Below are 144,179 nucleotides of genomic sequence, written 5' to 3'. Positions count from 1 at the left end.
CCTTAGCTTCTCAATTAAATGCTAGATAGCTAATTGTTTAAGTTTCCAAGCCAAAACAAGTTCTTCTAATTTCCTACAATCCTCTAGTTGAATTCAAGTCTTCATTCTCTCTCTCTTTCTCTCTCACGAAAAAATGAGGGAATGAGAGTGTAAAGTGTATAGGAAGTGCTAGGGGTGGCCTTATATAGGCTTGATTAGGGAGAAATCAATGACTAATTAAGTGACATTAATTATTCTAATTGAATTCATTCCGAATCGCATTTTAATTAAACCTACCATAAAATTCTAAAAATTCCAACTTACACATAATTCAAGTCAATTTCGTGATCGAATGCTGATAAGGCCTTCAATTCGCAGAACCAAACAGAAACACAAACAAATATTCCTATAATAGATAGATATAAACACACATAATGCAATGCACATGTAATTAAATCAAGATTTCATCTTAATTACTTATTAGGCATACTTAATCATGGCTTAACAGCTGATCATGAGTCTGGGTTGTTGTAGGGTTGGTGTAGGGTAAGGTGTTGTTGTTATCATACCAAGAAGTGGGTTAGATGAATCGGTGTCCTTAATACACCTTTAAGAATTCCTTATCAGGTCATTGGGAGTTAATAGTGTTGGTGTTTAAGGTAGTTAAGAGTGGTTGGCGTGGAGTGACTGGAATTTCTTTTGTAGAAAATTATTCCTAGTCTACTGAGGGCAGTTAGTTTTGTTTTATGGTTGTTGCTTTTAATTATGGATTCACTTTTGTTTTGGATTGGCAGTATATGGAATTGTGTTGATGTGGTTTGTTGTGTGTTTCCTGTAATGAAGGTAGGGTTCATTTTGCAACTATTGCCCTTGGAATATGAGTATTTTTTATTTGTACGGTGAAGGTTGTGAACCTGAGATGTTGATATCTTGTTTGATTAGAATTGGGAAATATGGTAGTTGTACTAGAACAACTCATTTCATAAGTATATTTTGAGTTAGATGGCAGTGAGGCGTTAAGAGATTTAGGGGGAAGTTTTGGAAGTAATTATAGAGTTGAATATGTGTTAGGGTGACTTTTGTCCTGGGTTGATAGGATCCTTTGTAAGTTCGAGATTGAGTGCAAAATTGCTTTCTTTGGTTTGGTTGAGTCATCATTTCTTTATAAGAGCGTGTGGACAGTTTGTTAGTATTTGAGCTGTTTAGACCCCTTTATGATTAGTTAAGTTTGGGAAGTGTGAATTTTGGGCTCATGAGGTGAAATTCTGAGAGGCGTTGAATTTGAGGGAAGATGGTAAGTCGAGGTAGTGATGGTAAGGGGTTCAAGTGTGTTATTAACGAGGAAAGTCAAGGTAGTGACCGATACATTGGGTAGAAATTTGGCACAGGGCGTAGTGAGCATAGTCCTTCTTGGTATTCTCGTGAAGTGGGGCGAGTTAATCCTTAGGTGTTTTTAATCTTGTGTATATCTTAAGATCTTTTGTTCGGAGTGTTAGCCAGGTATGCGTTTTGATCAGTGTTGTTATTCCCTAGATGGGGGTGATTGTGGCAGCTTGTTTTGATAGAAAAGGGTGTAGTTATAGGTGGTCAGTGGATGTCATATTTATGGTAATGGAATGTAATTTTCTGGTGATTTTCTATTATTGTTTAACGTCTTGTTGTCATGTTTAACGTGTTCTATTTTTATGTCGTAACAGGATTACAATTTTATTTTTGAAGCGATTTTGTCATTGGTTGAGTGACGGTTAGGAGCGTTATTAATTGAAGTCTTTTGGAAAGGAAATTGGGAACTAAAACTTTGTTTGTTGGAAATTTGGTTGTTTTAAATTGGTAGTGGGTTTGTTTAATGCACCTAGGTAAAAAGGAGATTTTGAATTTTGTGTGGGCGGGTAGCCCGAGGTTGGTTTCGGAAGTTGTCTTGTTGATGTTGTGGTTTGGGTCTTGGCATAACGGTAGTGTTGTTTTTATGGCAAACAAAACAAATAAGAACAAAAGTTTATGACGGGCCTTATTGTTTTCAATTTTAGAATTTTGGTGTGCCTGTTGTGGCAAGTTTTATTCATACAGTAAAAGTTGTAACTTAGAATTCATGATGGGTGCTAGGTAAGGTCTTATTCTCTTTTTTGTGTGGTTGTGTTCCTCGATGTAGTTGGGTTATTATAGGTTAGAATTTCGCCTTTTGAGAGATTTTGCTTTAGGAATGTCTATGTCATCATGTGAAGGGAAAAATGAAGATTTTGGGTGAATAGAGCATTTAGTGTGGTTGTATGCGTTGAGGTGTTTTTGGGTTTGAAATAACTGAGTGTGATGTGCGTTTGAATTTCCTTGCTTGAAGTGTTAATTGTACCTTGTTATGTGTTAGCGTCGTAAGTGATTTTGATGAGTTTCCATCCGTGGTTATAGCTCGAATTTTGTTTTATTTTATCACATTACAATTAAGAAAGAGGTGGTCATGATTTAGTAGTTTGTGGTGTTGTGGCTTTTAGGAAGTATTGTTGTGGTTGTGATTGTGCATGTGGGTGTTGCTATAGCGATTCTAGTTTAAACCCGACCCGTTCATTGTTTTGGATCCAGGATTTCTTGTCTTGATGGTTGTTCATGTCTTTTTCCATTTTATTCCTTGTTGAGATTAGTTATTGAAGTGTCTTGGTGGTATTGGAAGCAAGTTGGGAGTTAGTTTTTCAAAACTGTTGCTGCCTAGATTTTGGCTTGTTCGCTCGAGCAAACTTTCTTGCACTCGAGCAAACTTTGAGAACTTCCAATACCTTTGCAAGTTTGCAAAACTATTGGGAGTATGTCATTCTTCTCTCGAGCGGTGTTTCTTACGCTCGAGCGGTCCTTCTTGTGCTTGAGTAGTCTTTTGGAACTTTCAATATTTTTGCAGGCCTGCAAAAGTACTGGGAGGGTGGTGTTCTTTGCTCGAGTGATACTTTGCTCGTTCAAGCGGCCTTTCTTTTTGTGTCTGGTCGCTCGAACAGTGTTTTGGTCGCTCGAGTGATCTGCGCATATATCAGTCCGTAAAAATCACTTTTTTAAGTCTCTTTTTCATATATCTCTCTCTCTCTCTCTAAACATTTCAAAACCAAAAATCTATACTCTCTCTCTCTCTCTAAAACTGATCTTCAACCTCCAAATACATTCAATCTATTGATCTCTACACCCTAGTCCCTTTGATAAAAAGGTAGAGGTCACCTAGAGCTTCATTTTAATCGAGGCAAAGTTGATTTTTGGCTTCGTCAAAGTTTCTTTTTTCTCTCCCTTGTCTTCAAACTTTGAGGTAGGGATTTCTCCACATTTTAGTATGATTTTTAACTTAATTATTTGTCTTTTCAAAGAAATCATAGCATTTAGGGATTTTGGTAAAAATCTAGGGTTTTGGTTTTCAAATCAAAAGAGGGGTTTTCAAATGGATTCTTGAAAATGATTATGGGTTTGTAAATGTGGTTGAGTTATGATAAAATGGTGGATTTTTATCCTTGGAATTGCTTTATAAGGAAAAAGGGATTTTTCCTTAAAATGTGAATATTTGATTTTGTAAAGAGAAAATGGAAATGATGTTGGGTTTTATGAAATTAGAATGATACTGGTGGTGGTAGTAGAGTTGGATATGTATTATCGCTCCCATCTTGAGATTTGGAAAGTATATCTTTATTGGAAATTATTTATTTGTTTAGAGATATCTGTTTTGGGTTATCGGTGGATGACAGTTATGATTGTTATAGAAATTGCACGAGAATTAGGTGAATTGAAACTAATTTTTCATCCATTTGCATTGAGAATTGTTACATATTTAACACATTGAAAATGTATATTGTTTTGAGAAAAATTAGTGAATATCTTGCTTAATCTGGGTAGGGAGTGTAGTTGTGGTATTAAGTTGGCCTGTGTATCCTTGGTGGAAGTCCAGAAACTCGCGCAAATAGGTGTCGAGATTTCCGGTTAATATAGGTAAAAATGGGAATTGGTAGTGCTTGTAGCCTACTTGTAGACACGTCTTAGAGATTCCCAGTGTTGTATCTACTATCCTGTTTTCTATTGTAAAGGAAATGATTTCATGAATTGTGATATAAACTTGGCATTGCATGGTTTTTGAAAAGAGATATAAAATGTTTTGGCTTGAGCATTGCATATGCATTCACCTTATAACTCTGTTAAGATTCATACACTATGTTAGAGTATCTTTACTAGGCTTTGGCTCACCCTATATGGAAAATCATTTTTAGGTGCTGATAATATGCCTCCGCTAAGGCCTTGGCTTGGAAGGATTTAGAGCTGTGAACTTCTTATTTTGTTTTTGTTGTAATTATCTTGTACAAGCTTAGGATTTTATTTGTATTGAGTTTAAAATCACTTTTGTTGTAACCAAGTATTGTCTTGGAAAGTTGTAGCTGCCAAAGCATTTATTTATCTATTGAACTTTTATTTCATATCATTAACTTGTTGCACATGCTATAGATTCACGGTTAGGACTTATGAATGTGTAACTCCATGTGTTACCTTTTGTACAACTGGAATCATATGAATGGAAGGATATTATATTCAGAACTGTGTTGTTATTTAATAAATATTGTGAGATGATTTTATTGTTACATTTTGGGGGCATTGCAACTTGGTATCAGAGCTACCGGGTTTGAATACTTTGGGATTGTAGGAAGTGGTTATTACCACAATGAGTTTCTTGCTAGATGATATTAGGAATGAACCTGACATGCTATGTGGTAACATGTTTATGTGACTAGATGGGTATGAAATTTAATTTCTAAGAACTTGATTGGGTTTACAAGTTTCTAGAAGTCCTGTTAGAAGAGCACTTGATCACTGCTATTTCTAACCGGAACTCTGCCAACGTCGCAGTATGATCATTATCTAGAAAGGAAATTAGAATGTGTTTATGTGACTACATGCTTATGTGGAGTGAATTACTTGTTGTCCGTCGCATTAGGACGTGAGTGAGTTAGCTTCAGCACGTTTGTTAATGTGCTAATTTCTTATGTTACCTTCATTGGGATGTCAGGACGTGGATGTGGTGTTGGTAGGCATGGCAGGCCTAGATGATAGGAGGTGCCGTTACCAGATGATATTTCAGCACAGGAGGAAGGGGTTGGTCAAGTCAATGTGGCCGAACCAGTTGGTCAGCGGGCCATGGGTGCCTTGGCCTTGTAAAATGGCTGGAGCTTTGCGGGAATCCATGGACATTCTTAGAGTTGATAATCAAGTCCAGGCCCATGCAGCTGAGATAGGGTCGTCTTTTTTGAAGAGGGAGTTCTTTTGGTCTAATCCGGATGCGTTTTTGGGAGATCCGAAGGAGCCATTGAAGGCGGATGAGTGGCTAAAATAGATGGTGAAGACATTTGAGATGCTTGGCATCGAGGATGATGGGCTGAGAATGACCTTGGCATCCTTCCAGCTAAAAGGGAGATACGGGTCAATTAGGTGACTTGGGAGGCCTTTGTCAACGCTTTCCAAGAAAAGTTTTTACCTCCCACTGCTAGGGAGAAGTTGAGAAAGCAGTTTCTACAGCTCAAGTAGCTTAATACACCGGTGGCTGAGTTTGAGGCTTCCTTTACCGATTTATTGAGGTTTGTACCTAAGCTTGTAGGAATGAAGGAACACTATTGTTTGGAGTTTGAGAATAGGTTGAGGCCTGGACTCCTTTTCAAGGTGGCCGCGTCCATGATTAGGGATTATGATCGTCTTGTGAAGGCGGCGGCTCACTTTGAGACCGTGATTCAGACTGAGGAGGAGAGGATGAGGGGCTTCAGACAGAGAAGTCAAGAGGTTCAGGGGAAGACTCGAGACAGTAAGAGGCAGAGGGGTTCCACCCCACAGTAGTCCCAAGGACCACAGTCTAGGTCCACTTTCCTGGTACCGAGTTCGGGTTCTGAGAGAGGTGGTCAGAAAAGGATCACTTGCTTTAAGTGTGGTCAGCTGGGCCACAAGTCTGTAGTTTGCCAGCAGGGGGATGGAGGGCAACAGTCTGCACCGTCTTCAGCTCATTCTCAGAGCCAGAGTCAGGAGAGAGGGCGGCCGCCTACCTATTTTCAGTGTGCGTAGTCAGGGCACTTGAGGAGTTTTTTCCCTCAAACAGGTAGCACATCTGGTGCGTCTGGTTCAAGGCAGACACAGAGCCATCAGCCTACACCGTCAGCTCAGGCCTAGAGGGCTAATCAAAGAGCTTCTTCTGCTCAATCCGTGTATCAAACTTATGTTCCGAGGGTGAACAGGTGGAGTAGAGACCTATCAGGCGTATGTATGTTGTTACTATGCTAGATTTGTTACTAGCACCTTCGATAGTGAGAGTTAACTTCTTGTTGTGTAATTCTATTGACAATGTGTTGATTGATATTGGTGCATCGCATTCTGTCATTTCATCTACATTCGCATCAGCATTGGTGTTAGAAGTGACTCAGTTAGCATCTTCACTCAGGGTAGAGTCACTTATTGGTGGTGAGGTTACGTTGGACTAGGGGTGTCGGGAATGGGAAATAGAGGTTGCTAGTTGCCGACTTCCTTTTGCTTTTGTGTTGATTAACATGTCAAATTTTGATGTTATTTTTCGCATGGATTGGTTGTCATCTTATCGGGCCATTATAGATTGTTACCATCAGAGAGTCATGGTGTGCACCTCGAGTGGTGATTGTTTTTATTTCCTGGGAGACCGAGTTGATAGAGCCTTGTTGCCAGTGTGTGATCCATGTGGTCGGGGCGAGCTTAGTCTTCTTCTTGCTACATGCTTGGGTGTTGAGAGCGATGTGGTCCGAGTAGAGTTGCAAAGGATAGTTTGTGAATACCCGAATGTCTTTCTTAAGGATCTCAGTAGTTTGCCATCTCATTGTGAGTTGAGTTCTCTATTGATTTAGTGCCTGGCACGACACCGATTTTCCTGATACCGTATAGATTTTCCCCCACTGAGTTGAGTGAGTGGAAGATTCAACTCCAAGAATTGCTTAGATAAGGGTTTTATCCACCCTAGTACTTCACCTTGAGGAGCACCGACTTTCTTTGCCAAGAAGAAGGATAGCATATTGCAACTTTATATTGATTACTGAAAGTTGAACTAGGTAATTGTTAAGAACAAGTACCCATTGCCTCCTATAGATGACTTGTTTGACCAGTTGAAAGGGGTTTTGTTGCTTTTCTAAGGTAGACTTGAGATTGCGTTATCACCAGTTGAGAGTAAAGGAGGTGGATATCTAGAAGATGGCATTCCATATGCAGCATGACCATTATGAGTTCCTAGTGATGCCTTTTGGATTAACCAATGCACCGACCTTATTTACGGATTTGATGAATCGGATCTTTGATGAGTTTCTAGACCATTTTGTAGTTGCCTTTGCTGATGACATTTTGATTTACTCACCCTCTGAGGAGGAACACGAGGAACACTTGCAAATTGTACTTGAATTACTTAGAGCCCTCAAATTGTATGCTAAGTTCGGGAAGTGTGAGTTTTGGTTGAAGGAGGTGAAATTCTTAGGCTATGTGGTATCCGCGGAAGGGTGACTGTAGATTCCTCTAAGATAAAGGCAGTGCAAGATTGGGAACAACTTAAGAATACCTATGAGATCCGGAGTTTCTTGGGGTTAACTGGGTATTACCATCGTTTTGTTAAAGATTTCTCTAGATTGACCTGACCTTTAACTAAACTAACGAGGAAGGGAATTAAGTTTGTATGGAGTGAGACTTATAAGAAATCATTTCAGGAACTTGAGGTTAGACTTACTACTGCTCCAGTGTTGATTATTCTGGAGAGGGGTCTGGGTTATTCAGTGTATTGTGATACAAGAGGAGAAGGTAGTAACTTATGGCTCACGACAATTGAAAACACACGAGAGAAACTATCCTACTCAGCAGTGATTTTTGCCTTGAAAATTTGGAGAGATTATCTTTATAGCCAGAGATTTAAGGTCTTTTCCGATCATAAGAGTTTGAAGGAGCTATTTTTATAGAAAGATTTGAATTTGAGAGAGAGAAGTGGATGAAGTTTATGGAGAATTACGACTTTGATTTGCATTATCATCTGGGGAAGGCCAATGTAGTGGCCGATGCCTTGAGTAGAAAATCCATTAGTAGTGTAACTTGTATCTTGGTGAGTCTGTTGAGTTGGCAGCTTTGTTTATATAGTTGCACAACCTACTGTAACATGCCCGGGGGGTACCCATGCGCATTAAGCAGTTCGAACCCTCAATTTCTTTGATCTAGTCTCACGAGTGCAATGTGAAACATAGATGAGAGTCCAGATTTGACAACTTTTATTGAAAATTCATTTTATTGTAATTTTGTCAAAAATGGACTGCGTCATCAGATCTCAGAGTCGCCACCTAATATTTATTTTGTGAATATTAGGAAACCCGTGATTTGTGCCAAGGCCACTGTTCGTCATAACCAAGGATGCTTGGCTCGGAACCTTAGGTATGAAAGGGGAAGGTCATTAAATGAGCACCCCCGCTCACTCGAACAAAAGATCGGCCTTTACTAACCATGATATGAATTTTATTTTCTTTATATGTTCATGTTCTGATTATTTAATAAATCCCAAAATTTACTATGTAAAGCATACAACCATTCATTTTGGAACAATTTGATTTCATGTATTTTGAAAGAGTTTTGAAGATGTACAACCCAAATAAATTGAGTTTACAAAAATGAAAAATCAGTATCATTCCAAATTAAGCGACACAACCTCTATCCACTAGCATTCATATAGTTATATCAAGTAAGCAAGTAACCACATGGTAGAATGCTTAAACATAACAAGAAAAACACATACAAGCAGGATGCTAAAGCATAAAAGCTTACATATTTACCGACGTCCTGTGAACAGCTACAAAACAAAGTTAGTAAAACATGCATGATCTTATGTACAAAAAAAAATTCTAATGAAATTCACTCATGAGATGCAACTAAAGATTCGGCTTCTAAGATATGCCATCTGAATCATCTCAAAAACATGAGGTAGTGCACATAATCACATAGGAATTGATTAAATCCACAAATACAAACTTAGCCAAATCAAGATGCATGAAACATGGATGCAAGGCATGGATCTAATGAAAAACAAAATATGATACGTATTCACAAATAAAGAAAATCAAGTAAAAAAGGGGGATAGAGAGAAGCGGGACGAAAAATTATTACAACATTTTAAATATTACAAATCCGAGGGAGATGAATAAATATTACAACACAATATAAAAATCCTCATAAACACTCAAAATAAAATAAACATAAGAAAATGGCAGTTTCAAGCACCTCAAAGACCATTGGAGGTTGATCTTCTTAATGTCGGAAGGCTGTCCGATTTTTCCTAGAGGTTGCAAGCACGGTCATGAAGGTTGCGAGCGCGATGGTGTACTTTTAGGTGGCTACCCAGCTAACTAACGGGCTGGGTAGCTTGATAAGCTTGGCCAAACTCTGTTTTCTTAGATTTCAACAATAAAAGTAGAACTAAAAACAATATCTATGGAAGTCTCAACTCACTACTTTCAGTTAAATTATAATAATATATAATATAACAAGAAATCAAAGCAAAAGAGCAAAATAAGTAAGAAACACAATGGGTTCAATATGATGTATGATTGAACCCAACTCAATTTTATATCTTGTGCCTCTTTTAGTCCAATTTTATTAGCCATTTTTATTATCTTTCCATTCTTTAATCATTTTTCCCAAAAGTGATAATTACATCCACTAATGACGAGAAGCATCAAATAAGAAGTTTGTTCTTCGCATGAGAGAGAGATGTAATGCCCCAGTAATAAACCTCCGAAGAGATTAAACCATTTAGCATGGAAGGTCTCTTTCTCATGCTTAAAACAAAACTAAAAACAACATATATGGGACTCTTAATTCACCACTTTCAATTAGATTATAACAATATACAATATAACAAGAAATCAAAGCAAAAGAGCAAAAATAAGTAAGAAACACAAGAAAATGAAATAAATTGAAAATTCACCTCTTCAAGAAAGGATGAATTTCATGGTTTCCAAACTTCATTTTGATCACCCGCAAGCGTATGAATTATGTTCTCAATCCTCAATTTGAAAGCTTGGAATTCTTGCTAGAATGATGGGTTGGAGGTGTATGTGGTGAAAAGTGATTATCTCTCTTATTTTTACTCACTTTTACCAACACCCACTCTTCCTCTTGATCAAAGCTACTGAAATTCAAGTATTTTAGAATTTTTGGAGGAGTTTTGGGTGTAGAAAAGATGGAATTTCAGTTTGTATGGAAGGTATATGGTGTATATGGAAGATAGGAATGTGTTTAGCTCAAAAACTCAACTTTTCTCTCTTTTCTTCCTCTTTTCTCTAGCTCAAATGTTCTTTCCTTAATCTATCCCCTTGCTTCTCTCAACAATCTGATGTATATATAGGCTAAGAAAGTAGAGAAATGGTGGAAGACAAAAGGAAGATAATGAAGCTAATGGAGTACAAATGGAGCTAATGGGAGACAAAAGCGGAGCATTATCTCTAATGGATCAAGCACTAGATAATGGAGGTTGATTGTATATATATTTGGTGATGAATATATCAGAAAATGGGTCAGTGAGGTGTCCCAACCGAACCAAAAAAAAAGGGGTCTCATGCTGTTTCAGGCCAATTCAACAAAATATGCTCTTAGGTCCAACTTCAAACGGGCTTATCTCTCTTATCTAGACTCGGTTTTAGGTGATTCTTGTATCTAAATTGAAGCCCCAGAAGTATACTTTCCAATGGTGGTGGTCTCACATTTAAATTCCAAGTGTACAAAGAGATATGTCTAATTTAGGGAAAGTTGTTCATTTTCCTTGGGCCGAGTCAACAAAATCTACTCTTAAGCCCAACTTCAAACATGCAGATCTCCCTTATCCGGACTCAGTTTTAGGTGATTCTTGGGTCTAAATTGAATCCACAGAAGTCTAATTTCCAATGGTGGATGTCTCACATTTAAATTCCAAGTGTACAAAGAGATATATCTAATTTATTAAAGGCTGTTCATTTCTTTCTTAATGATTTGATGCTCATTCTTTTTCTAAACCAGTTTTCTTCCATCCCCTCATATTTCCTTCAAATCAAAACCTATAAAGAAGATGTTTCGTAAATATTTTTTTCAAGAGTTTACCTCCCTTCTATTTATTTCCACTTTGTCCTTACTCAGTTAACTGAAAAGTGTAATATTTTAAATGAAACAAGAGCGTCGCAACATCGTAGAAACATTTGAAAAAAATATATTTTGAAAATAGGGTTTTAAGGTCTAAAATAGTTTGGCCAAAAAATGTATAAAGGTTGGGATTAAAGTTCAAATTCCATCTCTCTTACTGAGGATTCTGTGAGAAACATATTCTGATTATCATCATCAGATAATCAAAAGAAAGCGCCCAAGTCTTAGGGCTGGTTAAAATTGGGTGTTTACAGGTGCCCCTCTTTGACAGAGCTCGAAATCATTTCATGACGTGAGTAAATGTCAAAGCGCGAAGATGACCCTTTTGACAAGGCCGTTAGACTTGGGAAAACAACAAGATGCAATGCATGTGGTTGAACCTGAAGGTTGCCTACATATCCCATTGCAAGGAATCAAACCAGCGTAGTTTAGAGATAAGAGGCTAATGATATACAAGAAGATTTTAGGAACTGGACTTATATGCTACGCGAAGCTGATTTTTTTTTTTGGAAAAATTTATGATCATGCAATGATCATGCAAAATAACATAATAAGTAATGTGCAATGTGACACCATGAATGAAAAGCTTAAATCAAAACAAAAAGCAAGTCATGTCTCACACAGACAGAAGTAAGTGAATAACGAGACGATGAAACTAATCAGAAGTATCTCCTTGCGTTGCATACGGAAAGAGAGAGAAGACCTCAACCAAGAGAAATCAACAACCTAAAGCATCTCACGCGAAAGTAGGAAAGGTAGTGTGAACAACAGGCGCACCTAATGTCTTTAACCGAGTAAATCAACCTAACGCGTCTCACACGAAATGAGGAAAGATGGTATGAACACTAGGCGCACCTGATGTTTTTAACCGAGTGACTAAACAACCTAATACGTCCCACGCGAAAGAAGGAAAGATGGTGTGAACACCAGGCTCACCTAATGTTTTTAATCGAGTAAATAAACAACCTAACACGTCTCACGCAAAAAGAGGAGAGATGGTGAACAAATCCAAACGCGTCTTGCGCGAGAGGAGAAATAGTGAACAAATCCACACATGTCTCACGTGAGAGGAGAAAGGTGAACTTGAGATCCAAATACATCTCACGCGAGAGGAGAAATAGTGAACAAATCCAAACGCGTCTCACGCGAGAGAAGAAAAGTGAACTTGAGATCCAAGCGCGTCTCATGCGAGAGGACAAAAGTGAACTTGAGATCCAAATGTGTCTCACACAAGAGGAGAAATAGTGAAGAAATCCAAACGCGTCTCACACGAGAAGAGAAAAGTGAACTTAAGATCCAAACGCATCTCACACGAGAGGATAAAGGTGAACTTGAGATCCAAATGCGTCTCTTGCGAGAGGAGAAAGTGAACTTGAGATCCAAACACATCTCATGCAAGAGGAGAAATAGTGAACTTGAGATCTAAACGTGTCAAACGCGAGAGGAGAAATAGTGAACAAATCCAAACGCATCTCACGTGAGAGGAGAAAAGTGAACTTGAGATCCAAATGCGTCTCACGTGAGAGGAGAAAGTTGAACTTGATATCCAAACGCGTCTCACGTGAAAGGAGAAATAGTGAATCCTAACGCGTCTCACGCTAGAGGAGAAAAGTGAACTTGAGATCCAAACGCATCTCACGCGAGAGGAGAAAGGTGATCATGAGATCCAAACGCGTCTCACGCGAGAGGAGAAATAGTGAAAAACCCAAATGCGTCTCACGCGAGAGAAGAAAGGTGAACTAAACAATAGGCGTACCTAGCCGTAGCTCATACGGAGAGGGGAAAGATTTTAATCGGGTAAACTTCAAATCCTAACATGTTTTCACGTGAAAGGTGCGAAGGTAAATTCGAAGTCCAAACGTGTCTCACGCGAGTGGAAGAAGGTATAGTAGAATGATTTCTTTTTCTTTCTTTTTTTTCAATAAAAATCAAAAAGAATTTTTTTATAAATACCAAATATCATATACATATACGCACCATACATAATACAAATACGTATACAGGCACACACAAGCATGCTATATATATATACAGAGACTCACACACACACGCGCACATATATAAATATACACAGATATGTACATACGGTATACACATTCAAGGAATATTCCGTTACTGATAAGGAATATTTCGTTTGCTGATGTCAGCATACGCAAAACACGCAAAAATAAGAAAAAACAAACAGAAATGTATTGATACGGGGGTTCGAACCCCCAATCTCAAGCTCAGCCTCCCAGTCCTTAACTGTTGAACCAGACCACCTAACCAATCCACTCTTATGACAAAATATGCAAACAAATATATATATATATATATATATAACAGTTATACGATACACATACACATAAAACCAAAATACAAAAAAGAAACACTCGTTTTTATGGGGGTTCGAACCTCTGACCTTAGGCTTAGCCTCTTAATCCTTAACCGCCAAACCAGACCACTTAACCAAGCCACTCTTGTGACAAAAATATTCAAATAAATATATATAATACATAGTTATAAATACATATACACATATGTATACAAATCTCCCGCCACTCCTGTTTCTGTCTCTTTCTTCCTTCGAATATCGCGTCTGACATGCAATTTTGCCTTTTTGCGTCAGCCAGCCAACAAATTGCCTCGGTTCTCTCTCCCTCTTTGTCTTTATCTTCCATCTTCTTCTCTTTCTCCTCTTTTTTCTCATTCTTTATCACTCTCTTCTATCTTCTTCTTTTCTTCTGTCTTCTTTTTCATTATTGCTTGAAAGAGATAAAACAGAGAGATTGAATAGAGGAGAAAGGCTGCCAACTCTAAGTCTGCTCTATGCTATTTCTCTACCCCTCTTTTCTTTGATATCTCTCTCATCTACCACACGGCCCCTTCCCGTCCTCTCACTCGCTTTCCAAACCTTAATGATCCCATAAGCTCCCTTGGACAGAGTGCCCCTGCCTCTATTCTTCCTAACTTTCCTACGCTGTTAGTCGAGTAAATAATGGCATCTCAATCTGACATCGAAGCCAACCATTACACGCTAAAGTCTTGTATGGAGACAGTGGTTGCGGCCTCTAATTTGTCTCACTGACTGCAGAATAGGACAAGTGAGGTACATCGATTAAACGCCCAACTTTCTCTGCTCCAACGCATGTACAAGGATGCACGAGCAGAGATTAGAGCACTGAAGGTGAAAAATAAAGAGCTGAAATGGTAGGCCACCGTCATGGCCCGATTCAGAGTTCTGTCATACTCTGCTTTTGACGGTCAATGGGGAGTCAACTCTCTCGGTGGTTTTGTAAGCACTGAGGCAGGGCCTTCAAGGGTCTCCCAAGAAGAAATCAAGATGAAGAGAACGGCGGAAGAGTCGAGCAAGTGAGGTCGGCGCGTGGCTATCTTCGGAAAAGAAAACATATCTCTCTCCTTTTTTCTTCTTCTTTTTGTTTTCTCTTTTGTTTGTTGTTTTTTTTTTCTTTTTGGTATATATGCTTGTACAAATTTGATCGAGGTTAATCCCTTGCATTAATAAAATGAGTGTGTTCTGCAAATCCGGATGGCATCAATGGCACCACAATGAGCATAAAATCATTTTGTTTTGAATTTTGAACTTGAAAATAGCTGCATTTTAATGAATTCTAAATTGAATATTGACCTTATCACTGACGAAAACACAAAATACAACTCAATGAAAGGAAAACAAAGCAAAAACCATCCCAAATGCACCCCTATAGGCTGGCCAGAATAAAATGGACACAAAACAAAGCAACACTGCTCAACTGCCCGACGGAAATCGCCAGCGACAATGAGCAAAAATCATCCTAAACACACCATTTTATGCTTGCTGGAATAAAATGAACACAAAACAAAACATCATCGGTCGATCGCCCGACGGAAAAGCATCACAGGAAATAACTACTGTGCATTTTCCAGCGATTGCTTGATTGAGGTGACGAAAATTTGAATTGCGGGTAAAGGACAAAAACTTGACTCGACTGTGCCCCTAGTTCATTGCTTTGACCTTTTCTTTTGGTTTTTCCTTGACTAAAAAGATTTTGATGAATATAAGAATTTGATTAGCATGCTTGTTCCACTTCTCTGTTTTGAAATCATGTGAGTCAGGCTGTGAGCACTGAAATTTTTTCCTTTTTGGTCCAAAGAATGGTCTGAGTTTTGCAAAAATGGAATAATTTTTGAGAAATTCAATCAACTTCATTAAAAGTCCTCAAAATCTATTTTCACAAATGACCACTACCTAATCAACATGAAATCAACATTTGAGATGTATAATTGAATTTGTCTTGTAAATGAACCCATCATGAAGGAGAAATAAGACAACTAAATCAATTGGTGACGAGTCAATCAAATATGGATAGCTGAGTAAAATAAAGATACACCAATCAAACATGGACAAAATAAGTGAGTTAAAACATGATTAGGGCCGAACTTCAAGATGAAGCTGCCTATGTATCCTAAAGATAGGAATCAGGCCATACGTAGTTCTGGCTAAGGTTCACTCGGGTATTGACACTCTCCTTTTGTGCTCTAACTTTTGCCGAAGCCGCCCTTTTGGATTTTCAACCTTGCAAGCTTTTCATTTTTTCTTTTCTATTTTTTTTATATATATATTTTTTATTTTTTATTTTTTGTTTTGTTTGTCTGCTCTAACTTTTGCTTGGGTCGCCCTTCCGGGTTTTCAGCCCAGCGAGCGTCTCAAGGGTGGTACTTTCAGTTTAGCTTGTCCATGTTAATTGGTTGTGAGATCTCTAGGCCATCTAAATCTATAAGAATGACTACTACACTTGACCAAATAGACATGATGATGTAGGGACTAGGCTAATTGGGTCTGAATTTACCCCTAGTGTAGTGGATAGAAATTCGATTATCTTTCAATAATAAAACTCATTCTCTCATATTCCAGGATTTGACTTCTTTTCCGGTCTTCATTAGCTTAAGAAACGATCAAGTTTGAATCTTTGTCACATACGACCTTATTGCTCCTAGTTCAAGGGATGCCTCCATTCCGGCTATGCAATCTTTATACTTTGGTTGATTCCTGAACATTCTGAATCAAGGTTTGAAAGCTAAGGAGATCGGACCTCAAGTCGAGAGGCATCCTATGCTGTACAATCTCAAGAACAATTCCGGGCATGTCTTCATAGGACCACACAAAAATATTTTTTTGAAATCTTTTAACAAAGTGACTAATCAGTCATGCTCTTACGAAAACAATATAGAACCAATCTGGACCAAGTCAGGATCCTTCTTAGTACCCACATTAACAGAAATGATCTTATTCATCAAGGCCATAGCACACCTCTCTTGCTCTCAGTCAATCAAATTTTGCAAATCTAGAGGAATTCCTTCCTATGTGTTTTCATCTTAGTTTTGGAAAAAGTTTTGAAAAACTTTAGTCAATGCGATGATTTAAAGGCACAAAGAAGTAGGTGAAAATTATTGTTGTTTCATTCAGATCTTCTGGCTTAGTGACGGAAACATACTTAAAAGAAAGAAAGAAAAGACAAGACAAACATAAACAGAACAGTGATGCCCGGGCTAACACCCCCGAGATCACTACACTCTAAGACAACAAGACTGACTCAACACCTAGTTCAGAAACTAAAACAAAAAGCATTTCCAATTTGCTAAAATCAGTGCATGCCATCCGCCATGTTTATAGTAAAATGCGTGCCATCAGTAGGTGGTTTACCTCTGATCATAGGACCAGCTATCCCCCAAGTTCATGGACCCAGTGTTGATAGACTTTGTAAAACCTGGTAGAGTGATGATCTTGTTGTCAATCAGGTCTTGAACTTCATGGTGCAGGTGAAAACAACGATCATGACCGAGTTGCTGATGGAAGGCGCAATACTTGGCAGCATCATGCCTGGCTGGAAAGCGATCAGGGAGAGATTGAAAGTCAAGGGGTTTGAGGTGGCCTTGTCCCATGAGGATTTGGAGAGCTTTAGACAAGTCATGTAAAGGGGATTGAAGATGTAGTTACCAATCTTGGAAATATTGACAGAAGGGTCGGCAGGTGTTGACTAGGTTTGATGATCTCTTATGAGTGTAGAACTGGAGCTGGAATGGGTGTTTCTGGTATAACTTCCCTTTTCATGGCTTACCCCCTGTTTCAAAATGCTTCCAACCTGAGCGACAAAAGTGTCATCCACTTTTTTTGTGACAACTGCAAGCACTTGCTATTTGTTCAACCCTTTGACTTTTAAAGTCTCAATAGCCCATCGGAGATGTGCATAAGGATCAAAACTTGCCCCAGCTTCATTTTTGGCACTTGCTTCAGCTTTGCCAAGGGATTGGGTGGCTATGTTGGAGTGAGGTCCACTTGTTGTTGACATGTCATCACCCAGACTTAAGATACCTTCGGGTTAGCCCTTTCCAATTATAGCTCGCCCCAATATTGGGGAGCTTTTTGACATGAAATTTTTGGCATGTGATGTGGCCGATGATGGAGCCAAGATCCCAAAGGCTAAATCTACCACAGTGCTCTGAAGATCTTCAAGCATGCTCAACAGCTTAGAAGTAGTGGGTTCGGCTATTGGTGCTTGCGAGGTATTTGAACCGACTTGGTCTTGGTGAATTGGTTGGGCCGGGATCTTTGGAATGGGTTTGACTGGAATTAGACTATTAGGGAGTTCAAGTTTTGGAGGTTGAGATGATTAGGGTTCAAGTACATCCGTCATACACAAGTTCGTGTTTTCTGGAATGAACACCTCAGGCTTGGGTAAATGGGTTGGGGTAATGTATATGTTGGGGTTGTAGGTGGATGGCAATGTATAGATCAGGTTGATGTTTCTGGGTGGTGGGACTTGGTTATGGGCGGGAAGTGGGTTGGTAGTCACATTCGGTTTGGAGGGTGGGGTGATGATTTTATTGTCAATAAGATCATGGATCTCATGATGCAAGTGGTAGCACAGGTTTGTGGGGTGACCGTGCCGTTGGTGGAAAATGCAATACTGGGTAGGGTCATGTCTAGGTGGTAGTGGGTCAAAGAGGGGTCGAAGATCGAGAGGCTTAATGTGCCCTTCCTCCATCAAGAGTTTAAGGGCATGGGCTGGGCTCATGTATATGGGGTGAAGGTTCTTCGGTTCCGGTTTGGGTCGGTAGGTTGTGAGGGTTGTGGGGTTGTTATGGCAAAGAGATCGGCCATTTTGGTCGCCGTGATAATAGTACTGACATCTACAGACCGTGGAATAGTGCTATTACTAGTATTGGTACTCCTGGTGAATGGCCTCCTTACAGGTTTACTAGTTCTGTAGATGATGCCTTTTATGAATGCACTTTCAATTTGTACCCCTAATTTATGCAGAGCAGCAAATGTAGACAATGGTGCCACTATCATTCGTTGTAACATATCCGGCTCGAGATTGTGAACCACTAACCAGACTTGTTCCCTTTCTGAGGGCCTGTTCATCATCCTGGCTGCTTTTGCTCTCTATCTGGCAATAAAGTCGATGAAAGGTTCCTTAGGGTTCTGGGTAGTTGTTTCTAGCTCACTGATGGTTACCTCTATCTAAGTGTTATATGAATATTGGTTAATGAACCCCTTAGACAACTCCTCTCAATTCCTTTTTGTAGAATCCTCCAGCTTGGCGTACCAAATAGCTGCCGCATCTGACAAAGTTCTGCTAAACGAGGACAATTTTTGAGCTCGTGACAAGCCCATCGACCTCAATGCATCTGAAAACTGGCGAACATGCACAATCGGGTCTCCACTCCCGTCAAATCTATCAATATGAGGCATTTTGAATTTTTCTAACAATCTAACCGAGGCTTCGGGTTACCAGTCTTCAATATCCGGAATGGAATTGAAGCCTTGGGACTTTTTTAGTGCTTTCTTTAACTTGGCAATTTTGATCATGGCCGGATCATTATCGTTGATGTCAAAGGGAAGGAGTTCTCCACGGGGCTGTGCTAAGGGCCTATAAGCTGGAGCCTATGCAATATATTTCCTCAGGATCCGGGACCTATGGGTTTTTAACCGGTGGTGGTGGATCAGGATTTGGCTGGGCAGCCAGGACTGGATGCACGGTAGATGCTGATGCCCCATATGGGCGTCGCAGATCAGCGATGACTTCATCCTATGCGGTCAACCTTTGATTTATGGTATCCATAGTTTTCTGAAAAGTTGCCATCATAGCAGCAAATTCTTCTGTGTTTTATGCCATTGCTGGTTTGGGTGAGTTAGATGCTGGTGAACTGCTATGGTGAGAATGGATGGGTTTTTGCTGAGTGCTTTGTACTGGGGTTGCTGACTGTCTATTCCTTCTTCTTCGAGTAACTGGTGGGAGAGAAACTAACGCTGGCTGACCATCAACAAGATCCTAGATTTTGCAAAGTCTGCCGGAGCGAGTCCACAAAACTTGGGGGATATTAGGTCTATCTGAAGCTATGTTTGCAAACTACCTTTTCAAAAACAATGGGAACCCCAATCAGAATTTTAGTAGCGTTTCAACTCAACTGATCACTGATTACTGCTAACTCATGCTGATACACTGAACTCAATCCTATAAACCAAAATTCCTAAACCACATATCTGAATTTGAGATTACCTGTATCGATCCCATATATTACACTTAGCAAGAAAAAGAACAAACACCCCTATGGAGGGGGGGGGGAGGGTTACTTTGTCCTAGCTTTTGAAATGATCTAGGATTTCACTATTCAGACAAGCAGTATCACACATCCTAGAAATGGGAGAGCATCATATCCTAATTTTGAAAGGTACTATAGCTCATTATATGCACAAGGTTGGCTTTACTCTAAGGGTTAAAGTCATGGTGACATTACCAAAGAGTCCTTTGGGCCATAACCAATGAAGATCCCAGGAAATCAGAAGAGTCAATATAGCCTCTCTTCAAAGTCTGAGAACCTTCAGATCTCAAAAGGTTATAACACAAGGCCTCCAAAGTAATGTAGAGACAGGTGTAATGTCACAAAAAGTATGCTTGTGCTCCCATCGGTATTTGGGCAACACAGGGACTTTAAGTGCACTAATGCATGCAATGCAATAAACATATAATTAAAAATAAAAGTCATATCATGGAGTTCGAGTCAAGGTTTCATAAAATCCCCAACAGAGTAGCCAGAAACTGTAACATGCCCGAGGGGTACCCATGCGCGTTAAACAGTTCGGACCCTCAATTTCTTTGATCTAGTCTCACCAGTGCAATGTGAAACATAGATGAGAGTCCAGATTTGGCAACTTTTATTGAAAATTCATTTTATTGCAATTTTGTCAAAAAATGGACTGTGTCATCAGATCTCAGAGTCGCCACCTAATATTTATTTTGGTAATATTAGGAAACCCGTGACTTGTGCCAAGGTCACTGTTCATCATAACTAAGGATGCTTGGCTCGGAACCTTAGGTATGAAAGAGGAAGGTCATTAAATGAGCACCCCCGCTCATCCGATCAAAAGATCGGTGTAGACTGCCTGAAACTCTCTCCACGCGCCCCCTTTCGAAGAGGGCGCGAATTGGGTTCTAGCTACTACAGTTCGAACTCCTGTCACGATTCTAAATTTAATCTCACAAAATGCAATGTAAGACTGATAAATCACCAAAGAGTCCAAATCCGGCAAATTGTTTTGGAAAATCGATTTTAATCAAAAAATGCCAAACATGGACTGCTTTGCTAGATTTCAGAGTCGCTATCTAAATATTTTGTTCGTGGGAAATTTAGGAAACCCTGACTCGTGCCTAAGGCCACGTGTCCGTCATCACCAAAGTTGCCTCGGCTCGGGAACTTGGGTACGAGAGGGGAAGGTCCTAAAATGAGCACCCTCGCTCGCCCGATCAAAGATTAGCCTCTACTAACATGATATGTTGTTTTTATAAACACATGTGTTCTTATTCCGGCTATTAATCTAGAATTACTATGTGATGCGCACAGCATACAAGTATAGACTAAATCACTCAATTTGGAACAAAACATCTGATGTTTGTTTTTCGAAAATGGTTTGAAGTTGCTACCCTCAAGGAGGCTAAAGTGCGGATTTGCCACCCTCAAGTGGGCTTAAGAAAACATGATTTGCCACAAACAAGTGGGCTTAAAACGCACATTTTTGATGAATTGTTCCAATTCAAGCAATGAAGCCTTCATCCACAGGCATTCATGCAGTTAATCACTTAAGCACATAGCCTCATGGCAAGCATGCTATCATGGCAGTCACTTACACACATGCAAGGATGCTAAAGCATAAACACTTACAGTGTACTCCAAGCCAAAACAACAACTAGTTAAAGATCAATGCATGATCCTAACTATGTTAAGTGCCTAATGCAACACATGGAAAATGCAACTAAATGGGCTTGGCTATCTAAGATGGCATATGAATGCGACATTTGATACATGTATTCAAAGAAGTGTATTGAAATACAATGCGGTTTGAATGATGCGCCGAGCCCGGTGCATGCAAGACAAATGAATAATTCAAACATGCAAAGCATAAGGTATACTAATTGAAATATGCCCTAAACTAACCATCAAAAGCGGATAAGTAAAAGGGAGAAAGACGTGGGCTTGGAAGACATTCACTGTAACGCCCTCAAAATAATAACATTAAACCCATCAAATAAGACATGCATTTACATTTAAACTAACCGCATTCCTTTATTCATTCAAATTCCATTACAAAAGTATTACATGTTAACATCATAACAAAATGCCCTACGGGCTTACAGCTTTCCAAGTTAACACTTGGTTACAACAAAAGAGTACTAACCCAATTACACATTAAGCCCTGGGCTTGAAGTTACATGTAATACATCAAAAGTTAAGCGACAAAAGTATGTCCGCCACTAGCCTCCCAGCTAAGTCCTTGGAGGTGGCATGCTCCCTGCACCTGAAAATGAAATTCCCATATAGGGTGAGCCACAGCCCAGTAGAAATACACTAAACCAACCATGGACAATGACTAAAATATTAGCAATTGATAGATGGTCAACACTGATACAATCACATAAATCACAAATTTATGTCATACAACTTATGAGTCTAAGTTACCTTTCATTTTCCCTTTTTCAACAAATAAGCATGCTAGCTCTATCATCATTTCCACAGATATGTATAAAAACTATATCTCACACTCAGATAAGCATAAAATCTATATCCACATTCTCAACAGATATGTATAACAACAATATCCACAGATAAGCATATAAGTTGTATCCATACTTCACAAAGATAAGCATATGAGCTCTATCTTCACTTCTCTAGACAAGCATATGAGCTGTGTCTACGGAGTTCATCCCCTATCTCCTCCTAATACCTATCCGGTTTAGAGGTACATCCCCTATCTTCCCCTAAACCGCGGAATACATCCCCTATCTCCTCCTCTACACATAACGTATATAAACACATTGGTTCTATATACAATCACACAATACATACAATTAATGTATTCTATCAACCGTCAAGTTCCATGACACATTCCATTGATTAGTTTCCGTTTACCTAATCATCATGCATTGTCTACAACAATCTCGACTATCCTCCACCGATAGCCCAAAGCAATTATTTCTAAAACAGAAAATAAATGCACAAATGGATATTCAATCAACATTTCATTTCCTCATTTCTCACCAATTAATTATCCCAATTAATTAAACAATGTAATTAGGCCATTTTCCATAATTACCATTTCAACCCTTAGGTCCCATTTTCATCAATGATTCAACAATCATTCCATTTTTCTATGCCAAACATGCATCTAGGTTTATTATGAATAAAACCCCAACTTTTGTAAAATTACACAAAAGCCCCAAACTTTCACAAAATTACCAAACCAAGCCCAACATCTCAAAATACCAAAATTTAAAGACAAAACCCATAGAGAGGAGTATGTTATCCCTACCTCAAATTCGGAGTCCCAAAGGAGAAGACGACAAAACCCAACGTGCTCCAAAACCCGAGATTTTCAGATTAAAATGAAGCCCTTGACGATCAACAACTTTTTTGTAAAGGCCAAAGGTGAGTAAATCACTCCTACTAGATCAAAACCTAGAGAGAAGGTAGAGTCTAGAGTGAGAGGCTCAACAATGGTGATTTTGTAAAAGTAAGAGAGAGAAGAGAAAGTGAAAAAGTGATTTGAAGAGTCACAAATTCGGGACTTTAACCCAGGTCTCCGCTCGAGCGTAAAACACCCCGCTCGAGCGGCCACAAACAGACTTCCGCTCGAGCGGCCAACCTCCCGCTCGAGCGCAGAATGCACTCGCCCCGCACTTTTGCAGAACCAGGCCTCCGCTCGAGCTTCCAACTCTACGCTCGAGCGGCACTCAGACAACCCCGCTCGAGCGGCCAATCCCACGCTCGAGCGTACAACGCTGTACAGGAAAATACTGAATGGGTGTATTCCCCGCTCGAGCGCCCAAACTCCCGCTCGAGCGTACAGGCCAAAATCTGGGCAACTAGTTTTGGTTTCTAAACTCAACCAACCTGTAACAAACCCGCCCAACACATCCTATAACTCAAATACAAAGTAAGAAAGGATGTAAACAAGATAATAAACAACTACCAACATCCACGGACACATGTCTGGATCACTGTACAACAAGGGTAAACCCGGGATCGCTATAACCTCCCCCCCTTAAAGAATTTCGCCCCCGAAATTAAGCACAAGTTGCAAAAACAGGTTTTCCTTCATTTTAGACAATGTTACACCTGAACATTCAACAATTCGACCCATTACCGGTCATTCCATCCCTTTAACAAGAGACATACCACAATATGTAAACAACATATGTATTTTCAACATGCATCAACATTATGCACTAACTTTCCAATGTCAACAATATATTTAACACATATAATGTTACATTCAACTTCCAAATGAGGCAAGTTCCAAAACATACTTCCAATAATCAAAACATTTTCAATGTTTCACAACTTAAGACATATATAAAAGTTCTTAAGTTCAACAAAATGTAAAATTTAAATACAAGATCACACATCAACAAACAAGTCCGGATATTTCTCTCGGACTTCCAACTCACGTTCCCAAGTGGCTTCCTCCACTCCGTGATGTTTCCACAAGACTTTCACCAAAGGAATGGTCTTGCCACGCAGGACCTGATCCCGCCTATCCAAGACCCGAACTGGTCTCTCCTCATACGAGGCATCCTCATCTACCTCTAAATCGCTCCAATCCAGCACATGTGATGGATCTGGTTCATACTTCCGATGCATACTCACATGAAACACGTCATGCACTCCGGACAACTGCGGTGGTAAGGCTAACCGATAAGCAACCTCACCAATCCTCTCAAGGATCTCAAAAGGACCTATAAACCGAGGGGATAGCTTCCCACTCTTCCCAAACCTCATCAGACCTTGCCTAGGTGATATCTTCAAAAAGACATGATCACCTACCTCAAACGCCAAAGGTCTCCTCCTACGGTCGGCATAACTCTTTTGTCGACTCTGGGCTGTAACAAGCCTCCTACGGATAAACTCAACTTTCTCCGTCGTCTCCCTAACCAACTCCGGACCCAACAAAGGTGCATCACCCACCTCGGCCCAACAAACTGGAGACCTACACAGTCGGCCATACAAGGCCTCAAACGGTGCCATACTGATGCTAGACTGAAAACTGTTGTTGTAGGCAAACTCTACCAATGACAAGTGCCTCTCCCACGTCCCACTGAAATCCAGGACACAACCCCGAAGCATATCCTCGAGGATCTGAATAGTACGCTCGGACTGCCCGTCAGTCTGAGGATGATAAGCCGTACTAAAGGTCAACTTAGTGCCCAAGGCACTCTGCAAACTCTGCCACAATCTAGCAGTAAAACGAGGATCTCTATCTGAGACGATCGTCACTGGGACCCCGTGCAATCGCACTACGTCCCGAATATACAAATCGGCAAGATGATCTACCGAATCTCTCACGCGCATAGGAATAAAGTGCGCCGACTTAGTCAACCGGTCTACAACCACCCAAATAGCATCACTACCCCGCTGAGTCCTCGGAAGACCTACAACGAAGTCCATAGTGACATGCTCCCACTTCTACTCGGCAATAGGCAAGGGTTGCAACAAACCCGCTGGCCTCTGATGCTCGGCCTTCACTTGCTGGCAAGTAAGGCATTTCGATACGAAAACAGCCACATCTCTCTTCATACCCCGCCACCAAAACTGGTGACCCAAATCCTGATACATCTTAGTACCTCCCGGATGCACCGCAAGGCGCGAATGGTGAAACTCTCGGAGTACTTCCTCTCGGCAAGGCTCCGGTACAAACAAACGGTCTCGGTATCTCACACTCAGGTCAGGATACACCGTCAAGCCCTTCTCAACCTTCTCACTGGAGATCTTCTCTCGGAGGGATTCTACCTCGAGGTCACCTCTCTGTGCCTCTAACACTCTAATCACAAGTGTAGGTTGCGCAACAACAGAAAACAAGGCCGCAACCTCGACAGATTCGCCCAGTAGCAAATCAAACTCGCCAAGTGCTCCCAACATCTCCCATTCCCGGATGGCTATACAAGCTACATCACTCATGGTTTTCCTACTAAGGGCATCGGCCACAACATTGGCCTTTTCCGGATGATAGTGCAACTCAAAATCATAATCCTCGATGAACTCCATCCACCTCCTCTGCCTCAGATTCAAGTCTCTCTGTGTAAACAGATACTTCAAACTCTTATGATCCGAGAATACCTCGAACCTCTCACCATAAAGGTAGTGCCTCCAGATTTTCAAGGCAAAGATCACAGCTGCTAACTCTAGGTCGTGTGTAGGGTAATTCTTCTCGTGTATTTTCAACTGACGTGAGCCATAAGCTACCACTTTCCCTTCTTGCATTAACACACAGCCCAAACCCTCTCGTGAGGCATCACAATAAACCGCATAACCCAACCCTCTCTCCGGAATAATCAACACCGGAGCGGTGGTCAATCTAACTTTCAACTCTTGAAACGACTTTTCACAAGTCTCACTCCACACAAACTTGACTCCCTTCCGACTCAGTCTAGTCAACGGTGACGCTAACCTGGAGAAATCTTTCACAAACCGACGGTAATACCCAGCTAATCCCAGAAAACTGCGGATCTCAAACACACTCTTAGGCTGTGCCCAATCTTGCACTGCCTCAACCTTGGATGTATCAACAGACACCCCTTCCCCGGATACCACGTGGCCTAAAAATTTGACTTCCCCCAGCCAGAACTCACACTTCCCAAACTTGGCATACAGCCTATGGGCTCTAAGTAACTCAAGCACCACTCTCAAGTGTGCCTCGTGCTCCTCCTCAGAAGACGAATAGATAAGGATGTCGTCCACGAAGACAACCACAAATCGGTCTAAGAACTCCCGAAAAATCCGGTTCATCAAGTCCATAAAGACTGCCGGTGCATTGGTAAGCCCGAATGGCATCACCAGAAACTCGTAATGGCCATACCGCGTACGGAATGCCGTCTTAGGAATATTTTCCTCCCTGACCCTCAACTGATGGTAACCCGATCTCAAGTCTATCTTAGAGAAACAACGGGAACCCTTCAACTGGTCAAACAAATCTTCTATACGGGGCATAGGATACTTATTCTTAACCGTAGCCCGATTCAACTTCCGGTAGTCAATACACAATCTCAAGGCACCATCTTTCTTTTTAACAAAGAGGGCCGGTGCTCCCCACGGTGAAACACTAGGGCGAACAAAGCCCTTATCGAGCAATTCCTGGAGCTGAACTTTCAACTCAACCAACTCTGCTGGAGCAAAACGGTAAGGTGCCATAGAAATCGGCGCCGTACCAGGCACTAAATCAATAGAGAACTCTATCTCTCGGTGAGGTGGCAAACTAACAAGATCTTCGGGAAAGACATCCGAATACTCACAAACCACCCTCGGCAATACAAGCTGGGTCTCACCACACTCACTACTCTCAAAGCTAGCAAGTAAACCACTAAGCTCACTTCGCCCTCGCGAATCATACCCCGGTGGTAAAACACTACCAACCCGGTCTCCCAAGAAATGGAACCACTCCCCGCCCAAGGTACATAACGTAACCCTCTGGCGGTAGCAATCGATAACAGCCCGGTATGACGATAACCAGTCCATACCCAAAATAACATCAAAGCCCTTCATGGGCATGACAACAAACGGAAAAGGAAGCCTATAGTCGGCGACCTCTATATCACATCCTCTAACACCCTGTTTCAGAACCAACTCACCACCCAAAGGCGATACCACACAAATAGGAGATGCTAACTGTGCTAACTCCAATTCCAAAACAGATGCAAATGCAGCAGATACAAAAGAATGAGATGCACCCGTGTCTATCAACACATTGGCAACCGAGTTGCAAAACAGAAAAGTACCTCTCACTACTGATGGAGCTGGTACTAAATCCTGCGCGGTAACAGCATACACGCGCCCCGTAGGCCCCTGGTCTACCTGCTCACCTCTCGGAGCAAAAGACTGCTGCACAGACTGAGATGACGAAACTCCCGGATTGGTCCTCGAGGCCTGCACAGACTGAGCTGGCTGAAAACCCTGCGTCTGCCTAGAACCAGACGCTCCCGAAGTGGCAGTCAACTGTGGGCAAAACCTCTTCATGTGCCCAGGTTGTCCACACTGATAACAAGTCAAGAGCTGCCCCCCGCCCAAACTCTGACTCTGCGGTCTAGCTGAAGAAGAAGCAGCTTTCTGACCCCCACCCTTCTGCGGGCAAACAGAAACCTTGTGACCCAGCTGGCCACACCTGTAACAAGTGAATTCCCCCTGACTGCCTCTCCCCGAGCCTCCACTCGGCACTGGAAAGGTCGATCTAGAGACTGCACCCTGAGACTGCTGAGGGTTATAACCCCTCTGCCTCCTGCCATCACTCTGACTATCCTGGCTCCTCTTGGAGCCTCTCTGACCCTCATCCTCCTCCTGCATCATAAGCTCCATACGAGCTGCAGCATCAACTAGGTGTCTATACTCTCGGATGTAAGACCCACCAACTCTCAACTTGAGGCCCCGCCTCAACTTTCGCTCAAACTCATAGCATCGGCGTTCCTCAGACGCCACCAGTTCCGGTGCAAACTTGGACAGACTGGTAAAAGTAGCCTCAAACTCGGCCACTGACAAGCCCTGCTGATTAAGCCGGCTAAACTGATCTCTCAGCTTCTCCCTAGCTACTGCAGACAAAAACCACTCCTAAAAAGCATTTATAAACGCCTCCCAAGTACCACCAACACGAGCCTTCTCGTACTTCCACCATTGACCCGCATCTCCCTTCAGCTGGAAGGATGCCAAGGTCACTTTTAGTGCTCCGTCCTCAATGCCAAGCATCTCAAACGTCTTACTCATTTGTTCTAACCACTCATCAGCCTTCAGTGGCTCCTTCGGATCCCCAATAAACTCATCCGGATTAGACCGGAAGAACTCCCTCTTCAAGAAAGAAGGCCCTGCCTCAGCTGCCTGATTCCCAGCTCTAAGAATACCCAAAGCTCCTGCTATCTCTCTAGCCAAGGCACCCATGGCCTGCTGACCTACTGGCTCGGCCACATTGGCCTGCCCAACTCCCTCCTGTACTTCCGGAATCTCACCCGGTAACGGTACTTCCTGCCTCGCAGGTCTACCACGCCTAGCACCTCTTCCTCGTCCTGACATCCTAATAAAGGCAACACAGAACGTTAGCACATTCATAAATGTGCCGAAACTAAACACTCACGTCCTAATGCATGGGCAACTGTAATTCACTCCACATAAGCACATAAACACATAAGCACTTACGAATTTCATTTCCAGATAGTGATAGTCCCGAGGCATTACTAGAGTTCCGATTAGAAACAGCATTGATCAAGTGCTTTTCCAACAAGACTCCCAGAAACTCAAGGATCCAATCAACATCCTAGAAATTAAATCCCATACCCACATAGTCACATAAGCATGTTATCAATTAAGCACATAGCATATGATACTACATCTAAGTCTCTATCAAGCGAGACAAACCCATTGTGATTCTAATCACTTCCCACGTACCCAAAGTATTCGAACCCGGTACGCTCTGATACCAAGTTGTAATGCCCTCAAAATAATAACATTAAACCCATCAAATAAGACATGCATTTACATTTAAACTAACCGCATTCCTTTATTCATTCAAATTCCATTACAAAAGTATTACATGTTAACATCATAACAAAATGCCCTACGAGCTTACAGCTTTCCAAGTTAACACTTGGTTACAACAAAAGAGTACTAACTCAATTACACATTAAGCCCTGGGCTTGAAGTTACATGTAATACATCAAAAGTTAAGCGACAAAAGTATGTCCGCCACTAGCCTCCCAGCTAAGTCCTTGGAGGTGGCATGCTCCCTGTACCTGAAAATGATATTCCCATATAGGGTGAGCCACAGCCCAGTAGAAATACACTAAACCAACCATGGACAATGACTAAAATATTAGCAATTGATAGATGGTCAACACTGATACAATCACATAAATCACAAATTTATGTCATACAACTTATGAGTCTAAGTTACCTTTCATTTTCCCTTTTTCAACAAATAAGCATGCTAGCTCTATCATCATTTCCACAGATATGTATAAAAACTATATCTCACATTCAGATAAGCATAAAAGCTATATCCACATTCTCAACAGATATGTATAACAACAATATCCACAGATAAGCATATAAGCTGTATCCACACTTCACAAAGATAAGCATATGAGCTCTATCTTCACTTCTCTAGACAAGCATATGAGCTGTGTCTATGGAGTTCATCCCCTATCTCCTCCCAATACCTATCCGGTTTAGAGGTACATCCCCTATCTTCCCCTAAACCGCGGAATACATCCCCTATCTCCTCCTCTACACATAACGTATATAAACACATTGGTTCTATATACAATCACACAATACATACAATTAATGTATTCTATCAACCGTCAAGTTCCATGACACATTCCATTGATTAGTTTCCGTTTACCTAATCATCATGCATTGTCTACAACAATCTCGACTATCCTCCACCGATATCCAAAGCAATTATTTCTAAAACAGAAAATAAATGCACAAATGGATATTCAATCAACATTTCATTTCCTCATTTCTCACCAATTAATTATCCCAATTAATTAAACAATGTAATTAGGCCATTTTCCATAATTACCATTTCAACCCTTAGGTCCCATTTTCATCAATGATTCAACAATCATTCCATTTTTCTATGCCAAACATCCATCTAGGTTTATTATGAATAAAACCCCAACTTTTGTAAAATTACACAAAAGCCCCAAACTTTCACAAAATTACCAAACCAAGCCCAACATCTCAAAATACCAAAATTTAAAGACAAAACCCATAGAGAGGAGTATGTTATCCCTACCTCAAATTCGGAGTCCCAAAGGAGAAGACGACAAAACCCAACGTGCTCCAAAACCCGAGATTTTCAGATTAAAATGAAGCCCTCGACGATCAACAACTTTTTTGTAAAGGCCAAAGGTGAGTAAATCACTCCTACTAGATCAAAACCTAGAGAGAAGGTAGAGTCTAGAGTGAGAGGCTCAACAATGGTGATTTTGTAAATGTAAGAGAGAGAAGAGAAAGTGAAAAAGTGATTTGAAGAGTCACAAATTCGGGACTTTAACCCAGGTCTCCGCTCGAGCGTAAAACACCCCGCTCGAGCGGCCACTCACAGACTTCCGCTCGAGCGGCCAACCTCCCGCTCGAGCGCAGAATGCACTCGCCCCGCACTTTTGCAGAACCAGGCCTCCGCTCGAGCTTCCAACTCTACGCTCGAGCGGCACTCAGACAACCCCGCTCGAGCGGCCAATCCCACGCTCGAGCGTACAACGCTGCACAGGAAAATACTGAATGGGTGTATTCCCCGCTCGAGCGCCCAAACTCCCGCTCGAGCGTACAGGCCAAAATCTGGGCAACTAGTTTTGGTTTCTAAACTCAACCAACCTGTAACAAACCCGCCCAACACATCCTATAACTCAAATACAAAGTAAGAAAGGATGTAAACAAGATAATAAACAACTACCAACATCCACGGACACATGTCCGGATCACTGTACAACAAGGGTAAACCCAGGATCGCTATATTCACACGCACACGCACTTATTACAACATTTTCCCTCACGACGGAGGGTCCGGATAAAATGAAAGCTAACTAGCTACGCTAATTAAGCTAACCATTACAAACCAACTAATTAATTAACTATTCTAGGTAATTAATTATTACAAACCAAATTGAATAACTAGCTAATCTAAGCTAATTAGAATATTACAAAGCACTAAGCTAAATTAATTACAGCACAGGTAATTAACTACAACTAGCTAACAAAAGTGATAATGGCCTCGCGGGTGAGGGAGATATGCACGCTCGGTTGCGTCCTCCCGGAAATCCACCGCCTTGCCTCAAGACGCCTCTATTTGCACTCTTTTGAACCTTTGAAAATTACACCGATTTCCAAATTGCTTCTTTCTGATCTCAAGAACAGCTTGAGGGCTGAAATTCCTCCTATTGCTGCAATAGAGCACAGACAGAGGCAAGACAGTGTATTTGTAAGAAACTGTATGCACTTCCACACTCCTTATCATATCTCAAGCTCAAAGGAGTATGGCACTTGACTCTCGAGCCAACAACCAAGCATTTTCAATGCTTGGTGGCCAAAGGATCAAGCTTGCGCAAAACTCAATGAATGCACACATAAGACTCGAAAGACCTCCACCTTATCATGCACAATCAAAGGTGTCGGTGACCGAGAAATGTGACACGTTTCATCACTATGAGTATGAAACATCCCACATTTCTCGTGTTTGGATTAACATTCGATCCAAACACATGCAATACAAACAACATGCTTATCTTGGCCATGTTTTACTTTATTCATTTTGTTTACATATTTTAGATTACCAATTAGTCCCTTAACCGGTTAAGTCCAAAAGTGAGAGTCCTCTAGTTTTGAAAGAGTGAATTAGTAGGATGCAATGGCATATATTTTAACACTGAAATGACATGCTAAATGACATCAAAGCATGAAAATGATGCATGCAAAGCATACTCAGAGTCGAAAGCATTGAAGCTAGCAAAGAGCATAACACTAGAGGCATGCAATACATAGCACAAGTGACCAAACCAACCCCAGACAGAGGTTAAACGTGCCAAAACAGAGGCCGAAATATACTAAAATCAAGGCATATAACACAAGGAAAATATGCACATTTGATGGCTCACCAACAAGGCATGAAGACACAACTCTCAAACACATTGAAGGAGTGGAAAATGTGAGAGTGTGGCAATGACATATGCTCTGAAATTACATGCCAAGTGATGTCATATCATGCAAATAGCTCAAATAAAGCATGCCAAGAGACTTGAAATACAAAGCTAGTCAAGGGATTTACGCTATAACCATACTAAGCAATGCTTAAATGACCTAAGGAAGGTCAAAATGGTAGCAAAAACATGCTAGACTTGCAACATAGATGGCAAGAAAGATGCTCTCGTATTAGCTCGCAAACAAGGCATAAGGGCACAACTCTTAAACACAATGAAAGAGTGATAAACATGAGAGTATGGCAGAAATATAAGCTCTGAAATTACCTACCAAATGATTCCATATCACGCACACATCACAAATATAGCATGCTAAGGGCCTCAAAGTGCAAGGCTAGTGAAGCCAATTACATTATAGCTATACAAAGCTAAGCATGCATGACCAAAACCACTCAAATCAAACCTAAAACATGTTAAATCAAAGCCAAAAATGTGTTGGAGTAGAGCATACACATATTAGATCAATAGGGTAAAACACCAAATACCCTAGGCTAGTGAAAAAAATTGCACTACAAGTGCAAGGAGCATGCAAGAGGCAATCAAACCAACCCAAAACAGAGTTATGACATGGCAAATAATGGCTAAAAACATGCTGAAATGGAGCCAATTCAAAGCACAAAGACATGCTACTTTGCAAGGCTACAAGTAGGATTACACTACAAGTATAAGAAGTATGCAAGAGGTGACCAAGACAGCCAAAAAAAGAGTTATGGAAGGTTTGAAAAGTCACAAAAATGAGCCTAAACAAAGCCTCTAAGAAATAGAAACACATGCTCTTTTGGAGGGCCATCAACACATGCAAACAAGAGAAGAGGAGGGGGGACCACCCCCACCCATTTGGGACCTCAAAACCACTTTTCCACCACTAAAATTCCTCTGAGTTTCAGTGGTGAGAAGACCAAAAAGAGATGGTTCCAGAGGCCTTAAAAGATGGCATAAAGCAAGGGAAAACAAGCCACCAAAGGGGGTAAACCACCCCTAACTCAAACTAGGTCTTAAACAACCATTTTAAACACTTCAAAATAGAACTTTTTTCAGTTGAAAGCTAAGCCTAAAATAGCATGCAAAGGTGGCCAAATATGCAACCAAAACAAAGCTTAAAAGGAGGAATAGGACTCACCCTTGAAGAACAATAAGAACAGCAGCTTCTTGAGCCCAAAACTAGCTTTTAGAACTCGAATACACCCTCCAAGAACCTCAGCAACAAAGATGGTGGTGTTTGGCTAGGAGTCTCCTTGCAAAAGTGTGAAGAAAGCTCACTTTCTAGCACTAAAAAGAATAGAGAGAGGATTCTAGAGAGAGAGAGGGGAAAATTGCTCCTCAAAATTCTAGAGAGAGAGGATTCTAGAGTGAGAAGCTCCCAAATTTTCTAACCCTTGCCAAAATGAGAGAAAGCTTCCATATATAGCAATTCAAGAGCATTTGGTCGAAATATCTAGAGAAGTGTGAAAACAGCTGGAGGTGAAATATCTTCAAAATCTGGGCCTTTTGGGCATAAGTGGCCGACCGACCACCTCAACTAATCGGTCAGCAACTTTTTCTGGTCGACCGACCACCCCTGGTGGTTGACAGCTACTTAACTGGTCGACAGCAAAAATCTGCTCTGCAGGTCAAACTTCAAATGGGCATATCTCCTTCATCTAGACTCCTTTTCAGGTTATTCTTGTGTCCAAATTGAAGCCCCGGAAGTAAGCTTTCCAATGGTGGAATCTTTGCATCAAAATTCCAACTATACTAAGAGATATCCCTCTTTTAGTGAAGGGTGCTCAGTTTCGGTCCAACCGGAATGATATCCAACTTCAACCAATCATATCTCCCCCATCCAGATTCGGCTTTAGGAGATTCTTGAGTGAAAAATGAAGCCCCAGAAGTATTTTTTCCAACGGTTGTGGCCTCATAGATGAAATCCAAGTGTGCAAACAGATAGGCCTGATTTAGCGAGGGCTGCCCGGCTCTCTCTTAACGATTCATGCCCAACTTCTTCCCCAACTTTGTTTCTTCCCTTTTCTCCTCTTTTCTTCAACTCCAAACCCCGAAACAAGGTGTTTTGAAAGATTTTTCAAAGATTTAATCTCTCTTTCATTCATTTCCACTTTGTCCTTACTTGGTTTACCAAAAAGCGCAACATTTAACGAAATGCGAGCATCGAAACATCGTAGGAACTTTATTTCAAAAATACTTTGAAATAGAGGGTTTTAAGGCCTAAAGACCACTAAAAATAGTCTCGGTCCAAAATGGGGTGTGTGGTTTGGATTTGACGCTCTCCTTACCGAAGAAATTGAACATTTGCACTGCACAGCCTGCATCACTAAGTAAGCAATCAGTAGCGCCCAAGTCTTAAGGATGGTCAAAAATGGAGTGTCTACAATCGGCCTTTACTAAATCATGATACAAATTTTATTTTCTTTATATGTTCATGTTCTGATTATTTAATAAATCCTAAAATTTACTACGTAAAGCATACAAGTATAGGCTATACCATTCATTTTGGAATAATTTGATTTCATGTATTTTGAAAGAGTTTTGAAGATGTACAACCCAAATAAATTGAGTTTACAAACATAAAAAATCAACATCATTCCAAATTAAGCAACACAACCTCCATTCACTGGCATTCATACAGTTATATCAAGTAAGCAAGTAGCCATATGGTAGGATGCTTAAACAAAATAAGAAAAACACACATAAGCGGGATGTTAAAGCATAAAAACTTACATATTTACCGACATCCCCGTGAACAACTACAAAACAAAGTTAGTAAAACATGCATGATCTTATATACAAAAAAATTCCTAATGTAATTCACTCATGAGATGTAACTACAGATTCGGCTTCTAAGATATGACATGTGAATCTTCTCAAAAACATAAGGTAGCGCACATAATCACATAGGAATTGATTAAATCCACAAATGCAAACTTAGTCAAATCAAGACGCATGAAACATGGATGCAAGGCATGGATATAATGAAAAAACAAAATACGATGCGTATTCACAAATAAAGAAAAACAAGTAAAAGAATGGGATAGAAAGAAGCAGGACGGGAAATTATTACAACATTTTAAATATTACAAATCTAAGGGAGATGAATAAATATTACAACACAATATAAAAATCCTCACAAACACTCAAAATAAAATAAAAACATAAGAAAATGGCAGCTTTAAGTGCTTCAAAGACCATCGGAGGTTGATCTTCTTACCGTCGGAAGGCTACCCGGTCCTGCCTAAAGGTTGTGGGCACGGTCATGAAGGTTGCGGGCGCAATGGTATACTTTTAGGTGGCTACCCGGCCAACTAAAAGGCTAGGTAGCTCGATAGGCTCGGCCAAACTCTGTTTTCTTAGATTTCAACTATAAAAGCAAATGCTTTCATTATCATAGAGAGAGAAGTAATACCCTGGTGATGAACCTCCGAAGAAATTAAACCATTTAACATGGAAGGTCTCTTTCTCATGCTTAAAATAAAACTAAAAACAACATATATGGGACTCTCAATTCACCACTTTCAATTAGATTACAACAATATACAATATAACAAGAAATCAAAGCAAAAGAGCAAAATTAAGTAAGAAATATAAGAAAATGAAATAATTTGAAAATTCACCTCTTCAAGAAAGGATGAATTTCATGATTTCCAAACTTCATTTTGATCACCTTCAAGCGTATGAATTATGTTCTCAATCCTCAATTTGAAAGCTTGGAATTCTTGCTAGAATGATGGTTTTGAGGCGTATGTGGTGAAAAGTGATTATCTCTCTTATTTTTGACCACTTTTACCAACACCCACTCTTCCTCTTGATCAAAGCTAATAAATTCAAGTATTTCAGAATTTTTGGAGGAGTTTTGGGTGCAGAAAAAATGGAATTTCAGTTTGTATGAAAGATATAGGGTGTATATGGAAGATAGGAGTGTGTTTAGCTCAAAAACTCAACTCTAGCTCAAATGTTCTCTCTTTAATCTATCCCCTTGCTTCTCTCAACAATCTGATGTACATATATAGGCTAAGCAAGGAGAGAAATGGTGGAAGACAAGGTAGAAGACAAAAGGAAGATAATGAAGCTAATGGAGTACTAATGGAGCTAATGGGAGACAAAAGTGAAGCATTATCTCTAATGGATCAAGCACTAGATAATGGAAGCTGAGTGTATATATACTTGGTGATGAATATATCAAAAAAATGGGTCATTGAGGTGTCCCAACCGAACCAAAACCAAAAAAAACAAGTCTGGTGCTATTTCGGCCAGTTCAACAAAATTTGCTCTTACGTCCAACTTCAAACGAGCATATCTCCCTTATTTGGTGATTCTTGAGTCTAAATTGAAGCCCCAGAAGTATACTTTCCAATGGTGGTGGTCTCACATTTAAATTCCAAATGTACAAAGAGATATGCCTAATTTATTAAAGGCTGTTCATTTATTTCTTAATGATTTGTTGCTCATTCTTTTCCTAAACTAGTTTTCTTCTATCTCTCCTATTTCCTTCAAAACCAAACCTATAAAGATGTTTTTTAAATATTTTTTCAAAGAGTTCACCTCCCTTCTATTTATTTCCACTTTGTCCTTATTCAGTTTACTGAAAAATGTAATATTTTAAACGAAATGAAAGCCTTGGAACATTGTAGAAACATTTGAAAAAATATATATATATACATATATATATTTGAAAAGAGGGTTTTAAGGTCTAAAATAGTTTGGCCAAAAAAATGTGTAAAGGTAGGGATTAAAGTTCAAAATCCACCTCTCTTACTGAGAATTCTGTGAGAAACACATTTTGATTGTCATCATCAGGTAATCAAAAAGAAAGCGTCCAAGTCTTAGGGCCGGTTAAAATGGGGTGTCTACATCTACACTTGTGAGCCGAGTTATGGAAGCATAGTAGGGTGATCATGATGTCTAATCCATCCGGGAGAAGATATCTAAAGGGAAGGTAAAGAAGGGCTTGAACGTGTATTCTGACTCTAATGTTAGATATCTTGACCGTCTTTTTCGTGCCGAAGTCTTGTAGAAAGGAGATACTCCAAGAGTTCCGCCATTTGTGTCTTGCGGTACACCCGGGAGGAACAAAGATGTATCACGACCTTAGTCGCCAGTTTTGGTGGAGGGGGATGAAGAGAGACGTAGCCTTGTTTGTTTCGAGGTGCCTTATTTATGAACAAGTGAAGGTCGGGAATCAGAGGCCAGCTGGTTTGTTGCAACCCTTGCCTATAGCCGAGTGGAAGTGGGAGCATGTCACGATGGAGTTTGTTGTGGGTCTTTTGAGGACTCAATGGGGTAATGATGTCGTGTGGGTGATAGTTGACCGGTTAACTAAGTTAGCACACTTTGTACCTATGTGTACGAGTGACTCGATAGATTACCTTCCCGACCTTTATGTTAGGGACATAGTGCAACTTCATGGGGTCCCTGTAACTATTGTTTTGGATAGAGATCCGCATTTCACGACTCAATTAAAGCAGAGCCTACAGAATGCTTTGGGCACTAGATTGACATTTAGCATCGCTTATCATCCTCAAACTGACAGGTAGTCAGAGTGTACCATTCAGATCCTAGAGGATATGCTTCGGGGTTGTGTTCTTGACTTTAAGGGGTCGTGGGAGAGGCAGTGACGCATCTATGTTAGGTCCTGAGTTAGTCCGGGAAACAACGGAGAAGGTTGCACTTATCTGTAAGGGGTTGGTTTCAACTCAAAGTCGTCAGAAGAGCTATGCTGACCGTAGGAGGAGACTGTTATCATTTGAGGTAAGAGATCACGTCTTCTTGAAAATATTACCTAAACAGGATTTGATGAGGTTTGGGAAGAGTGGAAAGTAGTCTCTTAGATTTATTGGGCCTTTTGAAATCTTAAAACGCATTGGGGAGGTAGCTTATCGTTTGGCCTTGCCACAGTTTTCCAAGGTTCATGACGTGTTGCATATCTATATACTCCGAAAGTATGAGCTGGATTCGTCACATGTGTTGGGTTGGTCCAAGTTAAAAGTAGATGAGGATGCCTCGCATGAGGAGAGACCGATTAGACTTTTAGATACTCGGGACCAAGTCTTGCGAGGAAAAACAATTCTATTGGTAAAGGTGTTGTGGAGACACCATGGTGTTGAGGAGGCGACTTGAGAACGTGAGACAAAAGTCCCTGAGAAATATCCAGACCTTTTTGTTAATGTTTGAAACATGTAATGGAAATCTTGTTATGTTGATTAAATGTAAAACATTGCATATGTTTTGGAAAAAGTGAATTGTAGTCGTGGTTATGAGTTATTGTAATTGATTTGAATATAGTGGTTATTGTGTTGATTTTATAATTCGAAGACGAAATTCCTTAAAAGGGAGAGGTTATAACGATTCTAGTTTAAACCCAATCCGTTCATTGTTTTGGATCTAGGATTTCTTGTCTTGATGGTGGTTCATGTCTTCGTCCATCTTATTCCTTGCTGAGATTGGTTATTGGAGTGTCTTGGTGGTGTTTGAAACAAGTTGCGAGTTAGTTTTTCAAAACTGTTGCTATCCAGATTTTGGCTTATTCACTCGAGGGAACTTTTTTTGCGCTTGAGCGAATTTGAGAACTTTCAGTACTTTTGCAGGTCTGTAAAACTACTAGCAGTATGGCATTTTTCGCTCGACCGATGTTTCTTGTGCACAAGTGGTCTTGGCTCGAGCAGTCTTTCAAAACTCTCAATACTTTTGCAGGCATACAAAAATACAAGGAAGGTGGTGTTCTTCACCCAAGTGGTACTTTGTTCGCTTGAGCGGTCTCTCTTTTTGTGTCTGGTCGCTTGAGCAGTGTTTTGGTCGTTCGAGCGGTCTACCCGTATATCAGCCCGTAAAAGTCACTTTTTGAGTCAATTTTTCATATATCTCTCTTTAAACATTTCAAAATCCAAAATCTAGACCCTCTCTCTCTAAAACTGATCTTTAAATTCCAAATACACTCAATTTATTGATCTCTACACCTTAGTCCATTTGATAAAAAGGTAGAGGTCACCTAGAGCTTCATTTTAATCCGAGCAAAGTTGATTTTTGGCTTCGTCAAAGTTTCTTCTTTGTCTCCCTTGTCTTCAAGCTTTGAGTTAGAGACATCTCCACACTTTAGTATGATTTTTAACTTAGTTATTTGTCTTTTGAAAGAAATCGTGGGATTTGGGGATTTTGGTAAAATTCTAGGGTTTTGGTTTTAAAATCCAAAGAGACGTTTTCAAATGGATTCTTGAAAATGATTGTTGGTTTGTAAATGTAGTTGAGTTGTGATAAAATGGTGGATTTTTATCATTGGAATTGGTTTATAAGGAAAATGGGATTTTTCCCTAAAACGTGAATATTTGATTTTGTAAAGAGAAAACGGAAATGATGTTGGGTTTTATGAAATGGGAATGATAATGATAATGGTAGTAGAGTTGGATATGTATTATCGCTCCCATCTTGAGATTTGGAAAGTATATCTTTATTGGAAATTATTATCTTTTTAGAGATATCTGTTTTGGGCTATCGGTGGAGGATAGCTATGATTGTTGTAGAAATTGCATAAGAATTAGGCGAGTTGAAACTAATTTCTCATCCATTTGCATTAAGCATTGTTACATATTTAACACATTGAAAATGTATACTATTTTGAGAAAAAATAGTGAATGCCATGGTGAATCTAGGTAGGAAATGTAGTTGTGGTATTAAGTTGGTTTGTGTGTCCTTGGTGAAAATCTAGAAATTCGTGCGGATAGATACCAAGCCTTCCGGCTAATACAGGTAAAAATGACAATTGGTAGTGCTTGTAGCCTACTTGTAGACATGTCCTACAGATTTCCAGTGTTGTATCCATTGCCCTGTTTTTTTATTGTAAAGGAAATGATTTCATGAATTGTGATACAAACCTGGCATTGCATGGTTTTTGGAAAGAGATATAAAATGTTTTGGCTTGAGCATTGCAAATGCATTCACCTTATAACTCTATTAAGATTCATACACTGTGTTAGAGTATCTTTACTGGACTTTGGCTCACCCTATGTGGAAAACCATAGCTTGGAAGGATTTGGAGCCGCGAGCTTCTTGTTTTGTTTTTGTTGTAATTATCTTGTACAAGCCTAAGGCTTTATTTGTATCAAGTTTAAAATCACTTTTGTTGTAACCAAGTATCATCTTGGAAAGTTGTAGCCGTTAGAGCATTTATTTATCTGCTTAACTTTTATTTCATATCATTAACTTGTGGCACATGCTATAGATTCACGATTAGGACTTATAAATGTGTCGATGCATGTGTTACCTTTGGAATCATATGAATGGAATGATATTATATTCAAAACTATGTTGTTATTTAATAAATATTGTGAGATGGTTTTATTGTTATATTTTGGAGTTGTTATAGTTTTGGGGTTATTGAAATTTCAGAGATGAAATTCCTTAAAGGGGGGAGGTGATAATGATTCTAGTTTAGACCTGATACGTTTATTGTTTTGGATCCGAGAATCTTATTCTTGAATGGTTGTTCATATGTTTATTCATTTTATTCCTTGTTGAGTTTGGTTGTTGGAGTGTCGTAGTTGCGTTTGGAAAAGGTTGGAAGTTAGTTTTTCAAAAGAGTTGCTGCCTAGAATTTGGCTAGTTCGCTCGAGCGAACTTTCTTGTGCTCGAGCTGTTGAATTATGTCTGTAAAATGTTTGAGAGGGTGTCATTGTGCACTCGAGCGGTAACTTTGCTCACTCAAGCACTCTCACTCATTCTGTCTGTTCACTTGAGCGGTCTGCATATGTATTAGTTCGTAAAAGTCACTTTTTGGATCACATTTTCATTTATTTCCCTCTCTAAACATTTCAAAAACCTAGATCTACTCTATCTCTCTCTAAAACTCACCTTTAAACCTCAAATACACCGTCACCATTGATCTCTACACCTTTGTCCTTTGGAGAAAAGATAAGTTACATTGAAAACTTCGTTTGAATTTGAGAGGTTTATGTTTTTGTCGATGTTGAGTTTTAGGGCTTTGGGGCTTTCTCCTCTTCTAGAGTTGAGGTAGAGATTTTCTTAACGGTGTGCATGCTGTTTAGCCTCGTTATTTGTTATTTTTGTTCGTTATGGGTTTTCGAAAAAGTAGTTTTGGATATATATTTGTTGATGTACAAATTTGGGGAAAAAAAGACTTTTTTCGGTTATGGTTTGGGATTAGTAACCTAGTGGTTGTTGTGTAATGAGTTTTTGAAGAAAATAAGGTTTCAAACGGTTTCTCAAAAGTTAATCAAAAACTAAGGTGTTGGGTGTTCTTTTTATGGAAAAAGAAGAAATTAGAATGGCTGTAGGATTTTAATTGAAATGAGGTTTGGTTGAGAAATGCTTGAATTATTGGAAAAATGCCGAGTATTATTTACCTATTTGAATTGTGGTTTCGTTGGAAATTATATGAACAATTTTGGGAAAATTATATATTTTCGGTTGAGATTCACAAAACTCGTGAGGAGTGTAAATGTTGGTTGGAAATCATAAGATTTTGTATAAATCATTGAGATTTGGATTTGGTTATGACTTTGGAATATTATTATTGTTGTCTTTAATTAGAGATAATTATTTTTGGCAACTGGTGAAGGGTTGTATTGATTGTTGTAGAAACTACATGTGGATTAGAGAATGGAAATGCTTACAAATCATACATCACATTTTGCATATCATGAATTTATAACTGGGGATTTTAATGTTTCAAAAAACGTATTGTTGTTTTGAGATGCATGTATTGTATTATTGAAAAGGTAAATAAAATAGTGAAGCTGTAAGGGAGTGTTAAAGCAAAATTAAGTTGGCCTGTGTGTCCAAAGTGTAAAACTTAAAACACGCACGGCAGGTGCCGAGCTTTCCGGTTAGTACCGGTAAAAATGGCATAGTGACTTGTATAGTTACTATTATGAACACTTGCCCTAGAGGTTTATTCATTGTATTTACCATTTGGTTGTTTTCAAAGAATATTGTTGACTTGGAAAGATGTTTTGGAAATCTCGCATTACATTGTTTCAAAGAGAGAACACACATGTTTTGTCATATCATTTCACGTGTATTCATCTTATGACATTGTTGAGCTTCATACATGTCATCAAGTTTATTTCTACTGGGCTTTATGCTTGTCACGCCCTCAAAATTAACCCATTATATAACATTGACATGCATTATTTAAAGAAGACAATTTATGAATTCATTCATCAGAGTAATACTAAATAAAGCATTACATGTAATATCGAATAAAACGCCCTACAGGCTTACATCTTTCCAAGCCAACACTTGGATACAAAAAATATGAGTTCTAACTCAATACAAGGAAAGCCCTAGGCTTGAATGTTTACATGTAATAATAATTAAAGACAATTAACTAAAGGTAGTCTTCTCCAATCCAGAAGCCAAACCCTCCCAAACTAAGTCCTTGGAGGTAGTTTATCACCTGAACCTGAAAATGATGTTCCCATAAAGGGTGAGCCACAGCCCAGTAGAAATATACTAAACCACATATAAGCAATGAATAAAGCAATAGCATTCAACAGATGGTTAACCAAAATAATCAATTACTACATTTTACAGACTCATGACATTATTGCCAAAGATACGTTTTACTTTCCAGTTTTATCAACATGGCTCAGAACCTGGCCAAACTTATAACAGTGAAATCACATATATCATATTCACATCCTTCCAATATTAACAACAAATGAGACTCAAGCTAAAATCAAACACTTCATACTTCCAGATTGATACACATTTTAGTGTTGTATCAATAAAACACTTCTATATAAATAAGCACACATAAAAGTGATGCTAATGGAGTCCATCCCCTATCTCCTCCCAAACAAAATCCGGTTTAGAGGTCCATCCCCTATCTTCCCCTAAACCGTGGAGTACATCCCCTATCTCCTCCCACACACAAAACAATGTATGCAAATGCAATGCTCAATCAATACACGTATTTTCTGTATCAATGCCATAGTCAAAATTAATGACTTAACCAATGTGATTAGTTTCAGTTATTCCTAATCCACATGCAATGTCTACAACAATCACGACTATCCTCCACCGATAGCCCAAAACAGTTATTTCTAAACTGAAAATAACTATGTCAACAATTCAATAGACAAATGATACCAATTATCCAATTACGCCATTTAATCAATGAATTCCATGAATTTAACCCTCTTTTCCCAATTCCATGAATTACTTATACAAATTAATTCAATAATACAACTAGGGTTTTTCCCAAAATTTACCAAAGTATCCCCAACATGTTAAAATACCAAAACTTAGAACAAAACCTATAAAATGGAGTAGGAAATCCCTACCTCAAAGAAAACAACCCAAAAGGTGAAGAAAGAGATGAGTGCCCAAATACCAAAGTGCTCCAAATCGCCAAATGCTCAGATTAAATGGTAGCCCTTGCCTCACTCTATCTTTTTAATGAAGGATCTAGGGTAGACACACACCCTAAGTGGATCAAATCTAAGAAAGAAGGTGAGTAGGGAGAGAGAGAAGTCGGACCTAGGGTTTGGAATCAAAAGAAAATGAAAAAGACTGATCAAATCCCGCTGCTGTGTATATAAACTGGACAGGCTCGCTCGAGCGAAGACTTGGTCGCTCGAGCGACCAGACACAGAGAAACTACGCTCGAGCCAAGGAAGCCTTGCTCGAGCCAACAACCCAAAAGCTCGCTCGAGCGAAAGAAAGCTCGATCGAGCGAAGAACTCAAACCCTCAGGTCAGAACCCAGACTCACGCTCGAGCGAAGGAACTATAGCTCGAGCGAAGGATGAACTAACTCGCTCGAGCGAAGAAAAGCTCGCTCGAGCCAAGAATGCACAGCTACAGGTCCAAATCAAACACTACCTCTCGCTCGAGCGAACAACTCCTCGCTCGAGCGAAGAACCAAAAACCTGGACAGCAACACTTGGTTTCTAAACCTAACCAACCTGAACAAACCTGCCTAACACATCCTATAATTCCAAAAGAGAAAATAAGGAACAACAACAACAACCATTATACAATGACAGAATCTACGGAACCTAAGTCCGGATACAATAATCAAATGGAAAAAAGACCGGGGTCGCTATAACCTCCCCCCCTTCAAAGAATTTCGTCCCCGAAATTAAGCATAAGTTTTTTTTTATAACAGATTTTTTTTTAAACAATTCATTAGTAAACATCTTGACCCAAAACTGGTCATTTCATCTCTTTATCAAGAGGCATCTCATACCAAATATATAACACAAAATATATTTCAATCTGTATCATTATTATGCATTATTCCTTTCAATGCTAACAATCCCATATCATATTTAATTACATGATATACATAACACACTAAGCAATGTAATCAACATATGCAATACTATACTAAACTTCTATAATGAAGCAAGTTTCAAGATACACCCCTTTTCCAAAACATACTCAACGTTTTACAACCTAAGACATATGCAAAGCTCTTAAGTTCAACAATATTACAAAATCTAAATATAAGATTACAACTGAATAAACATGTCCGGGTATTTTTCGCGGACTTCCAATTCACGCTCCCAAGTGGCTTCCTCCACTCCATGATGTTTCCACAAAACTTTTACCAAAGGGATGGTCTTGCCTCGCAAAACTTGATCCCGCCTATCCAATACCCGAACCGGTCTCTCCTCATATGAGACATCCACATCAACCACTAAATCGGTCCAATCCAACACATGTGATGGATCCGGCTCATACTTCCGAAGCATACTCACATGAAACACGTCATGTACTCCAGACAACTGCGGCGGCAAAGCTAAACGATAAGCAACCTCGCCAATCCTCTCAAGGATCTCAAACGGACCAATGAATCGAGGAGACAACTTCCCACTCTTCCCAAACCTCATCAAACCCCGTCTAGGTGATATCTTCAGAAAGACATGATCACCCACTTCAAACACCAAAGGTCTCCTCCTACGGTCGGCATACGATTTCTGACGACTCTGTGCTGTAACAAGCCTCTTACGGATAAGCTCAACTTTCTCCGTAGTTTCCCTCACCAACTCTGGACCCAACAGAGGTGCATCACCCACCTCGGCCCAACACACAGGAGATCTACACGGTCGGCCATACAAGGCCTCAAATGGTGCCATACCGATACTAGACTGGAAACTGTTGTTGTAGGCAAACTCCACCAACGGCAAGTGCCTCTCCCACGACCCACTAAAGTCTAGAACACAACCCCGAAGCATATCCTCAAGTATCTGAATAGTACGCTCGGACTGTCCGTCAGTCTGAGGATGATAAGCCATGCTAAAGGTCAACTTAGTGCCTAAGGCACTCTGCAAACTCTGCCACAACCTGGCAGTAAAACGAGGATCTCTATCTGAGACGATCGTCACTGGGACCCCGTGCAATCTCACTATGTCCCGAATATACAAGTCGGCAAGATGATCTACCGAATCTCTCACGCGCATAGAAATAAAGTGCGCCGACTTAGTCAACCGGTCTACAACCACCCAAATAGCATCACTACCCCGCTGAGTCCTCGGAAGACCTACAACGAAGTCCATAGTGACATGCTCCCACTTCCACTCGGCAATAGGCAAGGGTTGCAACAAACCCGCTGGCCTCTGATGTTCGGCCTTCACTTGCTGACAAGTAAGACACTTAGATACGAAAGTTGCCACATCTCTCTTCATACCCCGCCACCAGAACTGACGACCCAAATCCCGATACATCTTAGTGCCTCCCGGATGCACCGCAAGGCGTGAATGATGAAACTCTCGGAGTACCTCCTCTCGGCAAGACTCCGGCACAAACGGACAGTCTCGGTATCTCACACACAGGTCGGAATACACCGTCAAACCTTTCTCAACCTTTCCACTGGAAATCTTCTCACGGAGAGATTCTACCTCAAGGTCACCTCTCTGAGCCTCTAACACTCGAGTCACAAGTGTAGGCTGTGCAACAACAGAAAACAAGGCCGCAGCCTCAACGGATTCGCCCATAAGTAAATCAAACTCTCCAAGTGCACCCAACATCTCCCACTCTCGGATGGCTATGCTAGCTATGTCACCAACAGGTTTCCTACTAAGGGCATCGGCCACCACATTGGCCTTTCCCGGATGATAATGCAACTCAAAGTCATAATCCTCTATGAACTCCATCCACCTCCTCTGCCTCAAGTTTAAGTCTTTCTGTGTAAATAAATACTTCAAACTCTTATGATCCGAGAACACCTCGAATTTCTCACCATAAAGATAATGCCTCCAAATCTTCAAGGCAAATATCACAGCTGCTAACTCTAGATCATGTGTAGGGTAATTCTGCTCGTGAATTTTCAACTGACGAGAGCCATAGGCAACTACTTTCCCTTCTTGCATTAATACACAACCCAGACCCTCTCGTGAGGCGTCACAATAGACCGTATAACGCAACCCTCTCTCTGGAATAATCAATACTGGAGCGGTAGTCAGTCTAACTTTCAACTCCTGAAACGACTTTTCACAAGTCTCACTCCATACAAATTTGACTCCCTTCCGAGTCAGTTTAGTCAACGGTGATGCTAACCTGGAGAAATCTTTCACAAACCGACGGTAATACCCAGCTAACCCCAGAAAACTGCGGATCTCAAATACACTCTTAGGCTGTGCCCAATCCTGCACTGCCTCTACCTTGGATGTATCAACAGACACTCCTTCACCGGATACCACATGGCCTAAGAATTTGACTTCTTTCAGCCAGAACTCACACTTCCCAAACTTGGCATACAGCCTATGGGCTCTAAGTAACTCAAGCACCACCCTCAAATGTGCCTCGTGCTCCTCCTCAGAAGGCGAATAGATAAGGATGTCGTCCATAAAAACGACTACAAACCGATCCAAGAATTCCCGGAAGATCCGGTTCATCAAATCCATAAAAACTGCCGGTGCATTGGTGAGCCCGAATGGCATCACCAAAAACTCATAATGGCCATACCGCGTACGGAATTCCGTCTTCGGAATATCCTCTTCCCTGACCCTCAACTGGTGGTAACCCGATCTCAAGTCTATCTTAGAGAAACAACGGGAACCCTTTAACTGGTCAAACAAATCATCGATACGAGGCATAGGGTACTTATTCTTAACCGTAGCCCGATTCAATTTCCGATAATCTATACAAAGTCTCAAAGCACCACCTTTCTTTTTAACAAAGAGGGCCGGTGCTCCCCACGGTGAAACACTAGGACGTATAAAGCCCTTATCTAGCAACTCCTGGAGTTGGATCTTCAACTCAACTAACTCGGCTGGGGCAAAACGATAAGGTGCCATGGAAATCGGCGCCGTGCCGGGCACTAGGTCAATAGAGAACTCAATCTCCCGATGCGGTGGCAAACCAACAAGATCCTCGGGAAAGACATCCGAGTACTCACAAACCACCCTTGGCAACACAATCTGAGTCTCATTATCCTCACTAATCAAAAGGTTAGCTAGTAGCCCACTAAGCTCACTCCTTCCTCGCCGAACATACCCCGGTGGCAACACATCACCAACCCGGTCCCCCAGAAAATGAAAATACTCTCCGCTCACGGTACAACAAGTGACCCTCTGGCGGTAGCAATCAATAACTGCCCGGTATGACGATAACCAGTCCATACCCAAAATAACATCGAAACCCCTCATAGGCATAACTACAAAGGAAAATAGGATTCTATGATAATCAACCTCTATATCACAACCCCTAACACCTTGTTTCAAAATCAATTCACCCCCAAGAGGTGACACTACACAAATAGGAGATGCTAGCTGTGCTAACTCCAACTCCAAAACAGATGCAAATACAGCAGACACAAAGGAATGAGATGCACCCGTATCAATCAAAACATTAGCAACCGAGTTGCAAAACAAGAAGGTACCTCTCACAACTGATGGTGCTGGCACAAGATCCTGCGCGGTAACAGCATACACGTGCCCAGACGACCTCTGATCAACCTGCTCAACCCTAGGAGCATAAGATTGCTGCACCGACTGAGACGATGAAGCCCCCTGATTGGCCTTTGAGGCCTGACCCGACTGAGCTGGCTGCTGACCCTGAATCGGCCTCAAACCAGATACACCAGATGTGCCACCCAACTGCGGGCAATACCTCTTCATATGCCCTGGCTGACCACACTGATAACATGAGAGTGGCTGACCTCTACCCTGACTCTGGCTCTGAGATCGAGCCGAAGAAGATGCTGCTCTCTGAACTCCTCCCCTCTGAGGACAAACTGGAGACTTGTGGCCCAGCTGGCCACACTTGAAACAGGTAATGTCTCCCTGGCTGCCTTTCCCCGAACTAACACTCGGTACAGGAAAAGTCGATCGAGAAAAGCTACCCTGAGACTGCTGGGGATTAAAACCCTTCTGTCTCCTACCATCATTCTGACCATCCTGACTCTTCTTGGAGCCCTTCTGCCCTTCCTCCTCCTCCTGCATCATGATTTCCATGTGGGCTGCAGCATCAACCATACGCCCATACTCCCGAATCATAGTTCCCCCAACTCTCAGCTTGAGGCCACGCCTCAACTTCTTCTCAAACTCAATACAACGGCGTTCCTCAGACGCCACCAACTCAGGTGCAAACCTGGACAAACTAGTAAATGCAGCCTCAAATTCGGCCACTGAAGAACTCGCCTGCTTAAGTTGACAAAACTGGTCTCGCAGCTTCTCCCTGACTGCTGGAGATAAGAACTTCTCCTGGAAAGCATTCACAAAAGCCTCCCATGTACCTCCTATACGCCCCTTAGTAAACTTTCACCACTGACCTGCATCCCCCTTCAACTGGAAAGATGCCAAGGTCACTTTCAATCCCTCGTCTTCGATGCCAAGCATCTCAAACGTCTTCGTTGTCTGTTCGAGCCATTCATCTGCCTTAAGTGGCTCTTTATGATCACCCACAAATTCATCCGGATTGGACCGGAAGAACTCCCTCTTCAGAAAGGAAGGTCCTGCATCCGCAATACCAGCCTGAGCTTGATTCTCAGCTCTAAGAATGCCTACTGACTCCCTGAATGCCCCTGCTATCTCTCAGGCTAGAGCGCCCATAGCCTGCTGGCCTACTGGCTCGGCCACATTGGCCTGGCCAATTCCCTCCTGAACTGCCGGAATCTCTTCTGGCACAGGCACCTCCTGCCTACCCGGCCTACCACGCCTACCGCGTCCTCGTCCTCGTCCTGACATCCTAATAAAGGAAACAAAGACATTAGCACATTAATAAATGTGCCGAAGCTAAACACTCGCGTCCTAATGCAATGGACAACAATAATTCATTCCACGTAAGCACATAATCACATAAGCACCTACGAATTTCATTCCCGGATAATGATAGTCCCAAAGGGTTACTATAGTTCCGGTTGGAAGCAGCAGTGATCAAGTGCCTTTCCAACAAGACTACTAGAAACTCAAGGGTCCAATCAACATCCTAGAAACTACATTCCATACCCACATAATCACATAAACATGTTATCACATAAGCATATAACATTACACTAAGTCTCTATCAAACGAGACGAACCCAATGTGATACTAATCACTTCCCACGTACCCAAAGTATTCAAACCCGGTACGCTTTGATACCAAGTTGTCACGTCCTAAAAATTAACCCATTATATAACATTGACATGCATTATTTAAAGAAGACAATTTATGAATTCATTCATCAGAGTAATACTAAATAAAGCATTACATGTAATATCGAATAAAACGCCCTACAGGCTTACATCTTTCCAAGCCAACACTTGGATACAAAAATATGAGTTCTAACTCAATACAAGGAAAGCCCTAGGCTTGAATGTTTACATGTAATAATAATTAAAGACAATTAACTAAAGGTAGTCTTCTCCAATCCAGAAGCCAAACCCTCCCAAACTAAGTCCTTGGAGGTAGTTTATCACCTGAACCTGAAAATGATGTTCCCATAAAGGGTGAGCCACAGCCCAGTAGAAATATACTAAACCACATATAAGCAATGAATAAAGCAATAGCATTCAACAGATGGTTAACCAAAATAATCAATTACTACATTTTACAGACTCATGACATTATTGCCAAAGATACGTTTTACTTTCCAGTTTTATCAACATGGCTCAGAACCTGGCCAAACTTATAATAGTGAAATCACATATATCATATTCACATCCTTCCAATATTAACAACAAATGAGACTCAAGCTCAAATCAAACACTTCATACTTCCAGATTGATACACATTTTAGTGCTGTATCAATAAAACACTTCTATATAAATAAGCACACATAAAAGTGATGCTAATGGAGTCCATCCCCTATCTCCTCCCAAACAAAATCCGGTTTAGAGGTCCATCCCCTATCTTCCCCTAAACCGTGGAGTACATCCCCTATCTCCTCCCACACACAAAACAATGTATGCAAATGCAATGCTCAATCAATACACGTATTTTCTGTATCAATGCCATAGTCAAAATTAATGACTTAACCAATGTGATTAGTTTCAGTTATTCCTAATCCACATGCAATGTCTACAACAATCACGACTATCCTCCACCGATAGCCCAAAACAGTTATTTCTAAACTGAAAATAACTATGTCAACAATTCAATAGACAAATGATACCAATTATCCAATTACGCCATTTAATCAATGAATTCCATGAATTTAACCCTCTTTTCCCAATTCCATGAATTACTTATACAAATTAATTCAATAATACAACTAGGGTTTTTCCCAAAATTTACCAAAGTATCCCCAACATGTTAAAATACCAAAACTTAGAACAAAACCTATAAAATGGAGTAGGAAATCCCTACCTCAAAGAAAACAACCCAAAAGGTGAAGAAAGAGATGAGTGCCCAAATACCAAAGTGCTCCAAATCGCCAAATGCTCAGATTAAATGGTAGCCCTTGCCTCACTCTATCTTTTTAATGAAGGATCTAGGGTAGACACACACCCTAAGTGGATCAAATCTAAGAAAGAAGGTGAGTAGGGAGAGAGAGAAGTCGGACCTAGGGTTTGGAATCAAAAGAAAATGAAAAAGACTGATCAAATCCCGCTGCTGTGTATATAAACTGGACAGGCTCGCTCGAGCGAAGACTTGGTCGCTCGAGCGACCAGACACAGAGAAACTACGCTCGAGCCAAGGAAGCCTTGCTCGAGCCAACAACCCAAAAGCTCGCTCGAGCGAAAGAAAGCTCGATCGAGCGAAGAACTCAAACCCTCAGGTCAGAACCCAGACTCACGCTCGAGCGAAGGAACTATAGCTCGAGCGAAGGATGAACTAACTCGCTCGAGCGAAGAAAAGCTCGCTCGAGCCAAGAATGCACAGCTACAGGTCCAAATCAAACACTACCTCTCGCTCGAGCGAACAACTCCTCGCTCGAGCGAAGAACCAAAAACCTGGACAGCAACACTTGGTTTCTAAACCTAACCAACCTGAACAAACCTGCCTAACACATCCTATAATTCCAAAAGAGAAAATAAGGAACAACAACAACAACCATTATACAATGACAGAATCTACGGAACCTAAGTCCGGATACAATAATCAAATGGAAAAAAGACCGGGGTCGCTATAACGCTCACCCCACGAGGGAAACCACTTTCAAGTAAACTAGTGTGCCTTTGCCAAGGTGACGACTTGGGAGGATCTTGGAGCTTGAGGCTCGTTTGTATTGTTTTCTTTGGTTATTTGTTGATAATTTAAGTAATGGGCTTCTTTGTATTGAGTTGTGACTAGATGACTAAGTGCTTATATGGAATACATTGTGTGTGTTAAAGCTAGTAGATGAGATTTTGTTGGGGGCACCATTAGATGTGTGCTAAATTTTGCCCTGACCCAGCCACCCAAACTTCCCGCTCCCCCCCCCGGGCACCCCGGAGCCGACCCCGCACCTTCCGAAATGAGTGAAAACTCAAAATCGAGACAACCACAACAGAGGAAGTTTCAAGAAGAAATTTTCAACGAAAACTTACCAGGCATTTTTTAATGACGATAACTCAAATGAACTTTCAAGAGTGTAAGGCAAAACACGCGCCGATCACCACATTATATCAGTTTCAATTTATCGAAAAAACACAAACATGTAGAATGATACCTACAGGCTACATCTTTTTTTTTAGATGGTTTTTTCTTTTTTCTTTTTGTTAATTACTTAAATGGTATTGATATATATATATATATATATATATACACACACACATATTAAATTAGACAATCTATGGTAAACTTCCCTTAAAAGTTAACACACACAAATTCGATTTTTTATGATAAAAATTATAAATATTTATGGTGTATTATGATTCTTCATTATAAAAGTTATGAATGATAAGCTTCAAGGGGTTAACTTAGTGGGATGAGAGATAATCAAATAATTTATCACTCAAGAGGTCTCAAATTTAAATCCCAAGAAGATTAAACATCCCAAATTTTCAGGACCATTAAAGAAGATTTGTCCAATCCTTAACTTCAGGTTCTTATAATGTGTACACTAAAGCCATTTTTACAATTGTGGTTTATAACATTAAATTACGAATAATGTGGTGTAAATAATATGAATCACGTGTGATGAGAAATTTTACTACAAATTATTTTAATGGGAAAAATAATTTATTATTGTTTTATTATGAAATATTATGATTATGTTACGTATGTTGCAGTAGAAGTTCCATATGATTGTAAATTTAATTTAATATAAATTTTTTTGATTATATTTAATAATTTTATGGAATGTTTTGATTATTAATACGATTTGTAATTTTTTTTCACTAAAATGATTTGTAAATTTTGGGATTAAATTTAATAATTTTATGAAATAATTCATAACACCTACCATAACAAGTCATAATTTTTTTTATCAAAATAATTCGTAACAATTCTCACAATATATAATTTATATCATTTACACCACGTCATTTATAATTTAATTACAAAATTCATCGTATACACCGTAATAGTCATAATTTTCACTTTAATTTGTAAATTATAAATTTTTTATTTATAATTTTTACCATATAAAAATATAATTTGCTTACATAGTGCTTACTTTTTAAGGAGTTTCCACCGTAAATTTCTCCGATTTTAAATGTATAAATATGCAAATATTATTTTAGTAATTAAAAAACAAACAAACAAACAAACAGGGAAGCCATTTAGCCAAAACTGCTTCGGCTCACTAAATTTCTTCAACACGGAGATACAGTTCATTTTCAGCCACAAGATCATCTCACTAAAATCAGGTGGCACGTTCTCTTAAAATCTCCACAAGATCTTGAAATGGAAAATCTCCACAGAGGATCTTGTTCATGCTTCCCTGGCTCACTATCATGATTCAATAAATTTTAATTAGTATACTAAAAGTAGTTAAGCCAATTCAAGATCCCTTCTTCTAGAACTGATGAGTTACATACAACTTATGCCGAATATAAAATGAAAAATTAAACCCTATATTAGCTTTTCTCTACTCTATAATTAAGCATATTATCTCTTATTTAGGTTTAAACATGTTTAATTACTCACTTCTATTCTTTTCCTTTTTATTATCGTTTTTCTTGTCTTTTAAGTTATTTTATCTTTTTTCCTTTGAATCTAGGCATGATTCAAAAGAGAGTTCTCTCACCAAGTTTAGTGCCAAGCAAAAATCACACGTTCATCCAATTACAAGCAATGTTCTCTCATCTTCTTACTTTGTTGGTGTAGTGGCTTGGGTCAGTTTAATCCAATCCGTTTCCATTTTGGTTGGGACACAGGGGTTGTCGTGGGTGACGTAGACCATTCTAGGTAGGTCTGTCAGTTGGTGTACCTCAAGATGGCTGCTGGGCAGTAGCCCAGGAGTTTTGGAATTGCTTGGTCGCGCCCGCAACTGTGTGTGGTTGGAAGTCGCGCTCGCGATCAGGCCGCGGTCGGGCCGCGACCAAAACATAGCTTCAGGTCCTCTGGCTGGGGGGGTGAATGCGTTGCCCGAAATAGGCCACGAGGAGGGGTCACGGTCAGCACAGTCGCGCCCGCAACCAGTTTTTCTTTGAGTTTGCGGCTGTGATATATGTGGTCGCATAAGTGATGAGCTTATTATATAAGCTATCGATTTGTTACAATTCAACCATCCCCACCATTGTGGTTGATTCTCTCCTTTTTGATAGTATCATTGAGACATGTTTTTTTGCGCTATTTCTCAATTTACAGAATGTATAAAATGAACACTAGAAGATGGTAAATATTGGTCCTGGGGTGGAAAATTTGCATATGGCATGTAGAGGATTATGGTTGAAAATTTCATATCTAATTCATGAAGAACTATGTTTCCTCCAGTATTCTTTTCTTATTTTTTAATGTTATTTTTGATATGTCGACAGAAGGAATAATATAATTTTGTCCAAAATTTTGTTATTGTAATGAAAAATTTTATTATTTTTATTTGTGTTGCTGCACCAAAAAATTTAAAAAAATTAAAAAAAAATTAAAAAATTAAAAATAAAATCTATATTGTAATTATTTTATAATTATCCCACTGAATTATAATTTTCACAATTATTAATTGCTCTAATTTTAAATTCCCACGTAATGGAAAGCCCAAACCACAGTCAAAGGCCTCTCAAAAAACAATTCAACTAGTTACCAAACAATAGAAAAAAGAGATTGATGTTTAATTATTAATTAGACAAATCTATATTACAGTTAATAAATTATTTAATGAAAATGATATGATAGATAAATTTGATTATACAAGCCTACTTAGTAATTTTGTTGTTAAAAATGTAAGAAAAGTAATCCTACTTAGCACTTTAGCCTTAATAAAAGTTTTGCAAAGCACATGCAATTGGAAAATGCCTTCGACCGCCAGTGGGGGTGCTGGGGGTCATGCGTGTAGGGCCCTGATTGGGCGAAAAAAAAACTTTTTTTTGTTTTTTGTTTTCAGCCAATGAGGCCGCGCCACGTCACTGGGGGTCTGTAGCATTGTTCCATGCAATTATATATATATATATATATATCTATAAGGACAAGGGGTGGTCAGTTTAAAATTATTAATCCATGCCAAAATGAAGTTTTAAAAGTACCAAATTTGTGTTCTTCTAGGAACCTGCAGGGCCCCCATATAGTATCAGATACCCAAAGTAAGCCCCCTTGTTTCCTTCATCTTTCACATCATACAGTTTTCTACTGTTTGTAAACTTGTATGTATAAGGATTTATATCCCCTCCACTTGGACTCTTAAGTGCAATATTCCTAAAGTATGCATTATATCTGGTGCTCTCAATTAGAAAATGACCTCCCCCATTGCGGGTTTAGGGGTGCCGAATGGAATAAATACCTCTCCTCCTCATTCAGCATGTGAAGCTAATTTTGCTAATCCACCGCCAAGTATTCTCTTTGGCCAAAATCCATTCTATAAACTCAGAAAAGTTATCATAAATTTACTTAGACTTTTAAATCAGTGGTGTATATTATTATTGTGGGATCAAATTATAAATAAATATCAACTTTTAATTATAATTTATAAATAGTTTTAAAAAAAAATTTAATCTGAGTTTGTTGCCTTGCTCATAAAAAGAACTTTTCAAACAAATCATTAATTGATTATGTTAGCAACTCTTTATCTTTGATTTCCTCTATTAATGACACACTGTAGACACCCCATTTTTGACCGTCCTCAAGACTTGGACGTCACTGTTTGAACACTCGGTGATTATACCCCGCCTCAGGATCTCCGAACTTGACCGTTTAGTGTCTGGTTTTGCACCAAACACTTGTGTTTTGCCTTGGAAGGGCAGGGTAGGGCTTGTAGACCATCCCCACCCATCACCGGCAGTGGCTAGATGCCACCGGCTGGTTTTTGCTGCCACCGGCAAAATAGTTTGCCGGTCGGCACTATTTGTTGCCGGTCAGCACTTTTTTGTGCCGGTCGGCACTTTGTTTGGCCAAGATGGCATTTTTTGCCGGCCGATTGTTGTTCATCTGCTTTTGCAGATATTTTAGGACAGCTGTATAACTTTTTCTCCCCTCCATACACGTGTATGGAGGGATCTCCCTCTTGCAAAGCTTGTTGAATAAGCTTTACAAGAGGCTTATAGAGAGGGCTCTCTCTAAGGCTTGGGAGAGAGAGGCTTAGACATTTTTGAGAGAAAAAAGACAGAGAAGAGCTCTGGTTTTCTAGGGTTAGGGTTAGACATACACAATCTATCTCTCTTTCCCTCCCATTTTGCACACTAGGTGTTTTGTGCCTTACTATTGCACACAAACACCTAGTGTTTCACCTTCCTCTTAAGATTAGAGTTCTAAGGGGTTGTTCTTGAGTTTCTTGACTGATTTGGAGCCAAAGGAGGCCATTGGAGCATCCTTGTTGAAGAGGACTACAAGGGTAAGAAACTTACACCTTTATTCCCCATTCTTGCATCAATTTTATACCTATCTTAGAGCTGTTTTTGTGATTATTGTATAACATAAAAAAGTTCTATTTTTAAGCCCTCTTTATTGTTTATTAAGAGTGTTTTGTTGTTTGAGGGGTGTTGACCACCCTTAGGCCCCAAAAGGCCTCATTTTGAGCCATTTTGTGCTAGCTCCGGGATTTTGGTTTTGAGGTCTCTTCACCACTGAAATCTTGAGGGATTTCAGTGGTAAAGATGATGCTTTGAAGTCCCAAGAAGGAGAGGGCCACCCCCTCTCCTTGTTGTCCTTGAAAAGGGCACATTTTGGCCTCTTAAAGGAGCCTATGCTTGAGTGTGTGTTGAGCATGTTTGGTTTGTTTTTCATGCTTATATATCCATGATATAACATGATTTAAAGTTGGTTTTGGAACCGTATGCATGTTTAGCATAGTTGCCTTGTAATGCCATATTTGTGCCTTAACATGTCTAGGTTGTTAGCCTTTGTTGGAGCATGTTTTAGGCTTGTATTTGTGAAGATTATATGCTTATTTTGCCATGTTTTAGATCTGTCCATAGTCGTTTGGGTCGATTTTAGCATGCATTATATGGCTCCTTTGCATTTGGGCTTGTTGGCCTTGAGTATGTGCATGTGTAGCATGCCATCTTTGCATTGTTTTGGTGATTTGGGATCATTCTATATGTCATTTCAGTCCCATTTCCATGCTTGTTTGATTGCCTTGCATGCCTCTTTAATGCTTTGAAAGCATATGTTGCAATGCTCCATGTTTTGGTGCCTTTGCATGCCTTTGTCTTTGAGCCATCTAGACGCCATCTAAGTGGTCTTTTGGGCCTCATGTTATGAGCTAAAAACCTGTTTTAGGTTGTTCAATGCATGCCATGTTTGTTGTGATAAACATGCTTCAAAGCTTCATGACTTGCTCCAAGTGCTTAGACCATGCTTACATGCATTTGCTTGTCTTGCTTAATATGATTTGGCATCATTTTATGACATGATTTAAATGCTTAGGTTGCATGCAAGTTGCTCTCGTTTATCCCTTTTAAGTGTGCTTGAGGGTTGTTTAAATTGTGCCCAAGTGTAGGCCTTCCATCATGTGTGTGTGTGCATGCCATTTAGCCTCCATTTTATAGCACCATGGCTACTGTTTTGGGCCTTATTAGAGCTGCCCAAATCACATATAAGTCCATCTTGACATTGGTTAGCATTACCATTTGTATGCTTGTATGCTTGCATGAGTTTGTTACCATGCCATGTTGCATTCCTTAGGTTGCATGCTTAGGTTGCATTGCATCTCGCATGCATTCCTTGTCCCTTGACTTGTGTGATAGGGATTGGGAGTTTTGTTTGATTGGTGTGCATACATTTGAAACCAAAGTTGCATACTTGGTTCTTTGGGCCATCATGCATGGAAATGCGTGATTGGTGGTCCGAGAACCAAGGCACATGTCCCTTTGAGTCATCACAATGATAAGAGACATGGTTGATGCATACATGCCTTGAAATATGCTGCCATGCCTTGTTTTGCCCTTTGTTGCTGTGAGTTGCAGGTTCTGCAGAAATACTCTGCCGACCGGCAGTGTAATGTGCCGACCGGCACATTTTTCTCTGCCGACAGACCCTATTTTGTGCCGATGGCTATACTACACTGCCGGTGGAAGTTTCATCTAGCCGGTGATGATACCCTCTGTCCAAGGATGCAGTCCTGAGGCTCTGACAGCCTCCAGAGGAGCACAGGAAAGAAAACAGAGGCAGCCTACGCATGGCGGCGCGCTTCCCGAGGCGGTTTACTGTTTTCTTAGAATAATTAATTTGTTAATTAATTTGTAATATTTAATTAGCTCGCGTAGTTAATTAATTTGTAATATTTATTTGGTCCCTCCGAGCGAGGGCAAACTTGTAATAAGTGTGGGTGTGTGTGTGCATGTCTTCCAACCCCCACTTCTTTCTCCCTTTTATTTACCTGCTTATGATGGTAGATTAGGGCACGTTTAAATTAGCATACCTTATGCTATGCATGTGTGCATCCATTTGTATTGCATGCATTGGGCTCGGTACATCATACAAACTACATTGTACTTTTCAATTCCAAATTGAATACATGTTATTTGTGCATTTTCACATGCCATGTTTAGGGTTAGCCGAGCCTGCCTAGATTGCATTTTTGCATGTGATGCATTAGCCATTTTTAACATGAACTAGGGCATGCATGTTTGCTAACTAGTTTTCTGTTTTGGCTCGGAGTACAATGTAAGTGTTTTCGCTTTAGCATCTCGCATGCGTGTGAATGTTAACATGACAGTATGCTTGCCATGCGGCTAAATGCTTATGTGATAAACTGCTTGAATGCCTGTGGGTGGAGGTCAAATTACTTAAATTGGGATAATGCGTTAAAACTGCGATTTTTAAGCCCACTAGATAGTGGCAAAACCATCTTTTCCAAAAGCCCACTTGAAGGTGGCAAAACCTGCATTTTAGCCTACTTACGAGTAGCAAACCATTTTCAAAACGAACATAAAATGTTTTATTTCCAATTTGGGCGATTCGGTCTATACTTGTTTGCTGTGCGCATAACATAGTAATTCTAGGCTAATAACCGGAATAAGAACACATAAAGTTTTCAAAATCAGATATCACGGTTAGTAGAGGCCGGTCTTCGGACCGGGCGAAAGGGGGTGCTCATAGCTGACCTTCCCCGATCGTACCCAAGCTCCCGAGCCGAGACAACTCCGGTGATGACGGACACGTGGCCTTCGGCACCGAGTCAGGGTTTCCTAAATTCTCCCATTTTAAAATATTTAGGTGGCGACTCTGTATCTGGCAAAGCAGTCCATGTTTGGCACTACTTTTTCAACAAAATCTGTTTTCTCAAACGATTTGCCAGATTTGGACTCTTTGGTTCAAATTAAGAACCGTGACACAAATCGAGTCCGAACTGTAGCACGAGGCCCACACGAGTCCGAACCGTGACACAAAAAAAAAAACATGCATTGTCATGCATACATTTTGCATCCCGGTCTAGGAGACCTTAAATCCTCTGAAGGTGCAATTCCTTCGGTGTTTGTCGTGCCCGAACGACTTTTCGGTGGTCTGGTAAAGCCACCAGTCTGTGCTTGCGATGAGTTCCTAGAAGACCAACTGGGACGGTGGAAACTAGAGTTCGAACGACTTATGCCTAGAACGCAAAGGTTCGGGAGTTCCGAGACTAAAGTCTGGTTTAAATACCCAGAGGTTTACCCTCGGCTTGAAATCTGTATGGAAGCCCCATAGGTTGAGGCGGCATGTCTACGCCTCAGTCCTGGATACTGAACCAACCTAGTATATCACCCTGTTGGTAAGATAGGGAAAGTTGCATCATAGTGCATTGTCATGCATTTGCATTGTAGATTGCATGCATTCATTGCATCGCCTTCCGCCTATGGCTTGCGCCTTTCCAGGTTGAGCTTGGTCTGGTATGTGTCCTTACATTTCATGTTAGAACACAGTTCTGTATGTGTATCGCGCCGATTCCACGTTGATATGTTGGTTGAGGGTTGCGGCACCTTTTCTGTGTTACACATGGCTCGTATGTATGCATGCCTTTCCTAGGCAAGATTTGGTTTGGCTTGTATGCCATATCCATTGTATCCATTCCATTGCATATTTGTAGATATTGCATTGTAGATTGCATGCATTCATTGCATCACCTTCCGCCTAATGGCTTGCGCCTTTCCAGGTTGAGCTTGGTCTAGTATGTGCCCTTACTTTTCATGTTAAAACACAGTTCTGTATGTGTATCGCGCCGATTCCACACTGGTATGTTGGTTGAGGGTTGCGGCACCTTTTCTGTGTTACACATGGCTCGTATGTATGCATGCCTTTCCTAGGCAAGATTCGGTTTGGCCTGCGTGCCATATCTATCCATTACATTGTAGTGTAATTTTTGCATCCGGCATTAGGATCGTAGTCCTTTCTCCAGCGGGTTGTTTCCCCACTTATGTCAATTCCACCCAATACTTGTTCTTGCGTCTGTCTACAATACTCATAGTTCAGTTGACCGTTCTATGGTAGACAGACTTGTTACCTCCATCAATCTATTTGACATAGGTGTGGTTTCGAACCGCTCGTGATTGGATCACGATTCAATTGCTTTGCATGTAGCTTGCATTGTTTCAATTACATTGCATGTTTATTTGCATTGTTTATACATTGTTTTGTATATATTGCATTTCGTTTTGCATCCACATTTGCATTGTCATGCAGGTTGCTAACAATATTGTACCTGTTAAGTTTGTTTTCTTTTCAGGCACGATATTGTATGTACGGTTCATTTGAAGCTGGTGCAACCAGACGAGCCGCACAGGTATTGTATCTCCCGAGTGAGACGCATTGAGAATTCCATAATTCTCTTACATCCTTTCTGCATTGTAGTGTAGTTTGGTATGCTAGCTTAAAACTGTTGCATGTTTGCTTCGTTACAGCTTTCTTTGCATGATCATAAGTTATGTCCGGCTCCGTGCATTGTCTTGCATTTTGCCCCTGCCTTCGGGCGCATATCTTATTTGTATTGCATGTTTGTCTAAGTCTTCGGCCTTGTCAAAAATGGGTCGTCTCTGGGCTTTGACATTCACTCCCGTCATTGTTATGACTTTCGAGTTCTGTCAAAGAGGGGCAACTGTAGACACCCCATTTTTGACCGTCCTCAAGACTTGGACGTCACCGCTTGAACACTCGGTGATTATCCTTGTTTGTGTTTGTTTGGAGTTCCCGGAGGTTTTGGCTCTCGCGCCCTACCTCAGAATCTCCGAACTTGACCGTTCAGTGTCCGGTTTTGCACCGAACACTTGTGTTTTGCCTTGGAAGGGCAGGGTAGGGCTTGTAGACCATCCCCACCCACCACCGGCATTGGCTTGAGGCCACCGGCTGGTTTTTGCTGCCACCGGCAAAATAGTTTGCCGGTCGGCACTATTTGTTGCCGGTCAGCACTTTTTTGTGCCGGTCGGCACTTTGTTTGGCCAAGATGGCATTTTTTGCCGGCCGATTGCTGTTCATCTGCTTTTGCAGATATTTTAGGACAGCTGTATAACTTTTTCTCCCCTCCATACACGTGTATGGAGGGATCTCCCTCTTGCAAAGCTTGTTGAATAAGCTTTACAAGAGGCTTATAGAGAGGGCTCTCTCTAAGGCTTGGGAGAGAGAGGCTTAGACATTTTTGAGAGAAAAAAGACAGAGAAGAGCTCTGGTTTTCTAGGGTTAGGGTTAGACATACACAATCTATCTCTCTTTCCCTCCCATTTTACACACTAGGTGTTTTGTGCCTTACTATTGCACACAAACACCTAGTGTTTCACCTTCCTCTTAAGATTAGAGTTCTAAGGGGTTGTTCTTGAGTTTCTTGACTGATTTGGAGCCAAAGGAGGCCATTGGAGCATCCTTGTTGAAGAGGACTACAAGGGTAAGAAACTTACACCTTTATTCCCCATTCTTGCATCAATTTTATACCTATCTTAGAGCTGTTTTGTGATTATTGTATAACATAAAAAAAGTTCTATTTTTAAGCCCTCTTTATTGTTTATTAAGAGTGTTTTGTTGTTTGAGGGGTGTTGACCACCCTTAGGCCCCAAAAGGCCTCATTTTGAGCCATTTTGTGCTAGCTCCGGGATTTTGGTTTTGAGGTCTCTTCACCACTGAAATCTTGAGGGATTTCAGTGGTAAAGATGATGCTTTGAAGTCCCAAGAAGGAGAGGGCCACCCCCTCTCCTTGTTGTCCTTGAAAAGGGCACATTTTGGCCTCTTAAAGGAGCCTATGCTTGAGTGTGTGTTGAGCATGTTTGGTTTGTTTTTCATGCTTATATATCCATGATATAACATGATTTAAAGTTGGTTTTGGAACCTTATGCATGTTTAGCATAGTTGCCTTGTAATGCCATATTTGTGCCTTAACATGTCTAGGTTGTTAGCCTTTGTTGGAGCATGTTTTAGGCTTGTATTTGTGAAGATTATATGCTTATTTTGCCATGTTTTAGATCTGTCCATAGTCGTTTGGGTCGATTTTAGCATGCATTATATGGCTCCTTTGCATTTGGGCTTGTTGGCCTTGAGTATGTGCATGTGTAGCATGCCATCTTTGCATTGTTTTGGTGATTTGGGATCATTCTATATGTCATTTCAGTCCCATTTCCATGCTTGTTTGATTGCCTTGCATGCCTCTTTAATGCTTTGAAAGCATATGTTGCAATGCTCCATGTTTTGGTGCCTTTGCATGCCTTTGTCTTTGAGCCATCTAGACGCCATCTAAGTGGTCTTTTGGGCCTCATGTTATGAGCTAAAAACCTGTTTTAGGTTGTTCAATGCATGCCATGTTTGTTGTGATAAACATGCTTCAAAGCTTCATGACTTGCTCCAAGTGCTTAGACCATGCTTACATGCATTTGCTTGTCTTGCTTAATATGATTTGGCATCATTTTATGACATGATTTAAATGCTTAGGTTGCATGCAAGTTGCTCTCGTTTATCCCTTTTAAGTGTGCTTGAGGGTTGTTTAAATTGTGCCCAAGTGTAGGCCTTCCATCATGTGTGTGTGTGCATGCCATTTAGCCTCCATTTTATAGCACCATGGCTACTGTTTTGGGCCTTATTAGAGCTGCCCAAATCACATATAAGTCCATCTTGACATTGGTTAGCATTACCATTTGTATGCTTGTATGCTTGCATGAGTTTGTTACCATGCCATGTTGCATTCCTTAGGTTGCATGCTTAGGTTGCATTGCATCTCGCATGCATTCCTTGTCCCTTGACTTGTGTGATAGGGATTGGGAGTTTTGTTTGATTGGTGTGCATACATTTGAAACCAAAGTTGCATACTTGGTTCTTTGGGCCATCATGCATGGAAATGCGTGATTGGTGGTCCGAGAACCAAGGCACATGTCCCTTTGAGTCATCACAATGATAAGAGACATGGTTGATGCATACATGCCTTGAAATATGCTGCCATGCCTTGTTTTGCCCTTTGTTGCTGTGAGTTGCAGGTTCTGCAGAAATACTCTGCCGACCGGCAGTGTAATGTGCCGACCGGCACATTTTTCTCTGCCGACAGACCCTATTTTGTGCCGATGGCTATACTACACTGCCGGTGGAAGTTTCATCTAGCCGGTGATGATACCCTCTGTCCAAGGATGCAGTCCTGAGGCTCTGACAGCCTCCAGAGGAGCACAGGAAAGAAAACAGAGGCAGCCTACGCATGGCGGCGCGCTTCCCGAGGCGGTTTACTGTTTTCTTAGAATAATTAATTTGTTAATTAATTTGTAATATTTAATTAGCTCGCGTAGTTAATTAATTTGTAATATTTATTTGGTCCCTCCGAGCGAGGGCAAACTTGTAATAAGTGTGGGTGTGTGTGTGCATGTCTTCCAACCCCCACTTCTTTCTCCCTTTTATTTACCTGCTTATGATGGTAGATTAGGGCACGTTTAAATTAGCATACCTTATGCTATGCATGTGTGCATCCATTTGTATTGCATGCATTGGGCTCGGTACATCATACAAACTACATTGTACTTTTCAATTCCAAATTGAATACATGTTATTTGTGCATTTTCACATGCCATGTTTAGGGTTAGCCGAGCCTGCCTAGATTGCATTTTTGCATGTGATGCATTAGCCATTTTTAACATGAACTAGGGCATGCATGTTTGCTAACTAGTTTTCTGTTTTGGCTCGGAGTACAATGTAAGTGTTTTCGCTTTAGCATCTCGCATGCGTGTGAATGTTAACATGACAGTATGCTTGCCATGCGGCTAAATGCTTATGTGATAAACTGCTTGAATGCCTGTGGGTGGAGGTCAAATTACTTAAATTGGGATAATGCGTTAAAACTGCGATTTTTAAGCCCACTAGATAGTGGCAAAACCATCTTTTCCAAAAGCCCACTTGAAGGTGGCAAAACCTGCATTTTAGCCTACTTACGAGTAGCAAACCATTTTCAAAACGAACATAAAATGTTTTATTTCCAATTTGGGCGATTCGGTCTATACTTGTTTGCTGTGCGCATAACATAGTAATTCTAGGCTAATAACCGGAATAAGAACACATAAAGTTTTCAAAATCAGATATCACGGTTAGTAGAGGCCGGTCTTCGGACCGGGCGAAAGGGGGTGCTCATAGCTGACCTTCCCCGATCGTACCCAAGCTCCCGAGCCGAGACAACTCCGGCGATGACGGACACGTGGCCTTCGGCACCGAGTCAGGGTTTCCTAAATTCTCCCATTTTAAAATATTTAGGTGGCGACTCTGTATCTGGCAAAGCAGTCCATGTTTGGCACTACTTTTTCAACAAAATCTGTTTTCTCAAACGATTTGCCAGATTTGGACTCTTTGGTTCAGATTAAGAACCGTGACACAAATCGAGTCCGAACTGTAGCACGAGGCCCACACGCGGGCGCTGTTACAGTTTCTGGCGACTCCGCTGGGGAGTTTAGAGAGCTTGACTCGAACTCATGATATCCTGTTTTGACTTCAGTTATGTGCTTCTTTGCATTGCATGTGCATTGGTGCGCCTAGGAACATAGTGTTTGCCATCTGCCATTCCTGAACGGTTTGCCGGAGGCTTGTCTTGTCAAGGCATGTCCATAAGGCTGACCGGCTATGGGCTCTGACAGCATGGGAACACAAACCCCGGTTTACCGGGGCACCCTTTTTGACCATTCGACCTAGTGCATATTCGGAATCCATAGTGACCATTCCAAGCTAGGACAGGTTGCTTACCCGATTATAGGTTGTTTGAAACCGCTGCGTGCGTAGTGAAACCCTAGCTCCTGACAAAATAGGACAGCGAAACCCTACCCCAACATAGGGGTGTTTTCTTCTCTTTACTTGCTATGTGCTTCTAGAATGTATTTCTACAGGGAAGTACGTATCAGTTTGCAAGTTTGAGGATCAAACCAGAAGATACCAAGTATCAGTATCAGTTGTAGGAATCAGTTATCCGCGGGTATCAGATTCAGTATTTTGGGGAACAGAAATCTGGGAACAGTGATCAGCAGTAGGGAACAGTTGTTCGGCTACACCCGTGTTTGATCAGTTTGGGCTGAAGTGCTGTCTGTTTTTCTTTCAGTTCAGGGAGTTGCAGAGTTGATACAGAACAACCAGTGTCCCCCCTTTGTGGAGGCAAGATTTATGGCGGCACAAAGTTCAGAAGAAATTGTGGTTATGACAGCCGCACCGGAGCAGGGAACCACTCCGCAGAATGAAGCCAGCATCAGTATGTCATATCCGCCCAGGTCGCCCGTTGTGCACCCGGTTTGGGCTCCCCAGTTATACCAGGCTCGTGAGCCCACCACCTTCGAATTGATGGGGATGATAGGCGATCTCCAAAGGTCTGTGGCAGACCTCGCCTATGGGATGTCGGCTTCACCGCCAGCGGCACCGTATGCCGGGAATTTTGTACCACAGGAGCCCCCGCTACTGGGGCGGATTGTGATAGAGCTCAGCCAGCCAGAGGTGGCTTCCGGCTATAGCCACGATATGTCAGCACTAACCCCGACCCTCGATCAGGTTGAGGCCAAAGGAAAGGACAAGGCAAAGGAAGATGCCGACCCTATTGAACAACTGCTGTGGGCAGTCGAGGCTCTGAAGGCCAGAGGGATGAACAAGCAACAAACATCTGCAATAGTGACCAAAGCTATAGATGATGCTTTCCCCGCTCCAACCAAAGGCAGCTCAAGCCAGGCAGAAGACCGGGATGGGCCCCGTCATGCCCAAACAGTTCCTGTTGTTCCCAACCCTGCACCGGGAAAGGTTCAAAAAGCCAAGGCAGCGCCAGCTGATCCTTTCGCCAGCGCGTCTGGCAAGAATCCTCAAACTGCAAAGTACCTGCCTCGAGGGCGCAGAGTCTTTCACGACCTCCACATGCCTTTGTCTAGGGCATTGTTGATATTGGCGAAGAATGGGCATCTTAAGCCTTTGGAGCCCCGACCGCTCCCGAAGAATCTCCCCGCCACCCATGATGCTACCTTGTACTGCGCGTACCATCAGCAGTCCGGTCACAGTACCGATGGATGTTCCCGCCTTCGTCATGAAGTGCAGGATTTGATTGATAACAAGGTTATCCTACCACCCACCTCAGGCAAGCCCGTCACCACTCAGTTGTTGGATTTCGAGGGCTCAGATACTGCGAGTATGTAAAGTAAACCGCCTGCGGGCAACATTTGGTACCTTTTTGGATGAAGCGTCTGGCACGCATTTTTGAGCATCGGTGAAACCGAGTTTTGTAAATCCTGGCTTGGATATCGAGTCAGTCTTTTGTTTTGAGTCTGTCTCTCTGTCTTGAGTCAGTCTTTTTCTGCTTAAGTGGCTGTCTTGTTGTATCGAGTCAGTCCCCGTTGTATATAATACCAGGTGATTCTGGGGTTGTTGCCTCGAACACCGTTTTGTTTTTGTAATTATCTGTTTTGTTTTGAGTCTGTCTCTACCGAGGGGCCAGTTGCACCAACAAAGCCGGTTGAAACAGCTGTTGCTATCTCAACCTTCATCTTTGCTTTCAGCATAAGTGCCAGAAAATTTGATTGGGCTGACAGTACATCTCGCCTGCTCTCCTGCGCGCCAAACTCATAGCATTAACCTAAGTTTTTCAAAAAACAAACCTTTTGAACACTGCGGTGATGAAAACGAAGAGGAAGGAATTCCTCAGGATTTGTAAAATTTTGATCATTTTGAGAGAAAGAGAGGCGTGCTGAGCCTTTTTATGAATGAAATCATGCTTGTCGGCGTGAGTACTGAGAAGGACCCTGGCCTGATCCAGATTGGTTCCACACTATCTTCGGCACGAGCGATTCGTCGCTTTCTTAAAAACTTTCAAAAACAAATATTTTACGCGGCCTTGTGAAGACCTGTGTGGAATCGTTCTTGAGATCGCGCAGCTTAGGATCGCTCTCAGCCTCAAGATTCAACCCGTTCCGACTTTGAACCCATTCAGACTGTTCAGAAAGTTCAACGGACAAACGCCATGAAAGGCCCGTGTGGCCAGTTTTGAGGTAGCCTTCGATCAAGAAGCATCAAGGCCGAATCAGAAGGAGTAGATCTCGCCGGGAGAAGCTCGTAGAGTAACCCTGATGGATTCTCCGCAAATCAGTGCAACAGCCGTTCTCCTGGACACAGAGAGGCTTCAATTTCAAAAAACCATTTGGCATGGACTTGCTACACTTTTACCCTTTGAGAGGCTCGCTGGGCCGAAAACCCGGAAGGGCGACCCAGGCAAAAGTTAGAGCAAGAGAAAAATACAAAATAAAAAAATACAAAAAAGAAGAAAAAGAACAAAAAAAGAAAAAAGAAGAAAAAAGAAAAAAAGAGAAAGAAAAGAACAAAAAAGGAAAATCAAAAAAAAAGAAAAGAAAAGAAAAAGAAACGAACAAAAGAAAATGAAAAGAAGCTCGCAAGGTCGAAAACCTGCATCGGGCGCCTTGGCAAAAGTAAGAGCCAAACAAAGTGAAGGTTAAAATACCCGAGTGGACCTTAACCGGAACTACGTAAGGCTTGATTCCCATGTTTGGGATACGTAGGCAACTTCATCATGAAGTCCAGCCCCCAACGCTTTCATAAGCGTCCCAGTCCATGCAATGGTTTCGACTTCCAAGTCCAGTGGCCAACGCCCTCCAAAGGCGACTGTGTCCATATATTTGTTGTGACCGTCTTCGTCATCGCAGTGTCCAAGAGCTCGACCACCGCCAATGAAGACTGTCTGCGGATTGCTGCGGCACCATCCCAAACAAGGGGCAACTTTCCGTTGCCACAAGCCGTCGTGAGACGCCATTCAAATTAGGGGCAACCTTCCGTTGCCTCCCACTCCCTTCAAACCAGGGGCAATTTTCCATTGCCTCCGATCCGAGGTTGCGCATCTCAAAGGGTAAGTTCCATGCTTGTTAAGCATCAGCTGTTTGAAAAATAGTTTTTGAAATTTTTACTGAGGTTGATTACTTTCTCGAAAACTATTTCATTTTCCAAAATCGGACCATTGTCTTGGATCCAAAAAGGAAAACTTTCAGTGCTTGCAGCTTGACTTGCATGTTTTTCAAATCAAAAATCGAACAAGTACGTTAATCCAACTCTCGTTTTGATCAAAACCGTTTTAGTAGAAGGCAAAAACGAAAAATGGTTAAAATGATGAACTAGGGGCACAGTTGAGCCAGGCGTTCTGTCTTTTCCCCGTCACCGACGTACTTGCCAGAAGAGCACTCTGCCTGCCGGAAGAAATAGCCGTGAGCTAACGATGTTGAGCATGAACCCACACCTTTCTATTTATCCATCAGTCACCCCGGGGAGGGATGAAAAATGAGAGAATGAAGAATAGAGAGGTGTGAGTTGAGAGAAAAGAGAGGAAAAGGGTTTCGAGAGAAAAATCCGAGCTTGAGAGTTGAGTGATGTGAGGATCACAAATGAGAAAGGGTGGGAAACAATACCCAGATTGAACTGGCTCCTCGTGGTCCGAGGTCCCCCATCTTTGGTTACGCGTCTGTGTGTCGTGTCTCTTTCATTTGACGGTCTCGTCTTTTGTTTTTAGTCTTTCCCGAGCGTGTCTCGTTGTGTTTAGGTCGTGTACCTATATTTGAGTCCTTTCCGCTCTGTTCAGTGGTAAGCTCGATATCCCGGTTTGAAAAACCCTCATTCGATTTCAAAAATCGCTTATGCTCAGAATGCTGTGCCATTCTCTACATTGGAACGTGTTCCGACTCCAACCGGTTCCATCTTTGTGGTTCGTCCTGATTAGATTGGGCTGTTTTGTTTGAGAATTGCAGTGTGCAGAATGAACTGAATGCTGTGTTTTGGGCTGTATGCAGATCAATCCCCAACAGAGTAAGGGCTGTGTGTCTAAGAATCAGGCAGTGGGTTGCTTGGGTTGTTTTGGTTGTTGGCTGTTTAAGTTATCTGATTATTACAGTGCAAGTGTTCAATTTTCAGACAACCAATCAGTTCCGTTTACATTGAAGTGTAACATGATGAGATGCGATGTAATGCATGAAATGTGTAAATGTAAACACTTTTTCAGATAAAAAGTCTGTTTCATTTCACTATCTTTTCAAATGTACAAGCTTTGGAAACAAAACCTGCCTGTGGCAGTACAAGGTAATCTATCTACCAACCAAAAAGAAAAGTACAAGGAAAGAAAGAAAAGATAGCAAAAATCTACATCTGTATCAAGCACTCCGAAGGGCCGTCAGTCTGTCCTGGTCCTCTTCCTGGACGAGGGTCCAGGAGCATCAACAGCGTCGTCGTCAGAGCCTGAGCTAGAACCGTCTCCGGTCTCCTCCTCCGATGACTCTGCCTCCGCCTCTGACTCCTCGTCGTCGTCCGGGACTGGAGCCCGCGAGCTGCTCCCGACGTGAGTACGCCCACCCCTAGTGCGGGGAAATATCCTGCCCTCCTCATCTCTCCCCCGAGCAGGGACAGAAGGTCTAGCTGGAGCACCTCCTGCCATGGGAATCTGGAAAGGAGGCTGAAAAAGTACACAAAAAGGGAAATGCATCAGCATGCTGTAGGCAGTTTATCAGTGCAGAATGCAGTGTATGCAGTGTATCAGATGCTGCGAGATCAGTATGTCGGGTGTTGTGCCGTGCATCAGATTATACAAAGCAGTGTATGAATGGTTTGAGGCCAGTGTCAGAAGGACGTACCGGTATGCTGTAAACGGCCAAGAGGTCAAATGTCCGCTGGAGCATCCCCATCATCGAGGCATTCATCGCCAACGACTGACGGGTGTACTCAGAAGAAGCCTGCAAAGGTATCAGATGCATTAGTATTCTGTGGAATATCAAGTAAACTGAAATGAAATAACTGTACGAAGTGCAGTGATACATACCGGCGGAAGGTCGGGGACGTCAATGAACTCATGACCAGCCGGTGGAGGGGCGAAGGGGATCTGATAGGTCGACCCACCCTGCCCCTGGAAAGTCAGTACAGCAGGCAGGGCAGGCCAGCCAGCTCCTCGTCCACCCCGCACTCCGCCCCTGCCACGGACCCGGGCCCTCCTCGAAGATCCAGCCCCTGCTCCCGCTCCGGCCCCAGCCGCCGATGCTACAGGCCTGGCCCCCTCTGCTCGACGGCCGCTCAAGGGACGCATCAGGTACGTCCGCACGTACTCCTGATAGTCGCCGGTGCCTCGGAAGCCGGCCTCCTCCCAGCCGATGGAGTAATCATCCAGCTGCTCAGTGGTCAGCCCCTCGGTCTCCCTCATCTCTGCAGGAGGGTGAGCCGGGACTATCTGCTCAGGTAACCCGCGGGTCTGGCGTAGAAAACGCTCCACCAGGTACCAAGCCCGACAGACCGGGCCCTCCAGCAAAATCCGGAAACGCGAGGTCTCCTCAGCACCAGGGAACCGACCCCGCATCGCCGACGGCAGCGAAGCCCATGGCCGCCATGTGATCTGAAAGTAACAGACAGTTTGTTATCTACTGTTATTGAAATATGCAGTGGGAAAGCGAAGCTAAACGAACTGAAAGTAAAGCATACCTCTGTGGGGGTGATGGTGTCGAAATATCGGCGGAAGAAGCCGAATGTCTCCCGAGGTCGCCGGGTGCATCCCCCGTCAAAGCGACTCGAGAAAGGAACAGCCGGAGGAGGCTCCGCAACTGGCACAGGTGCAAGCCTAGGGAAGTAGGCATAAACCCACAACTGCAAAACAGATGTCAGTATGACCATCAGATAAAGCAGGGTATACAGAATAAAGCAGAAATGGCAGAGCCGTGTGTTGAGCCGTGTATTGTGTGCAGTGTACAGTGTGAGCAGTGTACAGTCAGTGCAAAGCAGAATGTATGTGTGTGCCGTGTGTACAGTATACAGTCAGTGCAAAGCAGAATGTATGTGTGTGCCGTGTGTACAGTATATAGTGAGTGTAAAGCAGACCGCAGTGTGTGCAGTATACAGAGTACAGAAAGTACGAGACAGAAATGAAAAAGTGGAGAAGGAATGTACCTCCCAAGCTCGCCAGTAGCCTCCAAGCAGCTGGCCGCTGCCACGAGAAGCCGAGCTCATATAGCCGTACAGGGTGGCCAGAGCAGCGCCGCCCCAGTCATAGTGCAAGATGTCTCGGACGTCCACCAGTGCGCTGAGAAGGCAGAGAGGCACGGTGTTCGCCCGGTCGGCGAAGATAGTAGTCCCGAACAGGAACATGAGGAAGCCCCGAGCATACCTCTCCACGTCCTCCTCGGTCATCTGAGTCTCCTCCCCCAATGCGAGCAGGACCCTGAACTGTGCCTCGAACCAGGAATAGCGGACGAAGCCTGGGCGAGCTAGCGGAGGGGCCTCCCCCAGTAAATGAACCTGAGCGGCGGTCCACTCATCCATCGCTATGTCGAAGGGGATCGGATCACCCCCTACCCCGATGCCTGTGAGCATCGAGAAGTCATGAGGGGTCATCGTCATATCCCCTGTAGCAGAGAAATGGAAAGAATCGGTGGTGTCCCACCACCTCTCCGCCAAAGCAGCAAGGAGAGGTCTGCATATGGAGAGCCTGGAGAGTCCTCGGCAGAAGGTGCCGAAGCCCGCTCGGTCCACGATGCGTCGGACCGCATCAGGGAGCTCGTCATACCACTCCCGTGCGCCAGTATTCCCATACCCACGGATGGTATGGGAACCCTCCTGTAAACAGAAAACAACAATTGCAGGACAACATTCAAAATGCAATTTTGAAAAGACAGATATGGCATGTATGCAAGTTTGTCAGATTCAGGCAGATACCGGATGCCGGTGTGCTTATAGAAAATACGTGTGCTGTGTCAGCGTGTTTGGGCGTTTCAGAACAGATGTGGCATGTGTGCAAATCGAACAGATTCAGACAAATACTGGGTACCAGTGTGTGTGCAGTAGAATACAGTAAGTACAGTGTGTTTGAGTAATTCAGGGCTAGTGCAGTGTGTGTCCATGTGTCAGTCTCAAGCAGATATCAGTTGTATGTATGTTTACAGTCAACTACGGTCTACGGCAATATCAGATTTCAGCAATTAAAGAATACAGCTAACTATGGCAGTTTTGTATCCTACATTGCAGAAAGTAAAGCAGAAGATGAAGAGTTACCTCGGGAGTGCCGAATGAAAGGTGGGAGGTAGGCTCGCGTAGCAGTAACTCAGGGGGCGCGTACCTCTCGAAGCTCCGGAACTGACGCAGGCCGTCTGGGGGCAGAACGTGGATCGCCGGCCGGTAGGTCGCCGGGTCGAACGGGCGCTCGCTCAGTGGTAAGAGCTCGACCCCGGGGTCCATCTCGTGGTCCGGGGGAGTCCCGACACGTGGAATGTCGTCCGCCATGTAGAGAGTGGTGTGAAAATGGCCGGAAAAGGAAAACCGAGCCGGAATACGAAGAGTCAACTGAAAAGTCAACTCCCGAGAGGGTCGAAAATGGCCGGGAAGGCCGGAATGTGAAAAGGCACGGAAATCAAGAGGAAAGTGAGGGGAACAAACCCCGAGAAGGCGAGAACGCCGAACGAGGCGCCGAAACGAGAATGTGATCGGTGGAAAATGTCCGAAACGCGAAGAGAAACGCGAATCCGACGACGAAACGGGCGTAGAACGCGAAGAAACGGGCGAAAAATGAGACAGAAGCACTCTAGAGAGAGAGGGCAAGAATTTTCGGCGGTGGAAAAGTGAAGAATAGGGTTTTCAAGCCCTATTTTATAATGCCCGAAGTGAAAAGACAAAACTGCCCCGATTCAGCAACTGTTTGCCGGTCGGCAATGTTTTGTGCCGGCCGGCACTTTTTTGTGCCGATAGAATTATTTTTGTGCCGATGGCCAGCCGGTGGCCTCCCCTTTCGGCCGGTGGGGTTCCCACAGCCTTGTTTAGGCCATTTGAGTTGTTTTGGGTCTTCATAGCTGAAGAAAGTGCAAGAAAGTGCATCTCCGACGCTCAACCGGCCTCCGTTTTGACCGCAGACCGTGTCTCCAGTGCGTGGCGCTCGAATTCATGCAAGGTGTATCCTTTTTGTATCCTTTTAAATTCAAAAGTTGCCCCATGTGTGTTGCACAAGTTCATCACACTACTTCGGTGCATTACATCGCACTATCGTGCGCCACCCCTGTGCATTGTCGTGCACATCTCCCATGCATCATCATTGCATTTCCATTCCATGCATTGTCATGCATTTCGGAATACTTGCGTTGTCGCGCATTTAAGCCCATTTACACTCCGTGTGGCATGCACGTCACACTTGGCATCGCACTGTTTTGTGCATCACATTTTCTTCGCGCTGTTCTGCGCATCGCACTGTTTTGTGCATTGCATTTGTTCGCGCTATCTTGCGCACCTTAATTGCACTTGTTAGTGCATTACATTTTGTTCGCGCTATTTTGCGCATCGCACTTGTTAGTGCATTACATTTTGTTCGCGCTATTTTGCGCATCGCACTGTTTTGTGCATCACATTTTCTTCGCGCTGTTCTGCGCATCGCACTGTTTTGTGCATTGCATTTGTTCGCGCTATCTTGCGCACCTTAATTGCACTTGTTAGTGCATTACATTTTGTTCGCGCTATTTTGCGCATCGCACTTGTTAGTGCATTACATTTTCTTCGCGCTGTTCTGCGCATCGCACTGTTTTGTGCATTGCATTTGTTCGCGCTATCTTGCGCACCTTAATTGCACTTGTTAGTGCATTACATTTCCTTCGCGCTATTTTGCGCATCGCACTATTTTGTGCATTGCATTTGTTCGCGCTATCTTGCGCACCTTACTTGCACTTGTTAGTGCATTGAATTGTTCGCGCTGTTCTGCGCATCGCACTGTTTTGTGCATTGCATTGTTCGCGCTGTTCTGCGCATCGCACTGTTTTGTGCATTACATTGTTCGCGCTGTTCTGCGCATTGCACTGTTTTGTGCATTTCAAACCTCGCGTTGTTCTGCGCATTGCACTGTTTTGTGCATTTCAAAATTGTTCGCGCTGTTTTGCGCATCTCATTGCATTTTGCATGCATTCCATCGCACTGTCCTGTGCACTCGCGTTGCCTAACGCATTGCGCTATCTTGCGCATCATACCATCGTGCAATACACGGTCTGGCGAGACCTTAAACGCGCACGGTCTGGCGAGACCTTAAACACGCACGGTCTGGCGAGACCTTAAACACGCATGGTCTGGCGAGACCTTAAACACGTACGGTCTAGGAGACCATAAATCCTTGGAAGGTGTAAGACCTTTAGTGTTCGCATTGTCGTGCACTTCGAGAGCCGCGTGTTGTCGCGCATTCCATGCAACATGCATCACTTGCATCATTTGCATTTCAGAAAAAAACAAAAAAAAAACATGCATTGTCATGCATACATTTTGCATCCCGGTCTAGGAGACCTTAAATCCTCTGAAGGTGCAATTCCTTCGGTGTTTGTCGTGCCCGAACGACTTTCGGTGGTCTGGTAAAGCCACCTGTTTGTGCTTGCGATGAGTTCCTAGAAGACCAACTGGGACGGTGGAAACTAGAGTTCGAACGGCTTATGCCTAGAACGCAAAGGTTCGGGAGTTCCGAGACTAAAGTCTGGTTTAAATACCCAGAGGTTTACCCTCGGCTTGAAATCTGTATGGAAGCCCCATAGGTTGAGGCGGCATGTCTACGCCTCAGTCCTGGATACTGAACCAACCTAGTGTATCACCCTGTTGGTAAGATAGGGAAAGTTGCAATCATAGTCATTGCATCATAGTGCATTGTCATGCATTTGCATTGTAGATTGCATGCATTCATTGCATCGCCTTCCGCCTATGGCTTGCGCCTTTCCAGGTTGAGCTTGGTCTGGTATGTGTCCTTACATTTCATGTTAGAACACAGTTCTGTATGTGTATCGCGCCGATTCCACGTTGATATGTTGGTTGAGGGTTGCGGCACCTTTTCTGTGTTACACATGGCTCGTATGTATGCATGCCTTTCCTAGGCAAGATTTGGTTTGGCTTGTATGCCATATCCATTGTATCCATTCCATTGCATATTTGTAGATATTGCATTGTAGATTGCATGCATTCATTGCATCACCTTCCGCCTAATGGCTTGCGCCTTTCCAGGTTGAGCTTGGTCTGGTATGTGCCCTTACTTTTCATGTTAAAACACAGTTCTGTATGTGTATCGCGCCGATTCCACACTGGTATGTTGGTTGAGGGTTGCGGCACCTTTTCTGTGTTACACATGGCTCGTATGTATGCATGCCTTTCCTAGGCAAGATTCGGTTTGGCCTGCGTGCCATATCTATCCATTACATTGTAGTGTAATTTTTGCATCCGGCATTAGGATCGTAGTCCTTTCTCCAGCGGGTTGTTTCCCCACTTATGTCAATTCCACCCAATACTTGTTCTTGTGTCTGTCTACAATACTCATAGTTCAGTTTACCGTTCTATGGTAGACAGACTTGTTACCTCCATCAATCTATTTGACATAGGTGTGGTTTCGAACCGTTCGTGATTGGATCACGATTCAAATGCTTTGCATGTAGCTTGCATTTTTTCAAATACATTGCATCTTCATTTGCATTTGTTTATACATTGTTTTGTATATATTGCATTTCGTTTTGCATCCATTTTGCATTGTCATGCAGGTTGCTAACAATATTGTACCTGTTAAGTTTGTTTTCTTTTCAGGCACGATATTGTATGTACGGTTCATTTGAAGCTGGTGCAACCAGACGAGCCGCACAGGTATTGTATCTCCCGAGTGAGACGCATTGAGAATTCCATAATTCTCTTACATCCTTTCTGCATTGTAGTGTAGTTTGGTATGCTAGCTTAAAACTGTTGCATGTTTGCTTCGTTACAGCTTTCTTTGCATGATCATAAGTTATGTCCGGCTCCGTGCATTGTCTTGCATTTTGCCCCTGCCTTCGGGCGCATATCTTATTTGTATTGCATGTTTGTCTAAGTCTTCGGCCTTGTCAAAAATGGGTCGTCTCTGGGCTTTGACATTCACTCCCGTCATTGTTATGACTTTCGAGTTCTGTCAAAGAGGGGCAACTGTAGACACCCCATTTTTGACCGTCCTCAAGACTTGGACGTCACTGTTTGAACACTCGGTGATTATCCTTGTTTGTGTTCGTTTGGAGTTCCCCGAGGCCTCGGCTCGCGCACCCCGCCTCAGGATCTCCGAACTTGACCGTTTAGTGTCTGGTTTTGCACCAAACACTTGTGTTTTGCCTTGGAAGGGCAGGGTAGGGCTTGTAGACCATCCCCACCCATCACCGGCAGTGGCTAGATGCCACCGGCTGGTTTTTGCTGCCACCGGCAAAATAGTTTGCCGGTCGGCACTATTTGTTGCCGGTCAGCACTTTTTTGTGCCGGTCGGCACTTTGTTTGGCCAAGATGGCATTTTTTGCCGGCCGATTGCTGTTCATCTGCTTTTGCAGATATTTTAGGACAGCTGTATAACTTTTTCTCCCCTCCATACACGTGTATGGAGGGATCTCCCTCTTGCAAAGCTTGTTGAATAAGCTTTACAAGAGGCTTATAGAGAGGGCTCTCTCTAAGGCTTGGGAGAGAGAGGCTTAGACATTTTTGAGAGAAAAAAGACAGAGAAGAGCTCTGGTTTTCTAGGGTTAGGGTTAGACATACACAATCTATCTCTCTTTCCCTCCCATTTTACACACTAGGTGTTTTGTGCCTTACTATTGCACACAAACACCTAGTGTTTCACCTTCCTCTTAAGATTAGAGTTCTAAGGGGTTGTTCTTGAGTTTCTTGACTGATTTGGAGCCAAAGGAGGCCATTGGAGCATCCTTGTTGAAGAGGACTACAAGGGTAAGAAACTTACACCTTTATTCCCCATTCTTGCATCAATTTTATACCTATCTTAGAGCTGTTTTTGTGATTATTGTATAACATAAAAAAAGTTCTATTTTTAAGCCCTCTTTATTGTTTATTAAGAGTGTTTTGTTGTTTGAGGGGTGTTGACCACCCTTAGGCCCCAAAAGGCCTCATTTTGAGCCATTTTGTGCTAGCTCCGGGATTTTGGTTTTGAGGTCTCTTCACCACTGAAATCTTGAGGGATTTCAGTGGTAAAGATGATGCTTTGAAGTCCCAAGAAGGAGAGGGCCACCCCCTCTCCTTGTTGTCCTTGAAAAGGGCACATTTTGGCCTCTTAAAGGAGCCTATGCTTGAGTGTGTGTTGAGCATGTTTGGTTTGTTTTTCATGCTTATATATCCATGATATAACATGATTTAAAGTTGGTTTTGGAACCTTATGCATGTTTAGCATAGTTGCCTTGTAATGCCATATTTGTGCCTTAACATGTCTAGGTTGTTAGCCTTTGTTGGAGCATGTTTTAGGCTTGTATTTGTGAAGATTATATGCTTATTTTGCCATGTTTTAGATCTGTCCATAGTCGTTTGGGTCGATTTTAGCATGCATTATATGGCTCCTTTGCATTTGGGCTTGTTGGCCTTGAGTATGTGCATGTGTAGCATGCCATCTTTGCATTGTTTTGGTGATTTGGGATCATTCTATATGTCATTTCAGTCCCATTTCCATGCTTGTTTGATTGCCTTGCATGCCTCTTTAATGCTTTGAAAGCATATGTTGCAATGCTCCATGTTTTGGTGCCTTTGCATGCCTTTGTCTTTGAGCCATCTAGACGCCATCTAAGTGGTCTTTTGGGCCTCATGTTATGAGCTAAAAACCTGTTTTAGGTTGTTCAATGCATGCCATGTTTGTTGTGATAAACATGCTTCAAAGCTTCATGACTTACTCCAAGTGCTTAGACCATGCTTACATGCATTTGCTTGTCTTGCTTAATATGATTTGGCATCATTTTATGACATGATTTAAATGCTTAGGTTGCATGCAAGTTGCTCTCATTTATCCCTTTTAAGTGTGCTTGAGGGTTGTTTAAATTGTGCCCAAGTGTAGGCCTTCCATCATGTGTGTGTGTGCATGCCATTTAGCCTCCATTTTATAGCACCATGGCTACTGTTTTGGGCCTTATTAGAGCTGCCCAAATCACATATAAGTCCATCTTGACATTGGTTAGCATTACCATTTGTATGCTTGTATGCTTGCATGAGTTTGTTACCATGCCATGTTGCATTCCTTAGGTTGCATGCTTAGGTTGCATTGCATCTCGCATGCATTCCTTGTCCCTTGACTTGTGTGATAGGGATTGGGAGTTTTGTTTGATTGGTGTGCATACATTTGAAACCAAAGTTGCATACTTGGTTCTTTGGGCCATCATGCATGGAAATGCGTGATTGGTGGTCCGAGAACCAAGGCACATGTCCCTTTGAGTCATCACAATGATAAGAGACATGGTTGATGCATACATGCCTTGAAATATGCTGCCATGCCTTGTTTTGCCCTTTGTTGCTGTGAGTTGCAGGTTCTGCAGAAATACTCTGCCGACCGGCAGTGTAATGTGCCGACCGGCACATTTTTCTCTGCCGACAGACCCTATTTTGTGCCGATGGCTATACTACACTGCCGGTGGAAGTTTCATCTAGCCGGTGATGATACCCTCTGTCCAAGGATGCAGTCCTGAGGCTCTGACAGCCTCCAGAGGAGCACAGGAAAGAAAACAGAGGCAGCCTACGCATGGCGGCGCGCTTCCCGAGGCGGTTTACTGTTTTCTTAGAATAATTAATTTGTTAATTAATTTGTAATATTTAATTAGCTCGCGTAGTTAATTAATTTGTAATATTTATTTGGTCCCTCCGAGCGAGGGCAAACTTGTAATAAGTGTGGGTGTGTGTGTGCATGTCTTCCAACCCCCACTTCTTTCTCCCTTTTATTTACCTGCTTATGATGGTAGATTAGGGCACGTTTAAATTAGCATACCTTATGCTATGCATGTGTGCATCCATTTGTATTGCATGCATTGGGCTCGGTACATCATACAAACTACATTGTACTTTTCAATTCCAAATTGAATACATGTTATTTGTGCATTTTCACATGCCATGTTTAGGGTTAGCCGAGCCTGCCTAGATTGCATTTTTGCATGTGATGCATTAGCCATTTTTAACATGAACTAGGGCATGCATGTTTGCTAACTAGTTTTCTGTTTTGGCTCGGAGTACAATGTAAGTGTTTTCGCTTTAGCATCTCGCATGCGTGTGAATGTTAACATGACAGTATGCTTGCCATGCGGCTAAATGCTTATGTGATAAACTGCTTGAATGCCTGTGGGTGGAGGTCAAATTACTTAAATTGGGATAATGCGTTAAAACTGCGATTTTTAAGCCCACTAGATAGTGGCAAAACCATCTTTTCCAAAAGCCCACTTGAAGGTGGCAAAACCTGCATTTTAGCCTACTTACGAGTAGCAAACCATTTTCAAAACGAACATAAAATGTTTTATTTCCAATTTGGGCGATTCGGTCTATACTTGTTTGCTGTGCGCATAACATAGTAATTCTAGGCTAATAACCGGAATAAGAACACATAAAGTTTTCAAAATCAGATATCACGGTTAGTAGAGGCCGGTCTTCGGACCGGGCGAAAGGGGGTGCTCATAGCTGACCTTCCCCGATCGTACCCAAGCTCCCGAGCCGAGACAACTCCGGTGATGACGGACACGTGGCCTTCGGCACCGAGTCAGGGTTTCCTAAATTCTCCCATTTTAAAATATTTAGGTGGCGACTCTGTATCTGGCAAAGCAGTCCATGTTTGGCACTACTTTTTCAACAAAATCTGTTTTCTCAAACGATTTGCCAGATTTGGACTCTTTGGTTCAGATTAAGAACCGTGACACAAATCGAGTCCGAACTGTAGCACGAGGCCCACACGCGGGCGCTGTTACACACACGCATATCATATCAAAGCATAAATCATTCTCCATAGTTTGAATAATACTTGTATAGTTCCTACATCATTTTAAAAAAAAAATAATCAAAATAAGATTTTCGTAGGATTATAAAAATTATATAAGAAAATAGTTTTAATCCATTTTATTTATAAAAAAATGATGAAAAATTATTTGAATTGTACTTGAAGAAATATAACAAATGATAGCTTTAATCATTTTATACCAAAAAAAAAAATTATATAGGTTACTCAACGAAAAAATGGTCGAATATATATAAAGTCATAGACAATGAATTAAATCATATGGGCTCTAAATTGATAGTATAATCTAGTAAATCAACTAATAATAACATAGAGATATTGACAAATATGTAGTACTTCTCTATTATCTTTGTATTATATTCATTAATTTCATATATCATATAAAAGTTTTACTCGTCTCAATCCTTCAATAAAATAAGGACCAAGAAATCAAATTTGATAAGTAATTGATTTTAAACTTTATTATTGAAAAAACAAAAATTTCAAAAAGAGAATTTAGAGATGGGATTGAAGAAATACTATAACGAATAACTGCCTTACAAAAAAAACACGACAATGATCTAATACAAACTATTTTTAATAACTAATAGAAAGAATATCAAATTATTACCATGGATAAATATAGTGATGAAAATTAATTTTGTGAGATTTTTGTGCTGCCTTCTCTCATGCAGCCTTCATTATTTCATTATTAGTACTCTTCTCATTCAGAGCGAACTAATTTCATTATCAAAACTCTTCTCATTCAGAGCCAATAATTTTTTATTTTTTTTTTATTTTTATCACTTGGTAGACAATAATGAATAATAAGAATTATCAAGAGAATGTTAAGAATTTAATAGGAGATAAAAAGTTATAGATAAGGACATTTCATAAGATAAAAAAATTAAAAAAAAAAAGATAATATGTGATAGAAGGAGAAAAAAAAATATTAGTATGTGATAAAAGGAGAAATAAAATATTAGTAAATCAAAATAAAGATTTAGATATATATGTTTTTGATAGATATATAGATTAACAAATCATATCTTTATCTAAATTTTATTATTTTATTTTTTTGTAAACCAATTATTTAATCTTAATTTTTATCTATAGGTCACGAAATTAATCTTTATAAATTATTTATCAATTTTATATGTTTATTTATCTATAAGTCATGAAATTAATTTTTTTAACTACTTTTTTTAAAAAAAATTTATCTTTATCTATAGGTCATGAAATAAATTTTCGTAAATTATTTATGAGTTTTTATACGTTTATCTATAATAAAATTAATTAAAGTACAAAATGAGGGAGGGAGGGGGAGGAGTAATTTCATTTTTTTTCTTAAATCAATTATTTAATCTTTATCTATATTTGTAGGTCATTAAATTAATTTTTATATGTTTATTTATTGGAAGAAATTTTAAATTATCTATAAGTTATGAAATTAATTTTTTTAAATTAATTGTTTAATTTTTATCTTTATCTGTAGACTATAAAATTAATTTTCAATTTTTATATGTTTATCTATATGGAGGAATTTTGAAATTCAAATCTTTATCCATAAGTAATGAAATTAATTTTAATTTTAATTAATCAAACAAATAGAAAATTAAGCAAAATAGAAAACATGAAAGGCAATTAAAGAAGGTCGCCACGTAGGAAAGAGAGACTTTTAAAATTATGAGAATGTAATTTCGTTTTTTTTTTCAATTCAATTATTTAATCTTTATCTTTCTTTGTTGGCCATGAAATTAATTTTTATAAGTTATTTATCAACTTTTATATTTTTATTTATGGGAAGAAATTTTAACTGGGAGCTTTTTTTATAAATCCACTTTCTAAGAGCTTTATTCCATCCAACCCATGTTCTTTTTGACTATTCCATTAGGTCCTATTTGAGATAAGAATACCAAAATACCGTTTTCATCTATTTATGTTCCATTTAGTTCACATTATTTTCTTATGTTTCAATGAGTCCTATGGGTGACATAATTACCAAAATACCCCTAATGTGAATGTTCACATCGTCAATGTGAATGTTCATATCGTCAATTTGTAGGGGCTCGGCCCATGTCGATCCTCGTGGGTGCCCGAAAAAATTCGAGTAATGTGAATATTCACATTGACATGTTAACATTCACATTAATAGGAGTGTAAAATTGGCCCGCGTCTCGTGGCAGCACGAAACCCAACCGCGGCCCATGGGCGGCCCGGGACGGGCCCGGTCCGGCCCGTTGACAATGTGAATATTCACATTAACATGTTAACATTCACACTGATAAGAGTATAAAATTGGCCCGCGGCCCGGGGCGGGCCCGACCCGGCCTGGCCTGTTAACAATGTGAATATTCACATTGACATTTTAACATTCACATTGATAGAAGTATAAAATTAGCCGGCGCCTCGTGGCTGCCCGAAACCCGCCCACAGCCCGTGGGCGGCCGGGGGCGTGCCTGGCCCGGCCTATTGACAATGTGAATATTCACATTGACATGTTAACATTCATATTGATAAAAGTATAAAATTGGCTAGCGGCCCAGGACGGGCCCGACCCGGCCCGTTGACAATGTGAATATTCACATTGACATATTAACATTCACATTAATAAGAGTATAAAATTAGCCCGCGGCCCGGGGCAGGTCCAGCCCGGCCCGTTAACAATGTGAATATTCACATTGACATGTTAACATTCACATTAATAGGAGTGTAAAATTAGCCCGCGCCTCGTGGCTGTCCGAAACTTGCCCACGACCCTTGGGCATGGCCCGTGGGCGGCCCGGGACGGGCCCAGCCCGGCTTGTCCTGTTGACAATATAAATATTCACATTGACATGTTAACATTCACATTGATAAAAGTATAAAATTGGCCAGCGGCCTAGGGCGGGCCCGACCCGGCCCGTTGACAATGTGAATATTCACATTGACATGTTAACATTAACATTGATAAGAGTATAAAATTAGCCCGCGGCCCATGGGCAGCCAAAAGCCCATCCGCGGCCCTGGGCGAGCCCAGCTCGACCCGTTGACAATGTGAATATTCACATTGACATGTTAGTATTCACATTGATAGGAGTGTAAAATTAACCCACTCCTCGTGGCTGCCCGAAACCCGCCCACTGCCCGTGGACGGTCCGGGGCGGGCCTGGCCATTTTTTTTTAATTCTTTTTAATTTTTTCTACCAAAATTTTATTATTTTCTACAAGAAAATACATTGCGCCTCGGGCGGGCTAGGCCTCGAACTGAGCCTTGAATGGGCCTTAAGCGGGCCGATTGGCCGGGCCGGGCTTCAAAGTGATGGCCTAGGCCCTAACCTAGGATCTCGGATATGCTCGAGCCCAGACCTAAACAAGCCTGCCCCAGGCCGTGGGCGGGCTTCGGGCAGCCCACGGGCCGCGGCCCAATTCTATATTCCTATCAATGTGTATGTTAACATGTCAATGTGAATATTCACATTGTCAACGGGCTGGGCCGGGCCTATCCCGGGGCGCGGGCAAGCTTCGGGCAGCGGGAAAATTTTACACTCCTTTCAATGTTAATGTTAACATATCAATGTGAATATTCACATTGTCATGGTTCGGGCCAAGCCCGCCTCGGGCTGCGGTCGGGCTTGGAGCCACCCACGGGCTGCGGGCCAATTTTACACTCTTATCAATGTGAATGTTAACATGTCAATGTAAATATTCACATTGTCAACGGACCGGGCCCGCCCCGGCTCCCGGCCGGGCTTTTGGCCGCCTATGGGCCGCGGGCCAATTTTATACTCTTATCAATGTGTATATTCACATTGTCAACGAGCCGGACCGGGTCCGCCGTGGGCCACCTACGGGCCGTGGGTGGGTTTCGGGCAGCCACGAGGCACGGGCTAATTTTATACTCCTATCAATGTGAATGTTAACATGTCAATGTGAATATTCACATTGTCAACGGGCCGGATCGGGCCCGCCCCGGGCCGCCCATGGGCCGCGGGCTGGTTTCGCGCCTCCACGGGACGCGGGCCAATTTTACACTCATATTAATGTGAATGTTGACATGTCAATGTGAATATTTACATTGTCAACGGGTCGGGCCCGCCCTGGCTCGCGGGCGGGTTTCGGGCCGCCCACGAGCCAATTTCACATTCCTACCAATGTGAATTTTTAAATATGAATGTTCACATCATAAAATTGTTAGCCGTTCAAAAAATATTTATAAGGGTATCAAAAGTAAATATAAGGGCATAAGTGTCCAAGAAAATTGTGTAAATCAAGAAAAATGATTTTATGGAATAAAATTATACATACATGGGACTAAATGGGTTAAAAAAATCCTTCATAAATTTCTTGGATTAAAACACTTCTAAATGAGATTTATCAATAAAAATTCCATTTTAAATTATCTATAAGATGTGAAATTAATTTTTTTTAATTAATTGTTTAATTTTTATCTTTATCTGTAGACTATAAAATTAATTTTCAGTTTTTATATGTTTATGTATATGGAGAAATTTTGAAATTCAAATATTTATTCATAAGCAATGAAATTAATTTTAATTAATCAAAGAAATAGAAAATGAAGCAAAATAGAAAACAAGAAAGGCAATCAAAGAAGGTTGTTACGTTGAAGAGAGAGAGTTTTAAAATTATGAGAATGTAATTTCTTTTTTTTTTTAAATCAATTTTTTAATCTTTATCTTTATTTGTAGGCCATGAAATTAATTTTTATAAGTTATTTATCAACTTTTATATGTTTTTTTATGGGAAGAAATTTTAATTTATCTCTAAGTTATGTAATTAATTTTTTTAAATTAATTGTTTAATTTTTATCTTTGTTTGTAGACTAAAAAATTAATTTTCAGTTTTTATATGTTTATCTATATAGAACAATTTTGAAATTCAAATCTTTATCCATGAAGTTAATTTTAATTTTGATTAATCAAACAAATAGAAAATGAAGAAAAATAGAAAACATAAAAGGCAATCAAAGAAGGTTGTCACATAGAAAAGAGAGAGTTTTAAAATTATGAGAATTTAGGAATAAATATTTGAAATCACCCATCTATTTTTATATATTTATTTTTATTATATCCTTATTTTTCAATTCTCACAAAACAATATAGATAACATAACCTTTTTCTTTTTCTTTTTGGTTCTACCCCCAGGTTCCATTTGAAGTTTTGTTGTTTGGGCACCCATCTATTTTTATTTATTTATTTTTATCATATTTTTATTTGTCAATTCTCACAAATCAATATAGATAACATGATTGAAGTATTTAAAAAAAAAAAAGGCTTGCCAAACAATGTGTTTTATGGAAATAGCCCAAACCTCTCTCAAGTATTGTTTCATTCATTTGAATTTGGTTTGAATCAAATTATAATTTCATTAGAATGTCCATAGATTTTTGAGCAAAAGAAAATGATGAAAAATATAATATAAATGAAATAATTCATACGGTATAACGACCCCGGTCTTTTCCCATTTGATTATTGTATCCGGACTGTTCCGTAGATTCTGTCATTGTATAATGGTTGTTGTTGTTGTTCCTTATTTTCTCTTTTGGAATTATAGGATGTGTTGGGCAGGTTTGTTCAGGTTTGTTGGGTTTAGAAACCTAGTGTTGCTGTCCAGAATTTTGGTTATTCGCTCGAGCGAGGAGTTTGTCGCTCGAGCGAGATGTTGTTTTGGTTCTTCGCTCGAGCCGGGGTTTGGTAGCTCGAGCGAGAGTTTGCGTCTGGGTTGGACCTGTAGCTTTGTATTCTAGGCTCGAGCGAGCTTTTCTTCGCTCGAGCGAGTTAGTTTGTTCTTCGCTCGAGCAATAGTTCTTTCGCTCGAGCGTGAGTCTGGTTTCAGACCTGAGGGTTTGAGTTCTTCGCTCGATCGAGCTTTCTTTCGCTCGGGCGAGCTTTTGGGTTGTTGGCTCGAGCAAGGCTTCCTTGGCTCGAGCGTAGATTCTCTGTGTCTGGTCGCTCGAGCGACCAAGTCTTCGCTCGAGCGAGCCTGTCCAGTTTAAATACACAGCAGCAGGATTTGATCAGTCTTTTTTTCATATTCTTTTGATTCCAAACCCCAGGTTCGACCTCTCTCTCTCCCTACTCACCTTCTCTCTTAGGTTTGATCTGTTTAGAGAGTGTTTCAACCCTAGTTGCTTTATTAAAAAGATAGAGGGAGTCAAGAGCTTTCATTTAATCTGAACATTTGGCGATTTGGAGCATTTTGGTCTTTGGGCACTCATCTCTGTCTTCACCATTTGGGTTGTTTTCTCTGAGGTAGGGATTTCCTACTCCAATTTATAGGTTACGTTCTAAGTTTTGGTATTTTAATATGTTGGGAATACTTTGGTAAATTTTGGGAAAAACCCTAGTTGAATTATTGAATTGATTTGTATAAGTAATTCATGGAATTGGGAAAAGATGGTTAAATTCATGGAATTGGGGAATTCATTGATTAAATGGCATAATTTGATAATTTGTATCATTTGTCTATTGAATTGTGGACATAGTTATTTTCAGTTTAGAAATAACTGTTTTGGGCTATCGGTGGAGGATAGTCGTGATTGTTGTAGACATTGCATGTGGATTAGGATTAACTGAAACTAATCACATTGGTTAAGTCATAAATTTTGACTATTGCATTGATAGAGAATATGTGTATTGATTGAACATTGCATTTGCATACATTGTTTTGTGTGTGGGAGGAGATAGGGGATGTACTCCACGGTTTAGGGGAAGATAGGGGATGGACCTCTAAACCGGATTTTTGTTTGGGAGGAGATAGGGGATGGACTCCATTAGCATCACTTTTATGTGTGCTTATTTATATAGAAGTGTTTTATTGATACAGCACTAAAATGTGTATCAATCTGGAAGTATGAAGTGTTTTGATTTATTTGAGCTTGAGTCTCATTTGTTTGTTGATAATGGAAGGATGTGAATACGATATATGTAATTCACTGTTGTAAGTTTGGCCAGGTTCTGAGCCATGTTGATAAAACTGTGAAGTAAAACGTATTTTAGACAATAGTGTCATGAGACTGTAAAATGAAGTAATTGATTATCCTGGTTAACCATCTGTTGGATGCTATTGCTTTATTCGTTACTTATATGTGGTTTAGTATATTTCTACTGGGCTGTGGCTCACCCTTTATGGGAACATCATTTTCAGGTTCAGGGGATAAGCTACCTCCAAGGACTTAGCTTGGAAGGACTTGGATTCCGAAGACTATTTTTCTGTTGTTTGCTTTTATTTGTTAGTACATATAAAAACTCAAGCCTAGGGCTTTTCTTGTATTGAGTTAGAACTCGTATTTTTGTATCCAAGTGTTGGCTTGGAAAGATGTAAGCCTGTAGGGCATTTTATTCGATTATTTAGTAATACTCTGATGAATGAATTAATAAAATGTCTTCTTTAAATAATGCATGTCAATGATATATAATAGGTTAATTTTGAGGGCGTTACATACGGAGATTAAGAAATGAACATTTGATTCCATTCTACTTTCATTGTAACAAACAAAACTTAGTATAGATAAACGTTTGATGAACATGTGATTTTTGCAAACAACAAAATAAGATTACAACCAACAAAGTACGAAGGTGAGAGAACATTGCTTACAATTTGATGAATGTGTGATTGATGCTTGGCACTAAACTTAGTGAGAGAACTCTCTTTTGAATCATGCTTAAACTCAAAGGAAAAAAGACAAAATAATTGAGAAGATTGAAAAAACAATAATAAAAAGGAAGAGAATAGAAGTGAGTGATTAAACATGCTTAAACCTGAATAAGAGATAATATGCTTAATTATAGAGTAGAGAGAAGCTAATATAAGGTTTTATTTTTCATTTTATGTTCGGCATAAGTTGTAACCCATCAGTTGTAGAAGGGATGTTGAATTAGCTTAATTATCTTTATTATACTAATTAAAATTTATTGAATCATGATATTTATGGTATTTTTTTTACCATGTATCTCTTATAATATAGATTTTATGTGAGTTTTTTTCTTTTTTTAACAGAATTTTATGTGAGATGGAAGATGTTTACTTTTTATTAGATTTATTTTAGGGAATAACGAGCTATCATTGCATGGTATTTCTATCCTGTTTAAAAGGTGTAGATTTTTGTTTTAGGACAGATTGTGGATTTTTTTTTTTTGTAACACCCCCAAAAAATATACACAATAGAAGTACACCAAATATCGCTCCTTACGATAAACTAAAATAATCTCCAACACTTGCATATATAATTATAAGAGATTTACAAAATAGTTCTACATGCAACTACACATTCAAGGACTTTAGTACATGAATCTATAGCATGTAAAACATCCAGTCAGAAGTAAATAAATGCCCTCAAGGGCTACAAAGTCCAAGGCTTAAGCCCGGTTACACAAAATGGTTGCTTGAAACCACACAAATATAGCTCTTGGCTTGCAAAATATAATCACAACAAAACAAGAGCCTTGTGCTCTCAACATACACATCTACGCCCTTAGTTTGGTGGAATCACCACATCTTTTCCTACACAAAATCTCATTGGGTGAGCAGAAAGCCCAATAGGAACTTCTTAACAAAGTACATACATTTTATACAAGTTTCATGAATTGAAATGCACATACCATGCTATGCTTTTTTTAAAAAAAAAGTCGCATATTCATCTTTTGAAAGCCATCATGCACAATGAAATCTTGAAATTTCAACAATTCAATAATCTTAAATCAAGTTCAAGGGGTGGTAAATACAACTCAGGTAATCCCTAAGTTGGTGTCTGCAAGTAGGTATAACTAGCACTACCAAATCCCCACTTTACCAGTAGCTAACCGGAAGGCACGTGGTACCTCCTCCGTGCGTGTTTTCAGTCTTTCACTCTGGACACTCAGGCCAACTTAATCAATTTCATCTACACCCCCTATCTGGACTTACCAACGTATTTACCCCAAAACAACTAATTGAAAATCTTATTTCATAAACATTTCCCTTTTCAATGCAAAATTTTCAATTTTTAATTCAAAACTCGTAATAATCAAATGAATTGAATGCCAATGCAACATATATCAATGCATTATAATATTCTTCCACACAATTTTTCCATTGTGATCACAATTCTCATTTCTCTTTCCAGTGCAATTTCACAAGATAAATATATACTCATCAATCTCTATCGAGAATCAACAACATTTCCACATTTCATTTATTTTCATCAACTTTATCATTTCATGACTATATCAACATTTTGAACAACTTCAAAACCAACTAATTCTCATGCACCATGGAATTTCTCATTTCAACATTTGTCATACTATTCGTCAAATATCAATTTCATAACATCACCATATTTTCTCAAAAATCCCCAAGTTTTTAGGGTTTCCATAAACTAGGTTTCCTCTTCATTTTGAAAGAAATCATTTCAAGATGACACTTCTCTACAACAACAAAGTTCCAAAATCTCAAGGGTTTTTAGAAAACATTATGGAAACCCATTTTTAAAATCACCCACAACTCATGAATCAAAAACCAAGTTCAACGCCACAAGAAGGAGTCCCAAAAACAACATAATTTGTAAAAATGTATATATAACTCAAAGAAAAATCCCTCTCTCAAGTTCTTGAAGGAAAAAGAGAAGAAAGCCCCAAAATCAACGGTGTCGAAACTCGATCTCCACCGTACACAATATAGCCCTCGAAAAGTTCTCCAACTTTTGGTAGAGGAACTAGGGTCAAAATGTTAATGAATTTAGAGAAATCAAATATTTGGTGAGGTTTGGTATAGGGAAAGTAGAGAGAAGGAGGAGAAATGTGTTTTTGGAGAGAGAGATGATGAAAAAGTGATATACACATAGCCCAAAAAGAAGAAAATGAGGAAATTTTCGACTCAGCGGACTCCCACATGTGCACGCCTTTCCCCGCACATGCGGCCTCCACCCCCGCAAGTGTGGCCTTCCCTTACCCACACCTACAGTTTCACGTGCAATTATTTTAGTGTTGCACCCTGACCACTCTTACTTTCTGCGCTTGCAGCCTCACCTCCCGCACGTGCGGCCCAAGCCCCCACACGTGCGGCTTTGCCTCCCAGCCAGAAATTTTACCAGCTGAACTGAAAACTCCCGGATCCAACCTCTTCCCTCCCAAAACATGTGAAACTCGACACCAAAATAAATAAGCACGAGAATTTTGAGAAAAGTTTTCAAAAACAACAAAAGTAAACCCAACATAAATCAAAGAGGAACGAGGCGGTTTACGTACCCGGTCATCACATTTTTTTCCCTTTTACAAGTGTTGATGCAAGCTTTTGAATTACATTAAAATATTTTTGAATTTTGATTTTTAATGTCTAAGGATAGCCAATAGGTGTTTTTAAAATTCTATAAAAATCAAAAAAATTAAAAAATTGAGTTTAAAGTTTTCAAGCATTTAGAGTCTCTTAGACAAAAAATCACTTTAATTGATTAGTATGAAATTACTGAAATCACTCAAACACTTAAAATATAAGTTTCCATCTTAAATTTTTCTTAGAGCCTCCATAAAATCAGGACAGCACCACGACCTTGGATGATGAATAGCACTCCCTTGTGCTTAATGGCAAATGGCTTCTTCAAGCCATATCAATAAATCCATAGGAGGAGATTGTCCTTGTTAGTTTAGTACACCAAGTTCTCATTTGTAGTGGTTTGTTGACAACAATTGGGTGTTGTTTGTGGTGGTTTTTGAAGGCATTCACGATCTTGGGGTAATGGGTTTCTTGGGTTTGATATTTGTTACAGTGATGGTGGTCAATAGTTGTTAGTTACAGGTCTTCAAAAAAATCGATAGAATCGATAAATCAATTCAATCTCGTCTAAATCATCGGTTTAGTTAAGTTGGTTCTGGTTTTGAAAATGGTGGAACCGTTCAAATCGGTACGGTTTCCGCTTCCAAGGCTTTGATTATGGTTCCGAACCGAATCAGACGACAACATATTTATTTATTATTTTTTATATTTTTATATAAAAAATTTAAAATATGAAATGTTTCTTATAAGATTTGAAGACTAGCTATCATTGTGAAATTGATAATCTTTAACCAACATAACTAAACTAATTATTAGTAATTTATTTAGTAACATCAAATATATATCATATTTATTATTGCATAAAATTTTTAGAAACGTAAACCAAACCGAACCAAACAATAGAAGTGTACTAAACTAACAATAGAGGGGCCGGCAATGAGAGAGTGGTATGTTTGTGGTCTAAATTAATTAAATGTAAGTAGGACATCACCTAAGCCACATATGGAATTTTATCATTTTACATTAAGTCGCGTAAGGGTGTGGTGTTCTTAGATTTTCAATCTTTTTCACATTTGAACATATAATGAAAAGACATAACTTGCTATCTATTATAGTTAGATAACAACCTGTGAAGATAACTCTAATTATTTATTTATATTATAAATAAATATTTTTTTATTTTTTATCAATTTATTATTTTATTTATTCATTTCTTTTTTCTTTTTTCTTTTTATCAATTTTTGAAATCAGATTGAAGTTTCTACGATTGTTATTTGGGCCATCATCATCTCTATCAGTTTCAAATCCATAGCAGCCCAAGGTACAGATCCAAAACTACAAGAACCTTCTTCATTTCATTATAAAGATTTTTGGAAAATAAAAGGAATAAATAGTCCTCTTGCAATAATAATTATTGTATGTATTGTTTTAATTTTAGTTGTAGTTTTTTTTAATTATTTGGTTAAGACATGTGCATGCAGTTGGTTTAGGATTAGCACCACCAGTTATTGCACAAGGACTTGATCCACAAGTGGAGTCATTTCCTGTGCTTACCTTTCCTATTGATGGAGAGGTTGGTTTTGATATCACTGACCGTCACATATGCTTGGAGGAGTTCCTCCAAGGAGACAATGTACGAGTGCTTCCTGCTTGCAGACATATTTATCATATTGATTGTATCCAGACTTGGCTAACTAGAGATACTCAATGCCCTAACTGCCGTTATAACTATGTAACATGGGAATTGAAAAACATGCCACCTAATTTACCTTAAGTTGTGCTACTTACTCAAGGTAAATCATAGGGCATCTTTCCAATTACTATGTTGAATAGTTATAACAATAGTCAAGACAACGAGAGTCTCTAGAAGTTAGCTAGGCTTGATATATTCAATGTCATAAATACGCTTGCAAATCAGAGCACTTGTACACTTTCTCTGCTCCTAAATTCCTCCAAACATATATGATAGTCAATAGTTACAAAACCAAACCCTCAGATGATCAGTAAGAAAGGTAAACATAAAAAATGAATTCATTATTCCTATGCAATAACTAAGTAAAATACCACACACAACTATTGCTATAATAGGGCCAGCTGCATGTACCTTCTTAGTAAGGTTATTGATGTAATTTCACTATACTTGTACATTTTTATTAATCAATATATTTCCTTTTGGCTGATTAAAAAAAGGGCCAATTTGTTTCTCGTGTTGTTTGTTTACAATTGATGGGTGTTTTTATTATTTGCTTCATCAAAATAAAAATATACAGTGTATTCAATCCTTGCTTTAGAAATGTGCAATCAAAAATAAGAAACAAGCCTAGAACTTTGTTTTTCAAAAATCTTAAAGGGGGCCCAATTCTATAACAAAATTGTGATGCATTAAAAATTACATTCCCATCTATTAATGCAAAATGCATCAGTGATGTCACCACTGCCCGATTTCCGCCATCATCGTGGAAGACCAGAGATAGACTAGTACCCTAACAAAGATTCATTCAAATGTTTCCTGCACCAGTAAACAAAATTTTAAAATTAAAATAAAAACAAAGTAACAATCGCATAATAATAAATACAAGCATTATAGTCACGATTATTACAATAGACAGAAACAAAGATAGGATCTATAGATAAGGCAGTATCAAAAAGGAGAATCAAATAACTAATACTTGCAATACACCTAAACATGTAAGGATCCATAAAACACAATACATATAGATTTGATGGTTCAATTGAATAGAAGAATCAAATATAAATGATAACCTAACCTCTCTGTAAGGTGGCATTTTTTGTTCAAAATAATGACTGATATGGAGTTTCCAATTAGGTTTATTTCTCAGGTTATTCAATGTGTGTCCACAGTTAGTTATTCCATTGTGTTGAATGGAGAATTGAAAGGTTATTTCAAGGGAGAAAAAGGTTTAAGGCAAAGGGATCCAATTTCCCCTTACCCTTTTCTTTTAGTTATGTGCTCTTCTTAAGTATAATTTGATTCACCGTCAGTTTCCTTTCCATCCTTAGTGCCAATCTTTGGGTATCAGTCACTTAGCCTTTGGCGATGATCTTTTTGTTCTGTGTGCGGCTGATATTCAGTTATTCAGAATTATAAATGACATTTTACATCAGTTCCATTTATGGTCTAGACTTCAACCTAATCTACAGAAGAGTGCTTTCTTCTTTGCTGAATTTCTTCTGCTTTAAAAACTGATTTACTGACTGTTCTTCCAATTCCTGAGGGTCTATTAACTGTCAAGTACTTGGGTGTGCCTCTTATTTCCACAAGATTGAGGTATGGGGATTGTCTTCAACTGAAGGACAGAATACGCTATAGGATTCAATTGTGGGCAAATAAGCTCTTTTCATATGGGGGAAGCATGCAACTTATTCAAATAGTATTGTTTAGTGTATAGATATATCGGAGTTCCCTTTTTATTTTACCTCAAAGAACTCTAAAGGAGGTGGAAAGTTTGTTTAGAGCCTTTTTATGGTCTGGTTCTGAGCTTAAGCAAACAGGGGCCAAAGTTAAATGGGAGAGTATTTGTGTTCCTAAACGAGGACGGTTAGGTTTTAGATCGCTGAAAATTTGGAATAAGTCAATATGATTAAACACCTTTGGGATATAAGTATGAAGGCTGATTCACTTTGAGTTGAATGGATACATACCTATATTTTAAAGGATCAATGCTCTTGGTTTATTGATGTCCAAATGATTCCTCATGGACTATAAGGAAGATATTCAAGCTTTAGAGAGATTGGGTAGCCTCTTATTCATTACAGAATAGGGGATGGCAGTCCCACCTTCTTATGGCTTGATAACTGGCATCCCGTGGGGCCTCTTTATCAATATTTTGGAAGTAGAATTGTGCAGAATATTGGTAGAGCTCTTTATGTGAATGTAAGATGCCGGCATTGGCCTAGATTAAGAATTAGAGCAATTCAGCAAGTTATTGCTTTAACACCTCATACCCTTATTCCTAATCTGCACAGATCTGATAAAGTTGTTTGGTTACCTTCAAAGAGGGGTAGCTACTCCTCTAAATCTACTTGGGAAGCTCTGAGGCCATGTAGAGCAGTGGTCCCATGGTGTTCTATTGTTTGGTTTAAAGGAAATGTGTCTAAATGGGCTTTTGTGCATTGGCCAATTTGTTTACAAAAATTAGCTACCAATCTCGTGTCCTTTTACTGGGAAATACTATGTTCAAACTCTCCTTGGCTTGCACTTTATATCATGTATGATTGGAGAGGAACAGGAGAATTTTTACTCAGTCTGTTAGTCACAAGCAAGTGATAGTGGCTGGAATAGCTAAGGAAGTTAGAGCTAGAGCTTGTTCTTTCAAGAGAGTTAAGAATTCTTTGCAAAATTGGCAAACCTGTGACGTGCTTGTAAGCCGTCTTTCATCCGTCTGCGCCGTCTGACGCGTACGTTCCTCCAGGCGCAATAAATGCCCTGTTATGCCGCTGTTTCAAGTTTTTGATAAAACTTTTCTTTCCCTCTCCACCTTTTTACTTTTGCACTCGATTTTCTGGCTTTCTCTCTCTCTTAAACTTTCTCAAATCCGCCATTGCTCTAGCTCCAAGCTCTGCAACCGTCTTTATTCTTCCATTCCAGCGAAGCTTTCGCCGTTCCGTCGTGTCTGCAACCGTGCCTTACCTCGGCGTCTTTCATTCCGGCTTCATTTGTTCTGGTAAGCCTTTGTTCCTCTTATTCCCAATTTCTTCTATGTGCTTTCATTTACTTACTGCCATTATTGCTCTGTTTCAAACCTTTTGATTTGCTGAACTATTCATCTGGATGTGTCTATTCATGATTTCAATTATATCTTGAACACTTGCACGGTTTCAACACTTTTCTTGACCATTTACTTCTGTATTTCCTTTGCTTTTGAGAACCACACCTCTGTTCTTTGTTTCTGAAACGTCGTTCTTTGTTTCTTGTTTTCTGTTTTTCCTTTCCAGATCTCTGCTTTTAATTCTTTCTTTCAATCTTTGCCCTCATAGATTTAGGTTTGGGATATGTCTATAGAACCCTCAATTTTTAGGGAAAACTGAAACAATCCTTCCCAGCATATACCTAGGGTTTCGCCGAGGTCCCGATAACCCTTTAAGAGAACCTTCTTTCTGAAACCTAGCCCTCTGTCCTTAGGCCGACGTTATGGGTATGTGGAGACATAGGGTAGATACCCCGACCAAACTTGAGTACTTTAGACAAGAGTTCTCCGTCCCTGCCGATGTCCATCTGAGACTGGCTGGGGATGATGACTCCATCATGCCTACCGAAAACACCATGCCTCTCCCTATTGTAGCCTTTACTGAGTGTGGACTTCGGCTTCCACTTAACATTCTTTTTCGCGAGATTCTGCATTATTATAAGTTGAACCCTATGCAACTTGCCATAAACTCTTATCGAGTGATTTTTGGTATCATCGCCTTAGCCAGACAAGAAAATGTTAGAATCACCCTAGCCGACATACAGTATTGTTACACCATGTGCCCCCTTAACCTGAAGGAAAAAGGTTACGTCTACTACCTCAAGCCGAGGTCTACTGAATTCAAAATTGTAGCCGACCTTCCATATAGCGATCTCGGGTTTACCCTTGTTGTACAGTGATCCGGACATGTGTCCGTGGATGTTGGTTGTTGTTTATTATCGTGTTTGCATCCTTTGCACTTTGTATATTGAGTTATGGGATGTGTTGGGCAGGTTTGCTACAGGTTGGTTGCGTTTGGGAGCCTAGTGTTGCTGCCCAGATTTTTGGTCCTTCGCTCGAGCGAGGAGTTTGTCGCTCGAGCGAGAGTTGTGTTGCACCGGTTCTGGACCTGAGAGCTGTCTTTCTTGGCTCGAGCGAGCTTTTCGTGGCTCGAGCGGTCTGGGTTTTTCTTCGCTCGATCGAGAACTTCTTGGCTCGAGCGAGAGTTTTCTGTGTCTGGTCGCTCGAGCGACCAAGCCTTCGCTCGAGCGAGCGTGTTTTATATCAGCGCACAGCAGCGTCTAAAACATCACTTTTTCACTTCTTTTCTTTGAGCAAACCCTTAATCCGACACTCTCTCTCTCTAAACTTGCACTCTCTCTAAGGTTTGATCTCCCTAGGGTGTGAATCTAGCCTAGGGCCTTTGTTAAAAAGGTAGAGGGTGTTAAGAGCTTCGATTTAATCTGAAAAAGTTTGGATTTGGAGCAAGTTGATCTTGGAGTCTTCATCTCTTTTTGGCTGAAACTTCAAGGTAGGGATATCCTACTCCTCTCTATGGGTTTTGTCTTTAAATTTTGGTATTTTGAGATGTTGGTCTTGGTTTGGGTAATTTTGTGAAAGTTTGGGGCTTTTGTGTAATTTTACAAAAGTTGGGGTTTTATTCATAATAAACCTAGATGCATGTTTGGCATAGAAAAATGGAATGATTGTTGAATCATTGATGAAAATGGAACCTAAGGGTTGAAATAGTAATTATGGAAAATGGCCTAATTACATTGTTTAATTAATTGGGATAATTAATTGGTGAGAAATGAGGAAATGAAATGTTGATTGAATATCCATTTGTGCATTTATTTTCTGTTTTAGAAATAACTGCTTTGGGCTATCGGTGGAGGATAGTCGAGATTGTTGTAGACAATGCATGATGATTAGGTAAACGGAAACTAATCAATGGAATGTGTCATGGAACTTGACGGTTGATAGAGTACATTAATTGTGTGTATTGTGTGATTGTATATAGAACCAATGTGTTTATATACGTTATGTGTAGAGGAGGAGATAGGGGATGTACTCCGCGGTTTAGGGGAAGATAGGGGATGTACCTCTAAACCGGATAGGTATTGGGAGGAGATAGGGGATGAACTCCGTAGACAGAGCTCATATGCTTGTCTAGAGAAGTGAAGATAGAGCTCATATGCTTATCTTTGTGAAGTGTGGATACAGCTTGTATGCTTATCTGTGGATATTATTGATATACATATCTGTTGTAGAATGTGGATATAGCTTGTATGCTTATCTGTGGATATTGTTGATATACATATCTGTTGAGAATGTGGATATAGCTTTTATGCTTATCTGAATGTGAGATATAGTTTTTATACATATCTGTGGAAATGATGATAGAGCTAGCATGCTTATCTGTTGAAAAAGGGAAAATGAAAAGTAAATGGGACTTGTAAGTCGTTGACATAAATATGTAATTTATGTGATTGTATCAGTGTTGACCAACTATCAATTGCTAATGTTTTAGTCATTGTCCATGGTTGGTTTAGTGTATTTCTACTGGGCTGTGGCTCACCCTATATGGGAATATCATTTTCAGGTACAGGAAGCATGCCACCTCCAAGGACATAGCTGGGAGGCTAGTGGCGGGCATAGTTTTGTCGTTTTACTTTTGATGTATTATATGTAACTTCAAGCCAAGGGCTTAATGTGTAAACGAGTTAGAACTCTTTGTTGTAACCAAGTGTTAACTTGGAAAGCTGTAAGCCCGTAGGGCATTTTGTTATGAGGTTAACATGTAATATTTAATTAACAGAACTCTAATGAATATAAGAGTGTGGTTAATTTATATGTAAATGCATGTCTTATCTGATGGGTTTATTGTTATTATTTTGAGGGCGTTACAACTTGGTATCAGAGCGTACCGGGTTCGAATACTTTGGGTATGTGGGAAGTGATTAGTATCACAATGGGTTTGTCTCGCTTGATAGAGACTTAGATGTAGTACCATATGCTATGTGCTTATTTGATAACATGCTTATGTGACTATGTGGGTATGGGATTTAATTTCTAGGATGTTGAGTGGATCCTTGAGTTTCTGGGAGTCTTGTTGGAAAAGCACTTGATCAATGCTATTTCTAACCGGAACTCTAGTAACGTCTCGGGACTATCATTATCCGGAAATGAAATTCGTAAGTGCTTATGTGTTTATGTGCTTATGTGGAGTGAATTATTGTTGTCCATTGCATTAGGACACGAGTGTTTAGCTTCGGCACATTTATTAATGTGCTAATGGCTTTGTTTCCTTTATTAGGATGTCAGGACGAGGACGAGGACGCGGTAGGCGTGGTAGGCCGGGTAGGCAGGAGGTGCCTGTGCTAGAAGAGATCCCGGTAGTTCAGGAGGGAGTTGGGCAGGCCAATGTGGCTGAGCCAGTGGGTCAGCAGGCCATGGGTGCCTTGGCCAGAGAGATAGCGGGAGCTTTGGGTATTCTTAGAGCTGGGAATCAGGCAGCTGAGACAGGGCCTTCCTTCTTGAAGAGGGAGTTCTTCCGGTGTAATCCGGACGATTTTATCGGGGATCCTAAAGAGCCGCTTAAGGCAGATGAATGGCTCGAACAGACAACGAAGACGTTTGAGATGCTTGGCATCGAGGACGGAGCACTGAAAGTGACCTTGGCATCCTTCCAACTGAAGGGAGATGCGGGTCAATGGTGGAAGTACGAGAAAGCTCGTGTTGGTGGTACTTGGGAGGCGTTTGTGAATGCTTTTCAGGAGAGGTTTTTATCAGCAGCAGCTAGGGAGAAGCTGAGGGATCAGTTTAGCCGGCTTAATCAGCAGGGCTTGTCAGTGGCCGAGTTTGAGGCTACTTTTACCAGTCTGTCTAGGTTTGCACCTGAACTGGTGGCGTCTGAGGAACGTCGTTGCTATGAGTTTGAGCGGAAGTTGAGGCGGGGCCTCAAGTTGAGAATTTGTGGGTCTTATATTCGAGAGTATAGACACCTAGTGGACGCTGCAGCTCATATGGAGCTTATGATGCAGGAGGAGGATGAGGGTCAGAGAGGCTCCAAGAGGAGCCAGGATAGTCAGGGTGATGGCAGGAAACAGAAGGGTTATAACCCTCAGCAGTCTCAGGGTGCAGTCTCTAGATCGACCTTTCCAGTGCCGAGTGTAGGCTCGGGGAGAGGCAGTCAGGGGGAATTCACTTGTTACAAGTGTGGCCAGCTGGGTCACAAGGTTTCAGTTTGCCCGCAGAAGGGTGGGGGTCAGAAAGCTGCTTCTTCTTCAGCTAGACCGCAGAGTCAGAGTTTGGACAGGGGGCAGCTCTTGACTTGTTATCAGTGTGGACAACCTGGGCACCTGAAGAGGTTTTGCCCACAGTTGAGTGCCACTTCGGGAGCGTCTGGTTCTAGGCAGACGCAGGGTTTTCAGCCAGCTCAGTCTGTGCAGGCCTCGAGGCCCAATCCGGGAGTTTCGTCATCCCAGTCTGTGCAGCAGTCTTTTGCTCCGAGAGGTGAGCAGGTAGACCAGGGGCCTACGGGGCGCGTGTATGCTGTTACCGCGCAGGATTTAGTACCGGCTCCATCAGTAGTGAGAGGTACTTTTCTGTTTTGCAACTCAGTTGCTAATGTGTTGATAGACACGGGTGCATCTCATTCTTTTGTATCTACTGCATTTGCATCTGTTTTGGAATTGGAGTTAGCACAGTTGGCATCTCCTATTTGTGTGGTATCGCCTTTGGGTGGTGAGTTGATCCTGAAACAGGGTGTTAGAGGATGTGATATAGAGGTCGCCGATTATAGGCTTCCTTTTCCGTTTGTTGTCATGCCCATGAAGGGTTTTGATGTTATTTTGGGTATGGACTGGTTATCGTCATACCGGGCTGCTATTGATTGCTACCGCCAGAGGGTCACGTTATGTACCTTGAGCGGGGAGTGGTTCCATTTCTTGGGAGACCGGGTTGGTAGTGTTTTGCCACCGGGGTATGATTCGCGAGGGCGAAGTGAACTTAGTAGTCTACTTGCCAGCTTTGAGAGTGGTAAGAGTGGTGAGACCCAGGTTGTGTTACCGAGGGTGGTTTGTGAGTATTCGGATGTCTTTCCCAAAGATCTTGTTAGTTTGCCACCTCACCGAGAGATAGAGTTCTCTATTGATTTAGTGCCTGGTACGGCGCCGATTTCTATGGCACCTTACCGTTTTGCTCCAGCAGAGTTGGTTGAGTTGAAAGTTCAGCTCCAGGAATTGCTCAATAAGGGCTTTGTTCGCCCTAGTGTTTCATCGTGGGGAGCACCGGCCCTCTTTGTTAAAAAGAAAGATGGTGCCTTGAGATTGTGTATAGACTACCGGAAGTTGAATCGGGCTACGGTTAAGAATAAGTACCCTATGCCCCGTATAGATGATTTGTTTGACCAGTTGAAGGGTTCCCGTTGTTTCTCTAAGATAGACTTGAGATCGGGTTACCATCAGTTGAGGGTCAGGGAGGAAGATATTCCTAAGATGGCATTCCGTACGCGGTATGGCCATTACGAGTTTCTGGTGATGCCATTCGGGCTTACCAATGCACTGGCAGTCTTTATGGACTTGATGAACCGGATTTTTCGGGAGTTCTTAGACCGATTTGTGGTTGTTTTCGTGGACGACATCCTTATCTATTCGTCTTCTGAGGAGGAGCACGAGGCACACTTGAGAGTGATGCTTGAGTTACTTAGAGCCCATAGGTTGTATGCCAAGTTTGGGAAGTGTGAGTTCTGGCTGAGGGAAGTCAAATTCTTAGGCCACGTGGTATCCGGGGAAGGGGTGTCTGTTGATACATCCAAGGTTGAGGCAGTGCAAGATTGGGCACAGCCTAAGAGTGTGTTTGAGATCCGCAGTTTTCTGGGATTAGCTGGGTATTACCGTCGGTTTGTGAAAGATTTCTCCAGGTTAGCGTCACCGTTGACTAGACTGACTCGGAAGGGAGTCAAGTTTGTGTGGAGTGAGACTTGTGAAAAGTCGTTCCAAGAGTTGAAAGTTAGATTGACCACCGCTCCGGTGTTGATTATTCCGGAGAGAGGGTTGGGTTATGCGGTTTATTGTGATGCCACACGAGAGGGTTTGGGCTGTGTGTTGATGCAAGAGGGGAAAGTGGTAGCTTATGGCTCACGTCAGTTGAAAATACACGAGAAGAATTACCCCACACACGACCTAGAGTTAGCAGCTGTGATCTTTGCCTTGAAAATCTGGAGGCACTACCTTTATGGTGAGAGGTTCGAGGTATTCTCGGATCATAAGAGTTTGAAGTATCTGTTTACACAGAGAGACTTGAATTTGAGGCAGAGGAGATGGATGGAGTTCATCGAGGATTATGATTTTGAGTTGCATTATCATCCGGGAAAGGCCAATGTTGTGGCCGATGCCCTTAGTAGGAAAACCATTAGTGATGTAGCTTGTATAGCCATCCGGGAATGGGAGAGGTTGGGAGCACTTGGCGAGTTTGATTTGCTACTGGGCGAATCTGTCGAGGCTGCGGCCTTGTTTTCTGTTGTTGCGCAGCCTACACTTGTGACTAGAGTGTTAGAGGCACAGAAAGGTGACCTTGAGGTAGAATCCCTCCGAGAGAAGATCTCCAGTGGGAAAGTTGAGAAGGGTTTGACGGTGTATCCCGACCTGAGTGTGAGATACCGAGACCGTTTGTTTGTACCGGAGGCTTGCTGAGAGGAGGTACTCCGAGAGTTTCACCATTCGCGCCTTGCGGTGCATCCAGGAGGTACTAAGATGTATCAGGATTTGGGTCGCCAGTTTTGGTGGCGGGGTATGAAAAGAGATGTGGCTGTTTTCGTATCGAAGTGCCTTACTTGCCAGCAAGTGAAGGTCGAGCATCAGAGGCCAGCGGGTTTGTTGCAACCCTTGCCTATTGCCGAGTGGAAGTGGGAGCATGTCACTATGGACTTCGTTGTAGGTCTTCCGAGGACTCAGCGGGGTAGTGATGCTATTTGGGTGGTTGTAGACCGGTTGACTAAGTCGGCGCACTTTATTCCTATGCGCGTGAGAGATTCGGTGGATCATCTTGCCGATTTGTATATTCGGGACGTAGTGAGATTGCACGGGGTCCCAGTGACGATCGTCTCAGATAGAGATCCTCGTTTTACTGCTAGGTTGTGGCAGAGTTTGCAGAGTGCCTTGGGCAATAAGTTGACCTTTAGTACGGCTTATCATCCTCAGACTGACGGACAGTCCGAGCGTACTATTCAGATCCTCGAGGATATGCTTCGGGGTTGTGTCCTGGACTTCAGTGGGACGTGGGAGAGGCACTTGCCATTGGTAGAGTTTGCCTACAACAATAGTTTTCAGTCTAGCATCGGTATGGCACCGTTTGAGGCCTTGTATGGCCGACCGTGTAGGTCTCCAGTTTGTTGGGCCGAGGTGGGTGATGCACCTTTGTTGGGTCCGGAGTTGGTTAGGGAGACGACGGAGAAAGTTGAGCTTATCCGTAGGAGGCTTGTTACAGCCCAGAGTCGATAAAAGAGTTATGCCGACCGTAGGAGGAGGCCTTTGGCGTTTGAGGTAGGTGATCATGTCTTTCTGAAGATATCACCTAGACGAGGCCTGATGAGGTTTGGGAAGAGTGGGAAGTTATCCCCTCGGTTTATTGGTCCTTTTGAGATCCTTGAGAGGATAGGCGAGGTTGCTTATCGGTTAGCCTTACCGCCGCAGTTGTCTGGAGTGCATGACGTGTTTCATGTGAGTATGCTTCGGAAGTATGAGCCAGATCCATCACATGTGCTGGATTGGAGCGATTTAGAGGTAGATGAGGATGCCTCGTATGAGGAGAGACCGGTTCGGGTCTTGGATAGGCGGGATCAGGTCCTGCGTGGCAAGACCATTCCTTTGGTAAAAGTCTTGTGGAAACATCACGGAGTGGAGGAAGCCACTTGGGAACGTGAGTTGGAAGTCCGAGAGAAATATCCGGACTTGTTTGTTGATATGTAATCTTGTATTTAAATTTTATATTTTGTTGAACTTAAGAGCTTTTATATATGTCTTAAGTTGTGAAACATTGAAAATGTTTTGATTATTGGAAGTATGTTTGGAACTTGCCTCATATGGAAGTTGAATGTGACACTATATGTGTTGAATATATTGTTGACATTGGAAAGTTAGTGCATAATGTTGTTGCATGTTGAAAATACATATGTTGTTTACATATTGTGATATGTCTCTTGTTAAAGGGATGGGATGACCGGTAATGGGTCGAATTGTTGAATGTTCAGGTGTAACATTGTTGTTTAAAATGAAGGAAAACTTGTTTTTGAAAACTTGTGCTTAATTTCGGGGGCGAAATTCTTTAAGGGGGGGAGGTTATAGCGATCTCGGGTTTACCCTTGTTGTACAGTGATCCGGACATGTGTCCGTGGATGTTGGTTGTTGTTTATTATCGTGTTTGCATCCTTTGTACTTTGTATATTGAGTTATGGGATGTGTTGGGCAGGTTTGCTACAGGTTGGTTGCGTTTGGGAGCCTAGTGTTGCTGCCCAGATTTTTGGTCCTTCGCTCGAGCGAGGAGTTTGTCGCTCGAGCGAGAGTTGTGTTGCACCGGTTCTGGACCTGAGAGCTGTCTTTCTTGGCTCGAGCGAGCTTTTCGTGGCTCGAGCGGTCTGGGTTTTTCTTCGCTCGATCGAGAACTTCTTGGCTCGAGCGAGAGTTTTCTGTGTCTGGTCGCTCGAGCGACCAAGCCTTCGCTCGAGCGAGCGTGTTTTATATCAGCGCACAGCAGCGTCTAAAACATCACTTTTTCACTTCTTTTCTTTGAGCAAACCCTTAATCCGACACTCTCTCTCTCTAAACTTGCACTCTCTCTAAGGTTTGATCTCCCTAGGGTGTGAATCTAGCCTAGGGCCTTTGTTAAAAAGGTAGAGGGTGTTAAGATCTTCGATTTAATCTGAAAAAGTTTGGATTTGGAGCAAGTTGATCTTGGAGTCTTCATCTCTTTTTGGCTGAAACTTCAAGGTAGGGATATCCTACTCCTCTCTATGGGTTTTGTCTTTAAATTTTGGTATTTTGAGATGTTGGTCTTGGTTTGGGTAATTTTGTGAAAGTTTGGGGCTTTTGTGTAATTTTACAAAAGTTGGGGTTTTATTCATAATAAACCTAGATGCATGTTTGGCATAGAAAAATGGAATGATTGTTGAATCATTGATGAAAATGGAACCTAAGGGTTGAAATAGTAATTATGGAAAATGGCCTAATTACATTGTTTAATTAATTGGGATAATTAATTGGTGAGAAATGAGGAAATAAAATGTTGATTGAATATCCATTTGTGCATTTATTTTCTGTTTTAGAAATAACTGCTTTGGGCTATCGGTGGAGGATAGTCGAGATTGTTGTAGACAATGCATGATGATTAGGTAAACGGAAACTAATCAATGGAATGTGTCATGGAACTTGACGGTTGATAGAGTACATTAATTGTGTGTATTGTGTGATTGTATATAGAACCAATGTGTTTATATACGTTATGTGTAGAGGAGGAGATAGGGGATGTACTCCGCGGTTTAGGGGAAGATAGGGGATGTACCTCTAAACCGGATAGGTATTGGGAGGAGATAGGGGATGAACTCCGTAGACAGAGCTCATATGCTTGTCTAGAGAAGTGAAGATAGAGCTCATATGCTTATCTTTGTGAAGTGTGGATACAGCTTGTATGCTTATCTGTGGATATTATTGATATACATATCTGTTGTAGAATGTGGATATAGCTTGTATGCTTATCTGTGGATATTGTTGATATACATATCGTTGAGAATGTGGATATAGCTTTTATGCTTATCTGAATGTGAGATATAGTTTTTATACATATCTGTGGAAATGATGATAGAGCTAGCATGCTTATCTGTTGAAAAAGGGAAAATGAAAAGTAAATGGGACTTGTAAGTCGTTGACATAAATATGTAATTTATGTGATTGTATCAGTGTTGACCAACTATCAATTGCTAATGTTTTAGTCATTGTCCATGGTTGGTTTAGTGTATTTCTACTGGGCTGTGGCTCACCCTATATGGGAATATCATTTTCAGGTACAGGAAGCATGCCACCTCCAAGGACATAGCTGGGAGGCTAGTGGCGGGCATAGTTTTGTCGTTTTACTTTTGATGTATTATATGTAACTTCAAGCCAAGGGCTTAATGTGTAAACGAGTTAGAACTCTTTGTTGTAACCAAGTGTTAACTTGGAAAGCTGTAAGCCCGTAGGGCATTTTGTTATGAGGTTAACATGTAATATTTAATTAACGGAACTCTAATGAATATAAGAGTGTGGTTAATTTATATGTAAATGCATGTCTTATCTGATGGGTTTATTGTTATTATTTTGACGGCGTTACATTCCAGACTCCAACAAGGGGGCTGGAGATGATTATGTTATCGCTTCAGGAAATTGGGAGTTTGGTGCAGACGAGGACGCCCATCTTTACCCTCTTCCCTGATCAATTAAAGAGGGCAAGGGTAAGAGCCCAGTGTCAATATTTAGTTGTTTCTGTTCAAGTCTTCAATAATTTATTTCTTTCTAATGTCTGTTTCTTCTTGCAGACGTTCGTAAGCCAGCGAAAGACTTCCGCCAATTCTATGTTCCCAGTAAGGACCTGAAAAAGCTCCTGGACTTGCCTGTCCACAAAAGAAAAGCACCTCTACTCCTAAACTTCATTCCCACATACAAATCGATTATGCCCGACGTCCCGAAAAGAAAGAAGAAAAGCCTTTCTCCCCCTACTGCCACAACTCAAACCGCCTTTTCATCACAAACAGATCAAGGGTCAACCTCTGATCCAGCCGATCAACCATCAACTTCAGCCCCATACTTAGTCCCAATACCAGAAAGGAAACGTCGGCGTCGACTCGTCAAAACTGCTGAGATGGGTCGCCCGAAGCCTGTTGCCCAAGATCTCCTAGCCGACCTTCCTATGGATGTTGACGCTCAACCAACCCAATCCATGCCCCCACCAAAGCCAAAAAGAACCAAAAAAGCTCAGCCCAAGACCAAAGCCACTGTAGTTGAGACTGAAGATACTCTGCCAATTTCACAATTGGCTGGGAATGAGAAGACCGCTTCTATTTCCACAAAAAGGTTGGCTGAAACACAGCCAGCAGAATCTTCAAAGTCAAAGAAAGCGAGGTCGTCCTCTACAACGGCTACGGGGTCCAAAAAGCACGACGTCCCCTGGGCCCCAAAGTTCACTTTGGAGGACAGGCCAATCATGTCTAGTGAAAGCGCCGACGACATTAACGTCGGTGTCGCCCTCAGCACCGCTCTTCTCCTTCTAGGGGACCTGGAGCGAAATGCTGAGTATAGTGAGTATGAGTACTACGCTTTAATGCTCCAGCACTCCGTTCAAGTAAGTGTTCCTGCTTTGAACTTTTGACTTTTCTTTCTATTTCATATTTAAAATATTTTCTAACACTTCTATTTTCTTTCAGGCCATCCAGATGCCCATTCGTTTTCAATGGAATGTTTTGAAAATCGGCAAAGATTGGCCGACATGAAGAGGGAGGTTTCTGCCCTGAAAAAGGAGAACAAAACTCTTGAATCAAAGATGAAAAAGCTGGAAGATCAGGCCGAGGCTACCACTAAGGCCCAACAGATGGCCGAAGAAAAAGCGGAGTCTGCTGAGGCTATTAGAAAAGTTGCTGAGGCCGAAAAGAGAGAGGCCGAGGTCAAAAAGGCCCAAGCCGAAAAAGAGCTTCAGAAGGCTCTGGTAACCAAAGAAGCCGAAATCAAGGAAGCTGATGAGAAGGCTTACGCCCAGGGCATGGCCGACGTCACTGAGGAATGCAAACTTCAAGTCAGGTAGGCATGTAATAGGGGCTTCTCCCTTGGTTGGATGGCCCTTGCCAAGAAGCTTAACATTCCTGACGATTCGCCACTGCGCAAAGCCGACGCTATTCCTCTGCTGTTCCCCCCACCTCCTCCATCAAGTCAACCTGAAGGAGAGTCTGAATTTGAGTCTGAAGGTGAGGAGGAAGGTGAGGACGAGGCTTTAGTAAGGAAGTCCAAGGAGGCTGGTGAGATCAAGTCTCCTCCTCAGGATGATCAAGTCCTAGACTTGACTCATGAGGAGGATGAGGAGGTTATCAAATAGGCCACTCCTGAGCAAGCGTCATCTGATGTTCCTCCAGTTGGCAAGAGCGTTGATGAAACACTTGCTGAGATCGACGCCGAGATCGCCGCAGATAAGGAAGCCGAGGTATCTCTCCAGGAGACTTCTGAGGTTCAGATCCAGCCAGTTGCTGATGCTGAAAAGTCTTAATTTTCATATCTTTTCTTTTGCACCCTTGTATTTTGTTTTGTTTTCTGGATAATGTAAGCTTCCTTTCACGGCCGATGTGCCTTTCTTTGTACATAACTACAACTGTTTTTCTATGGATGCTTCAATCTTTTAATTTCTCTTCATTTGCTTCTGCATGGTTCTGTACTTAGAATATTTTGCATGCCTTTCATATTTTGCCACCTTTGCGCAATCTTCTCGGGGTTACATATCTCGGGTGTAATAACTACAAGCTTTACTTCGGCAAGATACTGACCTGTAAATTTTTCATAAATTTCAACAAGTGTAAAACATATACTATTCAATGTCAACTTTGCGAACGTTTCTCAATGTTTCAATCAAGTGTTTATACAGTGATCTTAGTCTAACCTACTTGTAAATTGCTACAAATTTCAACAAGTGTTATCATATACTGAAAACTTTTCTCAAGTTATAACAAGTGTTTAAGCAATGATCTACTTGTAAATTGCTACAAATTTCAACAAGTGTTTAAGCAATATACTTAGCTTTTACTCAACCTGTAAATCGTTGTAAATTTCAACATATGATCACTTGTCGGCTTAACATTATCTTGTAAATTGCTACAAATTTCAACAAGTGTTAAGCATCTTCTTTGGTTCGGACCAACCTGTAGATTGCTACAAGTGTGCAAACTATAACCTCGGCTTCATTTCGACTTGTAAATTGCTACAAATTTCAACAAGTGAAGAGAAATAGTAAACTCGGCTTAACTTCAACTTGTAAATTGCTACAAATTTTAACAAGTGAAGATAAGGAACCAGCTTAACTTCAACTTGTAAATTGCTACAAATTTCAACAAGTGAAGATAAGGAATAATCTCGGCTTAACCCCAACTTGTAAATTGCTACAAATTTCAACAAGTGAAGATAAGGAACCAGCTTAACTTCAACTTGTAAATTGCTACTTTCAACAAGTGAAGATAAGGAACCAGCTTAACTTCAACTTGTAAATTGCTACAAATTTCAACAAGTGAATTAAGTGTCTCTGTCTTCTCTCTGCCCCCAATGTGAGCCTAAGTTCCACTTGGGTTCTCATTATTCATGTCTAACATTGTGTATCTTTTATCAATCGTATGTGTTTGAAGAATTCAGAAAAGATTTTACTGATGACATCGGCCAAAGATAATGCACATCTAATGATAGAAAAATTTCAGATTACAAGTGTTCCAAGGTCTTGGTAATGCTTTGCCCTCATTGTCTTCAAGCCGATAAGTTCCATTGCCTAATACCGAAGTAATTCTGTAGGGTCCTTCCCAGTTTGGGCCAAGCTTGCCTTCTCTGGGATCCTTCTTGTTGCCGACGACTTTTCTCAGGACTAGGTCGCCGACTTGAAAATCTCTTGGATTGACCTTTTTGTTGTAAGCTCTGGCAAGCTGTTGCTGGTATACTGCGAGCTGAATTGCATCTTTCTCTCTTCGTTCTTCTAAAAGATCCAGATCTTGGGCTAAGAGTATGTCATTGGTGCCATTCTTTACTCCCTGGGTTCTGATCCCTGGGATGCCGATCTCCAATGGGATGACTGCTTCTGTGCCATAAGCCATGGCAAAGGGGGATTCCCCTGTTGATCTTCTCGGAGTAGTCCGATATGCCCAAAGTACGTTAGGCAACTCGCCTACCCACTTTCCTTTTGCTGCCTGCAGCCTCTTCTTTATTCCATCTAAAATTACTTTGTTGGATGCTTCTGCTTGCCCATTACTTTGGGAAAAACTTAGTGTTGAAAAGTAATTCTTGATCTTGAATTTCGCACAAAAGTTCTTGATGAGTTTGCTGTCAAACTGTGTTCCGTTGTCGGCAATTATTGCTCTTGGAATCCCAAATCTAGTGATGATATTTCTCCATATAAAGCTCTTGACGTCCACATCTCGGATTTTGGCAAGGGGTTCTGCCTCTATCCACTTCGTAAAGTAATCTGTTGCTACCAGAAAGTATTTTCTCTGCCTAGTTGCCTGGGGGAGTTGCCCCACAAGATCCATGCCCCATTGGGCAAACGGCCAAGGGCTGGATACTGGGTTCAGGTCAGCGGCTGGCTGATGTATCAATGGTGCAAACCTTTGGCATTGCTCACACTTCTTCACGTAGGCTTTAGCATCCTTTTGCATGTAGGGCCACCAATACCCCTTGGTAATGGCCCTGTGGGCTAATGATCTGCCCCCGGCGTGGCTTTCACAAATCCCTTCATGAATCTCGTATAGAAAATCTTCAACCTGCAAAGGGTGTACGCACCTTAAAAGGGGTCCAGTGAAGGACCTTCTGTAGAGATGGCCCTCTACTATCAGACTGAATATGGCCAACTTCAATCTGATTTTATGTGCTTCCTTATGATCTTCTCGTAGCTTTCCCTCTTTTAGGAATGCAACGATTGCATCCATCCAGCTTGGTCCCAAGTCCATGCACATTGCTTCTTGCTTTGTGCTCTGTGGTTTTATGCTCGAGCCCGACATGTATTCGATCATAATTGTCCTTGTTTTTCTAGTCTGCATTGAACTTGCCAGGTTAGCTAACGCGTCGGCGTGGGTGTTGTCATCTCGGCTAACTTGGAGTAGTCGGCAGTTCTGAAATAGGGTTGCCAATCTGATGACCTCTTTTGCATATACCGATATCCTTTCGTTCCTGGCTGCAAATTCTCCTGTTGACTGGTTAACAATAAGCTGTGAATCACAAAAAACTATTACCTCATCTGCTTCTGCTGCTGCTGCCAGTTTTAGCCCTGCAATTAATGCTTCGTATTCCGCTTTATTGTTTGAGGCCTTGAACCCCAGACGGATGGACTGTTCTATTATTTCTCCATCTGGAGATATCAGCAGTACTCCTGCCCCCGCTCCTTGTCGGTTCGAACTTCCATCGACAAACAGTCTGAATGAATCGCCGATGTAGATGCTGCAGGGTCTGAATTTTTCCTTCCTTTGCTCTTTTGCCTTTGGCTGGGATTCGCCTTGCTTGCTGGGACAATGCTCATCCTGGCTCAATGGAGCCCGATGTTCGACGGTTTCAGGTGTGAATTCTGCCACGAAGTCGGCTAGAACTTGGCCCTTTATTGCTGTTCTCGGCCTGAACTCCAGGTCATACTGGCCCAGGGCTACTGCCCATCTTGCTATCCTTCCTGTTAAGTCTCCTTGTTGCAACAAGGACTTCAGTGGGTGCTCTGTTAGGACCACAATCTTGTGCGCCTGAAAGTAATGGTTCATCTTCTTTGAGGCCATTACTAAGGCTAGCATTAATTTTTCCAGTGGTAGATACCTTGTTTCTGCATCGGCCAAGGTTTTGCTTACATAATAAACAGCCTTTTGCTCCCCTTTTTCCTCTCAGATTAGCACTGCACTGACTGCGTGTTCTGAAACTACCAAGTACAAAAATAGTTCTTCCCCTGGTTCTGGATTGGAAAGAACTGGAGTTTTGGTCAAGTACTTCTTCAGGTCGGTTAAAGCGGCTTCGCATTCTTCTGTCCACAGGAAGTCTGTGGCTTTTTTTACCAGGTTGAAGAAGGGTCTGCACTTATCTGAGCTTCTGCTGATGAATCTGTTTAGGGCTGCGGCCCTTCCAGTAAGCATCTGAACTTGTTTTGCCGACGTCGGGCTCTTCAGTTCTAGGATGGCCTTGATTTGGTCTGGGCTGGCCTCAATGCCTTTTCTTGTTACCAGATACCCTAAAAACTTACCTGATCCAACTCCAAACGCGCACTTTGATGCGTTGAGTCAGAGCCGGTATGTTTTGAGTATATCAAAGACCTCTTTTAGGTCGGCAAGATGACCCTTAGATTCCTTGGTCTTTATGACCATGTCATCGATGTAGACTTCTACCGTTTTTCCAATCAGGTGCTTGAACATCTTGGTTACCAATCTTTGGTAAGTTGCCCCCGCGTTTTTCAACCCAAAAGGCATTACGTTGTAATAGTACAGGCCTTTAGGGGTGATGAACGTGGTCTTGTTCTCGTCTGGAGGGTACATGGCAATCTGGTGGTACCCCCTGTATGCATCCAGAAAACTCATCCATTCATGTCCTGAAGTAGCATCTACTAGCTGGTCAATTTTGGGCAGAGGAAAGCAGTCTTTGGGGCAGGCTTTGTTGAGGCTGGTAAAGTCTACACAGACCCTCCATTTGCTGTTCTTCTTCTTCACCACTACTGTGTTGGACAGCCATGTCGGGTAGTGAACTTCTCGGATGGCCCTGGCCTCCAGAAGTCTGTCTACCTCTTCTTCTACTGCTTCGACGTGCATCAACGTCAGTCTTCTGGCTCGTTGAATCACAGGTTTTGCCGACCTATCGACATTCAGTCTGTGGCAAGTGACCTCGGGGTCAATGCCAGGCATTTCATAAGGTGTCCAGGCGAACACCTCAATGTTGGTTCTTAGAAAAGTTTCCAACTCTTTCTCCTCTTCTTCGGTTAAGCCTGAGCCGAGAAGAAAGAACCGTTCTTCATCCCCATCCTGGACGAGGATTTTCTTTAGCACCTCTTCGCTCTTCTCGGCTGGTTCTTTGCCGACGTCTTCTAGGACTTCCACGTCCTCATCTTCAATTTCTGCCTTTTTTGGCTCTTGTACGCTGCAGGTAGACTTCATTGCTGCCATGGAGCAATTCTTTGCCTGCAGTTGATCTCCTCTGACTTCTTCAATCCCATGTTCTGTTGGGAACCGTAGTAATTAATGCAGCGTTGAGGGAACTGCCCTCATTGCATGCAACCACGGCCTTCCCAAGATGATGTTGTATGGTGAGGGCGTGTCAATTACTAGAAACTCTGTTTTGATCTTTTTAGTGCCAGCTTGTACTTCCAAGTTTGTTGCCCCCAGTGGCCATGTCGGCGTTTCATTAAAGCCGACCATTGGGCCGTTGGATTGCTCGAAGTCATCAGGGTGAAGGCCCAGCTCCTTGTAACATCTGACATACATGATGTCGCAAGAGTTGCCTTGATCTATCAGGATGCGTTTCACTTGGCATTCCCCAACCTAGAGGGATACTACCAAGGCATTATTATGCGGATGTTGGACCAACTCCAGGTCGGCTTCAGTAAAGGCTATTATCGGTCCTTGGCGCTCTTCTGGCCGATGTCTCTTTTCTCCGACTTGGTAGACATGCTGTAAATGCCTTACCCTCTGGGTCTCTCCTCTGACTTCGTTCTCGTTGACCTTTGAGTGGATCACATTAACCACCCGTGGTCCTCCTGCCTGTGGTTGCTGTGCTGGGGGAGGTGGTGCTGCTGGTGCTTGAGGCAATCTTGTCTGTTCTTCCCTTGTCCTGGCTTCATCAACCAGGTCCCTCAAAAGGCCTTGCCTTACCAAGTCCTCTAAGTGTGCTTTCAAGGCTCTGCAACCCTGAGTTGGGTGCCCTTCTTCATTGTGGTAGGCACAACGCCTACCAACATTTCTTCCCATAAATTCCCCTGGTACTCTTGCTGGTGCCCTGAAATAGGGTTGGTTTCGAATTTGATCCAGGACTTTATGGATGGGGATTCGGAACACCGTCGTCACCGCCTATTTAGACCTCAATTCTGTTTCTTGTTTAGTTGGCCTGTTGTTACCTCGGCCTCGCTTTGGCGAGCCGTTTCCCTTCTCCTGCTTCATCTCTTTGTTTCCCGACGTATCTTCCTCGGCTCTGGCGTACTTCTCGATTCTCGCCATGAGTTCTTCCATGCTTTTTGGCAATGTTTTTGCTAAAGACTTCCGTAATGGGCAGTCATCTTTCAGGCCGTTCTTGAAAGACACGACCGCTACTTCTTAGTTGCATTCGGGTATTCGATTGAACACCTCGTAGTACCTCTTTGCGTAGGCCCTCAGGCCTTCATCCTTGGTGATTCTTAAAGCCATAAGAGCGTCGACCCTCAGGGATTGCAGCTTGTTCGTCACAAACCTGGCCACAAATATCTCGGCTAGGCCTTTCCACGTCTTTACACTTCCCTTTGGTAGTTTATGGAACCAATCAGATTCAATCTCCCCAAAGGATGAGGGGAATACTTTGCAGAGCAACAGCTCGTTCCCACTATATAATGCCATTGAATTTAGGTATAGTCCAACATGAAAGTTGGGATCTGACTTACCATCATAAATTTGGAACCTCGGTATACTGAATCTCTTTGGTGCTTCGAATTTGTCCAGTTCCACCGAGAATGGTGTCTTCAGCTTAACTGGGGAATTTACCTCGGCTTCAACATTCTGTTGCTTCCTCTTGAGGTAATTCCTTAAGTCTTCTTTACTCCTCCCTGGAGCTCGGCTATCTTTGGACTTCAGTCTTTTTGGCATACTACTTTCGGCCTCGTGGTGGGCCCGTTTCGATTTTTCTCCGTGGGTTGTGTCAAAGCAGAGTGCTTGCCCTTGTACATGCCGATGTTCTCTAGGCTCTGGATCCTTCATGTGATGCGTCCTTCGGGACTCTTCTTGCCTTGGCTCTTCTCGTCCAACTTCCCTAGAAGGTCAGTGAGAGTGCCTTCCGCTCCTGGTGTGCTGAGGGACTTCGGGGATTGTTTTCCTTCCTCCCTTCTGGGTATTAATTGCTGGCATCAGCGTATCTTGCAGCGGGTATGGTGGCTACATAACATTATTCTGCATCATGAAGTTGACGACTGATTGTAGGTTTGCTAACTTGTTTGCCAATTCTTTTACTTCCTCATCCCTCCGTAGGCACCTGTCCCTCCATACTTGGAGGTTATCTTCATTGTAGTACTTTCCTTGGTCTGTCTTCTTCGAAGTGTCGCCCTCCTGGACGACATCTTTCTCTCTGCGACCTTGGTCACGGGTTTCTGCGTTGTGGTTGTCTCCTTCAATGTCAAGGTCAATTGGTCTGCCACTCCCAACGGGAGCGTTGTCCCCAATCTTTTCCTTCTATCCGTTACTGGCCATCTATTCTTCCTTATTCCCACAGATGGCGCCAAATTGTGTGAGTGATTTTCCGACCACACTGCCCGCTTAGTAATCAACTAGAGAGCACCGGCAGAATAGATGGCTTTAGTTAACCTGTAACAGAAAGAAAAGGCTCCGGCGGTGGTTCTTCCACTCGGGGACACTCCGACGATCAAGTCAGTATATCTCTCAAAGATAATCAAGTGCTAAACTTATTGCTCAAAACATAAATTGCATACCTTAGACCCACGGGGGTGCCTCTCTTTTATAATTAACTCAATCCAAGTCCTACTAGAAGCATGACTTCTATGGACTCCAATTCTGTGCTCACTTGGATTCCTCAAAAGATAAAGATAAACTCCCTAAGAGCTTTATCCTTATCTTGGCTAAGTCTCCTCTTTGTCCTAGGACTCTTGTCCTTTATCCGCTTATCTCGGATTCCGATATCTTCGGAGATAACCTCGGCAACTCCGAGATCACCTCGGCGTAACTACCACAACACGTGACACCTCGGCTGACACCTCGGCGTCACCATCCCACGTGTTGGTACTCAGAAAATATATCCCTACAATATCCATTATAATTACCAACATCTAATAGACAAGGACCACACCTTTAAGAAGAAAAAAAACTAAAATATGGACAAAACTAAACAGGGAAAACCACCATCAAAAGAAATAGGTACTCGAAAGAAGAAACAAAGAAAAGGATCAACCAACAACTAAAATAAGAACAATTGGCAGTGGCACATTGATTACCACTTGCCAAAACAACCGTACTCAGCAACTGAAATAAGAGCAAAGCTTCTCAAATAGGAGAGAAGCGTAGGGATTCTTTTTTCTTTTTTTTTTTCCCTTAATCCTATTATTCATTAATTGAATATATGAAAATCGAAGATTCAAAATTATTGATGTAATAGACGAAAGTTGAAAAAGGACAATGTGAACGGATGTAAATGACTCTTTTATTATTATTATTATTATTTTTTTTTTTATTTATTTATTTGAATTACAGTAAATGTTTCATAAAACTAAATTAACATACTTTTTGTGAAACTTAAGGAATTATTAATCCAATTAATTAATTTTTTTTGGTTGTTGAGAAAGTAGTAATATTGTAAAGCATTATATAGGGTTAATTAATGTTTACAAACCTAACTAATTTTGGGCTGATTTAATTACAGACTTGATACTTTAGAAATACATGGAGTCTCCAAATATTTATTTTAATATCTATAATAATTGTAGCTACATTCCATTCTAGATCACATTCATCATTTAGAGTGTTTATCAAAATTTGACAATTTGTGAGTATTTAAGCCATGAAATAAAAAAATGAAATTATTTTATTTATATCTTTTTAAGTTCTTGTAATAATTTGTTAAGATCTTAATCTATGTAAGCAAATTTTGGATTCCTAGTGAGGCTGTTTCAAACACTCATTTTGAATTGTAAATAAGAGTAAACTGAACTTAAAACACCTACAATATTTGAAATTGTCTACTAGAGACTACAATTATTGATCCACATGAAAAAATAATAATAATTATAATTGAATTTTAGAATAATCAATGATTATTTTATTGATTACATGAAAAATTCAAATCTTTTCTTATGTGATTATTTTTTTAGTGATTATTTTTTTTTTAATTTTTTTAATTTTTTTAATTTTTTTTAATTTTTATATATATTTTAAAGAAAGGTAAGCAAAGAAATTGAGCTACAATCGCAAATTAGCATCACTAAAGACCACATAGGCTAAAAGAGGTGGCACCTCTTCCATCCAAACTTTCAACCCAGACCAAGCCTTACTACCAGCATTTGGAGTATGAGAAACACACAGTCCGAAGCAATAAAAGCAATGAAAGGAGCAGGGGTGTTGGATACCCAGTTTGGTCCCAAACAATCACAGAGGACAATTTTTGCCAATCAATGACAATGACCAATCCTATTATTAGTTGTCCTATTATTAGTTGTTCTAGGTTCCAGCCGAAAGTAAGTTCTCTAACAAATGCCAAAATTTCTAATCAATGACAACAATTAAGTTAACAATTATTATAAAAACACACATGCGGAGAATATAAGACATTAGTTTACATTAACAATAAACTAAAAGTTGGGACCAATCATTATTTTACATAATTTTTAGGCTTATGTTCTTTTTTTATAGGGTTAATTGATGATAAATCCAATATAAGGAGAGTATAAGACATTAGGCTCAAGAGAGATTTTTTGTTAGAGGTCCACGCTTTGTGAAATAGTTTAGTGAGAGTTCTTGGAAAACATTTTGTTTCCAATTTACCTTTGGACTTTTTTTATCTGTTTCACTTCTTGTTGACTATCTGTTGAAATTATTTTTATCTATTGAAATTATTTTTATCTGTTAAAAGTCCTATCTGTTCAAATTTTTTATTTGTTGAATTTTTTTTTATCTATTCAAATTTTTTTTTGTTGAAATTTTTATCAGTTCAAAAATTTTTTAGGTGTTCAAATTTTTTATCTGTTCAATTTTTTTTTTTTATCAACTATTAAAAAGTTTTTACCTGTTCATTTTTTATTCAAACGACAAATCATCATAGAAGAAACCTTCTGGCCAACTGCTCATCAGAGACCTCCATTGAAGACATGGTATCTCTCTCTCACTATGTGAATCTAGCAACAAAGGTGAAAGAGATTAAAAGAAATTATATGTATATAAACCTCTCTCTCTCTTTTCCTAAATTCTTAGATGAATGAATCTGATTTTTGGATTTCACCCCAAGCAAGTAGGTTTATTCCATGGCAGTTGTCCATGGCCACCACCACCTTAATCTCAAACTTCCTTAGACAACTGTCCACTCTTCCCCTTACCCCTCCTACCAGCACCTCTAACTTCCCACTCCTCCCCCTTCTCAATCACTATTGTCGGTCTAGAAAAACTCTAGGCCTTTGACCATGGCAACGGCGACATAGTCTACTAGGTCCGCCACAAGCAGACCTTCGCCATCTATGCTGTGCACACTGCCATTGATGAACACGTTGCTGCAACTGAGATCTTTTTGAATAATATTGATGGGTCGTTTTACACACCAAAAATAAATACTAAATTGTACCAAATTCCTTAGAATAATGGTAAATCCAGGTATCAATTCACAGGGACAAATGTGAAATTAAACTAATTTAATTATTAAATTCCTAAATTAATTTTGATCAAAGAGATGATTGTTCATAAACTAATAATAATTAAAATACTAAGAGATTAAACTAGTAATTAAAAGTAAAACTGGAATTATTGATTTTAGGGAAAATCTAGGGTAATGAATTCACCACTGTAGACACCCCATTTTTGATCAAGCCTTGCCTCCGGACTTCCGGACTCTTTCGCGTCTTGCCTCGATTTGCGAACCAGGTCCTGTTTTCTTCGTTTTCTCTTCCCGAAGGGAGGGAGAGGTCTTGTAGATCATCTCTCAGTGGCCGTAGGTTACGTTTCATGGTCGTAGGCCATTCTTTCCGTTTGGAGCCCGGTTTCCGATTTTTCGGAGCCGACGGCCGTGTGCCTCGGTTCGGGACCGCCTAACCACCTCCGTTTGCTCCGGTTTTTGGTATACACCTTATTTCCTTCCTTTTGAGAAACACTGTGGCCCGAGAGACCAACTTCGTGGTCAAATGCCACCTCTGGTGCTTAACAGCCCATTTTCGGGGCCCCAGGCTGTGCGTTTCGATCCCCGAACCTCCGTTTTGCATCCTTTTTGGTTTATTTTTGGTGGAAACCTTATTTTCATTGTTAGGAAGCTTGTAGGAGGGTGGGAGGCCAGCAATTGTTTTGAAAAGGCAGCTTTATTTCTTCATCGCTCTCCGTCGCCCGTTTTCCTCACTAAAAAGCTAATGTTGACCACCCCGGGGCCACTTTCTTTAGCCCTAAACCCCATATTTGTGTTGTACACACCTGGGAGGCCACCAATATTGATAGGCTAGCCAGTAATTGTCTTTGAACCTTTTGAACCCCTCTAAAAAGTTGGCTTTTCTCTCTCCTGGTTCACATTTTATGGGTTTTGATGGCATAGTTGTGTTGTGCACACATGGGAGGCCACCTTTTTGAGGTGGCCGGCCAGCAATCTTCTTTGACCCTTTTGACCCCTGGTCGGCCGACCATGGGGGGGTGGCCGGCTGGCCACCTGAACCTTTTGAACTTGGCCGGCCAGAATCCTCTCTCCAAGTGTGTTCTAGCTGTACCCCCTATTTCCCCCCAGATTTTGTATCCGGGAGGCTGCCTTTTGCGGGGGAAATTTGAATTTGATTTTCCCTCCCATTCCCCTACTCTTCTCCTCTATAAAACCAGCACCTCAGCTCCATGTTTGGGGGTTACAAAAATTTGTTTTGGAGCTCTTGCATTAAATCTCCTTCTCTCTCTATTCCAACCCTCAAAACACCCTTGGTTCTTGGCCATTTCTACACCAATCCATAGCACCACACCTCCACCTCCATTCCAGCAACTTGAAGGCTATTTCCAGAGGCTAGGAGCATCATTTCTTGGACCAAAAGCTGTTGAAGACTTAGGCTACAAGGGTAAGTCTCTTTTCCCTCTCTTTTGGCTCTATTTTGCATTTTTTTAGCCTTTGTTTCTTGCATTTTTGGGCTCCGACCCAAACTGGAAATAGTTATATTTTGAGATCCTTTTCATGTTTGATCAAGGACCTCTTGCTGTTTGAGGTCTCCTACTGCCACTTGCCTCTTTATCTCTCTTTTAGGCATATTTTTGCATGGTATTTTAGCCTTATTTTTGATCTGTTTTGAACTTTGTCATAAACTGTAAAATGTCTTTTTTTGAGGCCCTCTTAAACTTTGTTGAAGGGCTCTCCTCTGTTTGAGGCCAGAAGCTACCACTTGCCTCTTTATCCCTCTTTTAGGCATTTTTCTTGCATGCTGATTTAGCCTCATTTCTGTTCATTTTTTAGACTTGATGTAAACTGTAAAGTGCCTTGTTTTGAGCCCCTCTTAAACTTTGTTGAATGGATCTTCACTATTTGGGGCCAGCTGTTGTCCCTTGTCTCTATTCTCTCTTTTAGGGCCATTTTTGCATGATAGATTAGCCCTATATATGTTCATTTTTGAGATTTGTTATAAACTAAAAAAGTTTTGTTTTGAGGCCCTCTTGATGTTTTATTAAGGGCATTATTTTTTTTGAGGCCATATGCTCCCTTGTATGCTTGATTGCCTCTCATTTTGAGCCTTACACCTAAGCCCCAATTGCATGCTTTGTTTGGCTTTCTAGCCACTGAAATCCAGTGGATTTTAAGTGGCTGGAACACTATTTTGAGAGCCAAGATTAGAGGGGGGTGACCCCCTCTCTCCTTCTCTTGTTTGGTGGCCCTTTTGGCCTTCCAAAGAGACCCTATCTTGCATGCTTCGAAGTCACTTTCCAGGGTCAATTTGGTGAGTTTTAGGACTACCATATTTGATTTTCATAGTTTTTTATTCCATGCTAAATGTCTACCTTGCATGTGCTTAATAACTCCTTGCATGGCCCTCCAAAGTAACTCATTATTTTTGCATACCATGTTTGCATGTCAGTGGTTATTTGGGCCTATTTTCACATGATTTATTCACTGATTTTTTCTGATTTGGTGAGATTCCATATGCTTCATACACTTGCCATGTAAACCATGTTTGCTAGTCAAACTTGCATGCTATGTTAGGCCATCTTGCTAGCATCTTTTGGCCATGCTTTGAACTGGAAATATGCATGTTTTGGGACTACCTTGGTTCTGTCTTCATGCTTCATGATCAAATAATGCATGTTTTGTATAGCTATAGGTCAATGCATGTGCCTAGTTTTGTGTTTCGGGACCATTCCATGCATCGGGTGCCATGTTTTTGTGATTCGGGACCATTTTGTGTCATATTTCAGTGCTGAAATTTTCATGTTTGCATACCATGTTCCATGCCTTGCCATGCTTTGATAGAGTGGCATTTGATGCCTTAGGCTTGGTCCTTGGTTTGCGTGCATGTGTGCACGCATTTCGAGTGTCTCATTTTCATCTAATGGATACCGATGTGAGTGTGGCCGAGGTCCACTCATGTTGGTGTAAGTCCATTGTGCATTGTGTATGCCATTTTATTTCATAGCATTGTGTATGCTAGGTCGTATGTTAGAGCATTGTGTATGCCTCGTTACATCGTGCATTGTGTATGCCATTTCATAGCATTATGTATGCTAGGTTGCATGTTAGGGTTGCATTCATGCATATCATACATATTGCATAGTGCTTGGGATAGGAGTTAGCCCAAGCACGGTAAACGAGGTACGTTTCGTACTACGAGTGACGGAACGTGTCTCAATTCCCTGTCGCCGACATTCCGAATTATCCATGATGGGGTCTAGGCCTTGTTGTGTCCATATGTGCATTCATTTCATATTGAGTCATGCAAATCTACTCATCGGCCATCATGCATTGAGATACGTGATTGGTGGCACGAGGATTGAGGACTACACTCCCTGAAGAGTAGTCATGCATACATACGTGAAAATACTTTGCCATGCCCCTTTGTTGCTCTCTGTTGCAGCAAATCAGAAATCGGCAACCTTCCGGAGCTTGGCACGCATTCCAAGAACAATTGCAAACAGAGGCAAACCGGGGCATTGCAAGGGATTTTCCGACAAAGGCAACCCGAGCATGCATCATTCATCATTCGAAACAGAGCTGAGGCAGTCCATGGACTTGCGTGCCGATTTACTGCTTTCCTAGATTAATTTGTTAATTAATTAGGGTTTTGTATTTATTTGGACTGTAATTATTTATTCGGGACTGTATTATTTATTTGGACCCTCTGCGCGATGGAAATATTGTCATAAGTGTGCGTGTGTGTGATGTATGTCTTCCAACCCCACGTCTTTCTCCCTTTTATTTACCAGCTTATGATGGTTAGATTAGGGCATGTTTCAATTAGCATACAGTATGATAGCATGTTTGCATTCATTTATCTGTTTTGCATGCACCGGGCTTGGCGCATCATACTAACTGCATTATATTTTCAATTCCAAGTTGAATACATGTTAGCTGTAGCATTTCATATGCCATGTTTAGAATAGCCGAGCCTGCTATAGTTGCATTTTTGCATGTGTTGCATTAGGCACTTCTGTATAGTTAGGATCATGCATGGATTTCTAATTAGCTTCTGTTTTGGCTCTGAGTACTCGGTAAGTTTTTATGCTTTAGCATCCTTGCATGTGTGTGAGTGACTGCCATGATAGCATGCTTACCATGAGGCTAATTACTTATGTGATATAACTACCTGAATGCCTGTGGGTGAAGGTTGGGTTATTTGAGTTGGAGCAATTCGTTAAAATGTGTGTTTTAAGCCCACTAGATAGTGGTAAAATCATTTTTTCTAAGCCCACTGAATTAAAATGTGTGTTTTAATTGTGAGTTTTTTTAAAGCCCACTAGATAGTGGCAAAATCATTTTTTCTAAGCCCACCCGAGGGTGGCAAATCCACGTCTTAGCCTACTTGCGGGTAGCACCATCAAACCATCTTTCAAACAAACAAACTTGAAATGATTTGTTCCAATTCAGGCGATCCAGTCTATACTTGTATGCTGTACGCATCACATAGTAAATCTAGGCTAATAACCGGATTAAGAACGCATAATGTTTTCAAGACTAGATATCATGGTTAGTAGAGGCCGATCTTTGATCGGGCGAGCGGGGGTGCTCACGAAGTGACCTTCCCCAATCATACCCGAGTTCCCAAGCCGAGGCAACTTTGGTGATGACGAACACGTGGTCTTAGGCAACGAGTCAGGGTTTCCTAAATTCCCCCAAAATAAATATTTAGGTGGCGACTCTGTATCTGGCAAAACAGTCCATGTTTGGCACTTCTTTCTAAAAAATCTGTTTTCTTAAAACGTTTTGCCGGATTTGGACTCTTTGGTTTAGATTGAGAACCGTGACAATTTGAGAGTCCGAACTGTAGTGAGCCCAAAAAGAATTGAACGGGGGACTCGTCCACCCGGGGCGTTCGGGGACATCTACAGTTTCTGGCGACTCTGCTGGGGATTTAGAGAACTTGACTCGAACTCATGATATCTGTTTTTGACTACACCTATGTGTTTCTTTGCATTGCATGTGCATTGGTGCGCCTAGGACACTGTGTTTTCCATCTGCTATTCCTGAACGGTTTGCCAGAGGCTTGTCTTGTCAAGGCATGACCATAAGGCTGACCGGTTGTGGGCTCTGCCAGTATTGGAACACAAACCCCGGTTTTACCGAGGCACCCTTTTGACCTTTCGACCTAGTGCATATTCAGAATCCATAGTGACCATTCCAAAGTAGGACAAGTTGCTTACCCGATAGGTTGTTTGAAACCGCTGCGTGCGTAGTGAAACCCTAGCTCCTGACAAAATAGGACAGGAAGACCTTACCCCAACATAGAGGTGTTTTGGCTCTCACTTGTTTGTTATGTGCTGTTAGAGTGCGTCTCTATACGAATGCATGTATCAGTTTACAAGTTCGGGCATCAGGCCTGCGGGCGCCAGCTCAGTATTTTGGGTATTAGGCCTGCGGGCATCAGTCAGTGTTTCAGAATCAATTATCTGCGGGTACCAGATTCAGTTTTTGGGGACAGTGATTCAGGGATAATGATCAGTGTTTGAGGACAGTGTGTACTCAGCTTATCGACCGTGTGTTGTTATGCCCGGCTGTGTGTCGTGTATTTATTTTAAGCTGTTATGCTGTCCGTTTATCTGGTTATTTATTTCCTTATTGCTTTATTTATCTTTTTGCTAGGAAAGTAGTTTAGCACAATTGCTTCAAACCAAGCAGATACTCCCCAAGCACTCTAGACTGGAGGTCGCTGACTCAATCGATCCGAGGATCTGGTTGACGGACAACCAGTGTTCCACTCTCTACCCCCGGTTATCAGGCAAAAGACAAGGAAGCGTAGTGTATTCGAACAAAGGTTGCCAGAGTAGTGGATCACCCCATCAGTGGACAGTCAGATTGAGATCCCAATTGTTGCTATAGAAATAGACCTGCCAATAGTTCAGACAAATCAAGGCGGTATGCCGGCACCGACGGGAGTTGAGGAAATGATGCGTCAGATGCAAGAAACCATGAGAGCCATGCAGCAGGATGCCGTTCGCCGGGATGAGTTTGCCAAACAACAGGTCGAGATCATGGCCCAGCAAGCAGAATTAATTGCTAGGCTGCAACAACAAGCCGGAGCATCTGCTTCACACCCAGTTCCTCCCCCACCGGGAATTCCAGCACCCGAGGAGGCACCAAATGTCCAGGCAGATATGGACATACCAACGGGGCCAGCTCCGCCCCCAATTCTGCTCCAGCTATCTAAGGCACCTACGCCTGTCAATCAATCGGACTCTCCCTTCGAGTTCGAGGTAGACCATACTGCACTGAAATTGAGCAAGCTCGAGAAGCTATTCAAAAAATCCCAGGGGGTAAAGGCTATCCCGGATATCGAGGACGGATATACCGATGTGGCTGTAACGTTGCCGGATAGATTCAAAATGCCGCAGATCGATCGCTTCGACGGATCTGGTGATCCCATGGTCCACCTCCGGCTATTCTCCGATATATTACGGCTAATGGGCCTCACCAGATCCCAGAAGCTTTCGCTATTCGGCCGGACCCTGTCGGTTGTGGCCGCTATCTGGTATGCGAAGTTAGAGGATGATGTCAAGCGAAGTTGGGATGAAATGGCCGAGGCCTTTGTTGCGCAATACTCTTACAACACCCAAATTGAGATTACAACTCGTGATCTCGAAACAACAAGGCAGGAGCACAAAGAGAGTTTCTCGGATTTCGTGACTCGGTGGAGGGCAAAGGCCTCGATGATGACTTTAAGGCCCACCGATAAGGACCAGATCAGGATGATTGTGCGCAATCTCCAGCCAAAATTGATGCAAAAGATGATTGTACTTCCCTTCCCCACCTTTTCTGATTTACATGAGATGGGGGTACAAATTGAAGATGCAATGAAACAGGGTTTGATTGACCAAGATAGAGAGTAGCCTCGAAGGACTTTTAATCGCAACAACAATGCAGGCCCGAGTGGCGCTGCAACCGCAAGAGCTTCAGAGGTAAGCGTGGTCACCACCATCGCCCCTCCCCTTCCAAGACCCATGGCAGCCACACCCTTTTCTGGTGCATCCGGAAGTAGTACACAGACCACCAAATACCAACCCCGCGGCCAAAGAACCTTCACCCCATTGTACATGCCCCTGTCCAAGGCTTTAGGGGCACTAATCAGGAAAGGGCATCTAAAACCCCTAGAGCCGAGGCCATTGCCAAGTCCGCTCCCTCCCTCTCATAACCCAACCAAATACTGCACATATCACCAATAATACGGTCATGACACTGACCAATGCTTCAGATTACGTCATGAGATTCAGGATCTCATTGACAAAAATGTGATTTTGTCGCTAGAAAAACCCAATGTCACAACCAACCCCCTCCCTACACATAACCAAGCTCCACCTCCTAAAAGAGTCAATTTTATCCAGACTGGGGTCGTGCCTTACGATCCTAGCATCTATATCACCCCTTCCCACCTACCTAAGCCGGAGGTGCTCCTTCCTGATTGCACCGACTCTTTGTGCATGTTGGACATCTCTAAAACCCAACCCGAGCCAGTAGTGGTGACTGTCAAAGACAGAGCAGAGGAGGTTTCAGAGGAGGATGGAATTACTGAATCAGGGTTTAAGCAGTCTGGAAGTGTTGTTGGGGGAGCCTACGATCCGAGTGATTACATTCTGCCAGCAAGCTAGTTTGAGCCAAATATTGAATTGTCAGAGAAGGCAGAGCTGTGTGCGATCCGAGGGGACAGATTTGAGCAGAGGGCAGATGATTTGACGGCAGTAGAAGAGGACTTAGCCAACCTCCAGTTTTTCAATGACCAAGAATCAGGGGACGCGGCAGTCAATTGGTTTGATTATGAGGAATCGGCAGAGGCTACTGGGTGGCTTGATGACCTACCGGATGTCATCGAAGAATCTCAGTTGGAACAGGGCCCGGTAGGGGCGAGAGTATCAATTGTGGCCGGAAGGGCCGGAAGTCAGAATACATTGCTGGAGAGCGCTGGTATGAAGAATTTCGTTCGGGACTTGAGCATTGTGGATGCAGAGAAAGTTGAACAACAAACTACACTGATGCAGTCAGAACAAGAAAAGTTTTGGGATTTTGAGAGAATCAGGAAGGCAAAAGCCCGTGAAGGGGCCGAAAATGCAGTGGGCACAGGAACAGAAGATGCCACGGAGATGTGGGCTGAAGGTACTGCGAGTACGATCATACTGGGGTCGGACAGGTGTCTGTCGGCTGCCGACGGAATGTGGTGGGAAGGCGATGATTTATGTCTCGCCCACACAGATGAAGATTGGGGAAGTAACCAGCCAGATGATACCTGGTATGTCGGTGAGGTCGATCACATGACAAGAAGTGGACGGTATTTCAAACCCCTGCATCTAGACCAGCCAGAGGCATCCGGAAAAGATAAGGAAGCTGAGAGACAGAAGGAGAAGCAAATCGAAGAAGAGGCTGTACTGAAGCAGTTAAAGAAGATACAAGCAGACATCTCCATCTGGAGACTGCTTATGGCATCACGAGTACACAGGCAGGTTGTCCTTTCAACCATGGACAAGGCCAAGCTTTCTATAGATACCACGCCGAAGCAGCTGGTTGGATTGGTTTTTCCGGGAGGAGGTTCCCCGACGTTGACCTTTTCTGACAAAGAACTACCGCTTGAAGGTGCAAATCACAACAAACCTCTCTACATCTCGGTGGAATGTAGAGGCAAATGGGTACCAGTGGTTCTTATCGATACGAGATCCGCTATTAATGTGTGCCCGTCAAGAACGGCATATGCAATCAGGTTGAAGCCCGCGAATTTCGTACCAACTACTTAAGTGATTAGAGCCTATGATAACACAAGCAGGGAGGTGATGGGGACTGTCAAAATTCAGACCCAGGTTGGTCCAGGACAACACAACATTGAATTCCATGTCTTGGACGTTCCCGCAACCTTTAACCTACTTTTGGGGCGACTGTGGTTGCACCAAGTCAAGGCAGTCGCTTCCACCTTGTATCCGATGTTGAAGTACCCTCATGGGAAAGGGATAGCTATTGTTTTTGGGAATTCGTCGATCCATCCGCCGCCGGAAGTGTCTACACCAGTCTTGGAAATCGAACATGGCACGGAGGATTTGTTCTTATCAGGGTTTACTTTGGCTGAGTCCCGAGTTGTGCAGAACATCATGGCTGTTAATGAGGGAGTGTATGTCAGTGCTCAATCTGTATACCTCATGAACAAGCTTCAACACGTCCCCGGGATGGGATTAGGAAAGAGCGGCCGGAAGGGCGTCGCAGCATCGGCTGACTTCTCACTTGAAGTCTATCTCGGTCAGATTTTTGCAAACTTTCAGTTTGTCTCTGGTGAAAACCTTGGTCATCATGTCAGAAGGATTCTTGTCTGCGTGAATCTTCACCAGCTTCATTAGCTATTTTTCCATCACTTCTCGTATCCAATGATATCGAATATCAATATGCTTTGTATGGGAATGGTACATGGAATTCTTGCTCAAGTCAATTGCATTCTGACTATCACAATATACCTTGTACTCTTTCTGTTATAGACCCAATTCTCGGAGAAACCGCTTTAACCACAACATTTCTTTTCCAGCATCCGAGGCAGCAATGTACTCTGCCTCTGCTGTAGATAAAGCAACACACTTTTGTAGTTTGGACTGCCATTAAACAACTCTTATTACAAAGGTGAATAGAAAACCTGATGTAGATTTTCTACCATCAAGATCACCCGCCATATCAGCATTTGTAAATCCCTCTAAAATTGGTTCAGCTTCCCCAAAACAAAGACACATCTTTGAAATTCCCTTCAAGTATCGAAGAATCCATTTGACTGCCTCCCAATGCTCCTTTCCTGGATTAGTGAGGAATCTACTCACAATGCCAATTGTGTGAGCTATATCTGGTTAGGTACACACCATTTCATACATCAAACTTCCTACTACGGAAAAATAAGGGATTGCCTCCATTTCTTTCCTTTCAGAGCTGATCGTGGGACACGAACGCTTTGTCACCTCGAAATGGTTGACCAGTGGTGTGCTGACTGGCTTGGCATCTTTCATGTTGAACCTTTCAATCACCCGTAGTTTGGACTGTCATTAAACAACTCTTATTACAAAGGTGAATAGAAAACCTGATGTAGATTTTCTACCATCAAGATCACCCGCCATATCAGCATTTGTAAATCCCTCTAAAATTGGTTCAGCTTCCCCAAAACAAAGACACATCTTTGAAATTCCCTTCAAGTATCGAAGAATCCATTTGACTGCCTCCCAATGCTCCTTTCCTGGATTAGTGAGGAATCTACTCACAATGCCAATTGTGTGAGCTATATCTGGTTAGGTACACACCATTTCATACATCAAACTTCCTACTACGGAAAAATAAGGGATTGCCTCCATTTCTTTCCTTTCAGAGCTGATCGTGGGACACGAACGCTTTGTCACCTCGAAATGGTTGACCAGTGGTGTGCTGACTGGCTTGGCATCTTTCATGTTGAACCTTTCAATCACCCGTTCAACATATTTCTCCTATAACAGCCATATCTTCTTGGCTTTCCTATCATGAACAATCTTCATGCCTAAAATCTGCTGTGTTGGGCCAAAATTCTTCATGTCAAAATACTGCGACTAGTCCTTTTTCAACTTGATGATCATAACAGTATCATGTCTGATGATCAGCATATCGTCGACATACAACAATAGGATAACCTTTGGAAATACATAAATTGGTCTACTACCGTTCTTGTGTACTCGTGATCCACCATGAATGACTTCTTATACCATTGTCTCGACACCTGCTTCAGGCCGTAGAGACTCTTCTTCAGTTTGCAGACTAGATTCTGTTTCCCTTTAACTTCAAATCCTTCTAGCTACTCTATATAGATCTCTTCCTCCAAATCACCATGGAGAAAGGTAGTCTTGACATCTATTTGTTCTATCTCCAAATTCAAACAAGCTGCTAATCCCAGAGCTACTCGAATGGAAGTCATCTTCACAACTAGGGAGAAGATCTCATCAAAGTCAATTCCTTTCTTTTGCCCAAAACCTTGGACCACCAAGTGAGCTTTATGCTACAATAGTTTACCGTTGCCATCTTTCTTCAACTTATACACCCATTTGTTCTTCAAGGCTCTCATGCCTATTCTTTACACTTCTCTTTGGGACAATCCTACTTATCTTGTCAAGCAACCAAACATACCCTAAAATTAGTAGGAACAAACATACCCTAAAATTAATAGGAACAAATGTTATCAAAGCCTAGGTAATCCTCCTCCTTGATCTCTTTAATCATGTCTAATATGCCAACGCGACCTATAAAAAAATAATCAACAATAAAATTAAAAGCTCCTATTGTAGAAATTTCAAACCATAATTGTGACGACCTCGACATGCATATCGTTATTACATATTATATTATTATGTGAATTTGAATGTTTTTTGTGCTTAATCTTTGTTTATATCTGTTTGATTATAGAATATCTGTTAGAATGCCTAATTCGAATCAGAAATTGAAAGTCTTAATGAATCCAGAAACAGAAATTGACAAGTTCAATAGGCTAATTAGAATATTTAGAATCATATGGAAAGTTTAATTAAAATTTAATTCAGATTAAAATAATTAGAATAAATCAATTAGAATTAAATTAAATTAATTGTCCTTAAGTATACTTAATTAACCTAATCTAATCCTATATATATATATATATATAAGCTAAGTTGAGTTAGCTTATATGAGTTTGGAGTTTGGTTTCATCTGTCTTCCCTTGGAATCTGCTTTCCTTTGGAGTCTGTTGTGGAGTGCTGGTTTTGAGGCTGCTGTTTTGGTGTTTTTCCCTTGGGTTGGTGTCTTACCAACTGTGGGTGCTCGTTGTATTTTTATTGATATTTGTCAATGTTTTTGCTTGATCTTTATTAATAAAATTCCTCTTTTGGTGGTTTAAAAAAAAAAGCTAAGTGGAGTTAGAATTCATTTTTCATTACATCCTTGAGATCAAAAAACTGGTAGGATTAGTCTAGAGAGTGAGTGAGACCATTTTAGAGAGAGAGAGAGAGAGAGAGAGAGAGCTAAAGAACTTGAGTAATTGCTAGGAAGATTGAGGAATTAAGAAGAAGTTAAATTTTTGCAAGAACAAGCTTAATTGGAGATTCTAGGTATGAAATCCAACCTCAATTCTTGGCCATAATTCACTTATTAGATATAGCGATCCCGGGTTTACCCTTGTTGTACAGTGATCCGGACATGTGTCCGTGGATGTTGGTTGTTGTTTATTATCGTGTTTGCATCCTTTGTACCTTGTATATTGAGTTATGGGATGTGTTGGGCAGGTTTGTTACAGGTTGGTTGTGTTTGGGAGCCTAGTGTTGCTGCCCAGATTTTTGGTCCTTCGCTCGAGCGAGGAGTTTGTCGCTCGAGCGAGAGTAGTGTTGCACCGGTTCTGGACCTGAGAGCTGTCTTTCTTGGCTCGAGCGAGCTTCCTTCGCTCGAGCGGTCTGGATTTTTCTTCGCTCGATCGAGAACTTCTTGGCTCGAGCGAGAGTTTTCTGAGTCTGGTCGCTCGAGCGACCAAGCCTTCGCTCGAGCGAGCGTGTTTTATATCAGCGGACAGCAGCGTCTAAAACATCACTTTTTCACTCTCTTTTTGATCCAAAACCCTTAATCCGAGCCTCTCTCTCTCTAAACTTGCACTCTCTCTAAGGTTTGATCTCCCTAGGGTGTGAATCTAGCCTAGGGCCTTTGTTAAAAAGATAGAGGGCGTTGAGAGCTTCGATTTAATCTGAAAAAGTTTGGATTTGGAGCACGTTGATCTTCGAGTCTTCATCTCCTTTGTGGCTTAAACTTCGAGGTAGGGATATCCTACTCCTCTCTATGGGTTTTGTCTTTAAATTTTGGTATTTTGAGATGTTGGGCTTGGTTTGGTAATTTTGTGAAAGTTTGGGGCTTTTGTGTAATTTTACAAAAGTTGGGGTTTTATTCATAATAAACCTGGATGCATGTTTGGCATAGAGAAATGGAATGATTGTTGAATCATTGATGAAAATGGAACCTAAGGGTTGAAATGTTAATTATGGGAATTGACCTAATTACATGGTTTAATTAATTGGGATAATTAATTGAGAAGAATGAAGAAATGAAATGTTGATTGAATATCCATTGTGCATTTATTTTCTGTTTAGAAATAACTGCTTTGGGCTATCGGTGGAGGATAGTCGTGATTGTTGTAGACAATGCATGATGATTAGGTAAACAGAAACTAATCAATGAAATGTGTCATGGAACTTGACGGTTGATAGAATACATTAACTGTATGTATTGGATGATTGTATATAGAACCAATGTGTTTATATACGTTATGTGTAGAGGAGGAGATAGGGGATGTACTCCGCGGTTTAGGGGAAGATAGGGGATGTACCTCTAAACCGGTTAGTGTTGGGAGAAGATAGGGGATGAACTCCGTAGATACAGCTCATATGCTTGTCTAGAAGTGAAAATAGAGCTTATATGCTTATCTTTGTGATGTGTGGATATAGCTCATATGCTTATCTGTGGATATTGTGGTTATACATATCTGTTGTAGAATGTGGATATAGCTTATTTGCTTATCTGAGAATGTGGATATTGTTGTTATTCATATCTGTTGAGCATGTGGTTAGTGCTTATATGCCTATCCGTTGAAAAAGGGAAAATGAAAGGAAAGTTGGACTTGTAAGTCGTTTGACATAAATATGTGATTTATGTGATTGTATCAATGTTGGCCATCTATCAATTGCTAATATTTTAGTCATTGTTCATGGTCGGTTTAGTGTATTTCTACTGGGCTGTGGCTCACCCTATATGGGAATATCATTTTCAGGTGCAGGAAGCATGCCACCTCCAAGGACATAGCTGGGAGGCTAGTGGCGGCATAGTTTTGTCGTTTTACTTTTGATGTATTACATGTAACTTCAAGCCAAGGGCTTAATGTGTGTAGACACCCCATTTTTGACCGTCCTCAAGACTTGGACGTCACCGTTTGAACACTCGGTGATTATCCATGTTTGTGTTCGTTTGGAGTTCCCGGAGGTCTCGGCTCGCGCGCCTTGCCTCAGGATCCCCGAACTCGACCGTTTAGTGTCTGGTTTTGCACCAAACACTTGCATCTTGCCTTTGAGAGGCAGAGTGGGGCTTGTAGACCATCCCCACCCTTCACCGGCAGTGGCTAGATGCCACCGGCTGGTTTTTGCTGCCACCGGCAATTTAGTTTGCCGGTCGGCACTATTTGTTGCCGGTCAGCACTTTTTTGTGCCGGTCGGCACTTTGTTTGGCCAAGATGGCATTTTTTGCCGGCCGATTGCTGTTCATCTGCTTTTGCAGATATTTTAGGACAGCTGTATAACTTTTTCTCCCCTCCATACACGTGTATGGAGGGATCTCCCTCTTGCAAAGCTTGTTGAATAAGCTTTACAAGAGGCTTATAGAGAGGGGCTCTCTCTAAGGCTTGGAGGAGGAGGCTTAGACATTTTTGAGAGAAAAAAGACAGAGAAGAGCTCTGGTTTTCTAGGGTTAGGGTTAGACATACACAATCTATCTCTCTTTCCCTCCCATTTTGCACACTAGGTGTTTTGTGCCTTACTATTGCACACAAACACCTAGTGTTTCACCTTCCTCTTAAGATTAGAGTTCTAAGGGGTTGTTCTTGAGTTTCTTGACTGATTTGGAGCCAAAGGAGGCCATTGGAGCATCCTTGTTGAAGAGGTCTTCAAGGGTGAGATTCTAGTCCCTTTTTCCCCCATTCTTGCATTGATTTTCTACTAGTCTTAGAGCTGTTTTTGTGCTTGTTGTATAACATAAAAAAGTTCTGTTTTTAGGCCCTCTTTATTGTTTATTAAGAGTGTTTTGTTGTTTGAGGGGTGTTGACCACCCTTAGGCCCCAAAAGGCCTCATTTTGAGCCATTTTGTGCTAGCTCCGGGATTTTGGTTTTGAGGTCTCTTCACCACTGAAATCTTGAGGGATTTCAGTGGTAAAGATGATGCTTTGAAGTCCCAAGAAGGAGAGGGCCACCCCCTCTCCTTGTTGTCCTTGAAAAGGACACATTTTGGCCTCTTAAAGAAGCCTATGCTTGAGTGTGTGTTGGGCATGTTTGGTTTATTTTTCATGCTTATATATCCATGATATAACATGATTTCAAGTTGGTTTTGGAACCTTATGCATGTTTAGCATAGTTGCCATGTAATGCCTTATTTGTGCCTTAACATGTTCTAGGTTGTTAGCCTTTGTTGGAGCATGTTTTAGGCTTGTATTTGTGAAGATTATATGCTTATTTTGCCATGTTTTAGATCTGTCCATAGTCGTTTGGGTCGATTTTAGCATGCATTATATGGCTCCTTTGCATTTGGGCTTGTTGGCCTTGAGTATGTGCATGTGTAGCATGCCATCTTTGCATTGTTTTGGTGATTTGGGATCATTCTATATGTCATTTCAGTCCCATTTCCATGCTTGTTTGATTGTCTTGCATGCCTCTTTAATGCTTTGAAAGCATATGTTGTATGCTCCATGTTTTGACCATAGTGCATGCCTTGAAATTGAGCCATCTAGACGCCATCTAAGTGGTCTTTTGGGCCTCATGTTATGAGCTAAAAACCTGTTTTAGGTTGTTCAATGCATGCCATGTTTGTTGTGATAAACATGCTTCAAAGCTTCATGACTTGCTTCAAGTGCTTAGACCATGCTTACATGCATTTGCTTGTCTTGCTTAATATGATTTGGCATCATTTTATGACATGATTTCAATGCTTAGGTTGCATGCTAGTTGCTCTCGTTTGTCCCTTTTAAGTGTGCTTGAGGGTTGTTTAAATTGTGCCCAAGTGTAGGCTTTCCATCATGTGTATGTGTGCATGTGTTTTGGCTTCTTGTTTTGGTCATTATGGCTACTGTTTTGGGCCTTATTAGAGCTGCCCAAATCACATATAAGTCCATCTTGACATTGGTTAGCATTACCATTTGTATGCTTGTATGCTTGCATGAGTTTGTTACCATGCCATGTTGCATTCCTTAGGCTGCATGCTTAGGTTGCATTGCATCTCGCATGCATTCCTTGTCCCTTGACTTGTGTGATAGGGATTGGGAGTTTTGTTTGATTGGTGTGCATACATTTGAAACCAAAGTTGCATACTTGGTTCTTTGGGCCATCATGCATGGAAATGCGTGATTGGTGGTCCGAGAACCAAGGCACATGTCCCTTTGAGTCATCACAATGATAAGAGACATGGTTGATGCATACATGCCTTGAAATATGCTGCCATGCCTTGTTTTGCCCTTTGTTGCTGTGAGTTGCAGGTTCTGCAGAAATACTCTGCCGACCGGCAGTGTAATGTGCCGACCGGCACATTTTTCTCTGCCGACAGACCCTATTTTGTGCCGATGGCTATACTACACTGCCGGTGGAAGTTTCATCTAGCCGGTGATGATACCCTCTGTCCAAGGATGTAGTCCTGAGGTTTTTACAACCTCCAGAGGAGGAAAGGAAGGAAAACAGAGGCAGCTTGCGCATGGTGGCGCGTTTCCCGAGACGCTTTCCTGCTTTAATTAATTAGTTAATTTGTTAATTAATTAATTTGTAATATTTAGTTAGCTTGCGTAGTTAATTAATTTGTAATATTTATTTGGTCCCTCCGAGCGAGGGCAAATCTGTAATAAGCGTGTGTGGGTGGTGTGAATGTCTTCCAATCCCCACTTCTTTCCTCCCTTTTATTTACCTGCTTATGATGGTAGATTAAGGCACATTTATTTTAGCATACCTTATGCTATGCATGCGTGCATCCATGCATTTGTATTACATGCATTAGGCTCGGTACATCATGCTAATTGCATCAATACTTCAATTTTCAAACTGAATACGTGATAATTGTGCATTTTCACATGACATGTTTAGGATAGCCGAGCCTATTCTAGCAACATTTTGTATGCGACGCATTAGGCACTTCACATGGACTTGGATCATGCATGTTTGCTAACAAGTTCTTTGTTTTGGCACGGAGTACTATGTAAGTATTTCCGCTTTAGCATATCGCATGAGTGTGAATGTTCCCATAACAGCATGCTTAACATGTGGCTAGATGCTTATGTGTTAAACTGTTTTGAATGCCTGTGGGTGAAGGCCGGATTGTTTGAGTTGGAAAAACTCGTTGAAATCCGTATTTTAGTCTACTTGCGAGTAGCAAATTCCAAAGCATTTTCAAACCAAACGGATGTGCAATATTTATTTCCAAATTAGGCAATCTAGTCTATACTTGTTTGCTGTGCGCATAACATAGTAATTCTAGGCTAATAATTGGTTTAAGAACACATAAAGTTTTCAAAAACGGATATCACGGTTAGTAGAGGCCGGTCTTCGGACCGGGCGAAAGGGGGTGCTCATAGCTGACCTTCCCCGATCGTACCCAAGCTCCCGAGCCGAGACAACTCCGGTGATGACGGACATGTGGCCTTCGGCACCGAGTCAGGGTTTCCTAAATTCCCCCATTTTAAAATATTTAGGTGGCGACTCTGTATCTGGCAAAGCAGTCCATGTTTGGCACTACTTTTTCAAAAATCTGTTTCTCAAAACGATTTGCCAGATTTGGACTCTTTGGTTCAGATTAAGAACCGTGACACAAATCGAGAGTCCGAACTGTAGCGCGAGGCCCCCCCGCGGGCGCCGTCTACAATGTGTAAACGAGTTAGAACTCTTTGTTGTAACCAAGTATTAACTTGGAAAGCTGTAAGCCCGTAGGGCATTTTGTTATGAGGTTAACATGTAATACTTATGTAATGGAACTCTAATGAATAAAAGAATGTGGTTAGTTTATATGTAAATGCATGTCTTATCTGATGGGTTTATTGTTATTATTTTGAGGGCGTTACATTAGATAAGTTCATGAAAATATGAGAGAGAGAGAGCTAAAGAACTTGAGTAATTGCTAGGAAGATTGAGGAATTAAGAAGAAGTTAAATTTTTGCAAGAACAAGCTTAATTGGAGATTCTAGGTATGAAATCCAACCTTAATTCTTGGCCATAACTCACTTAGTAGATAAGTTTATGAAAATATGAGCTTAATCACAAGAAATGAGTTAATAGATGATGAAATTGAGGCTAAAGCTTACATGCATGCATCAATTTATCATTTTTGAGTTTAATTTTCAAATTCTTACATGCATGTAGTTTATACTCTTACTACTTCATATGTAGACATTTGAAAGAGAATAGTTGAATTCTTGCATGCATGGTTGAATTATGAAGTTTTGAGTTTGATTTTGAAAAATTAGCAATGGTTTTGAGCATATGGTTTCAAATAACTTGTGTGTATATGTTTTCTAAAGAGTTTCATGTTTTGGGTCTAGCCATGCAAGGTTTTGAAATCTAAATTCATGTTTTGGAACTTAAATTATATTCTAGAAAACCTAGAATTCAACCTCATCGCTCGAGCGCACTTAACTAACATTCAGTATTTTTGCAGAGGCATTCCACATCGCTCAAGCGACAAAGAGTCTGCTCGAGCGAACTCATCTTTCTTTACACTTGGCTCAAATGACCATTAAGCCTAGATTTCGAGCATCCAGTGCTGCAGACTGACCAAAGGATTGCTCGAGCAAACACCCTCTTTTTTAGACAGTTTGCAACGTACATTCATGTGTATATTTTCATTCTCATGATCTTTTAGGCATTCTTGGGCATTGTTTAAGCATTACCTAAGAAGAATTAAACTAGAAACTGACTTAAGGAATTGAATTGAATTAGAATAGAATTTGATCAATTAATTGTTAAGTGGTATGTTTCATTGTATAATCGTTATATGCTTTGTGTAGGTTGGACACCCAAAGCTTAACATTAGTACAAGCCCACTGTGAGTAATATCTCTATAAAGATATGTTTGAAAAGTATTTTTGAATTGTTCAAGAATGTTATTTTGAAATCTTATTTTGTTATCTATGAATGAATGTCCTTTTTGAAATTGTATTTGTGGCATCCTTTAGCGAGGCCTTTGTTTGGGAGACATAATACCATGGCCTATTGGATTAATTGAAACACAAATATCTCTGATGTTATACCCTAGTGGTCCGCATTAAATTACCCGTTGTGATTTTATTGCATAACCCATTGTGGTCCCATCAAATTAACCTTAATGGTCCTATTGGCTTCAATATATGGATATATTGTTATTCTATTAGATGTTACTACGTATAATGGCTATTGTCATCATAAAGGATCGATATGATTGTTTATATGAATTGTTTTGCATATTGAAAAAAATATGTTTTATGAGATATTGAACTTCATTCATTAACCCTTTATATTAATGTTACTCATTGGGCTCTAGCTCACCCATTTTCCTTATATATATGTAGGTGAGCATGTAGACCATCAGACTTGGAGTTGTTTTGGGAGTCCACCCTCTTTTGTGAAGCAGAATGAGAAGTCCCTCTGTGATGAGGCGTAGCTTGGTCTCTAGCGGAGACAAGTTTTTGTCAACCGTTATGTTTTGTTTTCTTTATTTGTTGTTGATGGACATGTGATATGTATGTTACAGAAGTCGAAGTTCAAGTTTGTTGTAAATATTATTATGGAAGATGAATGAAGTTTAAATTATTTATGAAATTTCTCATGTAAGTACCGCTCAATGGACTTATTTATAATTTGTTATTGCTTCCACTAAGCCCCATTTATAATTATATGATTCGATTTTTGTCATCGAGGTTGAAGGTAATCTAGGATTATTGGTCAATCATGACCTAAACCTCTAGGAGCGGGTTCGGGTTGTGACAATAATAAAATAAAACATGCCTACACAAATTGCAGTTGGAAAGATTGTAGAGGCCATAATGAAGATGATCCATGATGCCCTCTCTAAAATGATGATTACTTTTCTCACAAAATGTTGGCTTACTAAGTCTGCAATGGTAGCCACCTAAGAAGCACAAACACGGACACGTGACACACCACAACATGAATACGATACGGACACGTTGACATGACAATTTTACAAAAATGCAGGACAAAACACGTAGGGGACACGTACAGAATATATAATTTTATATATTTATTATATGTCATATATATCAATATATCATTCTAAAATAAGAAATTAAAGTCAATGTAATACTATTTTCTATAAGTTGACATCATTTTTCATTCTAAGTGATATGTTTAAGTAATAGAAATGTGTGTCCCCTGAGTGTCCAAAGAGTGTCCAAGTCTTAATTCTTTTTTTAAAAAATAAGACATGTTTGGATGAGTGTCAGACACATATCGAGAAAGTGTTCGACAAGTGTCGGTGTCTGACACTGACACAACACCTTTTTCAAAGTGTGTGCTTCTTAGGTAGCCACAACAACAAAGTAAAGAGTTGCACAATCACAACAACCAAATATGCGAGTTTTAATCTGATTGGACAAAATGAAAACGTTTTGTTACCAAAGTAAAACCTTAAATCTTTCATGACCATAAATTTTGACCGGAAAACTAACCATATGGAACTGGGAAACACTTGAGAATGTAGTATTTGATGACATATATAGATGACGAGAACAACATGATGAAGGTAGTTGTGGCACTTGACACCTGCATAAGAATATACTCAACTAGTCAGTCCTCATCCTCATCCTTATCCATGACTCCTATCTATGAAGTATGTACACTTCTAAGAAGGTAGTATGTTCGTGTCAGCTATCGACACTTGTTGAACACTTCCACAAAAATGTTAGACACTCATCTAAATGTGTCCTATTATTTTTTAAATTTTTTTAGACTCGGACATGTGGGAGACACGTGTCCATCACTTGGACATATACGAAACTAATTACAAGTTTGAGCAAAATAACCTAAAGTATAATGATAAAATAAAAATAATGTAGATTTACAAAGAATAGTACTACATTGCATTCTTTTTAATTATTTTTGAATGATATATTCTTATATATATAATATATAATATATAATAAATATGTAAAATTATATATTTTGTGCATATTCTCCACATGTCGTATCTTGTATTTTTTTAAAATTGTTGTGTTGAAGTATTCGTGGCATGTCCATGTCGCATTACATGTATTAGTGCTTCTAAGACTGTCATGAATAAGAGAAACCCTAGTTGTTGCCTATTGAGAAGGGTAATACGTAGTAGAAATTTTGAGGAAAAGGTTATAGTTTCTTTTTGGGACTTGGGTTTGTAACTAAACAAATATAATAGTCACTCTAAATTATCAAATCACTCTCTTTATTTATTGTATGTTTTTTTTTATCATATCACTCTCTTTATTTACTGTACATTTTTTTTACAAAATGTCAAAAAATTAATTAAAATAGACAATTTCTCAACGGGGCCTCCTTTATTTTTATTTTTAAAAAATACCATAAGTGTGTTTGGTTTGAGTTTTTTGGATTAAGTTTTTTGAAAACTGAGTTTTTTGATTTTCGTATTTTCTTATTTTTAGTGAATATTTTTAAAATTTTAAACATTTTTTTTACTTTTTTAGATGCACCTTACTTAGATGTATCTAAAAAATAAAAAATTTGTGAAAAAATATTTTAAAAAATTAATAAATACATAAAAATACAAAATATGTACAGAATTCTCGTATTTTTTTTGTATTTTTGGTATTTAGTGAATTTTTAAAAGGTTTCTTTCACAATTTTTTTTACTTTTTAGGTATATTTATGTTAGGTATGTCTAAAAAATAAAAATAAAAATTGCTTAAAATATTAAAAAAATTCAATAAAAACAAAAAAATACAGAAAACAAGAAAGTAGAATTATTTTCACTTTTGTGTGAAATCAACTTTTTGATGGAGATAATCTTATGATTATTGGTCGATTATGATCCAAACTTCTGGGGCAGGTTCAAGTTATGACACAGGTGCTATATCGTGGTGGTGAAGCTCTGGTGCAGCTCTGGCCAGTTTGTTTAGCTCCTGGACCCAGTAATCTATGGGTCAGTGAGCATGTCTTCAGGTCTATTAAGCTCCGGCTGAGAGATGGAATGTGGTTGCTCTCCATCTTTTGTATCAAGGAGAGGTTTTATAGAAGATTCAATGGGTCTCAGTTGGTCCAATCCGACTATCTCAATCGCGGCTGGTTTGGGTTTTTTTTTGGTGGGGGGGGGGGGTCAATATCTAGGTTGTTGAGCTTCAGTGATCCATTTGCTGGTGCCTTGGTAGGTGTAGCTCAAAAAGATTATGCTGGGTCTAGTTTCTGTTGGATGTTTAGCTGGTGAATACCATTATTCCGTGTTGTGGTTCTTGCCGGTTTGGGTTTCTGACTTGTGTAGCATGTCAGAATGCAAGCAGTGGTTGAGGGAAAGTGGTCTATTATGGAGGCCTCTGTAAACGTAATCTGGAGTTATTATACTGCCATGCATTCTTTTTGGGTCCTGGTTTGTTTTTTTGGAAGAAAGTGTACCCACCGGTAATAGTTCTTCACGAGCTTGTATTTGGACGACGGTGCGTTCTGCTCTCAGATAACATCGGTGATGTATGGTTCTATTTTGTTATCACTACCGGTGTGGTCGTTCTGTCGGAACCCAAATATACAAATCAAATAAATAATTAAGTAATAATTATTTTACAATCTCAAATATTTTGCTTGTGAATCTTTTAGTGCAAACTAAATATTATTAAAGGATCTTTTAATTAGGGTGTGACTCGAACTCTAGACCACAATTTGATAAATAATGGTCTTACCATTTGAGTTGCTTACAACATATTTAAACATTTTATCTATTATTTATTTATTTGACCTACACATGCTTTAGGTGTACCCAACCACTAGTATTAAATAAAATATACATAAAACCCTACCTTCTTATTTGTTCTTCACAGCAGCCGTGAGGGAGAGAGAGAGAGAGAGAGAGAGAGAGAGATTTGAGAGAAACTTTTGGCAACATTGGTGGTCAACAACTCTAAGGTATTGTCCTATTTTATTATATCTATATATTGTGATGGTTCATATGTATAATCTGCTTGTTGTTGAGAGGGAATAGGAGAAACGGGTGTGTTGTTTGGGTGCTAAGTCAGTGATTGGTGATGAAAAATAATGGGTGTAGTTCTTAATCCAAAATTTTTTTTATACAGAACCACAAACTTTAGAAATCAAGAAACCATATCAAATGGGTGAATTTTGAACTGAAATTTTACAGTAGATTAATCACATATTGAATTGCATATTTGAATTTTCTCATAATTTTTGGGAGTCAAAATCTATATTAACTGTTGTGTTCAAATCTGTCCAGAAAACTAGTTTAACACAGTAACTTCGGAGGTGTCATTCTCTTTGGGTGTAAATCTGAAAATTATCAAATAAGCGTCATTAGAACCGGTTACAAGTCTAGTTTTTAAAATTTTTTGCCTTGCATTGATTTTTCATGTGTACTAAGAGAACCATTAATTTCTTTAAAGTGCTACAGAAAACAACCTGTTTGGATATAATTAGTTATAAATAATTATTTTGACAAGCAAATCAAGTAAAACCAATTGAGTTTGAAACTCAGGATATATTAGTTGATATATGGAGGGTTTTGGAATTTTTCGAACAGCGTGGAGTGGGTTTTTTTAATTTTCAAAGTTAGCGAATAAATTGGGAAAACTTGTTTAAAACTCTGTTTTATCTTAAAGTTACTTTTAGTTAAGTTTCGATCGAAACCCATGTCTTGGGTAATTTTAGACCTTGAAGAACATGAACTTAGATATTATTTAAGAATAACAGTGAGTGGGGTTGAGCTGTGTTGGTGCACTTTAGTGTGGGGTACTTAGTTTATTATTCTATTTAGTATTTTTAAATTAGTAGTGATGTGTAGTCTTCATACTTGGTTCAGGGCACTAGTTGGACTTTCATACTCTATTCAAGGATTATATTATTTCATTTTCAGGTGAGTAGTTGCATGCTACATATTTTTATAAATATTTACCTACCCTAAACTGTTGGAAAAATTAAATTGTTGTTTCAAGACTAAACTATTTTGATAATCTATTATATTATCAATGTAATTAAATTATTTCTGAAACATGTGTAAAATTGGCATACTGTAAACTTTTTGGTTTTGGTCTCATATTTATAATGGTGAATTAGCATATTTTGCAAAACTGATGTGTATTGATTATCGAGACCATTTGTGTATTTTAGTCCAGGGAAATTATTCCACTATGTGTGGTGACTCTGGCCACTAGAGAACAAATCCGGGTTAGGCCGTGATGACTCTAGTGCTCAAAAGACCTAGGTTAGGCTAGGTGACCTTCAATCGGATCGTCTTAGAGAAAAGGCCCCGGTTGCTACTTTGAGGATGACTCTTAGTTCGGTATTGGATCCAACGGGCTTATAGCCTTGAGAACTGCGTGGCATGTTACTTGTTATTCTTGGTACCCATAAAATTATTAGTGTTCATGTTGTAATCTTTTTTAAGTGAAAAATGTCATTTATCATGTTCTTGAGAGATATAAGTATTTTAACTGTTGAACTGTGGAACCTTCTTTTTGAAACAAATTCTCTTTACCAAACTGTATGCCAATCTAGTTTCTATGATATATATCTTATTTTGGAATTGAACCCTGTTTTCAAAACTGTATATACTATCCATGTTGCTACTCACTGAGCTATCAGCTGACTTTGTTGTTTATCAATTCCAAGTGTTAGAAGGACTTAGGGTGGACTCATGGCGTAGCGGGGACTCAACCTCTAGGACATTCATTTATTTTGTTTTAGATTGTTATGTCAAGTTTGTGCATATTTCTTTTTATTTTTATTGAGGTTCATTTAGGATTATTTTGATATGTGGGCTGTTTATATCCCATAAGTTTGGATGGTATTGATTACAATTGGTTTTACCGTTTACACTTGTGGCATGTCACTGGATTGAGTTTGGTTATTTATTACTGGACTTTTTTGTATAGTTGTTCAATGTGATAATGGATTAGTGCTTAGGCTTACGTGTGCCTTGGGCTAAGGCCCTATAGGCCACGTCGGTCATACCTGGTTTGGGGTGTGACAGTTCTCTGGGTGCTGCTCCAGTGCCGTTTTCTCTGTAATGAACTTGGAGAAGATAGGTTGTTTGTCCACGAGCTGCTCCTTCATTGTGGTGTGTTGCGTCGTAGTGGATTGCTTTTCTATTTCAAATTCCTGCCTCTGCCAGACTGCTTGGTTGATAGTCAAGCTCCAGGATGTTGTTACTACATGGGAAAAAGGATTTACGCACGATTTTGTTTTAAAAACACCACATGGTTTTAGTGTTGGGATATTTTAAAAAATGGGTTAAAAATCACATTTTAATTTTTAACTCATTTCATCTCTCACTAAAAAGGTCAAGAAATCAATTTTTAATTATCTTCTTAAAACCCTTCGTTATGGTTTTGATTTGAGGTGGGTATTTTTTTTTAGATTTAGTTTTAATGGTTGATGTGGGTTGATTTTGTTACACGTGGGCTCTATTGTGATGAAGTGGACCCACATTTTGATTGAGTTTTTGCGCAATGTATTGTTTGAAGCCAATTTGGTCATGTTTGAATGCATAATCCTTATGTGACTCAATATGAGGTTGTGTTTGAGTCATCTTTGTCAAAAGTGATTAAAGGGTCACTGTTATAGGAAATTGTGATTTGATAATCAACCGAGTTAGAGATTAAGGGATGGGAATATACCGATTTCTGGTAGCATTTTGTTATCATGTGACTCATCTTGATTTGGTCTTTAAGCCACTCTCGACATGGAGTGAAGCAGACACTACCATGGGGATTGAGGCTTTGTAATCAGCCAAGGAAATGACTGGGGGGATGTGGTGTTTGATGGCATGGTGGGATTAGCTTTGACTAGTGATTGTTGTTGTAGTGGCTATTGGATTTTTTGCTATACTCCTTGAGATCGTAAATTATGGTAACTGACCATGAGAGCTTCATGTGACTTTATCAGGATCTTTCATAGAGTAAATATTTTCCTCTGTAATGGCTTTTGAGAGTGGCTATGAATGTTACGGGTATGAGGTGCGAGATGCTTAGTGGACTCTATGTTCTATCCATGGTAAGACTAGGAGCTTGTAGGGGAAGTTAGCATAGTTGATTGGTTTTAGTGGATGATTTAGCGTGATTATTTTTGTCTTGTACGTGTTTTAGTTATATTTATGTAGTTATGTTCGTTTCTTCTGTATTATTGCCCATATATCTTCTCCAAATGTCCATCTATTATGTTTGATGGTAAGGATTACTTGGGGGGAGGGAGAGGGGGAGGGGGGAAAGGATATTTGGGTAAATTTGAATTTTAGTTATGTTTCTTTAGTTGGTCCCCCGGTCAATGAGGGGGCCGTAGTTAGATATTTATACTAGCCTCCCCCCTATTTGGGGGCAGTGATAGATTCATGTATTACCTGCGGAATGCCCCTTATAAATGTATAAATTCTTTATATCTATTTTATGACTTACTTATCCAAAAAAAAAAAAAAAAATTGCAGTTTTTGAAAAAGCTTGTTTGGTTTGAATTTTCTTAATTCATTTTTCAAAAAATTAAAAATTCTTATTTTTCTTATTTTTTTGTTTTCACTCAATTTTTTAAATATTTTCAGCTTTTTTTTTTTAAACTTTTAGATACACCT

Source organism: Camellia sinensis, chromosome 4 (genome assembly GCF_055761805.1).
Source record: "Camellia sinensis isolate YWXY chromosome 4, ASM5576180v1, whole genome shotgun sequence".
Lineage (NCBI taxonomy): Eukaryota > Viridiplantae > Streptophyta > Magnoliopsida > Ericales > Theaceae > Camellia > Camellia sinensis.
This window is presented reverse-complemented; position numbering follows the sequence as displayed.